Here is a 144,179-nt window from a genome sequence, read left to right on the forward strand (position 1 = left end):
GCCTCCCCTGAGGAAAATCTGGGTTCCCAAAAGTTGCCTTGAAAATCTTCAGGTGAATGTCCTCATGACACCACCTATGAATAATTTGAACCACAAATCAAATTCCTCAGGAGGACCAAAGTCTTCAAGAGGATCAAAATCCTCAACTGGTCAAAACTATGCTCGTACCCGTGCTAATACTTCTAACATGCAGGAAATACAAGGAACATGAATATGAGCGTTATTCTTCAAATCATTATGTTCATAAATCCTCAAAGAAATTCTCTGCATATTCATTTGAGTACTCCCCCTACTGTTAAGAGAAGTGCATTAGCTTCAATGCCTCCTTTCTCATATGGTGCTCGCAGGATGATGAATGCTTTACCACCCCTTCAGATGTGGGTGGTGAAGAAATTGAACTAATCACTTCTACAGGTCAGGTCTCCAAATGAAAATCATCATTTGAAGAATTTGCTGGAGACCTGAGGAAAATTCTTGATTGTACGCAAGCTAACCTTGATGAAATGATAACATTTCACACGTCCTAAAATTTACTGTTTATGATGAAATTCCTATCTGATGAAATTGATATCACATTCTTCAAGTCTGAAGCATATGAGATGGTAAGTTGTACTAATTCATCTGCAGGATGACAAACCCAAGAGTACTGAGTGGGTTCTTGATAGTGGGTGCACACACCACATGACTGGTGACAAAATCTTGCTGATGAATATGCCACTGACTCCATCACCACTGAAGCAAATCACTTATGCTGACAAAGGTAAAAGCAAGGTATTGGGACTTGGCAAAGTAGCTATTTCCAAGGATAGGCACATGGACAAAGTGATGCTTGTTGAATCCCTTGGATTTAACCTCATGTCAGTCTCAATGCTTTGTAATCTTGATATGATTGTTATCTTTGGAAGATATAGATGTGTTGTCATCATGGAATCTGACAGATCCAAAGTCTTCGAAGGTGTTACAAGAGGGGATTTGTACATTGTTGATTTCTCTACAGGTCCTCAACCAGCCACTTGCTTACTTGCAAAAACCTTAGAAGGGTGGCTGTAGCATAGAAGACTTGGTCATGCAGGCATGAGGAATTTCCACACGGTCGCGAAGAAGAAGCATGTCGTCGGCATCGAATCAATCAAATTCCTCAAGAACCACCTCTGCGGTGCTTGTGATTCTGGGAAAATGACCAGATCCAAGCACCCCTCGAAGACCATCATGACCACTACTCGTCCATTTGATTTGCTTCACATGGATATATTTGGGCCTACTCATTATGCCACACTAACAAATGCAGCATCTTTATATGGCTTTGTCATAGTTGATGATTATTCCAGATACACATGGGTGCATATCATTTTGTATAAAACTGAAGTGCAGGAAGTCTTTAAACGATTTTCCTCAAGGGCCTCGACGAACTTCGGCGTCAAAATCAAACACATCAGGAGTGATAATGGAACAGAGTTCAAAAACACTGGTCTTGATAATTATCTTGATGAACTTGGTATTACTCATGAATTGTCTCCTCCTTATACTCCTCAACAGAATGGTGTCGTCAAAAGAAAGAACAGGACTCTGGTTGAGATGGCAAGAAACTTGCTTGAAGAATATCAGACTCCTCGTCGCTCCTGGCATGAAGCAATCAACACTGCCTGCCATATCATCAACACGGTATATCTTCACAAATTCCTCAAGAAAACCTCATATGAACTCCTTACTGACAAGAAACCCAATGTAAGTTATTTCAAAGTCTTCGGTGCAAAATGCTGGATTAGACATCCTCACCATAGCTCAAAGTTTGCACCTAAGGCACATGAGGGTTTTATGCTCAGTTATGAAAAGGACTCGCACACCTACAGAGTCTTCAACACCTATCACAACAAGTTTGTTGAAACTGTAGATGTGCGGTTTGATGAAACTAATGGCTCGCAAAGAGAGCAATTGCCTCCTGATCCAGATAAGCTGTCTCCTGAGGAAGCAATAAAGCTCAAAGCTACTGAAGACATTGTTTCCACTGAGTAAATTGATGAAGTGATCATTCCCAGCACTGATGAAAATCAAGAAGATTCTCCTGAGAAAATTTCTCCAGAACCAATTCCTCAGCCCAGACGAAATCATCAACCAGCTCATCCGAGGATTGCAAATGAAGTAGAACTTGACAAAATCATCGATGACATCAACGCGCGAGGTCCTCCCACTCGCTCAAAAGCTTCACACTTAGTTAACTTCTGTGGGAATTTCTCCTTTGTGTCTATCACAGAACCTTCAAAAGTTGTTGAGGCTTTCATGGAACCGGAGTGGATACAAGCCATGCAAGATGAACTTCTTCAATTCAAGCTGAATGACGTATGGGAGCTCGTCAGGCGACCAGATCCTCGCAAGCACAATATCATCGGCACCAAGTGGATTTTCCGAAACAAGCAAGATGAGGATGGTCAAGTGGTGAGGAATAAGGCACGACTTGTAGCTCAAGGCTACACACAGGTTGAAGGAATTGATTTCGATGAAACTTTTGCACCTGTTACTAGACTTGAAGCTATTCGAATACTACTTGCTTATGCTAATCATCATAACATTATCTTATATCAAATGGATGTGAAAAGTGCATTCCTCAATGGTAAGCTTGAGGAAGAAGTATATGTTGCTCAATCCCTAGGATTTGAGGATCCAAAGAATCCAGACAAAGTCTTCAGACTCAAAAAGGCGCTCTATGGTCTCAAGCAAGCCCCTCGGGCGTGGTACGATACATTCAAGGAATTCCTCATGAAGAAAGGCTTCAAACCTGGTTCACTCGATCCAACTCTTTTCACTAAATCCTATGATAATGAACTATTTGTGTGCCAGATATATGTCGATAACATCATATTTGGCTGTACTGACAAACGTTACAGTGATGAATTTGCTTACATGATGAGTGAAGAATATCAGATGTCTATGATGGGGGAGCGGAAATTCTTAGGTCTTCAAATTCGTCAACAACGCAATGGAATCTTCATATCACAGGAGAAATACCTCAAGGATGTTCTGAGGAAATTCGACATGCATGAATGCAAAGGTGCCAAGACTCCAATGCCTACCAACGGCCACCTCTGCACTGACGAAAATGGTAAAGAATTCGATCAGCAGGTATATCGCTCCATGATTGGCTCTTTACTGTATTTGTGTGAATCTAGGCCAAATATAATGCTTAGTGTTTGCATGTGTGCACGTTTTCAAGCAAAACCGAAGGAATCACATCATAAGGTTGTGAAGCATATTCTTCGATACTTAGCTCACACACCAACACTAGGATTATGGTACCCCAAGGGCTCAAATCTTCATCTTGTCGGATATTCTGATTCTGAATATGTTGGTGACCGTGTGGATCACAAGTCAACCTCTCGCACATGTCATTTCCTCGGAAGATCATTAGTCTGCTGGTCCTCAAAGAAGCAGAACTGCGTTTCACTCTCCACTGCCGAAGCTGAGTACATTGTTGCTGGTTCATGTTGTGCTCAATTGCTATGGATGAAGCAAACCCTCAAGGACTACGGCATCAACATGAAGAATGTGCCACTCTACTGCAACAATGAGAGTGCGATCAAGATTGCATACAACCCATTACAGCACTCGAAGACCAAGCACATCCAGATTCGTCATCATTTTCTTCGGGACCATGTCCTCAAGGGCACTATCATCATCGACCATGTGAAGACTGACGATCAACTAGCAGATATCTTCACTAAGCCCTTGGATGAGAAAAGGTTTTGCAAGTTGTGGTGTGAGCTAAATATCTTAGAATCTTCAAATGTTTTGTAAAAACATGCACACATCCTAAAACTTATGCAAAACTGATGACTTAGATGTGCAACACATGAAGAATCGATTTTCTTCAACCAATGAAGAATATCACTCTTAGTGTGAGGAAATCAACGAAGAAATTGATTCTGAGGGCCATACGACAATTGTACGCGGCGTATGAAATCAACATTCTTATATGGTGGGTCACGCCACCACCCAACTTGAAATTCCTCAAGTCGAATTTCTTCAAAGCTGAATTTCTTCAAAGTTGATTTTCTTCAAAGTTGTTGTTCTTCAAACTTGTCTTTCTTCAAAGCTGAATTCATCATCATGACGCCTTGTCACAAAATCCTCAAGTTAATCAAAATCTTCAAAAACACTTGATGATTTTCATTTTCCTAGATATATATATATATATAGACTGTGATTTCAAAGTCCTCAACAGCATTCACTTATAGATATTTCTTCAACTTGATATTTCTTCTAAGTGAATGTGATTGGACCCTACTTCCCCTCTATGCTACTCTCACCCAGTCTATTCAATTCTTCATATGCGTTCTACTTGAAACTTTGTTCAAAATCCTCACTGCGTCCTTGTCAGGTGATGATTTTGTAACAAATCCTCAAATCTTAAAAAATGATTTTTATATTGTTACACAGTAACCGAACCCCACTTCCCACGATCAGATAAGCACGATCTCCACCGCTTTAAACGGTTGCTACACGTGTCCCGCGGAGACGAAAGGGCAAGGGTAGTTTAGTCCGAAAGAATCGGCCAGACAGTTTTCTCCTGGGCTATAAATATGTCCTTACCCCTTCCGGTCAAAACTCTTCGTTCTCTCTCTTGACCTCCTCTCCGCTACAGCAAAGCCCTAGCGCCATCGCTGGAAGTTTCGTCGCCGGCGAGGAAAAGCTCCACTACCTCGACCTCTCCGTCGTCGAAATCACGCCGGAACGGGAACGTCTTCGTCTGCCGTTGCCGTAGCTGTCCTCTGTTGCCAAGTTAGGGCGCATTGGACTCGCACCGAAGAGCATCTACTGCTGCTTCCTCCTCTCTTCTTCGTGCGCCCTATATAGGGTAAATAAAACCCTATTTTTACAGCCGCTTTTGATCTACTATTTTACCGTAGATTCGTGAAATCTGTTTTTCCTCAAGTATCTATCACTCTCTATTCCTCAAACACTGCTTATTCCTCAACTGTTGATGAATTTCACTAAGCATCTAAAAGTCTTCACAAGATTCCTCAATTGTGCAAATTTTCGAATTTGTACAACTCTGGAACCCAAGATGAGAGTACTTAGACAAATTCCTCAACCCACTGGTCAAATTCCTAAACTTTAAAATTTTCAATTTCATCAAATCTGAGAACGCATATGACCTCTCCAAATTCCTCGAAACTATACTCTATTCACAGGTACAAAAATGTCAGCTGATGAATCTCTAGGTTCTCATCAACTTAACTCATTTGCAGCGTTTCTTGAAGAAAATCTGCAACTTTCATCAGAATCCTCAAGAGTTCAATTTCCTCAGCAAAAGCCTTAGCTGAAGAAAATGGAAGATGAAAGGAAGCAAAAGGGTGGCAAGAAGCTTGAACAGAACACTGCCATCGATATTCCTGATGATATATACCTGGAATACTGCACACCTGATGAGCAAGAAACAATGCCCAAGAGGAAGATAAGGCTTCAAAAAATAAAACACCGATGGGCTAAGGAGTGGAAAGAATACAGATTCATCACTCCAAAGTACGCGAAGAAATTCGCTCTTAAGGCTCCTGGCAAACGGCCTCCTCTCGAGGATTATCAGGATGCACATCCTTCAAGCCTCAAGACGATCGATGACTATCCTGAGGAAAAGACAAAACACTTTTCTAAGCTTCAGAAGCAGGCAGAAGCTACCATGAGGAAATTTAATGAAGAATCTGCTGCTGCTGATGCAGCCACCTCCTCTGCAGCTGAAACTTCTAGCACAGCCATTCCTCAAGTGAAGTCTGTGCTGCCGAAACCAAAGGCTTCAAAGCCTCAGAAGAAATTTCTTCAGAAGGCTGCAGTTGCATCCGCACCAAAACCCTCAGCACCACCAAAGGCTTCAAAGCCTGAACACAAACATATTGTGAAGCAACTGGCGACTGTTTCCAGCTCCTCTCTTCCTTCGGCAACGAGCTCTAAGACAAAGTCTTCACCAACTCCAATGAAGACTAATGTGACTGCTCGGAGAGGAACCAGACCAAGCCTAGGCAAAATCATCAAAGTCCCTTCTGCATCAGGAGGCAGTGATGAATATGATGATGAGACTCTGCAGGCAATCATCAGAAACAAGCAGGAGAGGGTAGCACAAGCTTCACACACCTCCATTCCTCTGGCCATGGACCCAAAAGTCCTTTTGGACTACATCAATGTATGGTATGATGACCCCAACACACTATCGATGACTTGAAGCTTCCCCCAGGCATCAGTCACATGGTGGCCACTTTCATCGACGAGGCTAAGTGGAAGGAGACGCAAGCCAAACAAGCAAAGGTTGTGAAGCTGAAAAAGGAGAAATTCCTCAGACAAAATCTCCTCATCTTGACGCCTGATGCACTTGTGTCCACTCAGGCAGAATTGAAGACTTTGACAGACAAGTACACCAAGCTATCTAATCGTCAAAGTCTCAAGAACAATTTCATCAAGTTTGCTACTAATGTAGTTGATGATTACAACAAAAAGGCTGCCCCTCCAGCAATACCACAGCAGCCTGAGATTGAGAAAGAACAACCTGCCCCTGTTGAGGAAATGCCTCAAAAAAGTCGTGCTGATGAACCGGCAATTGAGGAAATAACCAAGGAAACTCCAGCTGATGACTCTGCTCCAGCTAATGACTCTGCTCCAGCTGATGCTTCTAAGCCAGCTGATGACTCTACTCCAGCTGAGGAAACTGCCAGGAAGGATACGACTCCGCCTCCTGAAGAGAAAATGCCTTCACCAAAATCTTCAAAGCTGAAGAAAATGACTCCGTCTGCATCAGACATGAAGAAAACCAGGGCTGCAGAAAAGGAAGCTAAGAAAAGAAAAGCTTCCTCAATGGAAGAATCAACTGAGGCCAAGCGCCTCAAGTCTCATGATGAAAATGCTCCGTTGGACCCTGTGCCTCTCAACATTGCTCCTTCCTATGAAATGACTCCCTTCGAAAGCGAAGACAAGGAGCACATGACTGATGAGGAAATGAAGCATGCTGAGTCTGAGGAACACACTGATGAGGAAATTCAAATTGATAACAGTCCTCAGACATTCATTCCTCCTGAAGAAACTGCTTAAGTATCAGCTGCACCAGCTGATGAATTTGGCTCCTCCACCAAGCAAACTCCTCACGCTGAGGAAAACCAAGCAGAAAATCCTCAGCCTGAAGAAAATCCAAATCCTGAGCAAAACCCTCAACCCGAGGCACAAGATGAAGAGATTCCTCCTCCTGAGCAAAACCCTCAACCAGAGGCTCAGGTTGATGAAATTCCCCACCAGGAGCAAGATCCTCAGCCTAAGGCACAGGCAGATGAAATTCCTCATCCTGAGGAACATGCTGAGGATAATGCCCCTGCGCCAAATCCAGAGAATGCTCTTGTAGTCATCAATCCAGAAACTGCAATGATTGTCTCTCCTCAAGGAAAGAAGCAAAACCTTCAGCCCATGCAGCGTCAGCCCTTCTCCAAGCGGCCAAAGTTTCAGAAGGAAGCGTTCTTTGAGGAACGCATGTATTTCATCAGAGAAAATCCTTATGACAAGCCTCGCATCAGGCACATGAAGTTTTGTACCAGGACTCAGCTCAACTATTATGCATATGTGCTTTGTGGAAGAAACAAAAAAAAATCAGCACAGGCATATTCCTCATGTTGAGCTTGAAGAAATTCCTTGCTTTGCCCCAGTCCTCAACGTTCTTCATGAAGCAGGACTGCTCCCTCTGTGCTCTGATATCTGCGATTGGAACAGCGACATTGTTCTTCAATTCTATGCAACTCTGCATATCTCTGGAGATCCAACAGATATCAACACTTGGGTGCTGGACTGGATGACACAGCATACACACTTCAAGGCCCCTGCAAATGAGCTGCTGCAAGAACTTCCTATATCAATTCCTTCAGAACAGGTCGTGAAGATGTATGATGAACGGGAGCTGCCGAATAAGCTGATGGAAGTCCTCATGAAGCCTTTGGCTAAGGGGCAACCACCAAGAACAACCTTCCTGGTCCATGAGCTGAAGTATGAACCCATGACTGTTTACAGAATCCTCTGTAGTGTTCTTGCGCCAATCAAGGGCCATGATGATGAAGAAGATGCCGTAGGAATCATGAAGAATATCCTCTTCAACATCATCCATGGCATTTCCATCAACATTCACGATTTCTTCTTGAGGACTCTGGCGGAAAATGCTATGTCCCCTTTTGACCTAAAGATTTACGCTCCATGGATCATGAGATTCATCAGACGTAGGTCAGGCATCAACTATCATGCTGATTTCAACAATCACATTGGATATATGCCTCCTATCAGGGTCAACAAGAAGACTTTCGAGCTAGTCGAAGGAAAAGGCAAATCTGTGATCGATGAAGGCAGTAGGCCCCTTGATGGCCAGTTTCGTGAGCCAGATGCATATTCTTCATGGGATGACACTGAAACCCGGCTGCCAAGTCCTGTTGCTCCAAGGGTGATGAATACAAGAGAGCTTTTCCTCAGTCTTCATCAAAAGGTTGATCGAAATCACAAGTGGGTCAACCGCCAGTTTGGCGCCATTGTGAAAACCCTCAATGAAACTCAGAATGCAGTGAAGCTTAATCATCATTATCTTCATGAGGTTTTTCATCGCACCTGGGCCACACTGGCTCATTTGAAGACTCTAGCAGAACTTGAATAATTGGAGTTTACACAGGACTTCGACTGGTCATGGCCACCAAAGAAGAAATCAGGCCAATTCCAGTTCCAGACCTTGAAGACAGTTCTTTTTCTTTATTCCGCACTGCTGAATCAGATGAAGACCAACAAGACACTGCCCCTGGTCCAAGGAGGAAGCCTGCTCCTCAACTGCCAATAAGTGAAAGTCTTCACGGGGCATTAGTCCTCAGTTTGTCCCTTTTCGTCACTTGACGACAAAGGGGGAGAAATCTGAGAGTTAGTCTTCACGCGGGATATATTTTGGGCTTATGCACTTTATTAAGTTACAAACTCTTGGCTCTTCTGAAGTGTTTGATGTAATGAGTTGTAACTTAAGCCCGATGGTACTCTAACGCTTTTGAACGTTTTTCTTCGCATGCTTATTCCTCAAAATATTAATGCACGCATGCTGGAATTCGTCAGATACCATTTCTCATCATGCATTCTCAAATTTCTTCATACTATATGTCATATGTATGCATGATTTATAAGACTCACGGGGAGATCTCCATGATATAAATCATCAATGTGCATTTGCTGTGAAAAGCAAAATCCTCAAGATATGCACATCTTCAGGGGGAGTCTCTCTGAATCTTGATTTCAAATTCCTCAAATGAGTATTTACACTTCATATTTTTATCCCCATTGAAGACTTAACCTAATTGTCATCAACCACCAAAAAGGGGGAGATTGTAAGTGCATCTAGTGCCCTTTAGTGATTTTGGTGGTTTGAAGACTTATAGGTTAAGTAGCTAATGTGTTCATGAGTGTACACAGGATCAATAAGTCGCCGAGGAGTTTGAAATATTCGATGAATATCGACCCCTAAAAATGTATATCTTCGGCTGAAGAAATTGGTCTGAAGCTGAAGAATTGAATCGCGAAGAAATTGTGATGAAATTGATATTCCTCATGAAGAAATTGAAGATGAGGAATTCGGTGTGTCTTGAAGAAAATCAATCTGAAGATTTTGACGCATGAAGATTTATTGTGTCTATTTTATTTTCTTCACTTTTGAGTCATAGGAACACCGTACTGTTAAAGGGGTCAAAGTAACACGTAGGAATGAATTTCCTCATGATGCTCAACCCAAGTCTAATCCTACCGAAAGCCTCAAGTGAGGAATATGAGAGACACGAGGACTCTCACAGTTGAGGGTCCCGACCATTACCACAAGTCGCGCCACATCACTGATCTTATCCACACCAATGGTCATATTATTTAAGGGCATTAATATCAAATCATGTCGGGATGCTCCCAGGCTATAAATAGCCCCCCCCCCCAACCATTAGCTGGTTGGCTGCTCCGTTGGAAACTGACACTTGTCATAAGAGCAACCCAAGTTCCTCAGAGTCTTCGAGAGTAATTCATCAGTGAGGAAATACCCCAAACACCAAACCACAAACCAAAACCAAGTGATTGAGAATCACTGAAGAAGTTGTTCCTGTGTGGAACTGAAGCCTTTTACCTTTGAGGACTGTGTATCCTCCAGACGGTTAGGCGTCATGGTCTAGAGCAATCCAGCAGTCAATTGTGGATCGCCAAGTGACCAAGTTTGTGAGGGTTTGGAAGTCTGCCCTCAAGACTTACCACGAGTGTTGGGCGAGGACTGTGTGTTCTTAGCTCAAGGAGAATACGGTAGGGACTGTGTGTCCCGGGACTGTGTGTCTTTTGGTTTCAATACCAAGCCGCTCCAAACCAGATGTACAACTGTCACAACAGTTGGAACTGGGTCATCAATCACTGTCTTCACTGTGAAACGGTTCTATTTCTTCAACTCTTTCAATTTCTCACATTATATGTTGAAGATTTTCTTTGTCACTGTTTGAAGAATTTGTTGAAGACTTTCACTGAAAATCCTCAACCCCAAATTCTTCACACGAGTTATTATTCACCCCCTGTCTCTGTGGCTGCATACTGTGCAAACTGATTTTCATATATTTCACCTTGAAAAACTGTTGTAGTGATACTTTGCACTCCTGATCCTTTGCTGTTTCCGCTGCAAGTTAGTCATCAGTGAGGAATTTCCTCAAAAGGAATTTCCTCAGTGATGAAATTTTAAAAATCTCCTATTCACCCCCCCCTCTAGTCGATATAACGCACTTTCAGATTTGACTCTTATTAATTTGGAAATAATCAAGGAGACATGTCGACAATATCAAAACAGAGAAAGTTAGAAAAGAAATATGAAAACATAACAAATTTAATTCGATCAAGGGAGATAAACCTTGAGAAAAAAGGCAAGTGTCGTCAATTTGATGCGATGCGATTCAGATTTTAGGGCTTAGAGAGGTCGGGAAAAGGTTGGGAGTTAGCTGACAGGGAACGCGCCATGGAAGCGGTGTGCGGTCGGATACATAATAGGCCGAGTTCTATTGGATCTTCCTTTCACAGAAGTTGGAGGGAGCTTCGATTCTCAAGATTATGAGATTTTGAGAAAATCGGTCGAAAGAACTAGACCTATATTCAGATTCTCTATACAAGCTCATTATACTGTATAAATTTAGTGGTATTTTTTTTGTGATAATATTTTGAGTTATTTATCAACTATCAAGGTAAAGAATATTAATAATAATCTAGTCCTAAAGGGGAGTCGGGCGCCTTACAGGCTATCTTTCGCTCAAGCACGGTAAATTTGGAAGGGCCCATTGGATAAGTGCACTAACTCAATCAAATCGTCACTTTCCAAAAACAATGCTATGCATTAACTCATTAAAATCAAATCTTGAAAGGAACTCAACTAAATCCAAATTTCACTTGCATTCCATTACTCATACCTAAATCAAATGGAATCTTACGAAAACATCAGGTATAATCATAGTTGGTCGACATATTTTAAGCGTACGCATGTTTTTTACTTTCTCATTTTTTATGGTTCGTTTTTGGTTTTTTTATGACCAACCTATTATTTTGTGCTTGACATCTCTACTATTAAAAAGAGTCCATACGTGGTCGTCGTTCATCCTTCGTAGTCACTAACGCAAAAAATGCATATACAAGGAAAACCCTTCATGGTTGCTACTTTGAGATGAGTGCGATGTTTCGATGCATAGGCTCATCTGCACCCGTTTAATAAAAAATCAAAAAAATACTAGAAAAATTTAAAAAAATTTAAATGTTTTTTGGATGATAGATAATTTGGTGCGTGAGGTCCGCTTGGAGAATTTTTATCATTTAAACTTCTGAGCAGCTCTCGGTAAAAAAAGACAAATCGGGTCAAAATGATGCATGTACAGTAAAAAATTAGAGACCTGAATTTTCTTTTTTTTTGCCAAAGAGCTACTCAGATGTTTAAATTGTATAAAATTTAGAACGAACCTCACGCATCAAATTATCTATCACGCAAAAAAATTAGAATTTTTTAATCATTTTAATATTTGTTTTGATTTTTTACTCGGCAGGGGTGCAAATGAGCTTGGGCTCAAAAATGGAATTTTCGAGATTCTATTTTTTTAGCGATTTAGCTCTTTTCAAATTGCAAAGAATCAAGGAGACAGATTGACCATAATAAAATAGAGAAAAATAGAAAAGGAAGATGAAAAAAGGCAAGTTTGATTCGACCGAGAGAGATAAACCATGAGAAAAAGCTACACTGAAAAGAAGAAACGTACATATTTGTTGCTTTATTTGGCCAACCCTTTTGCATCGTTGTTTGATCCAAGGTTCATTATTATTGATGAAAGAAATCAAATAAAGAGAAGGCAAGCCTAATTTGCAAAAAATAGGAAAAAGGAGAGGAATGTGCCTAGAAAGAAATAAAGAAAAAGAGAAAATCCAACTCAAAAACACTTCCTTCTATCCGGCCGATAACGCGTAAGCGTCCGCCTCCTCCGCCGCCAACCACGTGTCATGATGCAGCTCACTACCTTTTGTCGTCCCGCCTTCATGTGTCGTGACACACGAACTGGATTGCCCGTCGGCCCACCTCCGCGAGGTACGGCATCACTGTTATATAGTTTCTGCAACATTATCTTTGTTGCATAAATTTATTGCAACATTATCTTTGTTGCATAAATTTATTGCAACATTATCTTTGTTGCATATTTTTTTTGCAACAAGGTCTTTATTAAAAAAAATTAACACGTTTCTATAACATGATTTCTACTGTAAAAAGATTCTACAACATTTCCGTAACATGATCTTTGTCGCAGAAAATATTTCATAACAAACTTTGTTGAAAAAAAGAATTATATAGATGTTTCCGTAACACGATCTTTGTTGTGGAAAATATTATATAACAAACTCTATTGCAAAAAATTCTGCACGTGTTTCTACAACACGATATTTGTTATAAAAAAAATTCTATATGTGTTTCCCCTACAGATCTTTGCTGGGGCAAGTGTGTTGAGCCCAAAACAAAGCAATTGTTTCTGCAACAAAAGCCGTTATTGTGAAAATTAATGAGTGGGGGAAGAGGACAAGCAACGCGTGGAAGGACGAACGGCTACCCGTGAGTAGATTCAACGATCATCGAGGTGGCAGACGTATAACATACTGGTAAACGTGTAACAGTCCCCTTGTTTTAGTTTGAAAAGTTTGGTTGTGACTTAATCCACAACCTCTTTATCTGAGAGAGATCGAGACAAGTTGCAGGTATTCCATTGTATCCTGTAGCAAAGCACGGCTATTTAGTTAGGGAGTGATAAAAAAGATCACTAAATGAGAATAGTTTTACCGTATGTGGACTGTGACTTACATTTAAAGTATTGGTGGTAGTTTGTGCAAAAATACATAGGAGCACTCGGTGCAACCCCCTATATTCAAAAATAATTTAGCAGTTTAGAAAAAAAGCTGAAACTCTTTATGCAAACATGATCAAGTATTGCACTCGTATAAAAAAAAACATGGAATGCCTTTCATTGTATTTGGGGTCATAGATTTGACAAAAAGGCTAGATATAAGTACTGCCCGTGGTATGTTGTCATTATAAATTTGCTATTTTGCTCTGAAGTCCGTAAGAATCCTTCCTTGCGCAAACATTTTATACGAGTACAATACTTGGTCATATTTGATTCCGAAAAGGTTTTAAGATTTTTCTGAATAACTAAATTGTTTTTAAATATAGGGGGTGGAGCACCCAAGTGCTCCTAATCCGCTGCCTTAGTTCGTGTTATTACGACTGACTAGCTAAATTGTCGTGTGTTGCCACGGACTAAAAGATTACAAATCCAGATATACATTATTTATGATGACAAATGCTTTTCAATTTTATAGCGACAATATTGATTCTCTGCCGCTTCTTTAATCATTTAAATTACCATGTCTCCTTACCTATTCTCTCCTTGTGAGAAGACATAACAATATCTTTTGCTTGGCCCTCTTACCCCTCGGAGTGCCATTCCCTTACCCCCCCCCCCCCCCCCGCTCTAGAATTGTCGTCGCTTCAAAGTCTACCATCTTACGAGAGATGATAGCGTGTTGTATCTTAATAAATGAGATGCTTCCAACTAATCACGAAATAAAATGGCATATTGATTAAGAGGAGTTCGAGGCAAAGGCTGACAATGTTGGCTATGGATTGGTTGGCTATAATTTTTTCTTCTCGACCTACAAAGTTTTGTCAACTTCTGATCTTGCCAAATGTTGGCATCAAACTAATTAGGCTCTCGGTGACAATGCTTGTCTATCTTTATTCTTTGATGGCTACAAAGATAACGTCTTTATGCTCGTAAGAATTGTAAAGAAAAAAGGAATATATCTAAGAAAATGAAAAAGGCCCTCCTTAATTAAAATGACTCTTTCCTTAAACTTCTCCATGTTATTATGCTATACACACAAGCTGCCTCGCAATGTACAAAGCTAATTGTAGCACATGGTTAATACAATTCACAATCACGACCACTTACTTAGTCCAAGACCTTTCACTTGACGTCTCACACACTAATTCGCCTTGCGACCAATTATTGTTAGTTTGGCTCTCAAAGCATACCCCTTGTCTCCTTGTGTTGGTATACCACAAACCGCGTTGTTACCTAGACAAAAATCACTTAAAGAAAAAAATGCCCTTTCATCACGGGCCACAGGGGCCTAACTACGGATCACGCTCTGGAGTCCTGTGTGCGGTGAACCCGAGGGGGTGACACAACGTTGATGAAGATCCTCGGAGGTGGAGTAGAAAGAGGGCTCGAAGCCCATCCCCTCCAATATGAATGTAAAAAAATCATAAAATAAAAAAGATCATGAATTTCCAAAAACAATAACATATAATATATTGCAAAAAAACATGAATATGAAAAAGATCTTGAATGCAAAAAAATATGACGAATTCAAAAAATGCTCGTGAAGTTGAAAATAACTGTTCACAAATTAAAAAGTTCCCAAAAATTTCAAAGCTCACAAATTTGAAAATTTTCATGTCTTCATAAAAATATGAATTCAAGAAAAAATCATGAATTTTAAAAATGTGCAAGAATTTTGGGAAAAGTTCATGAATTGAAAAGAGTTAATGAATTTGAATTTTTTGAACAAATTTGAAAAATATTCATGAATTTGAAAATAGTTGCGGATTTGAAAATATTTGTGAAATAAAAAATAAGAAAAAACTGGAAGAAAAACAAACAAAACGAGTAAACGGGCAGATAAAAACACAGGAAAAAGAAAAAAAATGGACGAACGGACAGCCTAGAATGTTGGATTCTCCTATTTGTCGTTCGCTGCAACGAGTTGTCATGCAAACGACAGGTTAGCGAGGCAAGGGATTTGAATGGGGTGGCCCATTAACGCCTTTCACTGATCCCGTTTTTTCTGGATTTGGAAAACTTCTATAAAGTTTCCTAAATCGGTTTTTCTTTTATGGATCCAACTACCCAGCCGCGCCGCATATTTGTCTTCCAATGCGACGGCTCCCTCTCATGTATTTCTTTCATGCATGGAGCAGTACACAAGTATGATATCATCAAATATTTTTTTGATCTGCATTTTTAAAAAGATTTATCACCCAAACCGTTATCTCAATTGATGATCTGTTTTCACAGTTGGCTTTCTTGCGATGAGATCTTCAAAACTAGATTCCATGTTAACATGTTTTGGTAACTTTTTTTCGTCAGTACTTATGAGATTACTATCACTTACTTGTCACATTATTATTCACTTAGTTGTCAAATTAAATCATCTTGGTTGCCATCTTGATGAACAACAATATAAACCACTAAAAAACTTGAAGCATGGTACTTGTGCATTTTCTATCTTTTTTGTACCAATTTAATGCCAGCTCTGTAGCTTCACATGTCACTGTAATGCTTTAAAAATATATAAAATGTTCCTGTAATTACGTATAACTTTTATGACGACTGTATATGTGTAATATGACAACTATGATGATGTAATTGTGGCAACCTGTAACGCACGAAAAAAAAATCATCAAAACATGTCAATATAGGAACTTGTTTTGCAGGCCTCGCCGAGACGAACATAGCGGTGGAAACGGATCTCTACTCGAATTATTGGTTTGTAACATAAATCATTTTTAAAATTCAAAAAATAATATATTACGATGATACCAGTACGAGGTAGAAGATTTCGACAAGCATGCATATCAACTCTATATTTTATATATAAAAAAATCATTGAACATTGAATAGTAACTACATGAAGAAAAAAGTGCATGCATGCATGCAGCCCTGAGCGCAATCCGCTACACGAGAATGGCCTAATGCTGCGTCGCTCATTATAATTTTCCTCCTTTTTTTATTTTCCTTTATTTTTTATGTTTCTACATTTTATTTTCTGTTTCTTTTTTTGAAAAATATTACGATTTTCAAAAAATGCTCAGTACTTTCAAAAAGAATTCTTCAAATACAAAAAAGATTTATTAATTTTTAAAATGTTTTAATTGTAAATAGTTGCCATTTTTCAAAAACATTCATAACTTCAAAAAAGGTTTGAGATTTTCGAAAAATGATCGTGCTTCAAATTTGTTCAGCATTTTTCAAAATTATTCTCGGTTTCAAAATTTCTTCTGAAGATACAAAAATGTTTGTGCTTTAAAAAATTATTTGCGCTTCCAAATTTGTTCGGGGTTTTTCAAAATTAATCTCCATTCCAAAATTTTGTTCTCAGGACTCAAAAAATGCTCGTGCTTTAAAAAATTGTCGACGTGTCCATTTTTTAAGAATTTTTCAAAATTGTTTTTGGTTTCAAAATTGGTTCTCAAGATTGAAAAAATGTTTGTGTTTTAAAAATTTGTTCGCGCTTTAAAAAAATTAGTGGTTTTTTAATATTGTTCTACGTTTCAAAATTTTGGTCTCAAGATTGAAAAAAAAGTTCGTGCTTTAAAAAATGTTCGCGCTTCCAAATTTGTTAAGGACTTTTCAAAAAAAATTCTTGGTTTCAAAAAAAAATCTAAAGATTCCAAACATATTCGTGCTTCAAAAATTTATTTGCGCTTTCAAATTTATTCTCCGCTTCTAAAAATGATCAAAAACTTTCATGTTTCCAAATTTGTTCTGGGTTTCTAAAAACTGTTCTCTCTTTCAAAATTTTGTTACTAAGATTCGAAAAATGTCCATGTTATAAAAAATTAAAAAAGTTCGTGCCTTAAATTTATGTTCATGCTTCCAAATATGTTCCTAAAAATTCAAAATTGTTCTAGGTGTCCAAATTTGTTCTCAAGATTCAAAAAATGTTTGCATTTTCAAATTTGTTTGGGGTTTCTAAAAATTTATCTCCTTTTCAAGATATTGTTCTTCAGATTCAAAAAATGTCCATGCTTTAAAAAATGTTTGCGTTTCCAAATTTGTTCAGGATTTTTCAAAATTGTTATAGGTTTCAAAATTTGTTCTCAAGATTTAAAAAATGTTTGCATTTTCAAATTTGTTTGGAGTTTTTAAAATTGTTCTCCGTTTCTTAATTTTGTTCTCAAGATTAAAAAAATGTTCACGCTTCAAAAAATTGTTCGCACTTCCAAATTTATTCAGGATTTTTCAAAATTGTTCTTGATTCTAATTTCTTTTCTCAAGATTCCAGAAAAATTCGTGCCTTAAAAGTTTGTTCGCGCTTTGAAATTTGTTCTGCATTTTAAAAAATATTCGAAATTGTCCATGCTTCCAAAATTTTCGCGCTTTCAAATTATTCTTCGGTTCAAAATTTTGTTCTTAAGATTCCAAATTTGTTCAGGATTTTTCAAAATTGTTCCCGGTTTCAAAATTGGTTCTCAAGATTCAAAAAATGTTTGTTCTTCCAAATTTATTCGTTGTTTTTCAAAATTGTTCTCCGTTTCAAAATTGTTCTCAATATTCAAAAAATGTATGTGCTTTAAAAATTGTTAGCGCTTCCAAGTTTGTGCATGATTTTTCAAAATTATTCTCTGTTTTTAAATTTCTTCTCTAGATTCAAAAATTGTTTGTGCTTTCAAATTTTGTTCACCCTTTCAAATTTTCTCTCCATTTTAAAAAATGTTCAAGTTTTAAAAAAATGATGGCAAATTAAACTTTGTTCGTTTTTATAAAAGAAAGGAAAAAAGGAAAAATAAATAAAAGTGAACCAAAAAAGAAAAAAATATTAGATTTTTGGGTGGGAAAAAAACTAGGCCGGCCTAGTGGTGAGTTTTATATTCGCCGTTCTATGCGAAGTGGTGTTGGGCTTCGCATAGGGAGGGACTGCAACAGTTTTAATTGTGCTGGTCATTTAGCGGGTTGCAGCGCCCCGATTTTGGGAACCTTCGTTTCTAGTTTTTTTTCTGGCTTTGGTAAGCTTCTAGAATGTTCCATGAACTGGTTTTTTATTTTTCTTTTATTATTTTTTTTTCTGTTTTTTCTTTTCTGTTTGTGTGTCCAAAAATTTCTGGAATTTCAAAAAATATTTTTGGCTTTCCGCGCTTCCAAATTTGTTCATGATTTTTCAAAATTTTCCTTAAAAATCGAAAATTCATCTTTGCTTCAATACAAAAAAAGAAAGGAAAAAGAAAGAAAAAAGGGAAATGTTACCTTTTAGCCGGAGGATAGCACTCTCGCGTGAGTCGGGCGTGGAGCCGTTGGATCACTTTTGATCCAACATACCATGTAGAAGGGAGACTTCTTCGGCGGCCTTATCCTTCTTCTTGCATGGTCGCCCTCTATTTGCTCGGCGAGTTCTTGTTTTCCCCTTTCTTCAGCTACTCCCGCCCGCTCAAGGAGGTGCTAGCTACCTATCGCTGGACATGCGTCGGTTCACCAACGGTTCTGCAAGGCTAACGCTGCGTGCAGCCACATCAAAGCACGTGAAGTGAGGGTGTTGCATCATCTCATCTGTCCCACCCTTTCATATACAACTCCAGATGGTTGCAAGGCCATCAGCGTCCGAGGTTGCGAGCTCCAGGCGCTCTGCAAGCTCAATGGCGTCCGCACCAACATTACCAACCTCTCCATGGTTAAAGCCCTCCAGTGCGTCCCCTCGGTGGACGGAATTGGCTAGATCGGCACCACGCTTGGCCTCCCGACCCCAGGCAAGTCGGCGATGAAGTCGGTCCTCAAGGCCATGCCGGCGACCGGGGAGGACTACGAGCAGCAGCTAGAAAGCTCGCTCTCGTGCAGCCGCCGCGTCTCAGTTTTCGTCTCAAGGAGATCCGCAACTGAGTTTCTGCAACAACGATGTTGTTGCGATTGACGGCGGCGAAGCTAGTACAAGTAGGCACAATGACGAGTTTACACAACATGGTCTCTGTTTCAAAAAGTTGGAAAAATACCTTGTGGCAAAAGTTTTATGCAACCTGACCTATGTTGCAAAAAAATCTCCAACATGACCTTTGTTGCAAAAATGTCTTGTGCAACAGTACCTATGTTGCAGAAAGATGAAGAAAAAAAATCTGCAACCTAACCTATGTTGCAAAAAAATTCTGCAACATGACCTTTGTTGCAAAAATTTCTTCCATAAGAGTACCTCTCATGCAAATGTTTCCGCAACATTACGTGTCGTGGGTATAAGCCTGACAGTAGATGTGTAGGGTACGAATGAGATGGGCAGAGTCCTAGCTACGACAAGGTTGTATGAGTTCAGGCCCCTCGGCGGTGGAGGTAACAGCCCTACGTCTCAGTGCTCTCGGAGCTTGTTGTCGAGTGTAATATGGAATACAATGATTTGCTAACCCCTCTACCAGTGGGAGAGGGCGGCTTATATAGAGTCCGCTGCCCTCCGCAACGGTTCCGGTACAGGGGTGGAGTAACGGGGGTTGAATGTGTACGTTATAGGTAACGTATGCCCTAAATGCTAATAAATGCACCCGGAAACGTACGGCAGTTTCCCTCCAGAGAGGTTATGGTGTACCGAGTGTATCCTGTCGGTTAGCTTGGTATCTTCCGAATGCTAGTCTCCGACTGGATGATTGAGGATCTGTTACCGACTGGATGACGGGGACTCCTTAACCCAGTCGGGACAGACTTAGGGCCCTGTCCTTTGTGTGGGGTAGTCCTTGGGTAGGACCTGTATGGCAGGCCTATGACCCTACCCTAGGACTATGACCCCATCATTAGTCCCCGAATGGATTGGGGTTGAAACGACGAAGCGGTGCTTGAAGTTCGGATCCGACTGGATTAGATTCGGCTTGGGCGTTGCTTGCCTCTATCCATTTTACCTTTTCTGACCAACGATCCGAGTGGAAGTGCTTGCGAAACAGACTGTCGGGATCCGAGTGTTTCCGCGGCATCTTTTGACGCGACCGGTCAACTGACAGCGGCAGATTTTCCGGGATCTCAAATTTCGGGTTCCGCGCGCTCAGCGGGGACGACGTCAGCGCACTCGAGTAGCGCCTGACGCCTCGATTCTCGCGCCTTCAAGTCCTCCACTGATATCGCCGCGGCCGGTCGGGCGGATAAGGTTTTGGGGCCACCCGCCAGTGACCCAGTCGGAACCCTATTTAAATTTGGGCGGCGAGGCTTCTTCGTTACGCTCGCTGAATCTTTCGCTCTCGCGTGCTCCGTCTTCCTCGCCACCTTCAGCGCTCCTACACTCCCTCCTTCTCCTTCCTCTCGAGAGTTCGCCGTCGCCTCCATGACCAAGGGTCAGACCAGCAAGATGGAGGCGAGGAAGAAGAAGGGCAAGGCGGCGGCGCCTGCTCAGCGGCGGCAGCGGCCGCTGCCGGCGGGGTGGATCCAAGGAGACTTCCTCCCCTCCACGGTGACGGGGGGAGATCTGCTGCAGCTGGTGGAGCACGGAGTGCTCGTGCATAAGTCCTGGAGACTGCCGGCGGAGGGCGAGGTCGAGCCAGCGCCTCGGGAGGGGGAGCGCGTCCTGCTCCTCAGCCATGTCCACCGAGGTTTTTCTTTGCCCCCGCATCCTTTCTTCAAGGGCATCATGAACCACTTCGGGGCCCAACTTCACCATTTTCCTCCGAATGCCATCGGCCATCTTTCTGCCTTTATAGTTTTGTGCGAATGTTTCATCGGTTGCCCTCCCCATTGGGGTTTGTTCAAACACATCTTCTCCGCCCGATCCCAAACTATCAAACGACTTAGCCAGTCGGATGATAAGACGCACCTCCTCCAGCTCTGCGGGGGTTTAGGATTCCAGAAGAAGAGTCGGAGTAGCTATCTTGCTCTCCAGTTAAGTGAGTCGGTTAGGAATTGGCAGTCGACGTGGTTCTACTGCCAGGATATCGCCTGTCCGAATGCGTCGACTGGGCTGCCTCCTTTTAGTCTAGACTAGCCCGCCCCGCCTAAGCAGCTCGCGGTCTCGAAGGCGGAGAAGAACGACGTCCGACCCTTGGTTGAGGCACTCGTGGACGTCGTCAGGAGGGGGGTCACCGGTATAGACCTGCTGGAAGTCTTCCTTGGTCGGCGGATCCAGCCTCTGCAGGCTCGCGACCATGCCATGTGGCATTACACGGGGCCCGAGGATTCCACTCGGACCAATGTTGTGGGCGTGACTGAGGGAGGGTGACCTCGTGGGTGCTCCAGATCACGGCCCCCTGCGAGAATCCCAAGGGATCACGGCGAGTGAAGCCCTTCTGCGCGGATAATCCTCCGTCGAATCAGGTGAGAGACTATTGTCGAGTGCTCCTAACTGTCTTAATCTTGTCGTTTGCTTGAATCTCTGTGTGATGTTTGATGTCGCCGACTGAATTTTATGCAGGAGTGGACCAACTGGTTTTCTCCTGTCTCGAACGGGAACTCGGCCGAGGAGGAGGAGGGCAGCCAGGAGGGCAGCGTGGAGAGCGCTGAGTATGTCTCCGACAGTGGGGAGTCGGAGGAAGAGTCCAGCGAGGAGGAGGAAGAGGACGAGGAGCAGGACTCGCCACCTCCACAACTGGAGCATCGGACCAAGCGCCGACACGAGCCCGTTGTCCCCGCAGCTCCTCCCGCGTCTTCGAGTGCTCCGCCTACTGCTCCAGTGGTCCCGAGTGTTCGAAGCGCTAAGAGGACCAGGGATGCCGCCGCTGAGCCTGCGGGCCAATCTTCTAAGGCGCCCAAGCCGAGTGGGCCTAAACCTCGGAAGGCTCTGCCGCGAATGAGGGTCGCTGTCCCCGTCACCTCCACGTAAGTGTACTCAGCTTTCAGTTTTTTCTGATATCCGAGTGAACTTCTGTTTACTGGCCGAATGGATCTCACTCGACAGGGTCGCTACTTCTGGCACCTCTCCGGCGCATCAGGAAGACGACCCCATGGACACTGACAACGTCGTCTCGTCTCAGCCAGGTGCGTTGTAGGAACGTCGAGTGTTTTATACCATCGCGTCCCAGCCAGGTGCTTCTTTCTTTTTCTGAGACCTCGTGTCATTCGGCCTGTCACGGGCGATCTGCCTGGATGAGGGCGACCAGGGGAGAGCCGACCCAGCTGTGGAGCCTGTTCTCGAGGCTGCTCCTCCCGCTGCCGCTCTCGCCGCCGACGTGCTGCCGACAAAGGCGCCGCCGCCGACTGAACCAGTGTTGGTGGAGGAGGAGCCGACTGGGGCGGACCTTGGGATGCCTCAGGAACCTCCGACGATTCCAGGTTCATCGAATGCTGAATTCAGCATCCAGCGTCTTCCGGAGGAGCAGGTGGGAGCGGTCAAGGGGGCTATGGTGCAGGCGGAGCTGATGACTAGAGAAGCCAAGAGGGCCTATGACTCCATTGCGGCCTTGTACCAGCGAAGCTTGGAGCTGCGCGATGATATCCGTGGTCTAGTAAGTATTTACTTTTCCCCTGTAACCCACTGGGTGTTATTGAATATCAGCTGTTGTTTGCCATGGGTTCACTCTGAGTGAACCCAGTGGGTGTAGTCCCCGAGACTTCTGTCGAGTGCTTGCACCGACAGTTGTCTTTATACACTTTGCCTTGAGTTTGGTTGTGTCTGTAGATAGGATTACCGAGTGCGAGTAGTTGTTGCAGTCGGAGTGCACTTACGGTAAGAGTCCCCGAGAGTAAGTTGTACTCAAGTCGGGTAGTATTGGCCTCGGAGGCGTAGGTGATAATATGCATTTCAATAGGGCAGGCCTGCTTGAGGTGCATGCCAGTGGGGTCACTCTTAGTGAACCCACTGGGTGTAGTCCCCGAGACCGCTGTCGACTGCTTGCGTCGGCAGGGGTCTGAAGAACTTAGACTGTTAACTGTTGAACTTTCTGATTGTCCCTTGTTTCTTGTTGGCAGAAAACCTGTGCAATGGGATCATCCTATGAGACTCTCAAGGCGGAGAGGAATCAGTTCGCTGGTGAACTTGATGCGGCCATGCTTGCAATGGCCGGCATGAAGGATGCTCTGGCTGAATGGGAGAAGTCATTGGAGCAGGCGCGTGAAGTGAACAAGGTGTTGACTCAGGAAGTGGAAAAGATGGGGAAACAGAGGACTGCGCTGATGAGTCAGATGGATGTGCTGAACAAACGATGCACATCACAAGAGAAATATGTCAGCGCCTGGGCTCGGCAGATGATGACGCGTTTGGCTGGTAAGTCCTTATTTTTCCGAGTGGTTGTGCTATGCGCGTAGCACTCGACGCTTATTGTCTGTTTGTCCTATTTTTGCAGATTTTTGCTTTGATGCCGAAGCTGAAGCAGCGGACGTGGAGCGTTCGATTCTTGAGAACGTTCCACTCGGCGACGACGCCAATCGGGATCTGCTCCGTGCGCACATCCGCGTGGGCAAAGTTGGTCCTTTCATCGGTCGACTGAGAGAAATCGTCGGCCGAATCGACAAGGAGCTTTGGCCAGAAGATGATTCACGGCAGGAGATGGAGAACCTGATGACCCGACTGGAGGAGATTCCCAACAGAGTGCAGTCGTGGAAGAAATCTGTAGCTCGTTGCGGTGCAGATGTTGCTGTGTCCTTGGTCCGAGTCCATTGCAAGGAGGTGCGTGAGGAAAAACTGAAGACTCTGAAGGTCGCCAACACGAAGAAGCTTCGATTCGAAGACTTCATGGAGACGTTCCTTGAGAGTGCTACCCGCATCGCCGACGGAATCGACTTGGACACTTTCGTGGAGCCCTCCAGTCCTCGCGCCGGCCCAGCTGACGCGTAAGAAACTTTATCCTCGGTATGCCGAGTGTTTATCTGTAAGGTACTTTGGCCACTTCTGTTGGCCGTCACACTTTTAAATCGGTGCGGGTAAGCTTGATCCGCACCGAGTTAGCTATATTTTCGAGAATTTTTGAATCCGAATGAAAGCGTTTACTCTTTGTGTTTGAATGTTGTTTCGAGTGCGACGTTTAGTGCATACTCGGAGAAGATTAGTACTTAGGTGATTCTTGATCACAGCTAAGTCCCCGAGTGCGACGTTTAGTGCACACTCGGAGGAAGTAAGTACTTAGGTGATTCTTGATCACAGCTAAGTCCTCGAGTGCGACGTGTAGTGCACACTCGGAGGAAGTTAGAACTTAGGCGATTCAGGGTCGCAGCTATAGTCCCCGAGTGTGACGTTTAGAGCACACTCGGAGAAAGTTAGAACTTAGGCGATTCAAGGTCGCAGCTAAGTCCCCGAGTGTGATGTTTAGAGCACACTCGGAGCAAGTTAGAACTTAGGCGATTCAGGGTCGTAGCTAAGTCCCCGAGTGCGACGTTTAGTGCACAGTCGGAGTAAGTTAGAACTTAGGCGATTCAGGGTCGCAGCTAAGTCCCCGAGTGCGACGTTTAATGCACAGTCGGAGTAAGTTAGAACTTAGGCGATTCAGGGTCGCAGCTAAGTCCCCGAGTGCGACATTAAGTGCACACTCGGAGAAAGTTAATACTTAGGCGATGCTGGATCGCAGCTAAGGCCCCGAGTGTGACGTTAAGTACACACTCGGAGAAAGGTAATACTTAGGCGATGCTGGATCGCAGCTAAGCCCCCGAGTGTGACGTTAAGTACACACTCGGAGAAAGGTAATACTTAGGCGATGCTGGATCGCAGCTAAGCCCCCGAGTGTGACGTTAAGTACACACTCGGAGAAAGTTAATACTTAGGCGATGCTGGATCGCAGCTAGGCCCCCGAGTGTGACGTTAAGTACACACTCGGAGAAAGGTAATACTTAGGCGATGGTGGATCGCAGCTAAGCCCCCGAGTGTGACGTTAAGTACACACTCGGAGAAAGGTAATACTTAGGCAATGCTGGATCGCAGCTAAGCCCCCGAGTGTGACGTTAAGTGCACACTCGGAGAAAGGTAATACTTAGGCGATGCTGGATCGCAGCTAAGCCCCCGAGTGTGACGTTAAGTGCACACTCGGAGAAAGGTAATACTTAGGCGATGCTGGATCGCAGCTAAGCCCCCGAGTGTGATGTTAAGTGCACACTCGGAGAAAGGTAATACTTAGGCGATGCTGGATCGCAGCTAAGCCCCCGAGTGTGACGTTAAGTGCACACTCGGAGAAAGGTAATACTTAGGCGATGCTGGATCACAGCTAAGCCCCCGAGTGTGACGTTAAGTGCACACTCGGAGAAAGGTAATACTTAGGCGATGCTGGATCGCAGCTAAGCCCCCCGAGTGTGACGTTAAATGCACACTCGGAGAAAGTTAATACTTAGGCGATTCTGGATCGCAGCTAAGTTTTTTTTGAGACCGGAGTGTGCGACCGCGGAAGAACTTTGAACCTGCAAAAAACTCAATCTGCTTTATATTATTTTGCCAATACTTGTTCTTTACATCGCTTCAGTCGACGGTCACGTGTAGAAGCGCTTCAGGAGGTCTCCATTCCATGCGCGCGGCTCGTCTGTCTCCCTCTGAACGTTGTAGAGTCTGTATGCTCCGTTGTTCAGCACCTTAGAGATGATGAAAGGCCCTTCCCAGGCCGGAGCCAACTTGTGGGGTCTTTGTTGATCCACTCGGAGCACCAAGTCGCCTGCTTGGAATGTGCGACTCCCGACGTGACGCGCATGAAAACGTCACAAATCTTGCTGGTAAATTGTTGAGCGAGTTAGTGCCATCTCGCGTTCCTCCTCTAGAAGATCCACTCCATCTTGCCTTGCTTGTTCTACTTCAGCTTCGGAGAAGAGTTCGACTCGTGGGGCATTATGAAGCAGGTCACTCGGAAGGACCGCTTCTGCTCCATAAACGAGGAAGAACGATGATCGCCCTGTTGATCTGTTCGGAGTGGCGCGGAGGCCCCAGAGCACTGAAGGTAACTCGATGACCCATGCGCCAGCAGCGTGTCCCACCTCTCGCAGGAGTCGGGGCTTCAAACCTTGAAGAATAAGCCCATTCGCCCGCTCAGCTTGTCCGTTGGATTGAGGATGTGCTACGGAAGCAAAATCCACTCGGATACCCTGACCCGCACAGAAACCTTTGAATCTGTCCGAGTCGAAGTTTGTCCCGTTGTCCGTGATTATGCTGTGAGGGACCCCGAATCTGGAAATGATGTCTCTGACAAACTTGACAGCTGTTGAGGCGTCGAGTTTCTTGATGGGCTTAGCTTCTATCCATTTTGTGAACTTGTCGACTGCCACCAACAGATGTGTGTAGCCTCCTTGGCCTGTCTTGAATGGTCCGACTGTATCTAATCCCCAAACTGCAAATGGCCACACAAGAGGGATTGTCTTCAATGCAGATGTTGGCTTGTGGGACTTGTTGGAGTAGAACTGACAACCTTCACATCTGTCGACCATATCTTTAGCCATCTCGTTTGCCTGCAGCCAAAACAAACCAGCTCTGAACGCCTTGGCGACGATTGCTCTCGAAGAAGCGTGATGATGCAGGTTCCCGAGTGAATATCCTCTAGGATCAACTGCCCTTCCTTTGGGGAAATGCAACGTTGAAGAACGCCTGAAACACTCTCCTTGTACAATTGGCCACCAATGACAGTGAATGCCTTCGACCTGCGGACTATTTTCCTGGCTTGGACTTCGTCTTCTAGAAGTTCTTGCCTCAGGATATATGCAATGATCGGCACAGTCCAATCGGGAATGACAACCAGAATCTCCATGACCAGATCAACCACAGCAGGTACATCGACTTTAGTCGGATCTGTTGTGCTCTTGGGTTGTACCGGTTCCTCTGTGAAGGGATCTTCTTTGACTGAGGGAAGGTGGAGGTGCTCGAGGCAGACATCACTCGGGACTGGTCTCCGAGTGGATCCGAGTTTTGCCAACTCATCAGCTGCTTGGTTCTTCAGTCTTGGAACATGGTGGAGCTCTAGACCTTCAAACTTCTTCTCCAGCTTCCTTACTGCATTGCAATATGTGGTCATGGTGGGGTTCCTGACGTCCCACTCTTTCATCACCTGATTGACCACCAAATCCGAATCGTCGTAGACCATCAAGCGACGGACGCCGAGTGAGATGGCCATGCGCAATCCGTAGAGGAGAGCTTCATACTCTGCCTCGTTGTTGGAGGAATCAAAATGTATCTGCAGCACGTACTTGAGCTTGTCGCCCTTTGGTGATATGATCACAACACCAGCGCCGGAGCCATTCAACATCTTAGACCCATCGAAGAACATTATCCAATGAGCCGAGTAGATGTGGGTCGGTTGCTGTTGTTCTACCCATTCTGCTATAAAGTCAGCCAGGGCTTGAGACTTAATAGCTTTCTTGGCCTCGAACTTGATGTCACAGTACAACATCTCCATTGCCCACTTCGCCACTCGGCCTGATGCGTCTCGATTGTGGAGAATTTCCGACAACGGAGCATCAGAAACGACAGATATCGAGTGGTCTTGGAAATAATGAGCCACCTTCTTCGCAGTCATATAGATCCCATAGATAAGTTTTTGATAATGGGGATACCTCTGCTTGGAAGGAGTCAGGACTTCGGAGACGTAGTACACTGGCCGCTGAACTTTGTATGCTTTGCCTTCTTCTTCTCGCTCGACTGTAAGAACAGTACTGGCAACTTGATTTGTAGCCGCGATATACAGAAGAAGGGGCTCTTTACTGAGCGGAGCAGTAAGAACCGGCTGGGTGGAAAGTAGGACTTTGAGGTCGTCGAATGCGACTTGGGCTTCGTCTCTCCACTCGAAGGTATCTGATTTCTTCATGAGTCGGTACAGAGGAAGTGCTTTTTCACCGAGTCGATTGATGAACCTGCTCAAAGCCGCCAGGCAACCTGTGAGCCGTTGAACATCGTGTATTCTGATCGGCCTCTCCATTCGGACGATGGTCCCGATCTTTTCGGGGTTGACGTCGATCCCTCGTTCGGAAACGAAGAAACCGAGTAACTTTCCGCTGGGAACACCGAATGAAAATTTGGCTGGGTTGAGCTTGATATCGAACCTACGAAGGTTGGCGAATGTTTCTGCCAAGTCAGTCAGCAGGTCGGAACCTTTGCGTGACTTGACTATGATATCATCCATATATGCCTCCACATTGCGACCGATCTGGTCGAGGAGACATTTTTGGATCATGCGCATAAAGGTAGCTCCTGCATTCTTCAGTCCGAAAGGCATAATGATGTAGCAGAAGCACCCGAATGGGGTGATGAAGGCTGTCTTTAACTCATCGGGACCATACAGATGGATCTGATGATAGCCCGAGTAGGCATCGAGAAATGACAGACGCTCGCAACCCGCAGTTGAATCGACAATTTGATCTATGCGGGGGAGCGGAAAATGGTCTTTCAGGCAGACCTTATTGAGATGCTTGAAGTCGATGCACATTCGGAGCGACTTGTCCTTCTTGGGCACCATGACAACATTGGCGAGCCACTCGGAGTGGTGAACCTCGCGAATGAAGTTGGCTGCCAGCAGCTTGGCCACCTCCTCCCCGATTGCCTTCCTCTTATGCGCGGCGGACCGACGCAGGAGTTCTCGGACAGGCCGAGCCGTGGAATCCATGTGCAGTCGATGGTCAGCCAACTCCCTAGGTACACCTGGCATGTCAGAGGGTTTCCATGCGAAGATGTCCCAGTTCTCACGGAGGAATGGGGTGAGCTCGGCTTCCTATTTAGGATCGAGGGTGGTGGAGATGTTCGTCGGGGCAGTAGTGGCGTCCGTCGGGTGGATGCTGACTTTCTTCGTCTCTCCTGCCGACTGAAATGCAGACTCTGAAGCCGGCTTTTTCGAGCGCATCAGGTCGGCGGGGTCGACTGTTTTCTTGTACTCGTCCAGCTCGAGGACGGCCATCTGCTGGTCGGCGATTCTTGATCCCTGCTGCAGACACTCTTCAGCCCGCTGCCGATTGCCTATGATGGTGATCACGCCCTTCGGGCCTAGCATCTTCAGCTTCAGGTATACGTAACATGGACGGGCCATGAAGTGCGCATACGCTGGGCGACCCAGAATTGCGTGATAAGCGCTCTGGAAGTCAACCACTTCGAACGTCAGCTTCTCCTTGCGGAAGTTCTTGTCGGAGCCGAAAACGATGTCCAACGCGATCTGGCCGAGTGATTTGGCCTTCCGTCCAGGAACGACTCCATGGAACTGCATGCTGCTCTCGCTGAGTCTGGACATCGGGATGCCCATCCCCTTGAGGGTGTCGGCGTACATGATGTTCAAGCCGCTGCCGCCATCCATGAGGACTTTGCGCAGTCGGACTCCTTCTACCACCGGGTCGACGACCAGGGCCTGTCTTCCCGGGGTGGGTACATGTGCCGGGTGATCCGACTGGTCGAAGGTGATTGCAGTCTGGGACCATTTCAGGAACTTGGGACTGGTTGGAGTGGCCATGTTCACCTCTCTGTTCACCAGCTTCAGTCGGCTCTTGCTCTCGACGTCAGCAAAGATCATCAGGGTTGCATGGACTTGGGGGAACGGATCCTTCTTATCCTCCTCGTCCTATTCATGGTCCTTCTCACTCGGTTGCCCTTTGCTGAACCCCTAGATCAGGAGGCGACACTGTCGAGTGGTATGCTTCGCGTATATGAGGTTGCCTTCTTCGTCCATCTTCGTGTGAACCGGACAGGGCTGGTCCAGGATGGGATTATTGAACTGCTTCTTCTTGGGGGTGAATTGAGCCTTCCCTTTGCCCTTGAACTTGGCATTGGTTACGGCTGCAGCTTCTGCTTGCGGAGCGGCCGGAGCCTTCTGCTTCTGCTTCTGAGTGTTGCCCCCATCACCGTCAGCGACTGTTTTGTGTTTGCCGCTCCGGATGCGGTCCTCTTCTTCGCCATTTGCGTAGCGCGTCGCTATCTCCATCATCTTGCTCATGGAGATGTGTCCTGTTCGGCCGAACTTCAGGTACAGATCCCTGTACCACACACCTGCCTTGAAGGCGCAGACTGCTTGATGCTCAGTGACGTTCTCCACCGTGTGATAGAGAGTTGTCCAACGCTGGATGAAGTCACGCAGGGGCTCATTCTGCTTCTGGACGCAGTGCTGGAGCTCCACAAGGCCAGCAGGGCGCTTGCACGTCCCTTCGAAGGTCTTGATGAACACTCGGGCCAGATCTGCCCAACTGTAGATGCTTGAGGGGGCCAACTGGTTCAGCCACGCTCGCGCCGAGCCGTCGAGCATCAGAGGGAGGTGCTTCATGGCGACATGGTCGTCCCCTCCTCTGATCTGGACTGCCACTCGGTAGTCATCCAGCCACGTTTCTGGCTTGGACTCTCCTGTGAACTTGCTAATTCCTGTCGCCAATCGGAAGTTGGGAGGGATGTCAGCCGAACGGATGGCTCGACGGAAACACTCGGGACCAGACACGGTGGCCCTGCTTCCACTCGGACGATCGATATCGCGACCATTGCGGTGGGCTCGATCTCTGTCGACTCTTCGCTGGGCGATACGTCCTCTTGCGTCGGGTCTTGGGTCGTAAGTGTCGCCGACTGAACACCGGTCATCATGATGCGGGACCCATAGGGCCCACCCCACGGAGGGGTGCGTGAGCGGCGACGATCTTCGTGAATCATGGAACGGCTGCCTCCCCTGTGGCGCTGATGGGAACCGGGGCTGTGAACTGATCGATGCGTGTTTGCGTGGATGGAACTATTGTAGATCCGGTTGTGCGACTGGGAGACTGCCGAATTCTGCTGCTGCACTGTGTGCAACAGGGCTCGGATCTGCTCGATCCCTCTACCAGCCTCTGAATCAGTCGGCTGGAGGGAATCGGCTATTTTGGCAGCTGCAGCCAAGTTGAGGAGAGGTGTGCGGAACAGCTCCACGTTGCTCCGCCGAGTGTGCCGACTAGCAGAACGACGAGGTGGACGACGTGCGCCGGACGTTTCGCCAATCTCGCGCTCGTTCCGGCCAGCCTGACGGGGATCTTCATGGGAGTTGGCCATGTGTACTTCTGGTGCAGGCCCGCGACCCGCGTACTCGGAAGGAAACTCAGTCGGAACTGAGCCCGAGCGCTGGGAACGCGGGGCAACCACAACAGACTCCAAAACTGCCACTTGAGAAGACGCGATCTGACGCGCTCGGGCATGCTGCACCCAACATTGGAGACGCGGACGGCGGGACCGCTTGTTGCGGCGCATGACGGAGGTGCAGGTCGACAACGAAGCCGATTGTTGGAGAAGAAGAACGCCGCGGGTGCCGGCACGGAAGTGCGTGGCCCCGCGACGGGGAAGCGCCTCGACATCGAGAGGCGCCTCCCGAAGCCACGCCGAATCGTCGACGGTGAAGGAGAGAGCGCCGAAGAAGATCTGGTGACCCATGCTCGAATCTCCACCGGACGACATGACGAAAAGAAGTAGTTGCAAACTCGCCGGAAGTCGCTTAGACGCCTGCCCCACGGTGGGCGCCAACTATCGTGGGTATAAGCCTGACAGTAGATGTGTAGGGTACGAATGAGATGGGCAGAGTCCTAGCTACGGCAAGGTTGTATGAGTTCAGGCCCCTCGGCGGTGGAGGTAACAACCCTACGTCTCAGTGCTCTCGGAGCTTGTTGTCGAGTGTAATATGGAATGCAATGATTTGCTAACCCCTCTACCAGTGGGGGAGGGCGGCTTATATAGAGTCCGCTGCCCTCCGCAACGGTTCCGGTACACGGGTGGAGTAACGGGGGTTGAATGCGTACGTTACAGGTAACGTATGCCCTAAATGCTAATAAATGCACCCGGAAACGTACGGCAGTTTCCCTCCAGAGAGGTTATGGTGTACCGAGTGTATCCAGTCGGTTAGCTTGGTATCTTCCGAATGCTAGTCTCCGACTGGATGATTGAGGATCTGTTACCGACTGGATGACGGGGACTCCTTAACCCAGTCGGGACAGACTTAGGGCCCTGTCCTTTGTGTGGGGTAGTCCTTGGGTAGGACCTGTATGGCAGGCCTATGACCCTACCCTAGGACTATGACCCCATCATTACGTGTGTTGCAAAAATGAAGAACCTCGTTCGGCCACTCATCACACAGGATCGGACAGCTCACGAGCCAGCTGATCTTTTAAAAAGATCAGCCGGTGGACGGGTAGTAGCCCCCAAGAAAGAATGAATCAAAAAAGAAAATAATTAGAAAAGGAAAAAAAGTAACAAAGAAAAAGGAAACGAAGCTGAGCCGACCCAGTCGAGGTGACCCCCGCGCAGGACTCCCTGCCGCAAAGAGCGGATGTAGCGCTGCACGCGCTCGTTAACGATCCGACGCGTTCAGCGCTGCTAGCATGGACCGACCCAAAAGGTTTATCCATTTGAAAAAAATTTCACATTTTTAAAATGGTTCGTCAATTTTGAAAGAAGTTCATTAATTTGAAAAAAGTTCATTGGAAATGAAAAAGAGTTCATCCAATTTAGGAAAATGTCATCAAATATTTAAAAAGTTCAATAAATTTGTAAAAATTCATAAAGTCTATGCTGCCAAGCATCCCTGGGAAGCCCCGACTGGCATTGGTCACCAACAAGCGGGATGTGTCTACAGCAGTCGGCTCTCTCAAATACTCGTGGCCAAACACTACAATCACAGCCTTGCAAAATCTGTACAACGACTCTAGGATCGTAGACCCACTCATACGGACGTACTCATCGATAAGATCATCGGGTACAACATAAACAAGCATACGAATGGCTGCAGTGCATTTCTGATAAGATGAGAAGACAATCTTTCCAATGGCATCCTCTTTGCACTCGAAGTAGTCATCATATCCGACCACCCCCTCTCGAATCCGGTTGAAAACATGCCTAGTCATATGGAAACGACGCCGAAATTCCTGATATTTGAACAGCGGTTTGCTTGTGTCAAAGTAGTCCATCCATAGAAGGAAATGGTTGCTCTCTCGGTTGCGATTCAACACTAGAACATGCCCCGGAATCGAGCCCGGGAACAACGGTTGCTGCCTATTAATGTGGTCATGGAAAACACGACAAGAAGCATCTCCTCATCGTCGGATGAGGAATCATTGGAGTCGCACAGAACATTATGGAAAAAGAACTCGTCGTCGCAGTCCATTTGTACCTTGAGGCAAACTGTCCAACAATTTGCGGGAGTGGACGACGAAGCTGACCGACGACAGCGGATTGGGATCGGGGAAGCTACGGTACCCCGGTGATAACCCACAAGTATAGGAGATCAATTGTAGCCTTTCTCAATAAGTAAGAGTGTCGAACCCAACGAGGAGCTAAAGGTAGAACAAATATTCCCTCAAGTTCTATCGAGCACCGATACAACTCTACGCACGCTTGACATTCGCTTTACCCATTACAAGTATGAAACTAGAAGTACTTTGTAGGCGTGATAGGATAGGTTTGCAAGAAAATAAAGAACACGTAAATAAAAACTAGGGGCTGCTAATATAAAGAAATAAGTAAGTTAGTCTTAGTAGAGAGCTTTTTGTCACAAGAAGGTTATTTGTCCCTAGGCAATCGATAACTAGACCGGTAATCATTATTGCAATTTTATATGAGGTAGATGCATAAGCAAACATACTTTGTCTACTTGGATCATATGCACTCATGATTGGAACTCTAGCAAGCATCCGCAACTACTAAAGATCATTAAGGTAAAACCAACCATTGCATTATAAGGTATTATATCCTCTTTAATCCCATATGCAACAACCCACCTACTCGGGTTTATGCTTCTGTCACTCAAGCAACCCACCATAGGAAAATCATGAACACATTGCAACACCCTACAGCGGGGATCCCTCACTCCAATCAATCATGATCATCAATCAACCCATAGGACAAAACGGATCTACTCAAACATCATAGGATAGCCATACGTCATTGGAAAACAATATATAGCGTTGAGCACCATGTTTAAGTAGAGATTACATCAGGGAGAAGGGGTGTTACACCGCTGCATAGAGGGGAAGAGAGTTGGTGATGACGGCAGCGAAGTTGTTGGTGTAGATCGCCGTCACGATGACGGTCCTGGCGGCGTTCCGATGCCATCATGAGAGAGGGGGAGAGAGCCCCCTCCTTCTTCTTCTTCCTTGGCCTCCCCCTAGATTGGAGGAGGGTTTTTTCCTCTGGTCCTTGGCCTCCATGGCGGCGGAGGGGCGAGAGCCCCTCCGAGATTGGATCTCTCTCTCCATTTCTTTCCATTTCTGCATTCCCAGATTCTGGCCTTTCACCGTTTCTTATATTCCTGGAGATCCGTAACTCCGATTGGGCTGAAATTTTAACACGGTTTTTATTTGGTAATTAGCTTTCTTGTGGCGAAAGAAGGGCACCAAACGCATTACAGAGTGGCCACAAGCCTGCCTGGCGCGACCTACCCCCAGGTCGCGCCCCTATGGCTTTTGCCCCCTCGGGCACCGCCTTGTGTTGATTCCACTTCCCAAAATTCAAAAATATTCCAAAAAAATCTCCGTAAGTTTTTATACCGTTTGGAGTTCGTTTGATATGGATTTTCTGCGAAACAAAAAACATGCAACAAACGGGAACTGACACTAGGGAGTGGATCAATATGTTAGTCCAAAAAACAGTATAAAAAGTTGCCAAATGTATATGAAAGTTGTAGAATATTGCCATGAAACAATAAAAAATTATGGATATGACGGAGACGTATCAGCATCCCCAAGCTTAATTCCTGCTCATCCTCGAGTAGGTAAATGATAAAAAAAGATAATTTTTGATGTGGAATGCTACCTAGCATAATCTTGATCATATAATCTAATCATGGCATGAATACTAAGACACGAGTGATTCAAAGCAATAGTCTATCATTTGACATTAAGACAATAATACTTGAAGCATACTAATAAAGCAATCATGTCTTCTCAAAATATCATGGCTAAAAGAAAGTTATCCCTACAAAATCATATAGTGTGGCTATGATCCATCTTCATCACACAAAGTATGAAATCATGCACAACCTCGGTTTTAGCCAAGCAATCGTTTCATACTTTAGTATTCTCAAACTTTTTCAACTTTCACGCAATACATGAGTGTTAGCCATGGATATAGCACTATAGGTGAAATAGAATATGGTGGTTGTGGAGAAGACAAAAAGAAGGAGATAGTCTCACATCAACTAGGCATATCAACGGGCTATGGAGGTACCCATCAATACGTATCAATGTGAGTGAGTAGGGATTGCCATGCAACGGATGCACTAGAGCTATAAGTGTATGAAAGCTCAAAAGAAACTAAGTGGGTGTGCATCCAACTTGCTTGCTCACTAAGATCTAGGGCAATTTGAGGAAACCCATCATTGGAATATGCAAGCTAAGTTCTATAATGAAAAATTCCCACTAGTATATGAAAGTGACAACATAGGAGACTCTCTACATGAAAACATGGTGCTACTCTGAAGCACAAGTGTGGTAAAGGATAATAGCATTACCCTTCTCTCTTTTCTCTTGTTTTGTGTTTTTTGTTTGTTTGTTTGTTTTTTTGGTGGACTTCTTTGGCCTCTTTTATTTTTCATAAAGTCCGGAGACTCATTGTCACATCCCTGGAACCCTAATCAAGTATAGCATTGTGCTCATATCTTCTTTGCATTGCATCAAAGGAAATTGCAACAAGATCAAAGCAAGTGGTGAAGCAAAACTCAAAAACCCTAGCCACTTCTCAAATTCAAAGAAATTATAAACTTGTTCAAATCATGAACCCAAAATGGCCTCAAGAAAAGTTCAACTTTTCTGATAATTCATGGAAGCAAGTAAGCAGTGAAGAAAACTATTTTCATAACACATTTGGCATTTTATTTAAATGCAAAAAGCTACTGGATTCAAGTTTAAATTTGAATTCAAATACTTTAAGTTTTCAAAAATGCTGAAAACTTCAGGAATGGTTGGATATATTCCAACAAATATTCTGGTGTGTTCAAAATATTTTTGGTAAACTATTTTGGAGCTGAAATAAATAGCAAACAAAAAAAGTTAGTAAAACAGAAAACAAAACAGAAAAAGGAAGAAACACTTACATGTCGCTCACCTGGCCTGGCCCAGCTTCTTCCCTGTCATCTTCCTCCCCCGCCAGTGGGCAGCAGGAGGTGGCCGCCGTGTACTCCGGCGCAGCCACACACCTGTGCGCCTGCCTGGCCGCCGCTTTGCGCTGGCACGCGAGGGGATAACCCTCTCGAGGCGTGCCCGAGCTCATCCTATCCTCATTCTCCCCCTCTGCTTCGTTCCCCACTGCCGCCATTGGAGCCCGAGCAGAGCTCGATATCGCCATCGTTCTAGCCTACCTCTTTCCCTTCTAAGCCACGCAATAGAACCGCCGCAGCTCCCTGAAGCTTCCTAGCCATGAGCTCGACGCTGAGACGCAGTCAAACGACGAGTCGCAGTCGTCTTCTTCCTCGGGTCACCGAAGTTCATCGCCAGCGTTCTCCCTCTCCAGGCCGTCCCCGAGCAAGCTAGCGCCACCACTGCACTCCCCGTGAGCTTGCGCAGCTTTCCCCCAAGTTTCCCCTTCGATTCCTTCCTCTAGCCTTGAATTCACCGGAGCCCGACGGGATCCGCCGCGGGAGCTCGTCGCTGGTAGCCCTCCGGTGAACAGCTCGTCCTTCTCAGGCCACCAGCAGCTTCAGGCCGTCGCGTAGATGCCGTAGGAGCTCAGTCCCGTGCGTAGCTCCCTCTGTTTCGATGACCCGATGACGCCCGAACTTTGGCCGCCGCCAAGCTCGTCGCCGACGTCATCTCCGGCCAGATCAGCCCCGGCTAAGTGCAAAAATGAACCTGCGGGAGTCGTGTCATTCCTCTGGTGCACTCCGCGCAGAGTTTGGCCGCCTGTGCGCCGTTTTCGAGCCACTCCGTCGTACTGGTGGTCGTCGGAGGCTCCCCACCGGCGAGGACGACCTCGCCGTTGGTGGATCTCAGCTGGCCTGAGCCACTGACGCGTGGGGCCAGCCTCTCAAAGTTTTGGATTAATAAAAATAAAGTTAATTAATCTAATAAGTCAGTAACATGTGGGTCCAGTACTGTTAATTAGCTCATTAAGTTTAAAACTAATCTAAAACTGACCAGAGTCACTGACCAGTGGGTCCCACTGGTCAGGTTTGACTTTCAACGGCCAGTTGGACCTGCTGATGTCATGCTGATGCAGTAAAGATTTTCTGATTTAAAAGAATTCCAGAAAAATGCCAAAACTTCTAAAAATCATAGAAATTAAGCTGTAACTCCAATGAAAAGAATTTATTTATGTAAAAGTATCAGAAAAATCAATGGAATCTGAATATGTCATTTTCAAACATGTTTGAAAATGTTACTGGACCAAATATGTAGAATAATGAATAAGTTAAATTTTATAAATGCTATGGAGATGGAATTTGAAAATCATTTGAATTCCACTTCAAATGCTATGATCAAACATTGTACAATCACAACCAACAACTTAACATATCATTTCCATGCATGTTAAAAACAAGTTGATCTGAGCATCAGGTCGAATCAATTAAAATGGTATTCGAGAATACCTCGTTTGAAGTGATATTTGAATCTGATTCAAATCAACTTCAAACCTAATAAATGTTAGCTATATTAGCATACCACCTTGCATCCTCATTCCATGCTCATGCATCATCTTGTTGCATATGATTGTTATTGATTGTTGTCATTTCTTTCGGTAGGCTCCGCTCCTCCGGAGTCCACTGAATACCCGACTGACGGATATTGTCCCTCCTGTGAGCAACAAGGCAAGCAACCATTTTGATCATCCCGATAAATCCCATGTTCTCGCTCCTGCACTTACTTATTGCATTAGGGTCAAATGCTTCAAATGCTTTTGCCACGTTAGTTGAACCCACTTCTTTTGCATGACCTGTCTTTGTCACAGTAAATAGCTGAACCTTGCAACCTAGCATACCTGGTAGATGCTTGAGCCATGATGTGCCTTATCCTGCTATGCATGCTATGCTTAGAGTTGTGTATGATCTGTCATCTGGGAGATGAACAGAATTGTGAGAATGTGTTTAGTACGTAAAGGTGGTGTGTTGAACCTGATTTGGTAAAGGTACCGGTGGAAGGCTATGTAGGAGTACATGGCGGGTTGTTTCATTGGAACCGTCCCTAGGAACTGAGTTCCGTGTATGTAATCCAAGACGAGATACTACCACACGCTGGGCCCTGAAATATGACCCCTCTCGACTTATTAATCGCTTAGTACTCGGTCCAGGAGTTGCAAGTAGTTTCTGATGTTTATAGTCATGCTGGAGGCCGTGCATAGCGCTGACCTGAGAGGTGGGCTGTGATGCGGTAGGCAGTGGCATGGTGTACCAAGTGGCACCCGGATGGTGGGCTTGGGAACCCTGCGCACATCGTTTGGGGCCGTGGCGGAAACCTCGGCCGGACTTCCGAGCGGGTTACCCTCAGATAGGCGATAGACCTGGACTAAGTATTAGCGTAGTTAACGGTCGTGGCCGACTCCCTCGCTGGGCTTCCGCTTGAAGGTTGCCGAGGTGCATGACGTGCACATGGCGATAAGTGGCGAGAGCGTGTGTGAAGAAGTACACCCCTGCAGGGTTATGATCTATTCGAATAGCCGCGTCCGTGGATATGGACTACTTGGAGACATATGTTGTTCATAGATAACTTCAATGGCTGCTCATAAAATTGTCAAGATAAGCGTGAGTGTCGTGGCGGCATTTCCGTATGGAGACGGAATGATTCCACGATGGAGTATTGTTGTGGTGTTAGTGGACTCGTGTGCGAGAAATCAAGTTGTCAAAAATTGTTTTAAAATGCAAGTTGTCTAGCCACGAGTCAAATGCTGGCTTTCCGCATGAAACCCCACAATTCCGTATTGATACATTGCATGAGTAGATAGTTATCCTAAAGTCTTGCTGAGTACCTCCGTACTCATGTTTGCTTAATATTTGTTGCAGAGATTGTTAATGACCCTAATGGAGGGTTCTTCCTAGACATCGACGATGACGAGTAGCTGGTATCCCAGCTACGATCTGGCCCTAGGGTGGGTCTGTAGTATAGTCAGGCTACGTGCCTTCTAGTTTCATCTGTCTGTACTCAGACAGCTTATCTACTTCCGCTGGCTTGTAACTTGAATGCCTGTTATGATGGGTCGTGAGACCCCTACTGTGTAATATTATGTGTGAGGCTCTTCCGAGCCTTTTAAATAAAGCTTGTATGTTTATGGTTATGTTGTGATGCCATCGATGTATCTATACATATCGGTATGCCATGCGTACGTGTGTCATACTTGATATGTATGGGGTTCGATTACCTAGCCGTAGACTTTAGTAGCATTCCTTACAGGGAAATGCCCCTTTGTGATCCAACGAGCCATGGTAGCTCGCTACTGCTCCGGACACATTGGTTGACCGACGTGTGTCCTTCTTAGCTGCTGTGTCTGTCCCCTTTGGGGAAATGTCACGCGATGTAAAGGAGTCCTTGTAGCTTTCTACGACTCGTCTACATTCGCTGGTGACCGACGCCTGCTTTTCTGGGTCATGTATGCCTGTCCCTGTGCGGAACTGCCACTTTGGTCTATGACTAGACATGTCGATCCGGGTTCTTTGTCATTGGATTGCTAGCGACACAATTGCATACGCGAGTCAAAAGGTGCAAACGGTCCCGGCTAAGGTAAGGTTGCTGCCGTGGGGTTAACCGTGTGTGAGACCGCAAAGAGATGCGATGTGTTACAGGTTGGATTCCTATGGCTTAGGATCGGGGTCCCAACAGCGTTGGTATCAGAGCCTGACTGACTCTAGGACTACTAAGCCAAACTGGTCGAAGTTGAGTCTAGAATTGCTTTAGTTATATATAAGGGAATTTTTTGTGGAAGGGAACGTAAGACTCTTATTCTCTTCTCAAGTTATTCTATTCTGGTCATCCTCGTCTTTTCTGCGGGTATTAAGGACTAGGTTACTCATCTTCCTCTAGGCTCGTGATTCTGATCGGTAGATTATAAGACTACGGGTCGAGAGATTTTTGGGTATCTTTTATCCCTAGGAAAAAGGAAGTAAGCTTGATGATCAGAGAATTGAACTTGATAGTTGAGTGGTTGCGCTATTCTATTTTTGGGTTGTCTCAAAATTGTTTTTGAGCATTTATAGCCGTTATGCTGTCCAATTTTTGCATTCAAAGCTCTAATGCTTTTGCATTACTCTCTATTTTCAGATGCCTGGCCGTCCTTCTCGTCAGGTGGTTCGTCTGACCAGGTGCATTGATGTTCCGGGTCATACGGCCATGCTGGTCAGGGTGATGTCGGTGTGCGGTTACCGTTGGTACCCAGAGTACACATTGGAGGAACAGTACCGAGACTTCAACCAGAGCCAGTATATCTGCACTGTTAGGGTATTTCCAGACTACCCTGGAGCTGAGGAGCCAATCCATTGGTCCTATGGATTGGGGGTCACTGTTGACATGGCAGTACAAGATGCTGCCTATTCAATGCTGACCATTATGAGGGCGAGACATGCACTGCTGCAGAACTCAGAGTTCTGCTATGTTCCTGCCTCTCAGCCTGGTGAAGAGGGATACCTCAGCGGGGCCTATTTTGATTCCTCTATGGAGGATCCGCTATTGCAGTCCACTGCTGAGATGCTAGAGAACAGAGACAGGGATGCTCGTGCTCTCAGCATGGAGCTTTATGCTACACGTGCCCATCTGTGGACGGCTTTGACGCAGCTGGCACCGGTAGTCCAGACACGGTAGGAGATATGGAGATGCTGAACCCTGTGAGAAACCATCTTCCGGCCCATGTTGACTGGCCAGCTATAGGAGGAGTCACCCCTCTTCGGGGATCCCTACTACCACCAGTCAGGGGACCAAGGCCACATCCGTGTCCTTACGAATCCCAGGGATCTCAGGCCAGAGTATTTCCTGATCCGCAGGTTGAGCTTCCAGGCCATGGAGGCAATCTTTATGAGATGTTCTATGTGGATGCCTGAGCTATGAGTGGAAGGATAATATGGTAGTAGCTGTACGTTCACAGTCCTGTGTGACTTGTGAAGTATGCTTGTGATCTGAAATGAATTCCGGAGGCCTAGATAAATAATGTATAGGAAGCTTGTAAGCCTCTGATGAGTAGTTTCATAATTTCAGTAGTTTGCTCGTCGGTTAAGGTTGTACTGAACTATGTAAGGGTGTGTATGAACCATGGTGTATATATAGTAGTTGCTTGTTACCATGTTGTTCGGATATTCATTTCCGCATTCCATGTGTTCAGTGCATTCTTAATCCATAGCTAGTATTGATGATGATATTGGTCTAAGCTGTGAGTTTGTTTGTCAGGATGGTGTTCACCAGGTTGAACCGTGCCCCTGCTCATGAGCAAGGCGAGGGTAGTCAAGCGTCGCAGGAAGACCTGCCTCACCCGCCCTCTCTGGCGGAAGTGATGCTTGAGGCAGAGAGAAACAAAAGGGAGACCAACCGACTGTTAGAGCGCATTGAGCAGAATACGGCTCGTCAGCCTAGGAATGCCGCAGTGTCCCTCAATGACTTTGTGAAGCTGAATCCTCCAAAGTTCCATCACTCCGTCGATCCCGTCGACTCTGATGATTGGCTGTGCAATATTTCACGTAAGATTCGCTCTGCGAATGTTTCTGAGGCCGACATGGTGACCTTTGTGGCGTATTTTCTCGAAGGACCCGCCAATCTGTGGTGGGAGAACTTTGAAGCTATGCGTCCTGCTGAACCAGCAGCCACATGGGCATACTTTAGTGCAGCCTTCCATCTGCACCATATTCCAGAGGGCCTGATGGACAGAAAGAGAGAGGACTTCTGTGCATTCACCCAGGGAAAGTTGACCGTGGATGCCTATAGCCGCGAGTTCAGTAACCTCGCCCGCTATGCAACAGAGGAGGTGTCTACTGATGCCAAGAAGCAAGCAAGATTCCGTAAGGGTCTGAGCCCTGAGCTTCATCGTGATTTGCGCCTCCACGAGTGTACAAGCTTCCAAGCCCTGGTCAACAAGGCGATCAGTGCCGAGACTGGTCATACCGACTTTGAAGCCACAAGGAAGCACTCCCGTGACTTTGGCTCGTCATCTGGTTCCACGTTTCCGAAACGCATGCTGTGGGTTCCAAACAGTTCTCTGCCGCCAAGATACACTCCGAGGCCATCCTATGTGGCGCCTCAGACGAATCAGACCAACCCTCCAGCAAAAACCTATGGTGGTCCAGCTAGCAATGCTGCACCACGTGCCAACCAAGTGATATGCTACAAGTGTGGAGAACCAGGGCACTATTCTCGTGAGTGTCCTCAGAATGTGGGTGCCAAGCAACCCGGAAAGTCCGTCGGGCAAAGCTTACTATGTGAAGCCAACTCCTGCACGTGGCCATGTCAACTATGTCTCAGCAGAAGAAGCTGCGGAGGATCCCGACGTCATACTGGGTACGCTTCTTGTTAATCATCACCCAGTGTCTGTTCTTTTTGACAATGGGTCTTCTCATTCCTTCATTTCAGAAAGCTATGCACAGTTGCATAACATTTCTTTCTGTGATATGCCAATTCCGTTGGTTGTCCAAACTCCTAGTAGTAAGTGGCAAACTTCTAGGATAACCTATGACAATAAAATTCTAGTAGACAGGCTAGTTTTTCTAGCCTCATTGATAGCCCTGAAATCTTCGGATATTAATATCATCTTGGGTATGGACTGGATGTCAGCTCACTATGCCAAGATTGATACTCATTCTAGAAATGTTCAGCTTACCCATCCCTCGGGTGAGATAGTCAATGTCTCTACTCGAGTTGCCAAATGCCAACTCTATTCCCTTAGTGCCAACCCCCTTCCGGAACTTGAAGACATTCCGGTAGTCCGTGACTTCCCGGATTTTTTCCCAAAGGAACTGCCAGGAATTCCACCTGACAGAGATGTAGATAGATCTTGTTTCGGGAACTGTTCCAATAGCCAGAAGACCATATAAGATGGAACCCCTAGAGCTAGCCGAACTTAAGAAGCAACTAGATGAGGCCTTGAATAAAGGTTTCATTCGTCCTAGCTCTTCTCCTTGGGCTTGCCCCGTCCTATTCGTCAAGAAGAAAGACGGAACGGATCGAATGGTTGTACATTACCGACCAGTTAATCTGGTCACCATAAAGAACAAGTATCCGCTCCCCAGGATCAATGACCTGTATGATCAGCTCGCTGGATCCTCAGTCTTCTCCAAAATGGATTTGAGGTTGGGATACCATCAAATCAAAATCAAGAACGGGGACATTCCAAAAACGGCTTTTGTTACTCGTTATGGCCAATACGAGTACACCGTCATGTCCTTCGGTTTAACCAATGCTCCAGCCACCTTCTCTCGTCTGATGATGTCAATCTTCATGGAGTATTTGGATAAATTCGTCGTGGTATACCTCGATGATATTCTCATCTACTCGAAGAAGGAACGGGAACATGCCGAGCATCTAAGGCTGGTATTGATGAAACTTCGAGATCATCGCCTTTATGCCAAGTTTTCAAAATGTGAATTTTGGTTACCAGAATTGATCTATCTAGGTCACGTAATCTCTAGTAAGGGTATTGCTATCAATCCCGAGAGAGTTCAAGCCGTCCTTGATTGGACTCAACCTGAATCGGTTAAGCAAGTTAGGAGTTTTCTTGATCTAGCGAGCTATTGTCGCTGCTTTGTCGAGAATTTCTCCAAGGTTGCAAAGCCTCTAAATGAACTCCTCAAGAAGGATAAAAAGTTCGAGTGGACACCACAGTGTGAGCATAGTTTTCAGGAACTGAAAAGACGCCTGACTTCCACACCTGTGTTGCTGCCACCAGATTTTTCTAAGGACTTTGTTATCTATTGCGACGCATCGCGACAAGGATTAGGTTGCATTCTCATGCAAGATCGTCATGTGATTGCATACGCATCTCAACAGTTGCGTCCACATGAGGATAATTATCCCACACATGGTCTTGAGCTTGCAGCTGTAGTCCATGCACTAAAAACCTGGCGACATTACCTCCTCGGTAATCGTTGCGAAATATTCATTAATCACCAAAGTCTGAAATATATCTTCACCCAGCCGGATTTGAATCTCAGGCAAAGACGGTGGGTTGAGTTGATCTCGGATTATGACCTAGGGATAACTTACACCCCGGGGAAGGCCAATGTTATGGCTGATGCACTAAGTCGTAAATCTTATTGTAACAACTTGATGCTACAACAAGGTCAACCACATCTCTATGAGGAATTTCGGAAGTTGAATCTTCATATTGTTCCTCAAGGATTCCTTTCTACCCTGGTGGCGAAGCCTACCCTTAAGGATCAAATTATAGCTGTCCAGAAGTGTGAAAGGGTATATCACGGATCAAGGAGAATATTATTAGAGGAAACGCTAATGAATTCTCCATGAATGATCAAGGTGTTGTGTTCTTCCAGAATCGTCTAGTGTTTCCTAAGAACCCACATCTAAGGCAGGTAATCCTGAAGGAGGCTCATGATTCTCCTCTCACCATTCATCCCGGTAGTACTAAGATGTATCAGGACCTACGCTAGAGGTTCTGGTGGACTAGGATGAAGAGAGAAATTGCTGAGTTCGTTGCTAATTGCGACGTTTGTCGTCAAGTTAAGTCAGAACATCAAAGGCCTGCTGGCACCCTTCAACCTTTAGCGATTCCTGAATGGAAATGGGATAAAGTCAGTATGGATTTCATTACCGGATTTCCCAAGACCAAGAAAGGAAATAATGCTATCTTTGTGGTCATTGACCGTCTCTCCAAAGTAGCTCATTTTCTTCCAGTTCGTGAGAGTATAACAGCTAGCTAGCTAGCAGAGTTATATGTCTCTCGAATAGTGTCTCTTCATGGTGTTCCCCTGGAGATTAACTCAGACCGTTGGAGTATCTTTACTTCTCGCTTCTGGAAAAGTTTTTAGAATGCTATGGGGACTCACTTATCTTTTAGTACTGCCTTCCATCCTCAATCAAGTGGTCAAGTAGAAAGAGTGAATCAAATCCTAGAAGATATGCTCCGAGCTTGTGTTATATCGTTCGGTATGAATTGGGAGAAGTGCCTTCCATTCGCCGAATTTGCTTATAACAATAGTTATCAATCAAGCTTGGGCAAAGCCCCATTTGAAGTTCTCTATGGAAGAAGATGTCGAACACCTCTTAATTGGTCAGAAACCGGAGAGAGGCAACTATTTGGCCAGGATATGATCCAGGATGCAGAAGAGCAAGTTCGCATTATTCGTGAAAAGTTGAAAACAGCCCAGTCTCGTCAAAAGAGCCAATATGATCGTCATCATAAGGCTGTGATTGAAGTTGACGAGAAGGCTTACCTTCGGGTTACACCTTTGAAGGGTACCCATCGATTCGGTATCAAGGCCAAGTTGGCTCCTCGTTACATTGGTCCTTTTCGCATTCTTGCCAAACGAGGAGAAGTTGCCTACCAGTTGGAACTTCCTCCGCATCTTTCCAAGGTTCATGATGTCTTCCACGTATCGCAACTCAGGCGTTGCTTTTTGGATCCTATCCGTGAAGTGGACCACGAAACGCTTGATCTCCAAGATAACCTTTCATACCGAGAATACCCCGTGCATATTCTTGATCAAGCTGAGCGTACCACTCGATGTCGAAACCTCAAGTTTCTTAAAGTTCAATGGTCAAATCATTCTGAGAAGGAGGCCACTTGAGAAAGAGAGGATCGTCTCCGACTTGAGTATCCTGCGTTATTCCCGACGACTTTTAAATCTCGGGACGAGATTCTTTTGAGTGGGGGTGAGTTTTCACATCCCTGGAACCCTAATCAAGTATAGCATTGTGCTCATATCTTCTTTGCATTGCATCAAAGGAAATTCCAACAAGATCAAAGCAAGTGTGAAGCAAAACTCAAAAACCCTAGCCACTTCTCAAATTCAAAGAAATTATAAACTTGTTCAAATCAATGAACCCAAAATGGCCTCAAGAAAAGTTCAAATTTTCTGATAATTCATGGAAGCAAGTAAGCAGTGAAGAAAACTATTTTCATAACACATTTGGCATTTTATGTAAATGCAAAAAGCTACTAGATTCAAGTTTAAATTTGAATTCAAAAACTTTAAGTTTTCAAAAATGCTGAAAACTTCAGGAATGGTTGGATATATTCCAACAAATATTCTGGTGTATTCAAAATATTTTTGGTAAACTATTTTGGAGCTGAAATAAATAGCAAACCAAAATAGTTAGTAAAACAGAAAACAAAACAGAAAAAAGGAAGAAACCCTTACATGTCGCTCACCTGGCCCGGCCCAACTTCTTCCGTGTCGTCTTTCTCCCCCGCCAGTGGGCAGCAGGAGGTGGCCGCCGCGTACTCCGACGCGGCCACGCACCTGTGCGCCTTCCTGGCCGCCGCTTTGCGCTGGCACGCGAGGGGATAACCCACCCGAGGCGTGCCCGAGCTCATCCTCTCCTCATTCTCCCCCTCTGCTTCGTTCCCCACTGCCGCCATTGGAGCCCGAGCAGAGCTCGAGCTCGCCGTCGTTCTAGCCTACCTCTTTCCCTTCTAAGCCGCGCAATAGAACCGCCGCAGCTCCCTGAAGCTTCCGAGCCACGAGCCGGACGCCGAGACGCAGTGAAACGACGAGTCGCAGTCGTCTTCTTTGTCGGGTCACCGAAGTTCATCACCGGCGTTCTCCCTCTCCAGGCCGTCCCCGAGCAAGCTAGCACCACCACTGCACTCCCCGTGAGCTTGCGCAGCTTTCCCCCAAGTTTTCCCCTTTGATTCCTTCCTCTAGCCTTGAATTCACCGGAGCCCGATGGGATCCGCCGCGGGAGCTTGTCGCCGGTAGCACTCCAGTGAACAGCTCATCCTTCTGAGGCCACCAGCAGCTTCAGGCCGTCGCGTAGATGTCGTAGGAGCTGAGCCCCGTGTGTAGCTCCCTCTGTTTTGATGACCCCGATGACGCCCGAACTTTGGCCGCCGCCAAGCTCGTCGTCGGCGTCATCTCCGGCCAGATCAGCCCCGGCTAAGTGCAAAAATGAACCTGTGGGAGTCATGCCGTTCCTCTGGTGCACTCCGCGCAGAGTTTGGCCGCGTGTGCGCCATTTCCGAGCCCCTCCGCCGTACTGGTGGTCATCGGAGGTTCCCCGCCGGTGAGGACGACCTCGCTGCCGGTGGATCTTAGCTGGCCTGAGCCACTGACGCGTGGGGCCAGCCTCTCGAAGTTTTGGATTAATAAAAATAAAGTTAATTAATCTAATAAGTCACTCACATGTGGGTCCAGTACTGTTAATTAGCTAATTAAGTTTAAAACTAATCTAAAACTGATCAGAGTCACTGACCAGTGGGTCCCACTGGTCAGGTTTGACTTTCAACGGCCAGTTGGACCTGCTGATGTCATGCTGATGCGTTAAAGATTTTCTGATTTAAAAGAATTCCAGAAAAATGCCAAAACTTCTAAAAATCATAGAAATTAAGCTGTAACTCCAATGAAAATAATTTATATATGAAAAAGTATCAGAAAAATCCAAGGAATATGAATATGTCATTTTCAAACATGTTTGAAAATGTTACTGGACCAAACATGTAGAATAATGAATAAGTTAAATTTTATAAATGCTATGGAGATGGAATTTTCAAATCATTTGAATTCCACTTCAAATGCTATGATCAAACATTGTACAATCACAACCAGCAAGTTAACATATCATTTCCATGCATGTTAAAAACAAGTTGATCTGAGCATCAGGTCGAATCAATTAAAATGGTATTCGAGAATACCTCATTTGAAGTGATATTTGAATCTGATTCAAATCAACTTCAAACCTAATAAATGTTAGCTATATTAGCATACCACCTTGCATCCTCATGCCATGGTCATGCATCAGCTTGTTGCATATGATTGTTATTGATTGTTGTCATTTCTTTCGGTAGGCTCCGCTCCTCCGGATTCCACTGAACACCCGACTGACGGATATTGTCCCTCCTCGGAGCAACAAGGCAAGCAACCTTTTTGATCATCCCGATAAATCCCATGTTCTCGCTCCTGCACTTACTTATTGCATTAGGACAAAATGCTTCGAATGCTTTTGCCACGTTAGTTGAACCCACTTCCTTTGCATGACATGTCTTTGTCACAGTAAATAGCTGAACCTTGCAACCTATCATACCTGGTAGATGCTTGAGCCATGATGTGCCTTATCCTGCTATGCATGCTATGCTTACAGTTGTGTATGGTCTGTCATCTGGGAGATGAACAGAATTGTGAGAATGTGTTCAGTACGTAAAGGTGGTGTGTTGAACCTGATTTGGTAAAGGTACCGGTGGAAGGCTATGTAGGAGTACATGGCGGGTTGTTTCATTGGAACCGCCCCTAGGAACTAAGTTCCGTGTATGTAATCCAAGACGAGATACTACCACATGATGGGCCCTGAAATATGATCCCGCTCGACTTATTGTCTCTTAGTACTCGGTCCAGGAGTTGCAAGTAGTTTCTGGTGTTTATAGTCATGCTGGAGGCCGTGCATAGCGCTGACCTGAGAGGTGGGCTGTGATGCGGTAGGCAGTGGCACGGTGTACCAAGTGGCACCCGGATGGTGGGCTTGGGAACCCTGCGCACATCGTTTGGGGCCGTGGCGGAAACCTCGGCCGGACTTCCGTGCGGGTTACCCTCAGATAGACCTGGACTAAGTATTAGTGTGGTTAACGGTCGTGGCCGACTCCCTCGCCGGGCTTCCGCTTGAAGGTTGCCGAGGTGCATGACGTGCACATGGCAATAAGTGGCGAGAGCGTGTGTGAAGAAGTACACCCCTGCAGGGTTATGATCTATTCGAATAGCCGCGTCCGCGGATATGGACTATTTGGAGACATATGTTGTTCATAGATAACTTCAATGGCTGCTCATAAAATTGTCAAGATAAGCGTGAGTGTCATGGACGGCATTTCCGTATGGAGACGGAATGATTCCACGATGGAGTATTGTTGTGGTGTTAGTGGACTCGTGTGCGAGAAATCAAGTTGTCAAAAATTGTTTTAAAATGCAAGTTGTCTAGCCACGAGTCAAATGCTGGCTTTCCGCATGAAACCCCACAATTCCTTATTGATACATTGCATGAGTAAATAGTTATCCTAAAGTCTTGCTGAGTACCTCCGTACTCATGTTTGCTTAATATTTGTTGTAGAGGTTGTTAATGACCCTAATGGAGTGTTCTTCCTAGACATCGACGACGACGAGTAGCTGGGATAGGCTACGTGCCTTCTAGTTTCATCTGTCTGTACTCAGACAGCTTATCTACTTCCGCTGGCTTGTAACTTGAATGACTGTTATGATGGGTCGTGAGACCCCTACTGTGTAATATTATGTGTGAGGCTCTTCCGAGCCTTTTAAATAAAGCTTGTCTGTTTATGGTTATGTTGTGATGCCATCGATGTATCTATACATATCGGTATGCCATGCGTACGTGTGTCGTACTTGATATGTATGGGGTTCGATTACCTAGTCGTAGACTTTAGTAGCATTCCTTACAGGGAAATGCCCCTTTGTGATCCAACGAGCCATGGTAGCTCGCTACTGCTCCGGACACATTGGTTGACCGACGTGTGTCCTTCTTAGCTGCTGTGTCTGTCCCCTTTGGGGAAATGTCACGCGATGTAAAGGAGTCCTTGTAGCTTGCTACGACTCGTCTACATTCGCTGGTGACCGACACCTGCTTTGCTGGATCATGTATGCCTGTCCCTGTGCGGAACTGCCACTTTGGTTTATGACTAGACATGTCGATCCGGGTTCTTTGTCATTGGATTTCTAGCGACACAATTGCATACACGAGTCAAAAGGCACAAACGGTCCCGGCTAAGGTAAGGCTGCAGCCGTGGGGTTAACCGTGCGTGAGACCGCAAAGAGATGCGATGTGTTACAGGCTGGATTCCTATGGCTTAGGATCGGGGTCCCGACACTCATCCCAACTTGTGAGGGAATCATAGCTTCTATCATCCTTTTCTCACATGGGACAATGCTCTAATAATGATGATCATCACACTTTTATTTACTTACAACTCAAGAATTACTACTCGATACTAGAACAAAATATGACTCTATATGAATGCTTCCAGTGGTGTACCGGGATGTGCAATGATCTAGCATAGCAATGACATAAAAAAACAGACAAGCCATGAAAACATCATACTAGCTATCTTACGATAATGCAAAGTAATATGACAATGATGGTGCGTGTCATAATAAATGAAATGGTGGAAGTTGCATGGCAATATATCTCAGAATGGCTATGGAAATGCCATAATAGGTAGGTATGGTGGTTGTTTTGAGGAAGGATATATGGTGGGTGTATTGCACCGGCGAAAGTTGCGCGGTACTAGAGATGTTAGCAATGGTGGAAAGATGAGAGAGCGTATAATCCATTGACTCAACATTAGTCATAAAGAACTCACATACTTATTACAAAAAAATATTAGTCATTGAAACAAGGTACTACATGCATGCTCCTAGGGGAAGGGTTGGTAGGAATTAACCATCGCGCGATCCCGACCTCCACACAAAGGATGGCAATCAATAAATAAATCATGCTCCAACTTCTTCACATAACGGTTCACCATACGTGCATGCTACGTGAATCACAAACTTTAACACAAATATTTCTACAAATCCACAATTACTCACTAGCATGACTCTAATATCACCGTCTTTATATCGCGAAACTATTGCAAGGAATTAAACATATTATATTGAGTGATCTCCAAGTTTTTTGTAGGGTTTTATGACTAACCATGTGAATGACCAACTCCTGTTAACTCCCTAAATAGATATAAGTGAAGCATGAGAGTTTAATTCTTTCTACAAAAGATATGCGCACGCTCTAACAAATATAAGTCAAGCAAAAGGGCACTCTACAAATGGCGGTTTTCTATGTGTAGAGAAAGAGGCAATCCAAACTTCAAATGATATAAGTGAAGCACATGAAGCATTCTATAAAGCCATACTCAAAAGATATAAGTGAGGTGCAAAGAGGCTTCTATAAATCAACCAAGGAATTTGTCATACCAGCATGGTGCATTATTAAAAGAAAAATAAAAAATCACACGACGCTCCAAGATTTACGCATATCATGTAACTAATAAAAATATAGCTCCAAGTTAAATTACCGATGGTTGTTAGAAGAAAGAGGGGATACCTTTCGGGGCATCCACAAGCTTAGTTGCTTGGGAGTCCTTGAATATTACCTTGGGGTGCCTCGGGCATCTCCAAGCTTAGTCTCTTTCCACTCCTTATTCTTTCATCCATCGTGATCTCGCCCAAAACTTTAAAAATTCAATCACACAAAACTTAACAAAACCCTCGCGAGATCAGTTAGTAATAATAAAGCAAATTACAACTTTAAGTACTGTTGCCAAGATATTCATATTTTGTTTTTGCGTTGTATCTACTATAATATAACTTTTCCATGGCTTATACCACTGATACAATCGATAGTTTCATCAAAACGAGCAAAACAATGCATCAAAAACAGAATTTGTCAAAAACAGGACAGTCTGTAGTAATCTGTACATTCACCATACTTCTATAACTCTTAAAATTCTGAAACATTAGGACGAAATAAAAAATTTGCATAGAAGTACCGTGTAAAAATTTCATAAACTTTTGACATTCCAGTAAAAAATGTAAATTCACGCACTAGAGCTAAAGTTTCTGTCTTTGCACTTCACACACCAAACAAGCAATCTAATCATCCTAAAGGCAAATCTTGGCACATTATTTTTATAATACAATGGATTTATACAAGGGGATAATTATTTTTGTTGAAAAGTTTTTGTAATTAAGATTCACAAGGTTTCCATGGGCATGAACAAAGTTCAGGGCATGCTCCCATTTTAACAATGCTCGTCTCTCTCACTTTCACTTTTCTTTTTGAAAAAGTTTTAGGTTCCCCTCTTTATTTTATTTTTGTTTTTTAAACTATATAAAATCACACAACATAATAAAATTACGCTCTAATTTTTTTGGGTTGTCTCCCTCGTAGCACTTTCTTTAAATCCATTAAGTTAGGCATGAAGTGCTCAAGTAATTGATCCACCCGGATCCCAAGGTATATCAAAGCCAATTTTAATTAACAATGATTTGTAATTTAGTAGTGATCACAAAGTAACATATATCACATAAAAACGAAGTATAACTCTCTTCCTATGCATTGGCATGTCATAAAATAACAATTCATGCACACAAAGTAAATGCCAATGCATAGTATAAACAATTTCTTGCAATTTTATCGTATTGGAAACATAGAGAGACGGAGATGTAGTTCCTCTCTCATAATAATTGCAAGTAGGAGCAGCAAGCACATGCATATTATATCTATCAAAATCATCATGTGTAATAGTAAAAGGCAACCCATCTATATAATCCTTAATAATTGCAAACTTCTCAAATATAGTGTAGTTGGGAGAATTCAAAAGGATAATAGGACTATAATGTGTGGGTGCAATAGCAATGATTTCATTCTTAACATAAGGAACTATAGCAAGTTCATCTCCATAATTATCATTCATATTAGCATCATGGACACAAGCATAGCAAGCATCAAGTTCATCAAGTTCATAGCAATTATCATAGCATTCATCCTTCGGTAAGCACGAAGGGAAATTAAACAATGTATGAGTTGAAGAGTTACTCTCATTAGAAGGTGGGCACGGGTAGCTAATCCTCTCTTCCTCCTTTTGTTCTTCGCTCTCCTCCTCATCTTTTTCATCCAATGAGCTCACAATGTCATCAATTTCTTCTTCCATAGATTCCTGCAAAATATTAGTCTCTTCTTGGATAGCGGAGATTTTCTCAATAAATCGATCAATACGGGCATTATATTCATAATTGGCATAACAATAATGAAGCATAGCCAAATTTTGAGATTGGTAAACAACATCATCATAATCTTCATACTTTTCAAACAAAGCTTAAATTTCATAAGCACCCTTAAAAGCAACAAACTCTTCTATTTGTTCCACATCATAATAATCATATATACCATTAGCATAAGAAGCCAAGGTTTAATTATCATTAAATTTACATGAAAAAGGAAGGTGTTTAGCCTTCATCCTTGAGCAACAAGTAATATCATATCTCAAGCATAGATACCAAGCATACCATTTCAACATATGAATTTGATCCCATAACTGTTTTCCTTTTTGAGTCAAGCGATAATCCCTAAAGTATGCACATTGATCCAATGTGTCTCCCATTATATAACTGAATGGGGTTTTCTCATGATTATTAAAGTAGTGCATAATATCTTCCACATAATGAGCATCGAGGGTTTTAGGAGGTTCCCCATATCCATGAGTAGAAAGTACACCTAATTTTGTTGGTATTTCGTGTTTCATATCCATAACTAAAGATAGAGAACAACTTAAACAACAAATAAAATCTACTTAGTGATAAAGCAAACAAGCACACATGAGAATATTGAGCCCACGCCATTGCTCCCCGGCAATGGCGCCAGTAAAAGGTCTTGATAACCCAAAAGTATAGGGGATCAATTGTAGCCTTTCTCGATAAGTAAGAGTGTCGAACCCAATGAGGAGCTGAAGGTAGAACAAATATTCCCTCAAGTTCTATCGACCACCGGTACAACTCTACGCACGCTTAACGTTCGCTTTACCCAGAACAAGTATGAAACTAGAAGTACTTTGTAGGCGTGATAGGATAGGTTTGCAAGAAAATAAAGAACACGTAAATAAAAACTAGGGGTGCTAATATAAAGAAACAACTAAGTTAATCTTAGTAGAGAGCTTTTTGTCAAAAGAAGGTTATTTGTCCCTAGGCAATCGATAACTAGACCGGTAATCATTATTGCAATTCTGTATGAGGGAGAGGAATAAGCTAACATACTTTCTCTACTTAGATCATATGAACTTATGATTGGAACTCTAGCAAGCATCCGCAACTACTAAAGATCATTAAGGTAAAACCCAACCATAGCATTATAAGGTATCAAGTCCACTTTACTGCCATATGCAACAACCCACCTACTCGGGTTTATGCTTCTATCACTCAAGCAACCCACCATAGGCAAATCATGAACACATTGCAACACCCTACATCGGTGATCCCTCATGCTTGCGCGATACGGAGAGCACCATAGGACAGCACCAATAATAAAACATGCAACTCAAACCAATCATGATCATCAATCAACCCATAGGACAAAACGGATCTACTCAAACATCATAGGATAGCCATACATCATTGGCAAATAATATATAGCATTGAGAACCATGTTTAAGTACAGATTATAGCTCGAAGAAGGGGTGTTACACCGCTGCATAGAGGGGGAGAGAGTTGGTGATGACGGCGGCAAAGTTGTTGGTGTAGACCGTTGTCACGATGATGGCCCCGGTGACATTCCGGTGCCATCGGGAGAGAGGGGGAGAGGTCCCCCTCCTTCTTCTTCCTCATTGGCCTCCCCCTAGATGGGAAGAGGGTTTCCCTCTGGTCCTTGGCCTCCATGGCGGCGGAGGGGTGAGAGCCCCTCCTAGACTGGATCTCTCTCTCTGTTTCTTTCTGTTTCTGCATTTCCAGATTCTGGCCTTTCACCGTTCCTTATATTCCTGGAGATCCGTAACTCCGATTGGGCTGAAATTTTAACACGATTTTTATCCGGTAATTAGCTTTCTTGTGGCGAAAGAAGGGCACCAACCGCGTTACAAGGTGGCCACAAGCCTGCCTGGCGCGACCTACCCCCACGCCGCGCCCCTATGGCTTGTGGCCCCCTCGGGCACCGCCTTGTGTTGATTTCACTTCCAAAGATTCTCAAATATTGCAAAAAAAATATTAGTAAGTTTTTATCCCGTTTGGACTTCGTTGGATTTTTTGCGAAACAAAAAACATGCAACAAACAGGAACTCGCACTGGGCACTGGATCAATATGTTAGTCCCAAAAATAATATAAAAAATTGCCAAAAGTATATGAAAGTTGTAGAATATTGGCATGAAACAATCAAAAATTACACATATGACGGAGACGTATCACCCGGCGGTGATGCAGCCAGCGGTGTGGGTAGGCGTTGCGGTACGGTAGGAGGCCGCCGGAACTGGGCGGCGGCGGCGGCGATGGCGACGACGAGGGGGCTGGGGGCGAGGTGACGCGAGGGCTAGCTATCGGCGCTCTCGGTAGGGATGGAGAACGACCAATGTGCCACCGACTGGCGGGCCAGAGAATGAAGGAAGCCAGCGTCGTCCGCATCCGCTTTGTGTCCGCGCCTACCCAAATCACACTCAAAATTGGATTGAAAATGGGTCGGCACGCGGACGAAAAGTGAACGCGTGTCCGTTTGAATCGACTCATTGAGACGTCTTTTTTATCCGCGCTGGTTCAAACAAACAACAAAGAACGAAATGGATCGTCCCATTAAAGTTGATCTAATGGCACAAGCTTTTTGTTATCATCAAGTAGCTTTCCTGGGTTGTGAGAGCCGGCTAGGTGGAAACGCTCATCGCTGTCCCGCATGGTCACGCCCACCACCACCTAACACCATGAGTCCACGGCCGACGCTACTCTATAGGCATTGTTTGCCCTATTGATATTGACATAACAATGGTCACTATTCCTTCGGTATTAAACTAGGACAATGCTCGTGCATCAAATGGGATATAAATATTCTTCTACGTTAGCTTGTGATTTACTTCCTCTATATCATAATATTTGTTGTTTGACAGAACTAATCTAATTTTCTGTATCAACAAGTATTTACAAGCAGAAGGAGTACATGCGTGTATTAATGTGATTGTGCGAATAAATGTTTATCCAATATAGTTCGTGATTTCCGTTACCTTATATTTTGATGAGAAGTTTGGTAAGTAAACTAAAATAAAATTAGCTTATAAGGTGAGTAAATTAAGGAGATTGATTATTATACGTGAAAGGTTGGATTAATGGATGGTAAAAAGAAAGGTGAAACAGGAACCTTACGTGCTTTTTAAGTACTCCCTCCATTCCTTAATATAAGTTATTTTAAAATTTTCATTAGAAAACTACATTCAGATGTATATAGATACATTTTAAAGTGTAGATTCATTCATTTTGCTTCGTATGTAGTCTACTAATATTTTTTTAAAACTTATATTTAAAAATGAAGGGAGTAGAAGATATTATAAGAAAATTCTAACGCTATCATTTAACTTTTTATACAAAGGAAATAGTAAAGATTGATTTAGGGACATAATGAGCACGCCCACATCTTGTTGTGTAATGATTATCGTTGAAGCATAAGTTATCACACTAAAACGTAAAGGCTTTGATTTTTTTGACTTTTTCGTTTATTGCCATGAGATTTACAGCTGAGACTCAGACACTCAGGCACCTTAGAGCATCTCCAATATATGATGTATATTTTGCTGGTTCAAACCGATGATGATCCAAATTTGAAACACCAAAAAAATGCTTTTTTACATCTTTGAAAAAGTCTCAAATCCAACAGATAGTTCCAAACGGAGATGTAAAATAAAGAGCAACTCCAACAGATGGTCCAAAACAAAGATGTAAAACCGACCGGCTGTCGGGACCCCGATCCTAAGCCATAGGAATCCAGCCTGTAACACATTGCATCCCTTTACGGTCTCACGCACGGTTAATCCCACGGCTGCCACCTTACCTTAGCCGGGACCGTTTGCGCCTTTTGACTCACGTATGCATTAGTGTCGCTAGCATTCCAATGTCAAAGAACCCGGGTCGACATATCTAGTCATAAACTCAAGTGACTCGTCTGTACATAGACAAGCATACATAACCCAGCAAAGCAGGTGTTGGTCATCAACGAGTGCAGACGAGTCGTAGCAAGCTACAAGGACTCCATTACACCGCGTGACATTTCCCCGTAGGGACAGACACAACAGCTAAGAAGGATACATGCCGGTCAACCAATGTGTCCGGAGCAGTAGAGAACTACCATGGCTCGGTGGAATCACAAAGGGGCATTTCTCTGTATAGAGAGCTACTAAGGGCATACGACTAGGTGTTGAATTCCATACATATCACAGTGCATCACACGTATGCATGACATACTAGATATGCATAGATACAACAATGGCATCACAACATAACCATACAACATCATGACATTTATTTAGAAGACTCGGAAGAGTCTTGCATAATATCTTCATACAAGAAGGGGTCACACGACCGGACACTCAAAGTCATACAAACAGAGTCATACAAACCAACGGAAGCATAAAAGTTGTCTGAGTACAGACAGTTGAAAGGATAAGGCATAAAGCCTGACTATCTACAGATCCCTTCTGAAAGGGGCCAGGTCGTAGCTGGGACACCAACTACTCGTCATCATCGATGTCTAGAAAGAACCCACTTGTTGGCTCGTGGGTATCCTCTGCAACAATTATTAAGCAAACGTGAGTACAAGAGTACTCAGCAAGACTTTGGAACAGATCTATCTATTCATGCTCAAGTATCAATAAAGGGGGTTGTGGTGTTTCATGCAGCAAGCCAGCTTTGACTCTTGGCTAGACTAAACTACAATTTTAAATAGTTTTAACAACTTTGATAAGTCGTACACGAGTCCACTACCACCACAACAATACACTATCATGAACTCCTTTCCGTCTCCCTACGGAAATGCCATACATGATACTCACACTTATCTTGATACTTTTATGAGTAGCCATTAAAGTTGTCTATAAACAACATATGTCTCCAAGTAGTCCATATCCGCGGACGCGGCTATTCAAATAGATCATAACCCTGCAGGGGTGTACTTCTTCACACACGCTCTCGCCACTGATCGCTATGTGCACGTCATGCACCTGGGCAAACTTCAAGCGGAAGCCCAGCGAGGGAGTCGACCATGACCGTTAACCACGCTAATACTTAGTCCAGGTTTATTGCCTATTTGAGAGTAACCCGCACGGAAGTCCGGCCGAGGTTTCCGCCACGGCCCCAAACGATGTGAGCAGGGTTCCCAAGCCCACCATACGGGTGCCACTTGGTACACCGTGCCACTGCCTACCGCATCATAGCCCACCTCTAAGGTCAGCACTATGCACGACCTCCAGCATGACTATAATGACCAGAAACTACTTGCAACTCCTGGACCCAGTATTAGGCAATTAATAAGTCGAGCAGGGTCATATTTCAGGGCCCAGCATGTGGTAGTAACTCGTCTTGGAATACATACACGAAACTTAGTTCCTAAGGACGGTTCCAATGAAACAACCCGCCATGTACTCCTACATAGCCTTTCATCGGTACCTTTACCAAATCAGGTTCCACACTTATTCTTTGTCACTAGAACACATTCATCCATTCCTGTTTATCACCCAGATGAAACAGACTTGACACAACTCTAGGCATAGCAAGCATAGCAGGATAAATCACATCACAACTCAAGCATCTAACAGGTATACTAGGTTGCAAGGTTTGGCTATTTACTGTGACAATGACATGTCATGCAAAGGAATAGGTTCAGCTACCGAAGTAAAGCATTTGAAATATTTTGTCCTAATGCAATAAGTGGGAGTAGGAGCAAGAACATGGGATTTTATTGGGATGATCAAAAGGGTGCTTGCCTTGTTGCTTAGCACACGGGTTAAATCCATCAGACGGATATTCGGACGTATCCGGAAGGGCGGAGCCTACCGAAATAATAACATTCAATCAATAACATTCATATGCAACAATATGATGCATGAACATGGCATGAAATGAATTGTAGCATGAGTTAATGTGGCCATCAAACTTTTAGGATGATGCTGATTTGAATTCAAATTCAAATATTAATTGAAATAATATATTTATCATATTCATTTTATTGTTTTGACCTGATGCTGATTCATAACTTTGTTTTTCATGCATGAAAGTAGAACCATTGTGTTCATTGAATTTTTCTGATCAATTTGCATATATTATTTGTCAAATTTGGAGTTATAATCAATTTTCTATGAAGTTCGAAAGTTGTAGCATTTTCTGGAATTATATTAAATCAGAAATATAGTTACTGCATCAGCATGACATCAGCAGGTCCAACTGGTCGTTGAAAGTCAAACCTGACCAGTCGGACCCACTCGTCAGTGACTCTGGCCAGATTTTAGTTATGTTTTAATCGAATTAGATAATTAACAGGGCTGGACCCACATGTCAGTGACTATTTAGAGTTTAATAAATTCTTTATTTTTATTTTTATTAAACTTAATCGTTTAGAGCTTGGCCCCACATGCCAGTGACTCTGGGGAGTCAACCCCTCAGGCGATGGGGTCAAACCCACCGGCGATGAGGCTCCGACGACCACAGGAACGGCGGAGGGCATCGGGTTTGCGTTTCCGGCGGCCAAAAGGACGGCGGAGGGCACCAGGGGAATGGCCACTCGCTCGCGGTTCCATTTTTGCACGCTGCAGGGGGTGAAATGGCCGGAGATAACGCCGGCGATGAGCTCAGCGGCTGCCGGAGCTCGGGCATCATCGGGATCATCGATCCAGGGGGCAAAAGGAACGAGGCTTAGCTCCTATGGCATCTACACGACACACCGATGCTGATGGTGGTCTCAGATGGACCAACCCATCATCGGAGCATCACCGACGACGAGCTCCCGCGACGGATCTCGTCGGGCTCCGGTGGAATCGGACGCTAGGGCACGGGATCAAGGGGGAAAGCACCCTGAGCTCATAAGGAGTGCAGGGACGTCGAAATCGTGCTCGGGGATGGCCTGAGGAGGGAGAACGACGGCGGCGATCAACGGCGGTCCGAGGAGGAAGACGACGGTGATCTGGCGATGTAGGGCTCGGGGGCTCTTCTCCTTTGGCAGGGACGACCAACTCGATGAGACGGAGCGAATGGCGTGCTCAGGGAGACTTCCGGTGGCCAGAGACGACAGCTAGCTCGAGCTCTAATGGCGGTCGAGAGAGAGGAGCTGGAGAGCGAGTGAGGAGAGGGAGAGAGGTGGAATGGTTCGCGGGGAGGCTTATCCTCCTTGCCAGCGCGACAGGGAGGTCCAGGCAAGCACGCAGGTGCGTGGCCGCGCCGGAGCGAGCGGCGACCACCTCCTGCTGCTCGCTGGCACGAGGAAGACGACAAGAGGGGGAGCTGGGCTGGGCCTGAGCGTCAGGTAAGCTTCTCCACCTTTTTTTTCATTTCTATTTCTGTTTTAAACTTTCTGGCATTAGTTTCATTTTCTTGTTGGCTCCAAACTAAAATGTTGGAGTGTTATTTGGAATATTTCCAAACCCACATAAAGTTTTTAGCATTTTATGAAAATTTGAAATATTTGAAATCAAATTTATATTTGATTCGAGTGGCCTTTGTGTTTGAAATAAAATACCAAAATTAGTTTTAAAAATAAATCCACCCCTGAATTGTGGTTTCCAAAATTTAACAAAAAAGATGGACTTTTATGAAGGCCATTTTGGGTTCATTGATCTGTCACCACTTGAATTGTTTTGAATAGGAGGTTGCTAGGGATTTTCTTTTGATTTCCATTTTTCATTTTTAATGCAAGAATGAAAATATGAGCACAATCTTGCTATTCATAAGAGGGGTAGCTAGGGATGTGACAACTCACCCCCACTCAAAAGAATCTCGTCCCGAGATTTGGAAGTCGTCGGGAATAGGGCGGGATACTCAAGTCAAAGACGGTCCTCTCTTTCCCATGTTGCCTCTTTTTCAGAATGATTTGACCATTGAACTTTAAGAAACTTGAGGTTTCGACGTCGAGTGGTATGCTCAGCTTGATCAAGAATACGAACAGGGTATTCTCGGTATGAAAGGTTATCTTGAAGATCAAGCGTTTCGTGGTCCACTTCTCGGATAGGAACCGAAAAGCAACGCCTGAGTTGCGAGACGTGGAAAACATCATGAACCTTGTAAAGATGCAGAGGAAGTTCCAATTGGTAGGCAACTTCTCCTCGTTTGGCAAGAATGCGAAAAGGACCAATGTAACGAGGAGCCAATTTTCCCTTGATACTGAAAAGATGGGTACCCTTCAAAGGTGTAACCCGAAGGTAAGCCTTCTCGTCAACTTCAAAGGTCACAGCCTTATGATGACGATCATATTGGCTCTTTTGGCGAGACTGGGTTGTTTTCAACTTTCCGCGAATAATGCGAACTTGCTCTTCTGCTTCCTGGATCATATCCGGACCAAAGAGTTGTCTCTCTCCGGTTTCTGACCAATTAAGAGGTGTTCGACATCTTCGTCCATAGAGAACTTCAAAAGGGGCTTTGCCCAAGCTTGATTGATAACTATTGTTATAAGAAAATTCGGCAAACGGAAGGCACTTATCCCAATTCATACCAAGCATATCCTCTAGAATTTGATTCACTCTTTCTACTTGACCACTTGATTGAGGATGGAAAGTAGTGCTAAAAGATAGGTGAGTCCCCATGGCATTCTGAAAACTTTCCCAGAAACGAGAGGTAAAAATACTTCCACGATCTGAGTTAATCTCCAGAGGAACACCATGAAGAGACACTATTCGAGAGATATACAACTCTGCTAGCTGGCTAGTTGTTATACTCTCACGATCTAGAAGAAAATGAGCTACTTTGGAAAGATGGTCAATGACCACAAAGATATCATTATTTCCTTTCTTGGTGTTGGGAAATCCAGTGATGAAATCCATACTAACTTTATCCCATTTCCATTCAGGAATAGCTAAGGGTTGAAGGGTGCGAGCAGGCCTTTGATGTTCTGCCTTAACTCGACGACAAACGTCGCAGTTAGCAACGAACTCAGCAATTTCTCTCTTCATCCTAGTCCACTAAAACCCCTGGTGTAGGTCCTCATACATCTTAGTACTACCAGGATGAATGGTGAGAGGAGAATCATGAGCCTCCTTAAGGATCAAGTGCCTTAGATGTGGATTCTTAGGAACCACTAGATGGTTCTGAAAGAACACACCATCTTGATCATTCATGGAGAATTCTTTAGCGTTTCCGCTAATAATATTCTCCTTGATCTGTGATATACCCTTATCACGCTTTTTGCCAGCTATGATTTGATCCCTAAGAGTAGATTTCGCCACCAGGTTAGAAAGGAATCCTTGAGGAACAATGTGGAGGTTTAACTTCCGAAATTCCTCATAGAGACGGGGTTGACCTCATTGTAGCATCAGATTGATACAATAAGACTTATGACTTAGTGCATCAGCCATAACATTGGCCTTCCCCGGGGTGTAAGTTATCCCTAAGTCGTAATCTGAGATCAACTCAACCTATCGTCTTTGCCTGAGATTCAAATCCGGGTGGTTTCAGACTTTGGTGATCAGTGAATATTTCGCAACTATTACCAAGAAGATAATGTCGCCAGGTTTTAAGTGCATGGACTACAACTGCAAGCTCAAGATCATGTGTGGGATAATTATCCTCATTTGGACGCAACTTCGAGATGCGTATGCAATCACATGACGATCCTGCATGAGAATGCAACCTAATCCTTGTTGCGAGGCGTCGCGATAGATAACAAAGTCCTTAGAAAAATCTGGTGGTAGCAACACAGGTGCGGAAGTCAGGCGTCTTTTCAGTTCCTGAAAACTATGCTCACACTGTGGTGTCCACTCGAACTTTTTATCTTTCTTGAGGAGTTCAGTTAGAGGCTTTGCAACCTTGGAGAACTTCTCAACAAAGCGGTGACAATAGCTCGCTAGTCCAAGAAAACTCCTAACTTGCTTAACCGATTCAGGTTGAGTCCAATCAAGGACGGCTTGAACTCTCTCGGGATTGACAGGAATGCCCTTACCAGAGATTACGTGGCCTAGATATGTCACTTCTCGTAACCAAAATTCACATTTTGAAAACTTGGCATAAAGGCGATGCTCTCGGAGTTTCATCAATACCAACCTTAGATGCTCGACATGTTCTTGTTCGTTCTTTGATTAGATGAGAATATCATCGAGGTACACCACGACGAATTTATCCAAATACTCCATGAAGATTGAATTCATCAAGCGAGAGAAGGTGGCTGGGGCATTGGTTAAACCGAAGGACAGAACGGTGTACTCGTATTGGCCATAACGAGTGACAAACGCCATTTTTGGAATATCTCTAATACGTTCATTTTGCATCATGCTTTCATGTTGATATCTATCTCTTCTTGGGATGTTATTTCACTTCACGGTACAATACTTATGCCTTTTATTTCTTATTTTGCAAGGTTTACTTGAAGAGGGAGAATGCCGACAACTAGAATTTTGGCCTGAAAAAGGAGCAAAGTTGAGATACCTATTCTGCGCAACTCCAAACGCCATAAAAATCAACGAGGATTTTTTTCCAGATTTATAAAAAATACTGGGCCGAAGAAGCGCCAGAGGGGCGCCAGAAGGTGGCCACAAGCCTGCTAGGTGCGGCCACCCCCCTAGTCGCGCCTAGGGGGCTTGTGGGCACCCAACTGGCCCTCTGGCCCCCCTCTTCTTCTATATGAAGGGTTTCGTCCGGGAAAAAATCAAGAGGAGGCTTTTTCGTGGATTCGCCGCTGCCACGAGGCGGAACTTGAGCAGAACCAATCTAGAGCTCCGGCAGGACGATCCTGCCGGGGAAACTTCCCTCCAGGAGGGGGAAATCGTCGCCATTGTCATCACCAACACTCCTCTCATCGGAGGGGACTCGTCACCATCAACATCTTCATCAGCACCATCTCATCTCCAAACCCTAGTTCATCTCTTGTAACCAATCTCCGTCTCGCGACTCTGATTGGTACTTGTAAGGTTGCTAGTAGTGTTAATTACTCTTTGTAGTTGATGCTAGTTGGATTATTTGGTGGAAGAGTTTATGTTCAGATCCTTGATGATACTCATTACCTCTCTGTTCATGAATATGATTATTCTTTGTGAGTAGTTACTTTTGTTCCTGAGGACATGGGATAAGTCATGCTAATAGTAGTCATGTGAATTATGTATTCGTTCGATATTTTGATGTGTTGTATGTTGTTTTTCCTCTAGTGGTGTTATGTGAACGTTGACTACATAACACTTCACCATTATTTGGGCCTAGAGGAAGGCATTGGGAAGTATTAAGTAGATGATGGGTTGCTAGAGTGACAGAAGCTTAAACCCTAGTTTATGCGTTGCTTCGTAAGGGGCTGATTTGGATCCACTAGTTTAATGCTATGGTTAGACTTTGTCTTAATTCTTCTTTCGTAGTTGCGGATGCTTGCGAGAGGGGTTAATCATAAGTGGGATGCTTGTCCAAGTAAGGGCAGTACCCAAGCGCCGGTCCACCCACATATCAAACTATCAAAGTAACGAACGTGAATCATATGAACATGATGAAAACTAGCATGACAGAAATTCCCGTGTGTCCTCGGGAGCGTTTTTCCTCCCATAAGACTTTGTCCAGGCTTGTCCCTTTCTACAAAAGGGATTGGGCCACTTTGCTGCACTGTTTCTACTTTTGTTACTTGTTGCTTGCTACGAATCATCTCACCACACAACCACTTGTTACCGATAATTTCAGTGCTTGCAGATACTTCCTTGCTGAAAATCACTTGTCAGATCGTTCTGCTCCTCGTTGGGTTCGACACTCTTACTTATCAAAAGGACTACGATAGATCCCCTATACTTGTGGGTCATCAAGACTTTTTTCTGGCGTCGTTGCCGGGGAGGGAAGCGCCTTTGGTAAGTGGAACTTGGTAAGGAAACATTCATATAGTGTGCTGAAATTTATTGTCACTTGTCACTATGGAAACTAATCCTTTGAGGGGCTTGTTCGGGGTATCTTCACCACAAACGGAAGCACAAAGAGTTGTTCCTCAACCTGGTGCACCTACTGAAATTTTTTGCTTTGAAATTCCTTCGGGTATGCTTGAGAAACTGCTGGCTAATCCTTTTACAGGAGATGGAACATCACATCCAGACTTGCATCTAATCTATGTAGTTGAAGTTTGTGGTTTATTTAAGCTTGCAAGTTTGCCCGAGGATGAGGTCAAGAAGAAGGTCTTTCCTTTATCTTTGAAGGATAAGGCATTGATGTGGTATAGGTATGTGATGATACTGGATCATGGAACTACAATCGGTTGAAACTGGAATTTCATCAAAAGTTTTATCCTATGCATTTAGTAGATCGTGATCGGAATTATATTTATAATTTTTGGCCTCGTGACAGAGAAAGCATCGCTCAAGCTTGGGGGAGGCTTAAATCAATGTTATATTCATGCCCCAACCATGAGCTCTCGAGAGAAATTATCATTCAGAACTTCTATGCTCGACTTTCTCATGATGATCGCACCATGCTTGACACTTCTTGTACCGGTTCTTTTATGAAGAGAGATATTGATTTCAAATGGAATTTATTCGAGAGAATTAAACACAACTCTGAAGATTGAGAGCTTGATGAAGGTAAGGGGTCAGGTATGAATTTCAAGTTTGATTGCGTTAAATCCTTTGTTGAAACAAATACTTTTTGTGACTTTAGCGCTAAGTATGGAGTTGACTCTGAGATAGTAGCTTCACTGTGTGAATTATTTGCTGCTCGTATTGATCTCCCCAAGGATAAGTGGTTTAAATATCATCCTCCTTTAGAAGTCAATGTAGTTAAACCCAATCCAGTTGAAGAGAAAGTCATTGCCTATAATGATCCTATTGTTCCCGGTGCTTACATTGAGAAACCACCTTTCCCTGTTAGGATAAAGGATCATTCTAAAACTTCAACTATGATACGTAGAGGCTACATTAGAACACCTACACCCCGTGAGAAAATTAGAGTTGAACCTAGCATTACTATTATCAAAGATCTTCTGTCTGACGATGTTGAGGGACATGATATTCACTTCTGTGAAGATGCTGCTAGAATTGCTAAACCTCACGCTATAGACAAACATAGGCCTGTTGTTGGCATGCCTGTTGTTTCCGTTAAGATAGGAGATCATTGTTATCATGGTTTATGTGACGTGGGTGCTAGTGTTAGTGCAATACCTCAATCCTTAGATGATGAAATCAAAGACGAGATTGCACCTGTTGAGATAGAGCCTATTGATGTCACTATTCAGCTTGCGAATAGAGATACTATATGCCCTGTGGGAATTGTTAGGGATGTTGAAGTATTGTGTGGTAAAACGAAGTATCCTGCTGATTTCCTCGTGCTTGCTACCGCACAAGATAGATTTTGTCCCATAATATTTGGCAGACCTTTTCTCAATATCGTCAATGCTCATATTGACTGTGAGAAGCAAACTGTCAGTGTTGGCTTTGAAGGTGTGTCACATGAGTTCAATTTCTCCAAGTTTGGTAGACAACGTCATGAAAAAGAGTTGCCTAGTAAGGATGAAACTATTGCCTTAGCTTCTATTGCCGTGCCTCCTACTGATCCCTTAGAGCAATACTTGCTTGAGCATGAAAATAATATGCATATGGATGAAAGGGATGAGATAGATAGAGTTGTCTTAGAACAATATCCTATCCTTAAGAATAACTTGCTTGTTGAACTGTTTGGGGATCCACCCCCACCAAAGGGTGATCCTGTGTTCGAGCTTAAACAGTTGCCTGATACTCTTAAGTATGCTTACCTTGATGAAAAAGAGATATATCCTGTTATCATTAGTGCTAGCCTCTCAGAGCATGAAGAAAAGAAGTTACTAAAAACTCTGAGAAAGCACTGTGCTGCTATTGGATATACTCTTGATGATCTTAAGGGCATTAGTCCTACTCTATGCCAGCACAACATTAAAACTGATCCTCATTCCAAACCAGTTGTTGATCATCAAAGGAGATTAAATCCTAAGATGAAGGAAGTAGTGAGAAAAGAAATACTAAAGCTCCTGGAAGCGGGTATCATCTATCCTGTTGCTCATAGTGATTGGGTGAGTCCGGTGCATTGCGTCCCTAAGAAGGGAGGCATTACCGTTGTCCCTAATGATAAGGATGAATTGATCCCACAGAGGCTATATTCACCTGCGCTTTCGGTACCTTTGCTTATAGACGTATGCCTTTTGGCTCATGTAATGCTCCTGCCACCTTTCAAAGATGTATGATGGCTATATTCTGTGACTTTTGTGAAAAGATTGTTGAGGTTTTCATGGATGACTTCTTTGTTTACGGGTCTTCTTTTGATGATTGCCTCAGCAACCTTGATCGAGTCTTGCAGAGATGTAAAGACACCAATCTTGTCTTGAGTTGGGAGAAGTGCCACTTTATGGTTAATGAAGGCATCGTCTTAGGACATAAAATTTCTGAAAGAGGTATTGAAGTCGATAAGGCTAAGGTTGATGCGATCGAGAAAATGCCATACCCCACAGATATCAAAGGTATAAGAAGTTTCCTTGGTCATGCTGGTTTCTATAGAAGGTTCATTAAAGACTTCTGTAAGATTTCTAGGCCTCTTACCAATCTCTTGCAAAAGGATATTCCTTTTGTCTTTGACGATGATTGTGAGGAAGCCTTCGAAATACTGAAGAGGGCTTTGATAATTGCACCTATTGTTCAACCACCTGATTGGAACTTACCTTCTAAAATCATTTGTGATGCTAGTGATTATGCTGTTGGTGCTGTTCTAGGGCAAAGAGTTGATAAGAAGTTGAATGTTATTCACTATGCTAGTAAAACTCTAGACAGCGCCCAAAGAAACTATGCTACTATGGAGAAGGAATTTTTAGCACTCGTGTTTGCATGTGAAAAGTTCAGGTCTTACATAGTTGATTCCAAAGTCACTATTCACACTGATCACGCTGCTATTAAGTACCTCATGGAGAAGAAAGACGCTAAACATAGACTTATTAGATGGGTTCTCTTGCTACAAGAATCTGATTTGCACGTTGTCGACAGAAAGGGTGCTGATAACCCAGTAGCAGATAACTTGTCTAGGTTAGAGAATGTTCTTGATGACCCACAACCTATTGATGATAGCTTTCCTGATGAGCAACTGAATGTCATCAATGCTTCACGTAGTGCACCGTGGTATGCTGATTATGCAAACTATATCGTTGCCAAATATATACCACCTAGTTTCACATACCAGCAAAAGAAGAAATTCTTCTTTGACTTGAGACATTACTTTTGGGATGATCCTCACCTTTATAAGGAAGGAGTAGATGGTGTTATTAGACGTTGTGTACCTGAACATGAACAGGGACAGATCCTACAGAAGTGTCACTCCGAGGCCTACGGAGGACACCATGCGGGAGATAGAACTGCACACAAGGTATTGCAATCAGGTTTCTATTGGCCCACTCTCTTCAAGGATGCCCGTAAGTTTGTCTTGTCTTGTGACGAATGTCAAAGAGTAGGTAATATTGGTAAACGTCAGGAAATGCATATGAACTATTCACTTGTCATTGAACCGTTTGATGTCTGGGGCTTTGATTATATGGGACCTTTTCCGAAATCCAACAGGTATACTCACATCCTAGTTGCTGTTGACTACGTCACTAAGTGGGTAGAAGCTATCCCCACTAGTAGTGCTGATCACAACACATCTATTAGGATGCTTAAAGAAGTTATCTTCCCTAGATTTGGAGTCCCTAGATATCTAATGACCGACGGTGGTTCACATTTCATTCATGGTGCTTTCCGTAAAATGCTTGCTAAGTATGATGTCAACCATAGAATTGCGTCACCTTATCACCCTCAGTCCAGTGGTCAAGTAGAGCTAAGAAATAGAGAAATTAAACTAATTTTGCAAAAGACTATCAACAGGTCTAGAAAAGAATTGGTCTAAGAAGCTCGATGATGCATTGTGGGCTTATAGGACTGCCTATAAGAATCCCATGGGGTTGTCTCCGTACAAAATGGTGTACGGTAAAGCATGTCATTTACCTCTTGAGCTAGAGCATAAAGCTTATTGGGCAATCAAAGAGCTCAACTTTGATTTCAAACTTGCTGGTGAGAAGAGGTTATTTGACATTAGCTCGCTCGATGAGTGGAGAACTCAGGCATACGAGAATGCCAAGTTTTTCAAAGAAAAGGTTAATAGGTGGCATGATAAAAGGATACAAAAGCGTGAGTTCAATGCAGGTGATTTTGTCTTGCTATATAATTCTCATTTAAGATTTTTTGCAGGCAAGCTTCTCTCTAAATGGGAAGGTCCCTATATTGTTGAGGAAGTATATCGTTCCGGTGCTATCAAGATCAACAACACGGAAGGTAATTGTCCGAGAGTGGTAAATGGGTAGAGAATCAAGCATTATATGTCAGGTACTCCCATAAATGTTGAAAGCAATATCATCAATACCATAACTCCGGAGGAATACCTAAGGGATGTTTATCAGCCTATTTCAGACTCCGAAAACAAAGAGGTATGTGATTCGATAAGAAAACATATTCCAAAACTTTTCCAGTAGGAATTTTTCTCCGTTTTGGAATATTTGAAAAAATAGAAAAATTGGAAGTAGTCCGGAAAGCACGCGAGGAGGCGACAAGCCTGCCAGGCGCGGGCCCACCCCCTGGCCGCGCCTGGGGGGCTTGTGGCCACCTCGTGTGCCTCCCGAACTCCGTTTTCGTGCGGAGTACTCCTTCTGGTCTGAAAAAAATAATTATATATTCTCCCGAAAGGTGTGACCCTCTTATCACGCAGGTTTCCTCTGTTTTCGCTTCGAGCCTGTTTTCTGCCACAGATTTAGAGCAAGATGTCGTCCCAGGAATCTGTGGGGGAGAACAATCTCCCTCAAGTCTATGGAGAAGTAAATGCTAATCTGAAAAGAATGGAGGCCAAGGAAAGGCTACCTAAAGAAATCAAGGGCAAAGATAAGGAGAAGAATCAGGCATGGGATGAAGCACAATCTGCGTTCCACAAGGAAGAAGTTGAAGAAGTGGATTTCCTCCAACCCTACCTCCACCTACTGTATCCATCCTTGATTGAACTCTTGAGGTTTTGTGAAACAACTCGTGCTCGCAATACTTATATCACTCGTGAAGTTGTTTTGCTGGAGAAACATATAACATATCTCCAAGGTATAAATCAAAGATTGATGGCCCTCTTGGAATCAAAGGTTGCAACAACTTCACCACTATCACCTCCAAAGGAAGACAACTAACCATGGGTATGGGCAATCCCCTTGGCTTGTGCCAAGCTTGGGGGAGTTGCCCCGGTATCGTATCACCATCACATCTTTTGCCTTTACCTTTGTTTTAGTTTGTTCCTTTTCAGTTTTCTTTTTTCTCTAGTATTTTAAAAGTCTTAGTGTTTTAGTCTTGAGTTTTGCTTTGTGTCACCCCCGATGTATTCGAGCTCGTGAGCCATATAATAAAGAGTGTCTTAGTTGAAGGGCTTTGCCTCTTGCCATGATCAAAAGAGTGAGAAAAGAACAAAAGCATGAAAGATCATGTAATGATCTTATGGGAAGTGATGGCTTCACATATAAAAAGAATGTTGATTGAAACTTGTTGAGGGTAGACAAACGTAGACCTTGGTCATTGTTGCAATTAATACGAAGTGATAAAGAAGGAGAGGTTCACATATAAATATATCATCTTTTACACCATCTATGATTGTGAACACTCACTAAACTATTGCATGCTTAGAAGTAGATGTTGGACAAGGAAGACAACATAATGAATTGTGTTTGCCTGGCTCCGAACAATGTTATATGACTAGAGATCCCTTAGCATGTGACGATTGCTTCCACCTCATATTAGCCAAAACTCCCGCACCAAGTAGATATACTACTTGTGCATCCACAAACCTTCAACCCAGTTTTGCCATGAGAGTCCACCATACCTACCTATGGATTGAATAAGATCCCTCAAGTAAGTTGTCATCGGTGCAAGCAATAAAAATTGCTCCCTAATATGTATAATCTATTAGTGTGTGGAAAATAAGCTTTGTACGAACCTGTGATGAGGAAGACATAAAAGCGACATACTTCATAATAAAGTTCTTTATCACGGGAGGCAATATAAAGTGACGTTCCTCCACACTAAGAGGACACGCATCCAAACCTCAAAAGCGCATGAAAACCTCTGCTTCCCTCTGCGAAGGGCCAATCTTATACGTTTACTTTTTGCCCTTGAAAGAGTCATGGTGATCTTCAACAATTCCTTGTTTCGCCTTTATCTTGGCTAACGTCATATGCTAGGGAAAGATCTATATTCATATGTCAACTTGGAGGCAAGCACTCACGAATTATTATTGTTGACATTACCCTTGAGGTAAGTGATACTTCTCCGTCGTATCTACTTTTCCGAACTCTTTTGCCCTTGTCTTGGACTCTAATTTGCATGATTTGAATGGAACTAACCCGGACTGACGTTGTTTTCAGCAGAATTGCCATGGTGTTGTTTTTGTGCAGAAATAAAAGTTCTCGGAATGTCCTGAAAATTTACGGAGATTTTCTCTGGAATAAAAGAAAAATACCCGCGCAAAGATCCACCGGAGGGGGCGTGCCAGTGGGCCACAAGCCCACATGCCGCGGCCACCCCCTATGGCCGCGCCGTGCAGGCTTGTGGGGTCCACGTGGCACCACCGCCCCCAATCTAAGCTCTATATCTTCCGTGTAAATAGTTTTCTTTGTTAGCCGGTGGCACCACCAGGCTTGGGAGTAGAACAAGTCAGGCCTAAAGCCTAAGCTTGGGGGAGTACGTGTTCTCACCGACTTTACATTCTTGCTTATGCTTTCACTTTGTTAGCCGGTGTTCACACTTTGCCGCTGTATCATCCATGCTAGTTTATTTTCTTTTTCTCGTTTTTGTTTCGTGTGTCTGTCTAGTTTGAGAAAACTCAAAAAAATTTCCTTTTCTTATTTTCCTTGTTGGGAGCTTTCCCGTGTAAATAGTTTTCTTTTTCTTTGGGTCAAGGTAGAAGATATTGGTTACAATGTTTAGTGGCTCTTGCATGCATACCTGTTTAGCTTTCAAAGAGCCATATTACTTTGTCTTATCCTTTGTGGTTGCCTGCAGATTCCAGCATAGTCCAATGCACGAGCATGCTTCTTATTGTTCACATCGTTCGGTCATGCAAGTGAAAGGCAATAATGACGATATATGATGAAGTGAGTGAGCCTGGAAAAGCTGGTATGAACTCGATCTATTTTGTTTTTGTAAATATGACTAGCTCATCATTCCTGATTCAGCTTTATTGTGAGAGAAACATGTTTGCAATGACAACTTAGAGATCATAGTTGCTTATGCCATGCTTACTTAGCTAGGAGCTTATAATGGTTTGTCTTGGATGCCGACATGAATTTTGAGATGACTATGATGTAGTATGATAGGATGGTATGTATCCTCCTTTGAATGTTTCAAGTGGATTGATTTGGCGCATGTTCATGCATGTAGTTGAAACAAAATCAACATAGCCTCTATGATGTTCATGTTCATGGTGATTTATGTCCTACTCATGCTTGCACTCAATGGTAGTTAATCTCAATGCATTTTGATGACTCTTGTCGCTCTCCAGTTGGTCGCTTCGCAGTCTTTTGCTGGCCTTCACTTGTACTAAGCGGGAATACTGCTTGTGCATCCACCTCCATAAACCCAAAGTTGTGCCATATGAGTCCACCATACCTACCTATCTGCGGTATCTACCTGCCGTTCCAAATAAATTTGCATGTGACACTCTCTAAATCTTCAAGAAATAATCTGTTTTGCATGCCCGAACCGCTCATGTGGTGACAGGGGGCTATTGGTATCTTCCATGCTAGGCAGGTTATCCTTGATATGTGTTTATTCACTATCATTCACGAGAAAGGGGTCAGTAATTGGAATTCCCAGTTCCATGCTCAAATCGAAAAGATAATTGCAAACAAAACTCCCCCAGGATTGATGTTGGTATGGACAGTACCCGAGGATTCGGCTAGCCGTGGAGTGTGATTGATTGGTGGTGGGGGAGTCAAAACTTTACTTTTTTGTTTGGGAACCGCCTATAGCATGTGTATCATGGAAGATGTTGAGAACTCTTAGTCATTGCATTGACAATGAAAGCATGCCACCCAAAATTATTATCTCTGTTTTCAAAGCTTGAGCTCAGGCACCTCTGCAAATCAATGCTTCCCTCTGCGAAGGGCCTGTCTATTTATGTTCCTGTTGAGTCATCCTCCTCTTACAAAAGCACCAACTAGAGAGAACCTCTGTCATTTTTATGCTTTGCTTATAACTGTGTTGAGTATGACTATGAATAGATCTTCATTGCCTTGAATTACAATGTTTAGTCAGCCCTTGGTCTTTGAAGGTGCTCTGCATTTATGTTTTGCGGTCTCAGAAAGAGCTAGCGAGATACCATCTATTCGTACTGCTTCATGATTGTTTTGATTGAAGTGTTGACGTTTGAGACTTATTATTATTTGCTCGCTAGTTGTTTATGCCATTGATATGAGTTTACCGTGAGACCTAGATGTCATTTGCTTATGTGGTTTACTTGTGATCATGCTGAAACTCTAGTTATGAGTTAGACATAGTTGCAACAACAAGATCGAACAGAGTTCGTCAAAGTTTTTCTTTTGTCTCTCTCAGTTTGTCAACTGAGTTGCTTGAGGACAAGCAAGGCTTTAAGCTTGGGGGAGTTGATACGTCTCCGTCGCATCTACTTTTCCGAACTCTTTTGCCCTTGTTTTGGACTCTAATTTGCATGATTTGAATGGAACTAACCTGGACTGACGCTGTTTTCAGCAGAATTGCCATGGTGTCGTTTTTGTGCAGAAATAAAAGTTCTCGGAATGTCCTGAAAATTTACGGAGATTTTTCTAGAATAAAAGAAAAATACCTGCGCAAAGATCCACCGGAGGGGGCGTGCCAGTGGGCCACAAGCCCACAGGCCGCGACCACCCCCTATGGTCGCGCCGTGTAGGCTTGTGGGGCCCACGTGGCACCACCGCCCCCAATCTCAGCTCTATATCTTCCGTTTCGCGTGAAAAAAATCAGAGAGAAGGTTTCATCACGTTTTGCGATACGGAGGCGCCGCCACATCCTGTTCTTCATCTGGAGGGCAAATCTGGAGTCCGTTTCGGGCTCCGGAGAGGGGAAATCGTCGCCATCGTCATCATCAACCTTTCTCCATCGACAATTCCATGATGCTCTTCATCGTTCGTGAGTAATCTCATCATAGGCTTGCTAGACGGTGATGAGTTGGATGAGATCTATCATGTAATCGAGTTAGTTTTTGACGGAGATTGATCCCTAGTATCCACTATGTTATAGATTGATGTTGCTACTACTTGGCTATGCTTAATGCTTGTCACTAGGGCCCGAGTGCCATGATTTCAGATCTGAACCTATTATGTTGTCGCCAATATATGTGTGTTTTAGATCATATCTTGCAAGTTGTAGTCACCTACTATGTGTTATGACCCGGCAACCCCGGAGTGACAATAGACTGAACCACCCCCGGAGATGACCATAGTATGAGGAGTTCATGTATTCACCGCGTGTTAATGCGTTGGTCCGGTTCTTTATTAAAAGGAGAACCTTAATATCCCGTAGTTTCCATTAGGACCCCGCTGCCACGGGAGGGATGGACAATAGATGTCATGCAAGTTCTTTTCCCTAAGCACGTATGACTACATACGGAATACATGCCTACATTAGATTGACGAACGGGAGCTAGTTACATATCTATACGTGTTATAGTTGTTACATGATGAATCACATCCGTCATACTCATTCATCAACGATCCACTTCCTACAAGTATTTTACTACTGGTTCTCGCTACGTTACTTTGTCTAGGCTTGTCCCTTGCTACAAAAGGGATTGGGCCACTTTGCTACTGCTGTTACTTGTTACTTTGCTACTGCTGCTACTGCTGTTACTTGTTCAAGACTTCTCTGGAGTCGTAGCCGGGGAAGCATTCTTATTAAGAATAATCCCCGTCAATGTGTTAGCGCCATTGATACAACAGTTAGGAATAGTCTGTCGTGTCAACAGATCGTTTCTGGCTCCGTTGCTATCATACTACCTTGCTACTGATACTTCGCTTGCACACACTAATCTTTCAGGTGTGGTTGAATCTGACACATTCAACTGCTAATACTTGAGAATATTCTTTCGCTTCCCGTCGTGCGAACCAACAAATTTGGGTTGAATACTCTACCCTCGAAAACTGTTGCGATCCCATACGCTTGTAGGACATCAAGGCTTTTTGTGGCACCGTTGCCGGGGAGGCACAACTACATTCTCTGAGTCACTTGGGATTGACGTCTGCTGGTCACTATGAGGAATCCGAAAGATCCAAGAACTAAAATCCTACCTTCCACTACGAGGAGAGGTAAGGAACTACCATCTAGCTCCGCACTTGATTCACCTTCAGTTATGAGTAAGTTTGCGACTTTGCCTCCTGCTAGAAATCTTGATATGTCGCCTGTGCTTGATGATGCTACTTCTGCTGCCCATGATGCTTATGATGCTATGATTGATACTATGCCTGATGATGCTATGCTTGATACTATGCCTGATGATGCTATGCTTGATACTATGCCTGATGATGATATGCTTGATACTATGCCTGATGATGCTATGCCTGATACTGCTTTGCTGCTTGGTGCATTCCTTGATGCACATATTGCTAAAGTTGCTGCTAGATGTGGTGATACTTCTGAAACTGCTGATACTATTGAAGTAGAACCTGCTACTATGCCCGAATTGCCTGTTATGCCCGATACGCGCTATGTTACGGAAGGAGAGATAGCTAATGATTTTCTTGCGTGTAAGGATAGCTATGATGTTGAGAAACTTCTGCGCAAGTGGAAAGAAAAATCTCTGAACGCTAGGATGAAATACGACCCGAAGTTTGCTACTTCGCCTATCTTTGTGACCGATAAGGATTATGAATTCTCTGTCCACCCTGAGTTAATCACTCTAGTCGAATCTGATCCTTTTCACGGTTATGAGTCTGAAACAGTTGTAGCCCATCTTACCAAACTGCACGATATAGCCACCCTATTCACTAGTGAGGAAAAGATCCGCCACTACTATATGCTCAAGTTGTTTCCTTTCTCGCTAAAGGATGATGCTAAGACCTGGTTCACTTCTCTTGCTCCTGGTTGTGTGCGTAGCCTCCAGGACATGGTCTACTACTTCTCTAAAAAATATTTCCTCGCCCATAATAAGCAAGCTGCCTTGCAGGAAATATATAACTTTGCTCAAGCTGAAGAAGAGAGTCTCCCACAAGCTTGGGGGAGGCTCATCCAGCTACTAAATGCTTTGCCTGATGACCCTCTTGAGAAGAATGAAATACTTGATATCTTCTATAATGGACTCATCGATGCTTCCAAAGACCACCTAGATAGTTGTGCTGGTTGTGTTTTTAGGGAACGAACTGTAGAACAAGCTGAGATTCTATTGAATAACATCTTGTGCAATGAGAATACTTGGACTATTTCCGAACCACCTCCTAAGCCAACTCCAAAGAAAAGAGGTATTCTATTCCTCAGTCCTGAAGATATGCAAGAAGCCAAGAAATCTATGCGAGAGAAAGGCATTAAATCTGAAGATGTCAAAAATCTACCACCTATCGAAGAGATCCATGGTCTTGATAACCCGATACAAGTAGTAGAAGTAAATTCTCTGCGTAGGTTTGATGAGAGTGATATTCCTTTTGATAAACCTGCTAGCCTATGCCTAGATGAATTTGATAACTTCGTTGTCAAACAAAAAAGTTTTAATGATTATGTTAGTGAACAATTGGAAAAGAATGCCCGTATGCTTAGTCATTTAAGTGCTTGTGTGGACAGAAATGAAAATGATCTTAAACTGCTGAGTAAACATGCCTCTATGGTTACTACTCAGGTAGAACAAGTACTTAAAGCTCAGAATGACTTGCTCAACGAGTTGAATGACAATGCCGTCAGAGTCGTTACTAGAGGCGGTAGAATGACCCAGGAACCTCTGTATCCTGAGGGTCATCCAAAGAGAGTTGAACAAGATTCTCAAGGAGTTAGCACTGATGCACCTAGTCATCCTAGAAAGAAGAAGAAAGATGATAGGAACCTGCGCGCTAGCAACCCTGTTGCTGCTACACTTGAGAGTCCAAACGATGTCTCTGTCTCTGATGCTGAAACACAATCTGGTGATGAACATGAGCCTAATGATAATATCAATAGTGATGTTCATGAAGATGCTCAACCTAGCAATGAAAAGGATGTGGAGATTGAACCTAGTGTTGATCTTGATAACCCACAACCTAAGAATCAGAGATATGATAAGAATGACTTCACTGCTAGGAAGCATGGTAAAGAAAGGGAACCATGGGTTCAGAAACCCATGCCCTTTCCTCCCAAACCATCCAAGAAAAAGGATGATGAGGATTTTGAGCGATTCGTTGAGATGATCAAACCTGTCTTTCTGCAAATGCGTTTGACGGATATGCTCAAGATGTCTCCGTATGCTTAGTACATGAAAGATATTGTGTCTAATAAGTGGAGGATACCTGATCTTGAGATCTCTGCCATGCTTGCTAATTACACTTTCAAGGGTGGAACTCCTAAGAAACTAGGTGATCCCGGTGTGCCCACTATACCTTGCTCCATTAAAGGCAACTACGTTAGAACTGCGTTATGCGACCTTGGAGCCGGTGTTAGTGTTATGCCTCTCTCTCTTTATCGTAGACTTGAACTGGATAAGTTGACACCCACTGAAATCTCTCTACAAATGGCCGACAAATCAACTGCTTTCCCTATCGGCATTTGCGAGGATGTGCCTGTTGTGGTTGCTAACACCACTATCTTAACAGACTTTGTTATCTTGGATATTACCGAGGACGATGCCATGGATGTCATCCTCGGAAGACCCTTTTTAAACACTGCAGGGGCTGTTATAGATTGCAACAAAGTCAATGTCACTTTCCATGTCAACGGTAATGAGCATACGGTGCACTTTCCGAAGAAACAATATCGAGTACATTGCATCAATGCTATCGAAAAAACTTCACCGATTCTTATCGGGAGCTTTGAATGCCCTATTCCTCGTGTCAAGATGAAGTATGATTTGCTTGTTGGGTAGATACACATCCCCATTGAGGTGACCTAGTGACTATTCGAAAATTCTCCGTTCTCTTTTGAGATTCGAGAAGTTTTGTCGAGGGGATTTGATCAACCCCATTGACTGATTTCTTTCGATGACCATGAGATGGATGAATCGAGGAGTCACAAACCTCTGTTCGAAGCTTTCACTTTAGGTTGCTAGAAGAAAAATGATAGGTTTAGTTTAGCTTTCCCTGTTTCCTGTCTTAGCATCCGGTGGAAAAGTACCCCGAAAATAAAAGTTCTCCGAAGCTGTGAAAATCCAGTACGATTTTTTCTGGATTTTTTGAAAAATACTGGGACAAAGAGTCTGTCTGGGGGCCACACCAGTGGGCCACAAGACCTAGGGGCGCGGGCACCCCCTGGCCGTGCCACCCAGGCTTGTGGGGCCCACAGGCACCCCCTCCACTCATTCTTGCTCTCATCTGCTTCTCCTACCTCCAGAAAAAATCGTTTCGCAGCTCAAACCTGTGTTCTTGCTCCTCTTGCTGGGATTTTCGATCTCTTTGCTCAAATCACCATTCTCCGAACTGTTTTGGGGAAATTACTCCTTGGTAAGTGACTCCTCCATTGGTCCAATTAGTTTTTGCTCTAGTGCCTTATACTCCGCGTATTTTTGCTACCTTGGTGACCATGTTCTTGAGCTTTGCATGCTGATTTTAGCTGGTCCCGAGTAGTTTTGATGCGTAATATGACCTCTAGGCACTTGTGGGAGTAGTTGCTACAAGTTTAGTAGAACCTTGTTCACCTTTCCTTTGGGTCACTAAAAATTTCAGAAAAGGAAGATGTTCAGGAGAAACTTTCATGGTGGTTCCTCAAGCAAGAGAGGTCCCCGTCTTGCGATTCGGGAGCCTGATCCTTACCAACCTAGGGACGCGCAGGTACAACCATATGAATGGCCTTCTGATGAATTTATGATTGAGGCAGGTTTCAAAGATGAGTTTGATACACTTGTTCACAAAGTCGGACTCGAAGAATTCATCTCCGATAAATGTGAACAATATGCTGCTCTCACGACCTCTTTTGTTCGTAGATTCAAATTCTCAGCTGGCCGTGAGCCATCGGTACTGTTTGATCTCTATGATAAATCGTATACCATGGATTTAGAGGATTTCAGTAGAATTTGCAAAATACCTATTTGGGGTAACCTCAATGATCCTCCTAAATCTTTGGTTAGAGAATTTTACGCTGGTATTACGGTTGGAGAAACTAGAGACATTACGCAAGCTACCATGGGGAGTATTCATTTTCCTACCTTGCATTACTTTGCCCTCTTCAGAGGCAGATGCATTAATGGCAAGATTGAGCATTGTCACCTCTGCGCACCCGACCTTAGTATCCTTAAGAGCGCAGTGACGGGTGACAAAAGCTTCCACATGGGAGCTACTATAGCAAGGAGGCTGAATAAGAATGCTATTGAAGGGGATTTCTTTGGTGGGATCTATGCCACTCGCATAGCAAATTTTCTTGGAGTACCCATCCGCGAAGGAGATCCCCCGCTCCATACAGCTTTCCTTGACCGCGTCGCTTTGACACACTACCAGTTCCTTGAGAGGGATGATGAATCCCTCCTATACCGATTGATATTTAACCGGCAGCGTGTTTTCCATATTACCCTTCTTGCTCCTGCTCTCTTTGACTTTCAGGTAAAACAGAGATATTACATAACCAGAGGAGAGGCAGAGGAGTATGAGAGGGAGGCGAAGGCTGCTCGTCTCCGTGAGGCAGCTATTCAGGCAGTGTCTGCAGCGCTCCCGTATAACCCCGATTATGATTTTGGGTTTCGCCACGACCATCCTTGGGAGTAGACCAAGTTAGGCCAAAAGCCTAAGCTTGGGGGAGTACGTGTTCTCACCGACTTTACATTCTTGCTTATTCTTTCACTTTGTTAGCCGGTGTTCACACTTTGCCACTGTATCATCCATGCTAGTTTATTTTCTTTTTCTCATTTCGTTTCGTGTGTCTGTCTAGTTTGAGAACACTCAAAAAGATTTTCTTTTCTTCTTTTCCTTGTTGGGAGCTTTCTCGTGTAAATAGTTTTCTTTTTCTTTGGGTCAAGGTAGAAGATATTGGTTACAATGTTTAGTGGCTCTTGCATGCATACCTGTTTAGCTTTCAAAGAGCCATATTACTTTGTCTTCTCCTTTGTGGTTGCCTGCAGATTCCAGCATAGTCCAATGCACGAGCACGCTTGTTATTGTTCACATCGTTCGGTCGTGCAAGTGAAAGGCAATAATGACGATATATGATGAAGTGATTGAGCCTGGAAAAGCTGGTATGAACTCGATCTATTTTGTTTTTGTAAATATGACTAGCTCATCATGCCTGATTCAGCTTTGTTGTGAGAGAAACATGTTTGCAATGACAACTTAGAGATCATAGTTGCTTATGCCATGCTTACTTAGCTAGGAGCTTATAATGGTTTGTCTTGGATGCCCACATGAATGTTGAGATGACTATGATGTAGTATGATAGGATGGTATCCTCCTTTGAATGTTTCAAGTGGATTGACTTGGCGCATGTTCATGCATGTAGTTGAAACAAAATCAAGATAGCCTCTATGATGTTCATGTTCATGGTGATTTATGTCCTACTCATGCTTGCACTCAATGGTAGTTAATCTCAATGCATTTTGATTACTGTTGTCGCTCTCTAGCTGGTCGCTTCCGAGTCTTTTGCTGGCCTTCACTTGTACTAAGCGGGAATACTTCTTGTGCATCCACCTCCATAAACACAAAGTTGTGCCATATGAGTCCACCATACCTACCTATGTGCGGTATCTACCTGCCGTTCCAAGTAAATTTGCATGTGCCACTCTCTAAATCTTCAAGAAATAATCTGTTTTGCATTCCCGAACCGCTCATGTGGTGACTGGGGGCTATTAGTATCTTCCATGCTAGGCATGTTGTCCTCGATATGTGTTTATTCACTATCATTCACGAGAAAGGGGCCGGTAATTGGAATTCCCAGTTCCATGCTCAAATCGAAAATATAATTGCAAACAAAACTCCCCGAGGATTGATGTTGGTATGGACGGTACCCGAGGATTCAGCTAGCCGTGGAGTGTGATTGATTGGTGGTGGGGGAGTCAAAACTTTACTTTTCTATTTGGGAACCGCCTATAGCATGTGTAGCATGGAAGATGTTGAGAACTCTTAGTCATTGCGTTGACAATGAAAGCATGCCACTCCAATTTATTATCTGTGTTTTCAAAGCTTGAGCTCTGGCACCTCTGCAAATCAATGCTTCCCTCTGCGAAGGGCCTGTCTATTTATGTTCATGTCGAGTCATCCTCCTCTTACAAAAGCACCAATTAGAGAGCACCTCTGTCATTTTTATGCTTTGCTTTTAACTGTGTTGAGTATGACTATGACTGGATCTTCATTGCCTTGAATTACAATGTTTAGTCAGCCCTTGGTCTTTGAAGGTGCTCTGCATTTATGTTTTGCGGTCTCAGAAAGAGCTAGCGAGATACCATTTATTCGTACTGCTTCATGATTGTTTTGATTGAAGTGTTGACGTTTGAGACTTATTATTATTTGCTCGCTAGTTGATTATGCCATTGATATGAGTTTACCGTGAGACCTAGATGTCATTTGCTTATGTGGTTTACTTGTGATCTTGCGGAAACTCTGGTTATGAGTTAGACATAGTTGCAACAACAAGATCAAACAGAGTTCGTCAAAGTTTTTCTTTTGTCTCACTTAGTTTGTCAACTGAGTTGCTTGAGGACAAGCAAGGCTTTAAGCTTGGGGGAGTTGATACGTCTCCGTCGTATCTACTTTTCCGAACTCTTTTGCCCTTGTTTTGGACTCTAATTTGCATGCTTTGAATGCAACTAACCCGGACTGACGCTATTTTCAGTAGAATTGCCATGGTGTTGTTTTTGTGCAGAAATAAAAGTTCTCGGAATGTCCTGAAAATTTACGGAGATTTTTTCTGGAATAAAAGAAAAATACCTGCGCAAAGATCCACCGGAGGGGGCGTGCCAGTGGGCCACAAGCCCACAGGCCGCGGCCACTCCCTATGGCCATGCCATGCTGGCTTGTGGGGCCCACGTGGCACCACCGCCCCAATCTCAGCTCCATATCTTCTGTTTCGCCTGGAAAAAAATCATAGAGAAGGTTTCATCGCGTTTTGCGATACGAAGGCGCCGCCACATCCTGTTCTTCATCTGGAGGGCACATCTGGAGTCCGTTTCGGGCTCTGGAGAGGGGAAATGGCCGCCATCGTCATCATCAACCTTTCTCCATCGACAATTCCATGATGCTCTTCATCGTTCGTGAGTAATCTCATCGTAGGCTTGCTGGACGATGATGAGTTGGATGAGATCTATCATGTAATCGAGTTAGTTTTTGACGGGGATTGATCCCTAGTATCCACTATGTTCTAGATTGATGTTGCTACTACTTGGCTATGCTTAATGCTTGTCACTAGGGCCCGAGTGCCATGATTTCAGATCTGAACCTATTATGTTGTCGCCAATATATGTGTGTTTTAGATCCTATCTTGCAAGTTGTAGTCACCTACTATGTGTTATGACCCGGCAACCCCGGAGTGACAATAGCCGGAACCACTCCCGGAGATGACCATAGTATGAGGAGTTCATGTATTCACCGCGTGTTAATGCGTTGGTCCGGTTCTTTATTAAAAGGAGAACCTTAATATCACGAGTTTCCATTAGGACCCCGCTGCCACGGGAGGGATGGACAATAGATGTCATGCAAGTTCTTTTCCCTAAGCACGTATGACTACATACGGAATACATGCCTACATTAGATTGACGAACGGGAGCTAGTTACATATCTCTCCGTGTTATAGCTGTTACATGATGAATCTAATCCATCATACTCATCCATCACCGATCCACTGCCTACGAGTCTTTTACTACTGGTTCTCGCTACGTTACTTTGTCTAGGCTTGTCCCTTGCTACAAAAGGGATTGGGCCACTTTGCTACTGCTGTTACTTGTTACTTTGTTGCTGCTGCTACTGCTGTTCCTTGCTACTTCGCTGTTACTTGTTGCAAGACTTTTCTGGAGCCGTAGCCGGGGAAGCATTCTTCTCAAGAATAATCCCCCATCAACATGTTGGCGCCATTGATACAACAGTTAGGAATAGTCTGCCGTGTCAACAGATCGTTTCTGGCTCCATTGCTATCATACTACCTTGCTACTGATACTTTGCTTGCATACACTAATCTTTCAGGTGTGGTTGAATCTGACACATTCAGTTGCTAATACTTGAGAATATTCTTTCGCTTCCCGTCATGCGAACCAACAAATTTGGGTTGAATACTCTACCCTCGAAAACTGCTGCTATCCCATAAGCTTGTGGGACATCAGTAAGCAGTTGGGAGGCAAAACTATAAGCCCCTATCTTTCTCTGTGTCCAGCTGAAACTTTGATCTCATGAGAACCACGTGAGTTGTAGCAATTGTAGAGAACGAAAATATGATTGAGTATGTGGATTTGATTTACAAGCTCTTATTTGACTCTTTCTGATGTTGTGATAAATTGCAATTGCTTCAATGACTAAAGGCTATCGGTTGTTACTTCTCGGTAAGGTTCTTGATCCATACTTTACTTTGTGAAGGAATTGTCACTTTAGCATGAGAGATTATATGTTGGTATTGCTGTTCTGATCATGATCATGATGCATGCATGTTCGTATCTTGTTTTGTCGACACCTCTCTCCCTAAACATGTGGACATATTTATTGAGCTAGGCTTTCGCTTGAGGACAAGCGAGGTCTAAGCTTGGGGGAGTTGATACGTCCATTTTGCATCATGCTTTCATGTTGATATTGATCTCTTCTTGGGTTGTTATTTGACTTCACGGTACAATACTTATGCCTTTTCTCTCTTATTTTGCAAGGTTTACTTGAAGAGTGAGAATGTCGGTAGCTGGAATTCTGGCCTGAAAAAGGAGCAAAGTTGAGATACCTATTCTGCGCAACTCTAAACGCCGTAAAAATCAACGAGGATTTTTTTTCCGAATTTATAAAAAATACTAGGCCGAAGAAGCGCCAGAGGGGCGCCATCAGGTTGCCACAAGCCTGCTAAGCGCGGCCACCCCCTGGCCGCGCCTAGGGGGCTTCTGGGTACCCAGCTGGCCCTCTGGCCCCCCTCTTCTGTTATATCTAGAGCTCCGGCAGGACGATCCTACCGGGGAAACTTCCCTCCCGGAGGGGGAAATCGTCACCATTGTCATCACCAACACTCCTCTCATCGGAGGGGACTCGTCACCATCAACACCTTCATCAGCACCATCTCATCTCCAAACCCTAGTTCATCTCTTGTAACCAATCTCCGTCTCCCGACTCCGATTGGTACTTGTAAGGTTGCTAATAGTGTTACTTACTCCTTGTAGTTGATGCTAGTTGGATTATTTGGTGGAAGAGTTTATGTTCAGATCCTTGATGCTACTCATTACCTATCTGCTCATGAATATTATTATGCTTTGTGAGTAGTTACTTTTGTTCCTGAGGACATGGGATAAGTCATGCTAATAGTAGTCATGTGAATTTGGTATTCGTTCGATATTTTGATGTGTTGTATGTTGCTTTTCCTCTAGTGGTGTTATGTGACCGTAGACTACATAACACTTCACCATTATTTGGGCCTAGAGGAAGGCATTGGGAAGTAGTAAGTAGATGATGGGTTGCTAGAGTGATAGAAGCTTAAACCCTAGTTTATGCGTTGCTTCGTAAGGGGCTGATTTGGATCCACTAGTTTAATGCTATGGTTAGACATTGTCTTAATTATTCTTTCGTAGTTGCGGATGCTTGCGAGAGGGGTTAATCATAAGTGGGATGCTTGTCCAAGTAAGGGCAGTACCCAAGCGCCCGTCCACCCACATATCAAACTATCAAAGTTACGAATGCGAATCATATGAACATGATGAAAACTAGCATGACAGAAATTCCCGTGTGTCCTCGGGAGCGTTTTTCCTCCTATAAGACTTTGTCCAGGCTTGTCCCTTGCTACAAAAGGGATTGGGCCACTTTGCTGCACCGTTGCTACTTTTGTTACTTGTTTCTTGCTACGAATCATCTCACCACACAACCACTTGTTACCAATAATTTCAGTGCTTGCAGATACTTCCTTGCTGAAAACCACTTGTCAGATCCTTCTGCTCCTCGTTGGGTTCGACACTCTTACTTATTAAATGGACTATGATAGACCCCATATACTTGTGGGTCATCATTCCCCGTTCTTGATCTTGATTTGATGGTAACCCGACCTCAAATCCATTTTGGAGAAGACTAAGGATCCAGCGAGCTGATCATACTGATCGTTGATCCTGGGGAGCGGATACTTGTTCTTTATGGTGACCAAGTTAACTGGTCGATAATCTACAACCATCCGGTCCGTTCCATCCTTCTTCTTGACGAAGAGGACGGGACAAGCCCAAGGATAAGAGCTAGGTCAAATGAAACCTTTATTCAAGGCCTCATCTAGTTGCTTCTTAAGTTCCGCTAGCTCTAAGGGTGCCATCTGATAGGGTCTTCTGGCTATTGGGGCAGTTCCTGGAACAAGGTCTATCACAAACTCTACATCCCTGTCAGGTGTAATTCCTGGCAGTTCTTCTGGGAAAACATCCTGGAAGTCACGGACTACCGGAATGTCTTCAAGTTCTGGAAGTGGACTAGCATTGAGGGAACAGAGTTGGCATTTGGCAACTCGAGTAGAGACATTAACTATCTCACCCGAGGAATGGGTAAGATGAACATTTCTAGAATGAGTATCAATCTTGGCATAATGAGCTGACATCGAGTCCATACCCAATATGATATTGATATCCGAGCATTTCAGGGCTATCAATGATGCTAGGAAAACTAGCCTGTCTACCAGGATTTCCTTGTCATAACTTATCCTAGAAGTTTTCCACTTACTACCAGGGGTTTGGACAACTAATGGGATTGGCATATCACAAAAGGACATGTTATGCAACTGTGCATAACTTTCAGAAATGAAGGAATGAGATGACCCAGTGTCAAAAAGAACAGACGCTGGGTGATGATTGACAAGGAGCGTACCCAAAATGACGCCGGGATCCTCTGTAGATTCTTCTGCTGAAACATAATTCACGCGGCCGCGCGCAAGAGTTGGCTTCACATAATATGCTTTGCCCAACTGGCCTTGCCCAACAGACTTCCCAGGTTGCTTGGCAGCTATATTCTGAGGACACTCTCGTGAATAGTGCCCTGGTTCTCCGCACTTGTAACAGATCACCTCATTGGCACGTGGTGCAGCATTGCTAGCTCGACCACCATAAGTCTTTGCTGGAGGGTTGGGTTGGTTCGCCTGAGGCGCCACATAGGATGGCCTCGGGGTATATCTTGGCGGCACAGAGCTATTCGGGACCCACAACCTGCGTTTTGGAAACGCGGTTCCAGATGAGGAGCCCGAATCGCGAGAGTGCTTCTTCGTGGCTTCATAGTCGGTATGACCAGTCTCGGCACTGATCGCCTTGTTGACAAGAGCTTGAAAAGTTGTACATTCATGAAGGCGCAAGTCATGACGAAGTTCAGGGCCCAGAACCTTGCGGAACCTTCCTTGCTTCTTGGCATCAGTTGACACCTCTTCAGTTGCGTAGCGAGCGAGATTACCGAACTCGCGGCTATAAGCATCCACGGTCAACTTTCCTTGGGTGAAGGCACAAAATTCCTCTCTCTTACGGTCCATCAGACCCTCTAGGATGTGGTGCAGATGGAAGGCTGCACTGAATTCTACCCATGTGGCTGCTGGTCCGGCACGACGCATAGCTTCAAAATTCTCCCACCACAGATTGGCAGGACCTTCCAGAAAGTACGCCGCAATGGTCACCTTATCGGCCTCAGAAACATTGGTAGAGCGTATCTTGCACGATATACTGCACAACCAATCATCAGCGTTGAGAGGATCGACGGGGTGATGGAACTTCGGGGGATTCAGCTTCATGAAGTCATTGAGGGACACTGCGTCATTTCGCGGCCGACGAGCCGTATTTTGCTCAATACGCTCTATCAGACGGTTGGTCTCTCTCTTGTTTCTTCCCGCCTCAAGCATAACTTCCGCTAGAGAAGGCGTTTGAGGCAATTCCTCCTGTGCTGCCTAACTACCATCTCCCTGCTCATGGGTAGGGGCACGGTTCAGCCTGGTAAACACCATCCTGGCAAACAAACTCACAGCTTAGACTAGAACAACATCAATACTAACTATGGATTAAGAATGCACTGAACACATGGAATGCGGAAATGAACATCCGAACAACATGGTAACAAGCAACTGCTATATATACACCATGGTTCATACACACCATTACATAGTTCTGTACAACCTCATACCAAAGAGCGAACTACTGAAAAGACGATACTACTCATCAGAGGCTTTCCAAGCTTCCTATACATTATTTATCTATGCCTCCGGAACTCATCTCACGACATAAGCATATTGCACAAGACACATAGGACTGTGGAAGTACAACTACTACCATACTATTCTTCCACTCACGAGTTCAAGCATCCGCATAAAACATCTCATAAAGGTTGCCTCCATGGCCTGGGAGCTCAACCTGCGGATCAGGAAATACTCGAGCCTGAGACCCCTGGGATCCGTAAGGACACGGGTGTGGCCTTGGTCCCGTGACTAGTGGTAGTAGAGGTCCCCGAAGAGGGGTGACACCTCCTATAGCAGGCCAGTCAACATAAGCTGGAAGATGAGTCCTAACAGGGTTCAACATCTCCATATATCCATACCCTGTCTGAACTACAGGTGCCAGCTGTGTCAAAGCTGTCCACAAACGGGCACGAGTAGCATAGAGCTCCATACAAAGGGCATGAGCATCTCTGTCTCTATTCTCTAACATCTCAGCGGTGGACTGCAGCAGCAGATCCTCCATAGAGGAATCAAAGTAGACCCCACTGAGGTATCCTTCTTCTCCTGACCGAGAAGCGGGAGCATAGCAGAACTCTGAATTCTGCAACAGTGTGTGTCTGGCTCTCATGATGGTCAACATTGAATAGGCAGCATCTTGTACCACCATGTCAACAGTAACCCCCAATCCATAAGACCAATGGATCGACTCCTCGGCTCGAGGTAATCTGGGAATACCCTAACAGTGCACAGGTACTAACTCTGATTGAAATCCCGATACTGCTCCTCCACTGTATACTCTAGGTACCAGCGGTAACCGGCTACTGACATCATCCTAACCAGCATGGCCGTGTGACCGGGCACATCAATGCACCTAGTCAGACGGACCACCTGACGAGAAGGACGGCCAGGCATCTGAATAGAGAGTAATGCAAAAGGCATTAGAGCTCTGGACATAAAATTGGGCAGCATAACGGCTGTAAATGCTCAAAAACAATTTTGAGACAACCCACAAGGATAGGATAGCATAACCACTCAACTATCAAGTTCAATTCCATGGTCATCAAAACTTATTTTCTTTTCCTTGGAACAAAAGAAACTCGGATTAACTCTCGACCCGTTTTCCTACAAACACACGATCTTGAGAGATAAATAAGTAACCTAGTTCTTAATCCCCGTAGAAAAGACGAGGATGACCAGAATAGAATGACTTGAGAAGAGAAGCAAGAATCTTACGTTCCCTTCCACAAACAATTCCCTTATATATAACTAAAGCATTTCTAGACTCAACTTCGACCAGTTTGGCTTAGTAATCCTACAGTCAGTCAGGCTCTGATACCAACGCTGTCGGGACCCTGATCCTAGGCTATAGGAATCCAGACTGTAACACATTGCATCCCTTTGCAGTCTGACGCACGGTTAACCCCACGGCTGCCACCTTACCTTAGCTGGGACCGTTTGTGCCTTTTGACTCACGTATGCATTAGTGTCGCTAGCATTCCAATGTCAAAGAACCCAGGTCAACATATCTAGTCATAAACTCAAGTGGCTCGTCTATACAGAGACAGGCATACATAACCCAGCAAAGCAGGTGTCGGTCATCAGCGACTGTAGACGAGTCGTAACAAGCTACAAGGACTCCATTACACCGCGTGACATTTCCCCATAGGGACAGACACATCAGCTAAAAAGGATACATGTCGGTCAACCAATGTGTCGGAGCAGTAGCGAACTACCAAGGGTCGGTGGAATCACAAAGGGGCATTTCTCTGTATAAAGAGCTACTAAGGGCATACGACTAGGTGTCAAATCCCATACATATCATAGTGCATCACACGTATGCATGACATACTAGATATGCATAGATACAACAATGGCATCACAACATAACCATACAACATCACGACATTTATTTAGAAGACTCGGAAGAGTCGTGCATAATATGCTCATACAAGCAGGGGTCACACGACCCGACACTCAAAGTCATACAAACAGAGTCATACAAACCAATGGAAGCATAAAAGTTGTTTGAGTACAGAAAGTTGAAAGGATAAGGCATAAAGCCTGACTATCTATAGATCCCTTCTGAAAGGGGCCAGGTCGTAGCTGGGACACCAGCTACTCGTCATCATCGATGTCTAGAAAGAACCCACCTATTGGATCGTGGGTATCCTCTGCAACAATTATTAAGCAAACGTGAGTACTAGAGTACTCAGCAAGACTTTGGAACAAATCTATCTATTCATGCTTAGGTATCAATAAAGGGGGTTGTGGTGTTTCATGCAGCAAGCCAGCTTTGACTCTTGGCTAGACTAAACTACAATTTTAAATAGTTTTAACCACTTGGATAAGTCGTACACGAGTCCACTACCACCACAACAATACACTATCATGAACTCTGATAACCCACAAGTATAGGGGATCGCAACAGTTTTCGAGGGTAGAGTATTCAACCCAAATTTGTTGATTCAACACAAGGGGAAGCCAAAGGATATTCTCAAGTATTAGCGGTTGAGTTGTCAATTCAACCACACCTGAAAGACTTAGTATCTGCAGCAAAGTATCAGTAGCAAAGTAGTGTAATAGCAACAGTAGCAACGGTAACAACAATAGTGACAGCAGTAGCGACAGAGTAACAGTAGCAGCAGTGACAGCAATAGCGACAGAGTAACAGTAGCAGGAGTGACAACAGTAGCGGCAAAGTAACGTAGCAAGGACCAGTAGGAAAAACTCGTAGGCATTGGATCGGTGATGGATGATTATGCCGGATGTTATTCATCATGCAACAATTATAACACGGAGAGATATGTAACTAGCTCCAGTTCGTCAATGTAATGTAGGCATGTATTCCGTATGTAGTCATACGTGCTTAGGGAAAAGAACTTGCGTGCCATCTATTGTCCATCCCTCCCGTGGTAGCGGGGTCCTAATGGAAACTACGGGATATTAAGGTTCTCCTTTTAATAGAGAACTGGAACAAAGCATTAGCACTTAGTGAATACATGAACTCCTCATACTATGGTCATCTCCAAGAGTGGTTCTGGCTATTCTCACTCCGGGGTTGCCAGGTCATAACACATAGTAGGTGACTACAACTTGCAAGATAGGATCAAGAACACACATATATTGATGAGAACATAATAGGTTCAGATCTGAAATCATGGCACTCGAGCCCTAGTGACAAGCATTAAGCATGGCAAAGTAGTAGCAACATCAATCTCAAAACATAGTGGATACTAGGGATCAATCCCCGTCAAAACTAACTCGATTACATGATAGATCTCATCCAACCCATCACCGTCTAGCAAGCCTACGATGAGATCACTCACGAACGGTGCAGAGCATCATGGAATTGGCGACGAAGGAAGGTTGGTGATGACGATGGCGACGATCTCCCCTCTCCGGAGCCCAGAACGGACTCCAGATCTGCCCTCAAGAGGAAGAATAGATGGTGGCGGCGCCTCCGTATCGTAAAACGCGATGAACTCTTCTCCTTGATTTTTTTCCGGATGAAAGGGACTAAATAGAGCTGGAATTGGAGGCGGTGGAGCTCCGTGGGCCCCACAAGCCTGCCAGGCGCGGCCACGGGAGGGTTGCGCCTGGTGGGCTTGTGGGCTCCATGCTCCACTTCTCCGGTTGATTCTTGCACCAGTAATTTTTATATATTCCACAAAAAATCCTCGTAAATTTCTAGGTCATTCCGAGAACTTTTATTTCTGCGCAAAAAACAACACTATGGCTATTCTGCTGAAAACAACGTTAGTCCGGGTTAGTTCCATTCAAATCATGCAAATTAGATTCCAAAACAAGGGCAAAAGAATTTGGAAAAGTAGATACGACGGAGATGTATCAACTCCCCCAAGCTTAAAGCCTTGCTTGTCCTCAAGCAATTCAGTTGACAAACTAAAATATACAAAAGAAGAACTTTTATGAACTCTGTTTGATCTTGTTGTTGCAATTATGTCTAACTCATATTCAGATTTTCAGCAAGATCATAAGCAAACCACATAAGCAATGACATCTAGGCCTCAAGGTAACTCATATCAATGGCATAATCAGCTAGCGAGCAATAATAATAAGTTTGAAACGTCAACACTTCAATCAAAACAATCATGAAGCAGTATGAACAGACGGTATCTCGCTAGCTCTTTCTGAGACCGCAAAACATAAATGCAGAGCACCTTCAAATACCAAGGGCTGACTGAACATTGTAATTCATGGCAAAGAAGATCCAGCCACAGTCATACTCAATATCAGTTAAAAGCAAAGCACAAAAAAAAGAGGTGCTCTCTAATTGGTGCTTTTACAAGAAGAGGATGACTCAACAGAAACATAAATATACTTGCCCTTTTGTAGAGGAAGCATTGATTTGCAGAGGTGCCAGAGGTCAAGCTTTGAAAACAAAGATAATAATTTTGGGTGGCATGCTTTCATTGTCAACGCAATGACCAAGAGTTTTCACCATCTTCCATGCTACACATACTATAGGTGGTTCCCAAACAGAAAAGTAAAGTTTTGACTCGCCCACCACCGATCAATCACACTCCACGGCTAGCCGAATACTCGGGTGTCGTCCATACCAACAACAATCTAGGGGGAATTTTGTTTGCAATTATCTTTTCGATTTGAGCATGGAATTGAGCATTCCAATTACCGGCCCCTTTCTCGTGAGTGATAGTGAATAAACACACATCGAGGATAACACGCCTAGCATGGAAGATATTGATCGCCCCTTGTCACCACATGAACGGTTTGGGTATGCAAAACAGATTATTACTTGAAGGTTTAGAGAGTGGCACATGCAAATTTACTTGGAACGGCAGGTAGATACCACATATATGTAGGGATGGTGGACTCATATGGAACAACTTTGGGTTTATGGAAGTGGATGCACAAGTAGTATTCCCGCTTAGTACAAGTGAAGGCTAGCAAAAGACTGGGAAGCGACCAACTAAAGAGCGACAACAGTCATCAAAATGCATTGAGATTAACCAACATTGAGTGCAAGCATGAGTAGGACATAAATCACCATGAACATGAATATCATAGAGGCTATGTTGATTTTGTTTCAACTACATGCGTAAACATGCGCCAAGTCAAGCCACTTGAATCATTCAGAGGAGGATACCATCCTATCATACTACATTATAATCATCTCATAATATTTGTGCTCGTGAATCAAGTGGGATATAAACATTCTTCTATGTTTGCTTGTGATTTACTTCCTCTATATCATAATATTTGTTGTTTGAAAGAACGGATTTAATTTTTTGTAACAACAAGTATTTACAAGCAGAAGGAGTACATGCGTGTATTAATGTGATTGTGTGAATAAATGTTTATCCAATCTAGTTCGTGACTTTCGTTACCTTATATTTTGATGAGAAGTTTGGTAAGTAAACTAAAATAAAATTAGCTTATAAGGTGAGTAAATTAAGGAGATTGATTATTATACATGAAAGGTTGGATTAATGGATGGTAAAAAGAAAGGTGAAACAGGAACCTTACGTGCTTTTTAAGTACTCCCTCCATTCCTTAATATAAATTATTTTAAAGATTTCACTAGGAAACTACATACAGATGTATATAGATACATTTTAAAGTGTAGATTCATTCATTTTGCTCCGTATGTAGTCTACTAATGAAATCTCCAAAAAAACATATATTTAAAAATGAAGGGAGTAGAAGATATTATAAGAAAATTCTAATGCTACCATTTAATATTTTGATACGAAGGAAATAGTAAAGAATGATTTAGGGACATAATGAGCACGCCCACATCTTGTTGTGTAATGATTATTGTTGAAGTATAAGTTATTACACTAAAACGTAAAGGCTTTGATTTTTTTGACTTTTTCGTTTATTGCCATGAGATTTACCGCTGAGACTCAGAGACTCAGGCAGCTTAGAGCATCTCCAATATATGATGTATATTTTGATGGTCCAAACCGATGATGATCCAAATTTGAAACACCAAAAAGTGTTTTTTACATCTTTGAAAAAGTCTCAAATCCAACAGATAGTCCCAAAAGGAGATGTAAAATAAAGAGCAACTCCAACGGATGGTCCAAAACAAAGATGTAAAACCGACCGGCTGTCGGGACCCCGATCCTAAGCCATAGGAATCCAGCCTGTAACACATTGCATCCCTTTGCGGTCTCACGCACGGTTAACCCCACGACTGTCACCTTACCTTAGCCGGGACCGTTTGCGACTTTTGACTCACGTATGCATTAGTGTCGCTAGCATTCCAATGTCAAAGAACCCGGGTCGACATATCTAGTCATAAACTCAAGTGCCTCGTTTGTACACAGACAGGCATACATAACCCAGCAAAGCAGGTGTTGGTCATCAACGAGTGTAGACGAGTCGTAGCAAGCTACAAGGACTCCATTACACCGCATGACATTTCCCTGTAGGGACAGACACAACAGCTAAGAAGGATACATGTCGGTCAACCAATGTGTCCGGAGCAGTAGCGAACTACCAAGGCTCGGTGGAATCACAAAGGGGCATTTCTCTGTATAGAGAGCTACTAAGGGCATACGACTAGGTGTCGAATCCCATACATATCACAGTGCATCACATGTACGCATGACATACTAGATATGCATAGATACAACAATGGCATCACAACATAACCATACAACATCACGACATTTATTTAGAAGACTCGGAAGAGTCTTGCATAATATGTTGATACAAGCAGGGGTCACACGACCCGACACTCAAAGTCATACAAACAGAGTCATACAAACCAATGGAAGCATAAAATCTGTCTGAGTACAGACAGTTGAAAGTATAAGGCATAAAGCCTGACTATCTATAGATCCCTTCTGAAAGGGGCCAGGTCGTAGCTAGGACACCAGCTACTCGTCATCATCGATGTCTAGAAAGAACCCACTTGTTCGCTGGTGGGTATCCTCTGCAACAATTATTAAGCAAACATGACTACAAGAGTACTCAGCAAGACTTTGGAACAGATCTATCTATTCATGCTCAAGTATCAAGAAAGGGGTTGTGGTGTTTCGTGCAGCAAGCTAGCTTTGACTTTTGCCTAGACTAAACTACAATTTTAAATAGTTTTAACAACTTTGATAAGTCGTACACGAGTCCACTACCACCACAACAATACACTATCATGAACTCCTTTCCATCTCCCTACGGAAATGCCATACATGATACTCACGCTCATCTTGATACTTTTATGAGTAGCCATTAAAGTTGTGTCTGAACAACATATGTCTCCAAGTAGTCCATATCCACGGACGCGGCTATTCGAATAGATCATAACCCTGCAGGGGTGTACTTCTTCACACATGCTCCCGCCACTTATCGCTATGTGCACGTCATGCACCTCGGCAACCGTCAAGCAGAAGCCCAGCGAGGGAGTTGGCCACGACCGTTAACCACGCTAATACCTAGTCCACGTTTATCGCCTATTTGAGAGTAACCCGCACGGAAGTCCGGCCAAGGTGACCACCACGGCCGCAAACGATGTGCGCAGGGTTCCCAAGCCCACCATCCGGGTGCCACTTGGTACACCATGCCACTGCCTACCGCATCATAGCCCACCTCTAAGGTCAGCACTATGCACGGCCTCCAACATGACTATAAAAACCAGAAACTACTTGCAACTCCAGGACCGAGTATTAGGCAATTAATAAGTCGAGCCGGGTCATATTTCAGGGCCCAACATGTGGTAGTAACTCGTCTTGGAATACATACACGGAACTCAGTTCCTAACGATGGTTCCAATGAAACAACACGCCATGTACTCCTACATAGCCTTTCATTGGTACCTTTACCAAATCAGGTTCCACACTTATTCTTTGTCACTAGAACACAATCATCCATTCCTGTTCATCACCCAGATGAAACAGACCTGACACAACTCTAGGCATAGCAAGCATAGCAGGATAAATCACATCACAGCTCAAGCATCTACCAGTTATGCTAGGTTGCAAGGTTTGGCTATTTACTGTGACAATGACATGTCATGCAAAGGAATAGGTTCAGCTACCGAAGTAAATCATTTGAAATATTTTGTCCTAATGCAATAAGTGGGAGCAGGAGCAAGAACATGGGATTTTATCGGGATGATCAAAAGGGTGCTTGCCTTGTTGGTTAGCAGAGGGGTTAAATCCGTCACACGGATACTCGGACGTATCCGGAAGGGCGGAGCCTACCGAAATAATAACATTCATATGCAACAATATGATGCATGAACATGGCATCAAATGAATTGTAGCATGAGTTAATGTGGCTATCAAACTTTTAGGATGATGCTGATTTGAATTCAAATTCAAATATTAATTGAAATAATATATTTATCATATTCATTTAATTGATTTGACCTGATGCTGATTAATAACTTTGTTTTACATGCATGAAACTAGAACCATTGTGTTCATTGAATTTTTCTGATCAATTAGCATATATTATTTGTCAAATTTGGAGTTATAATCAATTTTCTATGAATTTCAAAAGTTTTAGCATTTTTTGGAATTATATTAAATCATAAATATAGTTACTGCATCAGCATGACATCAGCATGTCCAACTAGCCGTTGAAAGTCAAACCTGACCAGTGGGACCCACTGGTCAGTGACTCTGGCCAGATTTTAGTTAAGTTTTAATCTAATTAGATAATTAACAGGGTTGGACCCACATGTTAGTGAATGTTTAGGGTTTAATAAATTCTTTATTTTTATTTTTATTAAAATTAATCGTTTAGAGCTTGGCCCCACATGCGAGTGACTCTGGGGAGTCAACCCCACCGGCGATGCGGTCAAACCCACCGGCGATGAGGCTCCGGCGACCGTAGGGATGGCGGAGGGCATCGGGTTTGCGTTTCCTGTGACCAAAAGGACGGCGGAGGGCAGCAGGGGAACGACCACTCGCCCGCGGTTCCATTTTTGCACGCTGCAGGGGGTGAAATGGCCGGAGATGACGCCGACGACGAGCTCAGCGGCTGCCTGAGCTGGGGCATCATCGGGATCATCGATCTAGGGGGCAAAAGGAACGGGGCTTAGCTCCTATGGCATCTACACGACACACCGATGCTGATGGTGGTCTCAGATGGACCAACCCATCATCGGAGCATCACGGACGACGAGCTCCCGCGGCGGATCTCGTCGGGCTCCGATGGAATCGGACGCTAGGGCACGGGATCGAGGGGGAAAACAAGGGGGCAAGCACCCTGAGATCACAAGGAGTGCGTGGGCGTCGAAAGCGTGCTCGGGGATGGCCTGAGGAGCGAGAATGACGGCGGCGATCAATGGCGGCCTGAGGAGGAAGACGACGGTGATCTGGCGATGTAGGGCTCGGGGGCTCTTCTCCTTTGGCAAGGTCGACCAGCTCAATGAGGCGGAGCGAATGGCGTGCTCACGGAGGCTTCCGGTGGCCAGAGACGGCAGCTAGCTCGAGCTCTAATGGCGGCCGAGAGAGAGAGGAGCTGGAGAGCGAGTGAGGAGAGGGAGAGAGGTGGAATGGTTCACGGGGAGGCTTATCCTCCTTGCCAGCGCGACGGGGAGGTCCAGGCAAGCACGCAGGTGCGTGGTCGCTCCGGAGCGAGCGACGGCCACCTCCTAGTGCTCGCTGGCACGAGGAAGACGACAAGAGGGGGAGCTGGGCTGGGTCTGAGCGTCAGGTAAGCTTCTCCACCTTTTTTTCCATTTCTATTTCTGTTTTCAACTTTCTGGCATTAGTTTCATTTTCTTGTTGGCTCCAAACTAATTCTAAAATATTATCAAAAATGCTGGGGTGTTATTTGGAATATTTCCAAACCCACATAAAGTTTTTAGCATTTTATGAAACTTTGAAATATTTGAAATCAAATTTATATTTGATTACAACGGCCTTTGTGTTAGAAATAAAATACCAAAAGTAGTTTTAAAAATAAATCCACCCCTCAATTGTGGTTTCCAAAATTTAACAAAAATGATGGACTTTTATGAAGCCCATTTTGGGTTCATTGATCTGTCACCACTTGAATTTTTTTGAATAGGAGGTTGCTAGGGATTTTCTTTTGATTTCCATTTTTCATTTTTAATGCAAGAATGAAAATATGAGCACAATATTGCTATTCATAAGACGGGTAGCTAGGGATGTGACACTGGCGGCCGAGCTGCTGCTATTCAGCTACTGTATAGCTGCGGTTTTGCATTAAAATATCACTTAAAATCTCAAATAAAATGCATCATCATCGTAGTTCAAATCCCTAACAAAATGGCATCATCATCATCATAGTTTCTAATCCATCTATAAAAAGTGCAACGTCCCAAGCAAAGTTTTTCGGCCTACAAATTAAAATGCACATAAATATCATTCATGCGGGTCATTAACACCACCGGCGTTGTGAATTGTGGTACGATCATCATCATCGTCGACTTCTTTGTCGACGTTGTAAACTGTGGTACGATCATCATCATCGGAAGCACCTTCATTGCCTCCCATGCCGGTCATGTTGCCGCCATAGCCACCCATCATGTTGCTGCCAAAGCTACCTCCCATGTTGCCACCGAAGCCACCTCCCATGTTTCCGCCAAATGCACCATTCATGGCACCTTCCATCATGCTTATGTAGCCACCCATGGCACCTTCAATGCCTCCTCCCATGGTACCGGACATGGCTCCTCCCATCATCATTTGCCTCATGAGCATTTGCTTCTTCATGAGCATTTCATCGCGACAAAGTTCAACAAAGGCATTTGCCTTGGGATCAAGAGTAGATGTGTCTATAAACATATACTCGAGTGCCTTCTCCTCAACCATCTTCATCTCCTCAGCAACGAATTTTTTCTCCTCTAGCTCCACCTTCCTCTCCTCGGCCTCCGCCAACCTCTCCTCGGCCGCCGTCCTCTTCTCTTCGGTCGCCGCCCTTTGCCGCTTGGTCTCATGCCTCTCCTCTATTTCCTTGAGCTTCATCATTCTTTTTTCTTTGGCATACATCTTCTTCCTCCTCAATCACCACACTCTTGTTCTTCGAAGCATCAAAGGTCTCTCTAGTTTTCCACTTCTCCTCATCCTTGAGCTCTTTGTAGCAATTATGAAAATTGAAAGCTTTTCCTTTGTGGGGACCTCGACTTACGAGTTGAGATCGCCGTGCTCAGTGATCCCAGAGATCAATGCTAACCGAACACAGATACCAAATAAAAGAGTCTTACATCCATACATACCGTTTGATACAATAATTGACCACTTCGGTCGAGTCTTACATATATAGGGCCTTAAAAGTCTACACTTGGAACTGAACCAATAGAGGAATTATTGGTCGAAAGCGTGAACCCATGCCATCAGCCTTAACCTACAGGCATTCTGACTGGGAAACACCCTAGCTCGCATGAACATCACCGAGTTAATCTTCGCCATATCCTGTTCTTGCATACCTGGTCAATGAAATAACCAGTGGCAAGCCAATGAGTACTTTGAATGTACTCGCAAACAGCCCATGACATGAACAACGAAAGTGAAGGATAACAATATCATGCATCTCGAGTGTAACTCATCTGGGTGGAATGATCATGATTATGCATCAAGTTAAAGAATTACTCTTGAAGAACAGGTTACAAATATCAATATATCCGCCGAGGGCTGAACCATCCGGGTTCACCCTATACGCCAAGTCACCGAACTTGGTCGTATCATTGCCATCACAACAACACCTTTCTCATCACCATACACACACACATACTCACGATCACTTGGTTTATGCGGAAATATCAGGACATAGTTTAAGCAGGATTACCCAACTGTCCTTGACCGTGGACACGGCTATTCGAATAGTTTACACTCTGAAGAGGTAGTACGCTGGACCCACGAGATCCGAGAAACTTCCGTGTCATTCACGACTCGTGGTATATCACATACCCGAGGTAAGTACCCGATCAATGCCTTTCCCCTAACAATACTAGACAAAGAGGTCCACTCGATTGGTACCCAGCCCACATGTTGTACGTCTTAAGAGCACCAACTCTGGACAGTACCAACCATGCGGGGACCAATGGTGTGACTGGAATTCATAAAAATGGCATAGTCGTCCTACCCGGCACGACCCCATCACGAGAGTGACCACATATCACTCCTGCCACTAGTAACGTGGCTCTTTGCTAGCACCAACCAGAGTAATTAACATAGCTCCGTCCCATAAGGGGTAACGTGGTCGTACTGGTAAGGTTGGGACGGTCGACATATCATAAATCTAATCCTCTTTCCGAAACCATACTCACAAAAATACCGGGTGCATCACTTCACCAAAAGTGACCACCTATCTCATCATCACCCTCGGGCATTAGTGGCACCCGACGGGGTTTTCATAAACTCTTGCTTTATGACAACATCATGCTCATGATAATACTACTGCTATCTTTACTTATCAACATGGTATTAGCATGACCTCAAGGGGTAGGGTCAAGCTCAATGCATGTGCTCCGGGGGAGCCTTCGGTAAAATCATAACAAATGATTACTAACACTTATGATCATATGCAATGGGAATACTTGCTATTTAACATGCAAAGTAACATATGCTCAGTCATGGTCAAAGGGCTGCTTGCCTTGCTCACGTAAGTCCTCGGGGTCTTGGAGGTCTTCCGCTCCATCTCTGAATACTTCGTCTACCGTCAACTATCGTCGGAAACAAACATAGTAAGCCACATAGCAAGCAGAATAAAGGTGCCACAAAAATAGAAGTTATATTTTTCTTGGACCTCTCTGGTCATAAGAAAAATACCTGAAGCTTGATATAGGATATTTGGGTCATCAGGGAATTTTGAATGGATGACAGGAGGACTAGGTGACCATTGAAGAAGCCAACAGAAATTATTCTGTTAAAAATGAGTGGAGGCACCCATTTAACAGACAATGATTTTAGAAATATTTAGGAAGTGGTTTCACTGGATTTGGAGTTGGTATGAATATTCTAGGGGTTTTCTACTATGGAGTAAATAGCAATAGGAAGCTATTTATTATAAAAAACAGAATGAAGCTTGATAAAAATGTTGACCAAGGCTCTAAAATTAGTACATGATATAAGAATGTTGTGGAAATTTGAATCACTCCAATTGGAGTTGATCTGAAGCCTATGGGATTTTAGAAAGGGGAGCTAGAAGCATCTCAAATATGTATTTAAATATAAATACATTATGAAAGTTGTTTGGAAAAATGTGCAAGTCAATATTTGGATAGGCCTTTATTTTAGAGACCTGCAGAAATTTGAATCATCATATTTGGAGCAAGAATGAATTTAATATGGAATTTTGAAGTTTTTTTCAAGAAAAAGAAATTGATAAAACACTCAGCCAAGGGTTATCCTGCGCTCAGGCGCTGGAGAAGGAGGTGGGCCGGCCCGGTTGCGCAGACCTCCTGGGAGGCCCTGTTGATTTAAGGCGTACTCCTGCTAACGCGCCTTCGCGCGTGGGAGACGCCAACGGTCGGGGCGCCGCCACTTAAAGCCAGGGGGCCAACCGGTGAGCGGCTGACGCGGGGGCCCCGCCTGTCAGCTCCGTCTCCAACCTCCCGCTCAAGCTGGGAGAGTGGGGAGGCAAGACAGGGCCGGCAGCCGGCGCCGATACGGCAACCTAGGCTGTCCCCTGGGATGCTCCGGCCACCAGGGAGCTCAGGGCAACGACCCGAACTCACCTGAGTGCCCGGAAGAGCGAGGACAGAGGCCACGGCGGTCGCCCGACGGGAGGCCGAGGGTGAGGTGCTTCGGCGATGGAAGGGAGGAGGGGAGATCAATGGCGAGACGAGGGGGTGCAAGGGAAGTCTCAAGGGTAAGGGGGAGCCCGACGCTGCTCGAGTTGCTGCTGCTCCCGGAGGGAGAGATTTGACTAAGGCACGACAGGAGGTAAGGGAGAGCTTGGGGAGAAGAGGAGGAGCTTCGGAGGTAGATGGGAGAGAGGAGAAGCTAAATGGGAGCCAGAGAGGCTCGGGGAAGAGAAGGTAAGAGGGAAGAGAGGGAGAGGGAGCTCGGGAGCTCTCTGGAGCTTCCTGGCATGGCAAGGACACGCGTGCGAGAGGGGTTTTGTAGGCAAGCTGGCGTCGGGGAGAGGTTGGACTGGTCAAGGGAGGCATCCTGGCATGCTGGGACATGCTGCCAAGGAGGGACCCGGGCTGCAAAAGGAGGAAGGGGTGTAAAGCACCAATATTGCATGCTGACAGCGTGGTCACAATGGCAACTTGTGTCCACGGGGCTGCCAAGACGAGTCAAACATGTCCAGCACTCAAGGCACGCACGTAGGAGAGTGACTCTGGAGTTTGGTAGCTAGTGGAGGTGGTTTGATGAGGTTTGGACTCTGGTTAAGTTTGCAGCAGCAAACTTGGGGCTGGCAAAAGTGGTTTTCACACGAAGGGATGGGAGGTGAAACCATGTCCTGGAGCATGTGGTACGGAAGGACTACACATGTGCAAAAATTCAGCTCAAGCAAAGAAGTGTAGCTAGCACTTGTTGTACAAGGCTATAATTTAGCCAGAAATGAAGTTGTAGATGTGCTGCTCATTTTCTCCACATGAGCATGTCATATCTTTGTTTGAAATGAAGCATTGACACACTAGAGAGGCTCTCGAAAGAATTGGGAGTCTTGGGTTAAGCAGAAGCATGGGAAGAGAGGTAAAATAGTTCTTTCAAGGGTAAAATGAGAGATAGCTACAAAGGGTCCTTCTCCAATAATTGACCAGTGGCCATGGGAATGTTACTCGACGTGAAATGTAACTATGTGAGGCTGTGGTAGAAAGTTAAGCTCAAGGATAATGTGGAAGGGGTCAAAGAAGCCAATTTAGTGAGTGCACACAAGGTGTTTGATCTGTGGTTAGGCTACCAGATGGATTCCAATGGCTATGAAACTTAACAGGGTCATTAGATGAAAATAGGTTTGCACACAAAATTTGGGATTAGCTGGATAAGTTTTCCAATGTACACTTGAAAAACCCTAGAAATGGGCAGAAATGGGTTTCTGTTTACAACCCTATTCAAATTAATCCCCAATAATCCAATATTTGGTGTAGGGGCATTTTTTGAGCAATAAGGCATGCCCAAAAAGTTTGAGGTCAGTTGGAGAAACTTTATAATGTAAAGTTTACCAAGGTCAAAAATCAACAAAGAGGGTTTTGAGGGTCTTAGGACAAGTTCCTCTATTCTCCTTGATGTACCACTTGGTGTGGATTCCTTATTGGAGTATTAGAACATGTCCACCAAATATGAGCATAATTGGAGACACTCCACAATGTAGAGCTGCTCAAATTTGAATCTAGACGGATAGGGTTTTAGGATAGTTAGGGGAGTCAAATCAACTTGGATTGAGATGAAACTTGGAAAGATCATCAATAATATCATAGATGACATGCTATAATTTTACTGGAATTTATTGAGAATATTTCTAATAGAAATATTTCAAAAGCTTGAAATAGGCAGGAAGGGTTTTGGAGGGTTTTGCCCAATATTTTGAACATGACCATGTGTTGAAACTCATATATATGGAATAAATATATCCACTGAGTTTCCCTAAATTTTCTTAAATATTTTGGAAGAAATAAAAATAACTTTCCTTCATAAGAGACCATTTCTGGCCTCATAGAAGGACTTTTAAATAAAATAATAAAATAACTTTTAAAATACTAATATTGTGGTTTTTGGAAGACATTTTGATAATAGGTTTTAAATGATATAATTGGTACGAAGTAAGTTCCCTAATTTGAGGTCTTGTAGTACAAGTCTCACCTCAGGGGTTTTAAAGTTTAATTCAAGAAATGCCTTTTGGTGAAAATAATATATGATGAAAATAGGTATTTATCCTAATCACATAGCATGATAATTAGGTAGGAGATTATGGAATGAGGAGGTGATTAGGAGGATGGCTAGAATTTATGGGTAGCAATCACATGCATTCAAGCAAATAGGCAAACAATAATCACTCCAAGCATCACAAGCATTCACAAAAAATATTAATTGGTCCTAAATTTTGAAATAAGTTAATTAGCGAGGAAAGCTAAACACAAGGTGTTACAGACCTTACCCCCTTAAGAAAATCTTGTCCCCGAGATTTCTAGGCTAGGGGTTGGTGAGATACAAAGTCTTTGAGCCGGAGGTAGTCTTCATGTCCCCATGTTGTTATTGTGGTCTTGAGGTGCTTGATGATACAACTTCGAATGTTTCGCACGTCCTTGCCCGATGGTGGGTGGGGTCTGGTAATAAGTTAGGCTTGACCGAAGTCAAGGGCTTGTTGATCTAAGTCCGTGCAAGGTTCTGGCTTGCGAGTGTATTCCAAGGTCAGAATACGTGGGAAGATGGTGTGTCTGGGATCTGGTCCTGGGGCTTCACATGCCGGTAAGTGACATCAAGATGTCTCGTGTTAGAACGCACTGTCAAAGTCTTCGGGTAGCTTCTTGCTAACGGGTAAGTCCTTGGCTTCCTTCCGGCAGTCAAGCTATGGTCGCAAATGGTCTTGGAAGGCTTCACATCATAGGGTCCGGGTTGGGCCTTACCCATGAGTCTAAGCTCGAAGGCTCAGAGTCCAGAATAGTCCTGCTATCTGGGAGGGTTTGCGAGGGGTTATGGACGAGCTGGCTACCCAAGAGTATAGACGAGTCATCCATTCCCAAGGTCTGCGACTCGACAAGCGGGAATCACCTTTCGCAGGTTTTCACCACGACTCAAGTAATATTCTCTTCCTGGGTTTGGACCACGGGGAGGTTGTTTGATTCTATCACTTGTCCAAAGGCTTCATCATCTTGAATCATCAAGGCTTTTGACGTTGTTGACGTAGTCGGTGCAAGGTCGGTGGTTGACTTTTGTTGCTTCATCGTCATTGTCGTGGCTTCCTTGCCACGGCGGTTCTTCGTCTTGACTTGAGTAGGATAGACTTCCGTTGTCTTGGGACTGCTTCGAGAAGCCCACCTTCTCGAGATAACACTGTACCCTCAAGAGGCATAACAATCGGCGTTCCTGGGCTCGTCCAAACAGAACTAAGGTGTTCTTACTCTTACTGGGTGAGTACATGCGTCATCAGTGAGGATGACAACATACCTTCCCCAACAAGACATAAGCAGAGTGCTCAAGAGTCAGGTGAGGAGAACGGAACTTTTTATGGGTGGGTACTGGCCACATTTTAACGACTTAGAGTCGTCTTCTATGGTCGTAATCTGTCCATCTTGTGGCTCAGCGAAGCTTTAGGGTCTCAAGGAACTTAGGATGTGGGCGAAGAGTTATCGTCTCATCTCTAAGCACATTCCTTAGATGCCAATAGTTCGACCTCAAATCTCGAGACGATATCACCTCATCTCATCAAAGATACCATCCCACGTGGGTCAACTCCACACTGCTCATGCTAGCTAACTCCGGGTTGAGGGAAGAACTAAACCCAAACACTACAAGCATGGTGTAGCAACGATGCACATGCATTCTTATGCAAGAACCTCGGGGAGACATACAAGCTTCTAAGTTTGGATTTAAGACACAACAAATCCAAATGTCCATCTAAGTCATCCAATGGACAGGGTACTGCATTACTATATTAAGAAAACACATAATATACCAATCCAATATCTTGTTTCCTTTCTATGAATCCGATCAAGTGATCCATCAATCCAATCAATCATCACTGGACCTATCGCTCCTACAAATCCAACATTGACGGGGTTCTACATGATCTCTTAGAGTCCTCATAATTCACATATTACTGCAGGGATTACGTCGTGGTATATCCACCAACTTCAATAATCATGGCCAGCTAATCTCCGATGCCAAACCACATAGGTTGTAAACCAATCTGACAACTCCAAGTATATGCACTCTATATCCACCGAGAAACATGGTATCATGATCGAGATTATCGGGCTAAATCCAATTTACTCCGAACCATGTGGTCTCTGTCATCCTCGATTCCCTATTAAGATTACCTACTTAAATCCAAGACTCGAGTCCAATAAGAATTCTACTTGAGACTCTGATGGCGTTATAGTCCTAGGGTAGGGTCATAGGCCTGCCCTATAGGTCCTACCCAAGGACTACCCTTCACAGAGGGCAAGGCCCTTAGACAGTTCCGACTGAACTAAGGACCCCCCATCATCCAGTCGGTGACGAGCATTCGGACCATATTTATCGTACTGACTGAATTCCACTCTGTACATCGTAACCTCCCGGGAGGGCAACGGTCGTACGTTTTCATACACCATTATTAGCATTTAAGACATACGTTACCTGTAACATATGCATTTATTCGCCACTACTCCACCCCTGTCCACCGGACCGTTGTGAAGGGCAGCGCACTCTATATAAGCCGCCCTTCCCCACTGGTGCAGGGGTTGGCATTTACTATAATCCTATATTCCACTCGACACTAAAGCTCCCAAGAGAACTGAGACGTAGGGCTTTTACCTCCACCGCGGAGGGGCCTGAACTCATACAACCTCGCCGTAGCTAAGGCTCTGTCCATCCTTTCGTACCCTACACATCTACTGTCAGACTTATACCCACGACAGTTGGCGCCCACCGTGGGGCAGGCGTCTAAGCGACTTCCGGCGAGTTTGCAGCTTCATCTTTTCATCATGTCGTCCGCCGGAGATTTGTGCATGGGTCGGGAGATCCTCTTCGGCACACTCTCCTTCATCGTCGACGATTCGGCATGGCTTCGGGATGCGTCTCTCGACGTCAAGGCGCTCCCCGGTCGCGGGGCTACGCAATTCCGTGCCGGTTCCCGCGGCGGCCTTCTTCTCCAGCAGTCGGCCCCGATGTCGACCTTCGCCCCTGTCACGCGCCGCAACAAGCGGTTCCGCCGTCCGCGGCTCCAGCGTTGGGTGCGACACGCCCAGGCGCGCCCGAACGCATCCTCTCAAGTGGCGGTCCTCGATTCGGTTGTGGTCGCGCCACCGTCCCAGTGCTTGGACCCAGTTCCGACTGAGTTGCCTTCCGAGTACTTGGGTCGCGGGCCTGTAGCCGAAGTTCTCATGGCAAATTCCCTTGAAAGTCCCCACCGGACTGGCCCGAACGAGCACGAGGTCGGCGAATTGTCCGGCGCTCGTCGTCAACACCACCATTCTGCCAGTCGACGCACTCGTCAGAGCAACGTCGAGGTGTTCCGTACACCCGTCCTCAACCTGGCTGTCGCTGCCAAGATAGTCAATTCCCTCGAGCCGACTGATTCGGAGGCTGGTAGAGGAATCGAGCAGATCCGTGCCCTGTTGCACACGACGCAGTAGCAGAATTCAGCGCTCTCCCAGTCGCACAACAGGATCCACAACAGTTCTGTTCACGTGAACGCGCATCGGTCGGTTTACAGCCCCCACTCTCATCAGTGACACGGAGGGGGCAGCCTTTCCACGAATCCCGAAGATCGTCGCCGTTCACGCACCCCTCCGCGGGGTGGGCCTTACGGGCCTCGACATCATGATGATCGGCGTTCAGTCGGTGACACGTATGATCCAAGGCCCGACGCAAGAGGGCACATCGCCCAGAGGAAGGTCGACAGGAGTCGAGCCCACCGTGATGGTCACGATAGAGACCGTCCGAGTGGAAGCAGGACCATCGTCTCTGGCCTCGAGTGCTTCAGTCGGGCCATCCGTTCAGCTGACATCCCTCCCAACTTCCGATTGGCGACGGGGATCAGCAAGTTCACAGGAGAATCCAAGCCAGAAACGTGGCTGGACGACTACCGAGTGGCGGTCCAGATCGGTGGCGGAGATGACCATGTCACCATGAAACATCTCCCCCTGATGCTCGATGGCTCGGCACGAGCGTGGCTGAATCAGTTGGCTCCATCAAGCATCTACAGCTGGGCAGATCTGTCCCGAGTGTTCATCAGGACCTTCGAGGGCACGTGCAAACGCCCTACTGGTCTCGTGGAGCTCCAGCACTGCGTCCAGAAGCAGAATGAGCCCCTGCGCGATTTCATCCAGCGCTGGACGACCCTCTACCACACGGTAGAGAACGTCACTGAGCATCAAGCAGTCTGCGCATTCAAGGCAGGCGTGCGGTACAGAGATCTGTACCTGAAGTTCGGTCGGACAGGCGACATCTCCATGAGCAAGATGATGGAGATAGCCACACGCTATGCAAATGGCGAAGAAGAAGACCGCATACGTAGCGGCAAGCACAAGACAGTCGCCGACGGAGATGGGAACAGCAATCGGAAGCAAAAGCAAAAACCTCCGTCCACTCCGCAGGCAGAGGCAGCTGCCGTTACAAATGCCAAGTTCAAGGGCAAAGGGAAAGCTCAGTATACCCCCAAGAAGAAGCAGTTCGGGAACTCCATCCTGGATCAGCCATGTCTGATCCACACGAAGATGGATGAAGAAGGCAACGCCATATTCCCGAAGCACACCACTCGGCAATGTCGCCTCCTGATCCAAGGGTTCGGCGAAGGCAGCCGAGTGAAAAGGACAACGAGCAAGATGATGAGGACAAGGAGGATCCGTTCCCCCAAGTCCATGCAACGTTAATGATTTTCGCTGACGTGGAAAGCAAGAGTCGACTGAAGCTGGTGAACAGGGAGGTGAACATGGCCACCCCGACCAACCCCACGTTCCTCAAATGGTCTCAGACTGCGATCACCTTTGATCAATTGGATCATCCAGCACATGTACCCACCCCGGGGAGGCAGGCTATGGTAGTTGACCCGATGGTGGAAGGAGTCCGACTGCGCAAAGTCCTCATGGACGGTGGCAGCGGCTTGAACATCATGTACGCTGACACTCTCAAGGGGATGGGCATTCCGATGTCCAAACTTAGCGAGAGCAGCATGCAGTTCCACGGAGTCGTCCCAGGACGAAAGGCCAAGTCACTCGGTCAGATCGCGTTAGACGTCGTTTTCGGCTCCGACAAGAACTTCCGTAAGGAAAAGCTGACATTCGAGGTGGTGGACTTCCAGAGTGCATACCATGCGATTCTGGGCCGTCCGGCGTATGCACGTTTCTTGGCCCGTCCATGTTACGTGTATTTGAAGCTGAAGATGCCGGGTCCCAAAGGTGTGATCACCATCACAAGCAGGCGGCAACGGGCCGAAGAGTGTCTGCAGCAGGGGTCGCGGATTGCCGATCAGCAGATGGCTATCCTCGAGCTGGATGAGTACAAGAAGAAGGCCGACCCCGCTGACTTGATGCGTTCGAAGAAGCCAGCTTCGGAGTCTGCATTCCAGTCGGCGGGCGACACGAAGAAAGTTAGCATCCACTCGACGGATGACACCGCCGCCCCGACGAACATCTCCACCACCCTTGATCCAAAATAGGAAGCCGAGCCCATCCAATTCCTCCATGAGAACTGGGAAATTTTCGCATGGAAGCCCGCTGACATGCCAGGTGTACCCAGGGAGTTGGTTGAGCACCGATTGCATATGGATCCTACCGCTCGGCCCGTCCGAGAATGCGTGCGTCGGTCCGTCGCGCACAAAAGGAAGGCAATCGGAGAGGAGGTGGCTAAACTTTTGGCAGCCAACTTCATTCTTGAGGTACACCACTCCGAGTGACTCGCCAATGTTGTCATGGTGCCCAAGAAGGACAAGTCCCTCCGTATGTGCATCGACTTCAAGCATCTCAATAAGGTCTGCCCGAAAGATCATTTCCCGCTCCCCCGCATTGATCAAATTGTCGATTCGACCGCGGGTTGCGAGCGTTTATCATTCCTTGATGCCTATTCGGGCTATCATCAGATCCGTCTATATGGTCCCGATGAAATAAAAACGGCCTTCATCACCCCATTCGGGTGTTTCTGCTACATCACTATGCCATTCGGTTTGAAGAATGCAGGAGCAACTTTTATGCGCATGATCCAGAAATGCCTCCTTGACCAGATCGGACGAAATGTGGAGGCATATATGGACGATATCGTAGTCAAGTCACGCAAAGGTTCCGACCTGCTGGCTGACTTGGCAGAAACATTCGCCAACCTTAATAGGTACGATATCAAGCTCAACCCTGCCAAGTGTTCATTCGGTGTTCCCAGCGGAAGTTACTCGGTTTCTTCGTTTCCGAACGAGGAATCGATGTCAACCCCAAAAAGATTAGAATACATGATGTTCAAAGGCTCACACGTTGCCTAGCGGCTTTGAGCAGGTTTATCGCTCAACTCGGCGAGAAGGCATTACCTCTGTACCGACTCATGAAGAAATCAGATACTTTCGAGTGGACAGACGAAGCCCAGATTGCATTCGACGACCTCAAAGCCCTGCTTTCAACCCAGCCGGTTCTTACTGCCCCGCTCAGTAAAGAACCCCTTCTTCTATACATCGCGGCTACAAATCAAGTCGTCAGCACTGTTCTTACAGTCGAACGTGAAGAAGAAGGCAAAGCATACAAGGTTCAGCGGCCAGTATATTATGTCTCCGAAGTCCTGACTCCTTCCAAGCAGAGGTATCCCCATTATCAAAAGCTTATTTATGGGATCTACATGACTGCAAAGAAGGTGGCTCACTATTTCCAAGACCACTCGGTGTGTGTCGTTTCTGATGCTCCGTTGTCGGAAATCCTCCACAATCGAGACGCATCAGGCCGAGTGGCGAAGTGGGCTATGGAGATGTTATACTACGACATCAAGTTTGAAGCCAAGAAGGCTATAAAGTATTAAGCCCTGGCTGACTTCATAGTAGAATGGGTAGAACAACAGCAACCGACTCACATCTACTCGGCTCATTGGACTATGTTCTTCGACGGGTCCAAGATGTTGAATGGCTCCGGCGCTGACGTAGTGATCATATCGCTGATAGGTGATAAGCTTAAGTATGTGTTGCAGATACATTTCGATTCTTCCAACAATGAGGCAGAGTATGAAGCTCTCCTTTACGGTTTGCGCATGGCCATCACACTCGGTGTCCGTCGCCTCATGGTCTATGGCGATTCAGATTTGGTGGTTAATCAAGTGATGAAAGAGTGGGATGTCAGGAACCCCACCATGACTGCATACTGCAACACAGTAAGGAAGCTCGAGAAGAAGTTTGAAGGTCTGGAACTTCACCATGTTCCGCGACTAAAGAACCAAGCATCTGATGATTTGGCAAAACTCGGATCCACTCGGAGACCAGTCCCGAGTGATGTCTGCCTCGAGCACCTGCATCTCCCTTCAGTGAAAGAAGACCCCTTTACAGAGGAACCGGTACAACCGAAGAGCTCAACTGACCCGACTGAAGTCGAGGTCCCCGCTGTGGTTGATTTGATCATGGAGATTCTTGCTATCATCCCCGATTGGACTGTGTCGTTCATTGCATACATCCTGAGGCAAGAATTACCAGAGGACGAAGTCCAAGCAAGGCAGATCGTCCGCAGGTCGAAGTCCTTCTCCGTCATTGATGGCCAGTTGTACAAGGAAAGTGTTTCATGAGTCCTTCAGCGATGCATCTCTCCTGAGGAGGGACAGTTAATCCTGGAAGAAATTCACTCGGGAACTTGCGGCCATCATGCCTCCTCAAGAGCAATCGTCACCAAAGCATTCAGAGCTGGTTTCTTCTGGTTGCAGGCGAATGAAAGGGCAAAGGATATGGTCGACCGATGCGAAGGCTGTCAGTTCTATTCGAACAAGTCCCACAAGCCAACATCTGCGTTGAAAACAATCCCTCTTGTTTGTCCGTTTGCAGTGTGGGGATTAGATACAGTCGGTCCATTCAGAACAGGCCAAGGGGGATTCACTCATCTGTTGGTGGCAGTCGACAAGTTCACCAAGTGGATTGAAGCCAAGCCCATCAAGAAGCTCGTCGCCCTTACGGCCATCAAATTTGTCAGAGACATCATCTCCAGATTCGGAGCCCTGCACAACATAATCACTAACAATGGCAAAAACTTTGACTCGGACAGATTCAAAGGTTTTTGCACAGGCCAAGGTATCTGAGTGGATTTTGCATCTGTGGCGCATCCTCAAACCAACGGGCAAGCAGAGCGGGCGAACGGACTTATTCTTCAAGGGTTGAAGCCTCGGCTCCTGTGAGAAGTTGGACATGCCGCCGGCGCGTGGGTCACCGAGCTGCCTTCGGTGTTGTGGGGCCTCCGCACAACTCCGAATAGATCTACAGGGCGATCCCCGTTCTTCCTCGTTTATGGAGCAGAGGCAGTCCTTCCGAGCGACTTGCTTCACAACTCTCCACGAGTCGAACTCTTCTCCGAAGCCGAAGCGGAGCAGGCCAGGCAAGACGGAGTGGATCTACTAGAAGAAGAGCGCGAGATGGCACTGACTCGCTCAACAATTTATCAACAAGATCTGCGGCGTTTTCACGCGCGGCACGTCAGGAGTCGCACATTCCAAGCAGGTGACCTAGTCCTCCGAGTGGACCAGCAGAGGCCTCACAAGTTGGCTCCCGCCTAGGAAGGACCCTTCATCATCTCTAAGGTGCTGAACAACAGAGCATATCGACTCTACAACCTCGACAGGGTAACGGACGAGCCGCGAGCATGGAACGGAGATCTCCTGAAGCGCTTCTTCACGTGACGGAGGCAATGTAAAGAACAAGTATCATTGAAGTAATACAAAGCAGACGGATTTTTTGCAGGTCCAAAATTCTTCCGCGTTTGCAGACTCCGGTCTAAAAAAATTCTCTCCGAATGTGCGCTAACAGCCGCACTCGGGGACTTAGCTGCGATCCAGAATCGCCTAAGTCAAAAATTCTCTCCAAGTGTGTGCTAACAGCCGCACTCGGGGACTTAGCTGCGATCCAGAATCGCCTAAGTCAAAAATTCTCTCCGAGTGCGCGCTAACAGCTGCACTCGGGGACTTAGCTGCGATCCAGAATCACCTAAGTCAAAAATTCTCTCCGAGTGTGCGCTAACAGCCGCACTCGGGGACTTAGCTGCGATCCAGAATCGCCTAAGTCAAAAATTCTCTCCGAGTGCGCGCTAACAGCCGCACTCAGGGACTTAGCTGCGATCCAGAATCGCCTAAGTCAAAAAATTCTCTCCGAGTGTGCGCTAACACCCACACTCGGGGACTTAGGTGCGATCCAGAATCGCCTAAGTCAAAAATTCTCTCCGAGTGCGCGCTAACAGCCGCACTCGGGGACTTAGCTGCGATCCAGAATTGCCTAAGTCAAAAATTCTCTCCGAGTGTGCGCTAACAGCCGCACTCGGGGACTTAGCTGTGATCCAGAATCGCCTAAGTCAAAAATTCTCTCCGAGTGCGCGCTAACAGCCGCACTCGGGGACTTAGCTGCGATCCAGAATCGCCTAAGTCAAAAATTCTCTCCGAGTGCGCCCTAACAGCCGCACTCGGGGACTTAGCTGCGATCCAGAATCGCCTAAGTCAAAAAATTCTCTCCGAGTGCACGCTAACACCGCACTCGGGGACTTAGCTGCGATCCAAAATCGCCTAAGTCAAAAATTCTCTCCGAGTGCGCGCTAACAGCTGCACTCGGGGACTTAGCTGCGATCCAGAATCGCCTAAGTCAAAAAGTCTCTCCGAGTGTGCGCTAACAGCCGCACTCGGGGACTTAGCTGCGATCCAGAATCGCCTAAGTCAAAAATTCTCTGCGAGTGCGCGCTAACAGTCGCACTCGGGGACTTATCTGCGATCCAGAATCGCCTAAGTCAAAAAATTCTCTCCGAGTGTGCGCTAACAGCCACACTCGGGGACTTAGGTGCGATCCAGAATCGCCTAAGTCAAAAATTCTCTCCGAGTGCGCGCTAACAGCCGCACTCGGGGACTTAGCTGCGATCCAGAATCGCCTAAGTCAAAAATTCTCTCCGAGTGTGCGCTAACAGCCGCACTCGGGGACTTAGCTGCGATCCAGAATCGCCTAAGTCAAAAATTCTCTCTGAGTGCGCGCTAACAGCCACACTCGGGGACTTAGTTGCGATCCAGAATCGCCTAAGTCAAAAAATTCTCTCCGAGTGTGCGCTAAATGCCACACCCGGGGACTTAGGTGCGATCCAGAATCGCCTAAGTCAAAAACTCTCTCCGAGTGCGCGCTAACAGCCGCACTCGAGGACTTAGCTACGATCCAGAATCGCCTATGTCAAAAATTCTCTCCGAGTGTGCGCTAACAGCTGCACTTGGGGACTTAGCTGCGATCCAGAATCGCCTAAGTCAAAAATTCTCTCCGAGTGCACGCTAACAGCCGCACTCGGGGACTTAGCTGCGATCCAGAATCACCTAAGTCAAAAATTCTCTCCGAGTGCGCGCTAACAGCCGCACTCGGGGACTTAGCTGCGATCCAGAATCGCCTAAGTGAAAAAATTCTCTCCGAGTGCACGCTAACAGCCGCACTCGGGGACTTAGCTGCGATCCAGAATCGCCTAAGTCAAAAATTCTCTCCGAGTGCACGCTAACAGCCGCACTCGGGGACTTAGCTGTGATCCAGAATCGCCTAAGTCAAAAAATTCTCTCCGAGTGTGCGCTAACAGCCACACTCGGGGACTTAGCTGCGATCCAGAGTCGCCTAAGTAAAAAACTCTCTCCGAGTGCGCCCTAAAAGCCGCACTCGGGGACTTAGCTACGATCCAGAATCGCCTAAGTAAAAAAGCTTCCTTCGAGTGTATCCTCGAGATCCACTCGGAGGCTTAGCAGACCCTCATTGAGGCTCATGTGGATGTCAAGACAAGTGACAACTACATGAGTATCAACTCGCTCCGAGTGCGCACGAGATGCCACACTCGGGGACTTAGCTGCGATCCAGAATGGCGTAAGTAAAAAGCTTCCTTCGAGTGTATCCTCGAGATCCACTCGGAGGCTTAGCAGACCCTCATTGAGGCTCATGTGGATGTCAAGACAACTGACAACTACATGAGTATCAACTCGCTCCGAGTGCGCACGAGATGCTGCACTTGAGGACTTTTCTGCGATCCAGAAGCCTAAGTAAAAAGCTTCCTTCGAGTGTATCCTCGAGATCCACTCGGAGGCTTAGCAGACCCTCATTGAGGCTCATGTGGATGTCAAGACAACTGACAACTACATGAGTATCAACTCGCTCCGAGTGCGCACGAGATGCCGCACTCGGGGACTTAGCTGCGATCTAGAGTCGCCTAAGTAAAAAGCTTCCTTCGAGTGTATCCTCGAGATCCACTCGGAGGCTTAGCTGACCCTCATTGAGGCTCATGTGGATGTGAAGACAACTGACAACTAGATGAGTATCAACTCGCTCCGAGTGCGCACGAGATGCCGCTCTCGGGGACTTAGCTGTGATCCAGAATCGCCTAAGTAAAAAAGCTTCCTTCGAGTGTATCCTCGAGATCCACTCCAAGGCTTAGAAGACCCGCATTGAGGCTCACGTGGATGTGAAGACAACTGACAATTACATGCTCCGCATGTTTGCCATTGGCTTCACCAAGAAACGCCAAACAAAAACCATGAGCTCAAATCGTGTCAGAAAATAAACTTGGCGAAAGAACACCAAAATATTCGATTCGAATTCAACGTTGGATCTACGATAGTCGGCTCGGTGTGGATCAAGCTTACCCACACCGAACCTCGAATGTGACGGCCAACAGCAGTGGCCCAAGTTTGATATAGATACCCCTCGGCATACCAAGGTAAAGTTTTTCAAGCGTCATCAGGACTGGCACCAGGACTGGCAGGCTCCACAAAGGTCTCAAGATCGACCCCGTCCGCGATACGAGTGGCTGTCTCGAGGAAGATCTCCATGAAATCTTCGAATCGAAGCGTCTTGGTGTTGGCGACCTGCAACGCCTTCAGCTTTTCTTCGTGAGCTTCCTTGCAGTGCACTCGGACCAGTGATAGCGCCACGTCCGCACCACAACGCGCAGCAGACTTCTTCCATGCCTGCACTCTGTTTGGGACGTCCTCCAGCCGAGTCATCAACCCTTCTATTTCCTGCCGGGAATCGTCTTCGGGACACAGCTCCTTGTCGATCCGGCCGATGACTTCTCTCAGACGGCCGATGAAAGGCCCCACTCTGCCAAGGCGAATATGTGCTCGGAGCATGTCCCGATTCGCTTCGTCGCCGAGTGGAACGTTCGGACCAACCGACCGTTCAATGTCGGTTGCTTCAGCCTCAGCGTCCAGACAAAAATCTGCAAAGAAAAGAAGAGCAGAAAGTAATTGCAGAATGAATTACGAAGTCAAGAAGCACTCGGCACGAAGCTTACCACCGAGTAGTGCAATCATCTTCCTCGCCCAGTCGTTGACATACTTCTCCTGCGAAATGCATCGACAGTTCATCATCTGCATTTGACCCATCAGTTCACTTCTTTGCTTGCCCATTTTCTCAATTTCGGCCACCAATGCCTTGTTGGTCTCCCGGGACTCCTCCAAAGACTTCTCTCGGTCAGCAAGTTCCCCCTTCACACCAGCCAAGTCATTCACAGCCGCCACCAATTCCGTAGCAAGCTGAACCTTTTCCGCCTTCAGAGTATTGTACGCGGATCCCATTTCACAAGTCTTCTGCCAAATCAGCCCAAAGGGAAGCTCGGACGCATTCAACAAGGAAAACAAACAAAGTTCTTCAGACCCCTGTTGATGCAAGCACTCGATAGTGGTCTCGGGGACTACACCCAGTGGGTTCACTAAGAGTGACCCCACTGGCATGAAGCTCGAACAGGCTGGCCCTATTGATCTACATGACGAACATGCAAATCTACGAGAATGCTATAACCCGACCTGAGTAACACTACTCTCGGGGACTACATCCAGTGGATGCAGTCCGAGTGCCCCCACTGGTAATATTCGGGCAGACCATCTCGGATCTTCTCAGCTAACGGGAAATACATATAAAGACAACTGCCGGTGCAAGCACTCAATAGTAGTCTCGGGGACTACACCCACTGGGTTCACTCTGAGTGAACCCACTACAAAATAATCCTACTGTATCCGAGTATATCACTTGGACACCCAGTGGGTTACAAGAGGGAAGTAAAAACTTAGTAGTGCACTTACTCGGATATCGTCTCGGAGCTCCAAGCTTCTCTTGTACAAAGACGCGATGGAGTCGTACGCTCCCTTGGCATCACCCACCATCAACTCCACTTGCACCATGGCCTCCTTGGCGGCTCCCACTTGGTCTTCCGGGAGATGTCGGGCGTCGTACTGGACTGTCAACGAGCCTGGCACAACAGAAGACTCCTTGGGCATCCCAAGTCCCGCTCCAGTCGGTTCCGCCGCGAGGGACACCGCATCGGCTCGGTCGGCGCGCGTCCACGGTGGGAGCAGCAGCAGATGGAACAACCTCAAGGACAGGCGCCAAAGTTGGCCCTGATCCCCTTTGGCCGTCCTCCTCCAGATGAATCACCTCCGAAGGAAGCTCAACTGAACAACATGAGGTTGCAAAAAAAGGGCAAGATTAAAGACAGCACTCGCATAACAATAATGCAAACTCTCGAAGTCGTCACAACGTACCTTGCTGAGATGTGGCAACGTTATCCGCATCCATGGGATCATCGTCCTGGCGCGGCAGAGAGGTGGCACAGGTGGCAGCTCTGTCGAGTAAAATCCACTCGTCCGATAAGCATGAGTTCAGTCAAATATCGAATGAAGATGGGAGAACAAGACACTTACGTTGAGGCAACTGGAACAACGATCCTCATCCGAGGCAAAGCTTTCCGAGGCTTGGGCCCACTCGGTTTGGCCACCTTGGACGGTTGGTCCGTAGGCTCGGCAGCAGCGTCCCTGGTCCTCTTCAAGCTCCGAGCACTCGGAGCCACGGGAGGAGCTGGCGGAGCACTCTTAGCCACGGGAGAAGCAGGCGGAGCACTCGGAGCTGCTGGAGGAGCCGGCGGAGCCGCGGGTTGGTGACGGTGCTTAGTTCGAGGCTCTGATGGTGGAGGTGGCGAGCTCTGCTCCCTAGCCTCCCCCTCCTCCTCTTCAGACTCCTCCTCCGTCTCCCCACTATCGGAGACGTACTCGACGCTATCCACGCTGCCCTCCTCTTCCTCAGCAGGATTCCCGTTTGAGATGGGAGAATTCCAGTTGGTCCACTCTTGCACAAAATGCAGTCGACAACGTCGGACATCAAGCGAAGACACAAGAAAAGCGATAAATCTAAGAAGATTGAAAGCACTCGACAAGATGCGCTCACCTCATTCGGAGGAGCGTTGTCGGCGCGGAACGGCCTCACTCGCAGGGCTCCTTGGGGGTTGTCGCATGCGCCTGTGATGCCGCGGACCCACGTTGTCACCGTCTCCCCGGTCACGCACTCTGGGTGAGTCCGAGTGGAATCCTGAGGCCCCACATAGTGCCACAGGGCGTGGTGTCGGGCTGGCAGCAGCTAGATGCACCGACCCAGAAAGGTCTCCAGCAAGTCCATGCCGATGACTCCCTTGCGGACGATGGTTATCAACGCGTCGACCAGAGGCTGGATCTGAATCTTTTCCAACTTGGAGAGCACAAGTTGTCTGGGAGGAGCCGGACGGTCTAGGCTAAAGGGCGTCAACCCAGTCGCAGCATTCGGACAAGCTATGTCCTGGCAGTAGAACCAGGTCGACTGCCAGTTCCTAACTGACTCGGACAACTGGAGAGGGGGTAGCTACTCTTCGTTTTCTTTTGGAAGCCTAAGCCCCCGTAGAGCTGGAGGAGATGCGTTTTATCGTCCGACTGGCTAAGCTTTTTGACAGTCTGAGACCTAGCGGAGAAGATATACTTAAAGAGCCCTCAATGGGGGGACATCCAATAAAGCACTCGCACAGAGTGAGGAATGCGGCGAGATGAGTTATCGCGTTGGGAGGAAAATGATGGAGCTGCGCCCCGAAGTGATTCATAATACCTCTAAAAAAGGGGTGGGGAGGCAGGGAGAAGCCCCTGTACATGTGGCTGAGTAGCAAGACGCGCTCTCCCTCCTGCGGCGCCGGCTCCGTCTCGCCCTCCGCCGGCAACCTCCATGACTTATTGGCAATCATGACTTGCTCCACCAGCTGCAGCAGGTCGTTTGTTGTCATCGTGGAGGGGAGGAAATCCCCCTGGATCCAACCCGTCGGTAATGCTCGCTGTCGCCGCTGAGCAGGAGTCGCCGCCTTCTTCTTCTTTTTCAGAGACTCAAGCTTGCTCGTCTGCCCCTTCGTCATGGTGAAGGCAGCAGATCCGCAGAGGAGGAGAGGAAGGAGGAGGCTTGGAACGCACAGTGAGCTATGGGAGAAGCGGGGCGAGTGCGAGTAACAAGGGCAGCGCAACAAGAAACCCCCACCGGAGAGGCTTAAATAAGGTTCCGACTGGGTCACTAACAGGTGGCCCCGAAATCTTATCCCCCGACCGGCTGCTGCGATATTAGTGGAGAAGATAAAGGCACGGTAATCGAGGCGGCAGAAACTACTCGATGACGATGTCGACATCCCAGCTGAGCGCGCGGCAACCGAAATTTGAAGATCCCTGAAAATCCGCCGCTGTGAGTTTGACCGGTCACATCGAAAGATTCCGCGGAATCACTCGGTCCCTGACGGTTCGTTTCACTGGCATATTCACTCGGATCACTGGTCGAAAATATAAAATGGACCGAGGCTAACAACGCCAAAGTCACATCCATACCAGTCGGATCCGTACTCCAGGTACCACTTCATCGCTCCAACCCCGATCCATTCGGGGACTAATGATGGGGTTATAGTCCCAGGGTAGGGTCATAGGCCTGCCCTATAGGTCCTACCCAAGGACTACCCTTCACAGAGGGCAAGGCCCTTAGACAGTTCCGACTGAACTAAGGACCCCCCATCATCCAGTCGGTGACGAGCATTCGGAGCGTATTTATCGTACCGACTGAATTCCACTCTGTACATCGTAACCTCCCGGGAGGGCAACGGTCGTACGTTTTCATACACCATTATTAGCATTTAAGACATACGTTACCTGTAACGTATGCATTTATTCGCCACTACTCCACCCCTGTCCACTGGACCATTGTGAAGGGCAGCGCACTCTATATAAGTCGCCCTTCCCCACTGGTGCAGGGGTTGGCATTTACTGTAATCCTATATTCCACTCGACACTAAAGCTCCCAAGAGCACTGAGACGTAGGGCTTTTACATCCACCGCAGAGGGGCCTGAACTCATACAACCTCGCCGTAGCTAAGGCTCTACCCATCCTTTCGTACCCTATACATCTACTGTTAGACTTATACCCATGACAGACTCCAAGTCATCATGATAATTATCTCCAAACCATGCCAACTACTTGCTAAAGTCATGTATACCACCAAGACTATTGTTGATCGCGATAATGATCGTCCTACTAAATCCAATCTTACTCCAAGGATATGTAGGTTACGCTACTATATCAACTTGTTCCACCAAATTCACCTACCCTCATAAGGGTCTCATGATCCACCAAGATAGTCTAGCTATATCCTCAGGACACATATCATCAAGACAATCTTTAGTCTAATACTCTATATCCGAGAACGATCCTCTTATGGCATCAAGGTTACAGTGCTATCTTAAGATTGAAGGTTACTTGTTCACTGCGATCACTCGTTCCATACAGAACCAAGTGCTAAGCGGGGTTTATCGAGGACCTACACGTGTTCTGGCAAGTCCGTGTACTAGACACGCGACCAGAAAATTTGAGCCGGAAAGGCATGTGGAGGTTAGTCTGGTCGAGTGTGGTTTTCCAATCTTGAGGGAAAAGCACACTCCTACGGGTTGCGTGCGGTTACGCATAGCACAGTCAGTGTCTTTAGTGTCAGCCATCCTTCGAAGTGGATCCTTGGTGCATCTTGCCTTGCCGTCTTCAGTTGTCGAGAGGGGTGAGAGAGAGAGCACACAGGGGAGTGTCTAAGGGTCTTAGTGCAATCAAACAAGCGTTGGAAAGTCAACTCAAACAAGTGCCAAAATTGTTTTGAACATCCAAATAAGACGAGTGATATAACTGCATGCTTGTTGCGTAAGCATAAGTGCGACTTATATCAAAGCATAAACAACAAAAATAAGCAACACGCGACATGGTCCATCCGAACCATTTCACGGACTCAACTTCGCATAGGGAATTCACGACTTATCCTATCCTAGGTTCTGGGACTCGACAGTCGTGCTCGCTTCGTGCTCCGGAGAGGAGTTCGCTAAGTCTTCTGGACCTTCTCATGATGTTGTCACGCCTTCTGTTGTCGCTTGCCAAAGCAATTCACTTGAGTTGTAAAGAACTCTTGTTGTTTTCTCGTCTGGGAAGTCGCTGACGAAGGTGGTTCTTCACGGCTGTCATTGACAGGGTCTTCTGTTGTCTTCATGATCCTGTCATCGCTTCTTGTCTTCTGAGGCCTTGAGAGTCTCAAGTGGGCATCTTCATGCATCGATTTTTGCAAGACATGATAGAGTTTTGATCTGTCAATCATACTAATCGCGATATCGATACCTAGAGCGGGGGATGGAGAGAACCGCTTTTCCTGCTCACTAATGTGAGGCGCACCAAATGGAGAGGTTCTCATCCACCGGTGGTGGTTGACACAATTCCTTATAACTGACAGGGTCGCTCTATTAGTGATGCAGATCAAGGTTTGCATATATTATGTCCATATTATCATAGGCGAAAGTGGCATCACTCTGGAATAGTGCCCAGGTTTTCACCATCTTCTAAGCCTTGATGTCCTCGTTCCTCATGGAGGTACTTCTGTTGGTGTCGTCCGGTCGCAGAGTTGTCTTCTCTGTCTTTTAGCACAGGTCTTTGCCTGGAAAGGTTACTTCCTTCCGGGCTGCCCACGAGGATTTCAATTTATCCCTTGGTCAGAGGGCATAAGATACTAGCGACCATTTGCAAGTTTTGAAAAAAAAGTAGACAAGGAGTGTCAAGGAAATAAGAGTGGAAGGCTAAAGCATAACCTTCAATTTCTTTGAAGATTTAGGAGAGTCGAGAAGACATATAGGTTTTGTAAGTATTTTGAAGGATCTGAAAAGTAGTTTTATCCTAACTAACGTTCGTGCTAACTAAGGGCTTCCTACAGTCAGGATGGCTCTGATACCAGCTCTGTGGGGACCCTGACTTACGAGTCGAGATCGTCGTGCTCAGTGATCCCAGAGATTAATGCTCACCGAACACAGATACTGAATAAAAGAGTCTTACATCCGTACATACCGTTTGATACAATAATTGACCACTTCAGTCGAGTCTTACATATATAGGGCCTTAAAGGCCTACACTTGGAACTGAACCAATAGCGTAATTATTGGTCGAAAGCATGAACCCATGCCATCAGCCTTAACCTACAGGCATTCTGACTTGGAAAAACCCTAGCTCGCATGAACATCACCGAGTTAATCTTCACCATATCCCGTTCTTGCATACCTGGTCAATGAAATAACCAGTGGCAAGCCAATGAGTACTTTGAATGTACTCGCAAAAAGCCCATGACATGAACAATGAAAGTGAAGGATAACAATATCATGCATCTCGAGTGTAACTCATCTAGGTGGAATGATCATGATTATGCATCATGTTAAAGAATTACTCTTGAAGAACAGGTTACATATATCAATATATATGCCGAGGGTTGAACCATTCGGGTTCACCCTATATGCCAAGTCACCGAACTTGGTCATATCATTGCCATCACAACAACACCTTTCTCATCACCATACACACACACATACTCACTCTCACTTGGTTTATGTGGAAATATCAGGACGTAGTTTAAACAGGATTCCCAACTGTCCTTGACCGTGGACACGGCTATTTGAATAGTTTACACTCTGCAGAGGTAGTACGCTGGACCCACGAGATCTTGGAAACTTCCGTGTCATCCACGGCTCGCGGTATATCACATACCCGAGGTAAGTACCTGATCAATGCCTTTCCCCTGACGATACTAGACAAAGAGGTCGACTCGATTGGTACCCAGCCCACATGTTGTACGTCTTACGAGCACCAACTCTGGACAATACCAACCATGCGGGGACCAACGATGTGACTGGAACTCATAAAAATGGCAGAGTCGTCCTACCCGGCACGACCCCATCACGAGAGTGACCACATATCACTCCCGCCACTAGTAATGTGGCTCTTTGCTAGCACCAACCAGAGTAATTAACATAGCCCCGTCCCATAAGGGGTAACGTGGTCGTACTGGTAAGGTTGGGACGGTCGACGCATCATAAATCTAATCCTCTTTCCGAAACCATACTCACACAAATACCGGGTGCATCACTTCACCAAAAGTGACCACCTATCTCATCATCACCCTCGGGCATTAGTGGCACCCGACGGGGTTTTCATAAACTCTTGCTTTATGACAACATCATGCTCATGATAATACTACTGCTATCTTTACTTGTCAACATGGTATTAGCATGACCCTCAAGGGGTAGGGTCAAGCTCAATGCATGTGCTCCGGGGGAGCCTTCCGTAAAATCATATCAAATGATTACCGGCACTTATGATCATATGCAACGGGAATACTTGCTATTTAACATATAAAGTAACATATGCTCAGTCATGGTCAAAGGGCTGCTTGCCTTGCTCACATAAGTCCTCGGGGTCTTCGAGGTCTTCCGCTCCATCTCTGAATACTTCGTCTACCGTCAACTATCGTCGAAAACAAACATAGTAAGCCACATAGCAAGCAGAATAAAAGTGCCACGAAAATAGAAGTTATATTTTTCTTGGACCACTCTGGTCATAAGAAAAATACCTGAAGCTTGATATAGGATATTTGGGTCATCAGGGAATTTTGAATGGATGAAAGGAGGAATAGGTGACCATTGAAGAAGCCAACAGAAATCATTCTGTTATAAATGAGTGGAGGCACTCATTTAACAGAGAATGTTTTTAGAAATATTTAGGAAGTGGTTTCACTGGATTTGGTGTTGGTATGAATATTCTAGGGGTTTTCTGCTATGGAGTAAATAGCAATAGGAAGCTATTTATTATAAGAAACAGAATGAAGCATGATAAAAATGTTGACCAAGGCTCTAAAATTAGTACATGATATAAGAAGGCTATAAAAATTTGAATCACTCCAATTGGAGTTGATCTGAAGCCTATGGGATTTTAGAAAGGGGAGCTAGAAGCATCCCAAATCTGTATTTAAATATAAATACATTATGAAAGTTGTTTGGAAAAATGTGCAAGTCAATATTTGGATAGGCCTTTATTTTAGAGACCTGCAGAAATTTGAATCATCAGATTTGGAGCAAGAATGAATTTAATATGGAATTTTGAAGTTTTCTGCAAGAAAAAGAAATTGATAAAACACTGAGCGAAGGGTTATCCTGCGCTCAGGCGCTGGAGAAGGAGGTGGGCCGGCCCGGTTGTGCAGACCGCCTGGGAGGCCCTGTTGACGCCGAAGGCGTACTCCTGCTAACGCGCCTTCGCGCATGGGAGACGCCAACGGTCGGGGCCACGCCACTTAAAGTCGAGGGGGGGGTGCACCGGTGAGCTGCTGACACGGGGGCCCCGACTGTCACCTCCGTCTCAAACCTCCCGCTCGAGCTGGGAGAGTGGGGAGGCAAGACAGGGCCGGCAGCCAGCGCTGATACGGCAGCCCAGGCTGTAGCCGGGGATGCTCCGGCCAGCAGGGAGCTGAGGGCAATGGCCCGAACTCACCTGAGTGCCCGCTCCTACCAGGGGGTGCGCCGGAAGAGCGAGGACCAAGGCCGCGGCGGTCGCCCGATGGGAGGCCAAGGGCGAGGTGCTCCGGCGATGGAAGGGAGGATGGGAGATCAATGGCGAGACGAGGGGGGTTGGTGATGCAACAAAAGACCTTCCAACGGCGCCAGAAACACGTGCTGACTGTCTTGATTCTCCTCAGCAACGACACTAGGAATCCTTCTGCTACAGCTACACCTTTAGGGACTTCCTAGGCAAATATGCAAAGGATTTCCCCGTGGCCTTGGAGCCTTGCGTTGGTGTTCCCTCGAAGCGGAAAGGGTGATGTAGCACAACGGTGGTAAGTATTTCCCTTAGTTTTGAGAACCAAGGTATCGATCCAGTGAAGGAGTATCACAAGTGCGTGCACAAACACAAAAAGCTTGCTCCCAACGCTATGAAGGGGTTGTCAATCCCTTATAGATTGTTTGCCAAGTGAGAACAGAAAGCAACAAAGTAACATAGCAAAGTAAAAGTGGAGGTGTAAACGATGGGTGTGAATAGACCCAGGGGTCGTAGTGTTTACTAGTGGCTTCTCTCACGAAAGCAAGTAGATGGTGGGTGAACGAATTACTGTCGAGCAATTGATAGAACCGCGCAAAGTCGTGATGTCATCTATGGCAATGATTATATCTATAGGCATCACGTCCAAAACAAGTAGACCGATACTTTCTGCATCTACTACTATTACTCCACACGTCGACCGCTATCCAGCATGCAACTAGTGTATTAAGTCCAAAAGAATAGAGTAACGCCTTAAGCAAGATGACATGATGTAGATGGACAATCTCATATCTACGACAAAGCCCACCTTGTTACCCTTGATGGCAACTACACGATGTGTGCCTTGCTGCCCCTAATGTCACTGGGACAGGTCACCACACGGTAAGAACCCAAAACCAAGCACTTCTCCCATTGCAAGAATAATAGATCTAGTTGGCCAAACAAAACCCAAGACTCAGAGAGACTTACAAGGATATCAAATCATGCATATAAGAAATCAGCAAAGACTCAAATATATATCATAGATAATCTGATCACAAATTCACAATTCATCGGATCTCAACAAACACACCACCAAAGAGGAGTACATCGGATAGATCTCCATGAAGATCATGGAGAACTTTGTATTGAAGATCCAATAGAGAGAAGAAGCCATCTAGCTACTAACTACGGACCCGTAGGTCTGAAGTGAACTACTCACGAGTCATTGGAGGGGCGATGATGTTGATGAAGAAGCCCTCCAACTCGAAAGTCCTCTCCGAAAGGGCACCGGGAAGGGTCTCCAGATGAGATCTCGCAGAAACGGAAGCTTGCGGCGGCGGAAAAGTGTTTTCGTGGACGCCCTGATTTTTTCTGGATTTTTAGGGAATATATAGGCCAAAAACATAGGGCGGGGGAGCGCCAGGGAGGCCACAAGCTTGGTTGTCGCGGCCTCCCCCTGGCCGCGGAAACAGGGCTTGTGGGCTCCCTGTGGGCCCACTTGCTTGGCCCTCAAGCCTCCTGATCTTCTTCCGTTCTGGAAAAAATCATTTTGGGGATTTTATGCCGTTTGGACTCCGTTCCAAAATCAGATCTGAAAAGAGTCAAAAACACACAAAAAACAGGAACTGGCGCTTGGCACCGAGTTAATAAGTTAGTCCAAAAAAGATATAAAAGTTAAGCAAAACATCCAAAGTTGACAAGATAACAGCGTGAAACCATCAAAAATTATAGATACGTTTGAGACGTATCAAGCATCCCCAAGCTTAACTCCTTCTCGTCCTCGAGTAGGGAAGTGATAAAGAATGAATTTTTTATGCTTTCAAGCTACCTAGCATAGATGTCCTTTGTAACTCCTCTTATGTGACGTGAATGTGCAGATCCATTAGATTCAATACAATAGTTTTCTATTGACGTGGAAACAATAATACTTCAAGCAAACCAGCAAAGTATTCATGAACTTTCAAAATAACAAGGCCAAAAGAAAGTTATCCCTACAAAATCATATAGTGTGGCTATTCTCTATCATCATTGCACAACGAATTTAAATCATGCACAACCCCGGTATTGGCCAAGTAATTGTTTTCACACCTTTACTTTCTCAAACTTTTTCAACTCTCACACAATACATGAGTGTGAGCCATGGTTTTAGCACTATAAGTGGTGTGGAGTGTGGTGGAGGTTGCAAGACAAAAAAGGAGAAGATAATCACATTAACTAGGCATATCAATGAGCTGTGGAGATGCTCATCAATAGATATCAATGTGAATGAGTAGGGATTGCCATACAAATGATGCAGTAGACCTAAGAGTATTTGAAAGCTCTTAAAGAAAACTAGTGGGTGTGCATCCTACTTGCTTGCTCACGAAGACCTAAGGCAATTTTGAGGAAGCCTATCATTGGAATATACAAGCCAAGTTATGTAATGAAAATTTCCCACTACCTATATGGTGGTGACAAAACGAGAGACTCTCAATCATGAAGATCATAGTGCTTAATATGCACAAGTGTGGAAAGGTGGTAGCATTGTCCCTTCTCTCTTTTTCTCTCAATTTTTTGGATGGGCTCTTTGGCCTCTTTTTTTTCTTTTTTTTTGGTGGGCATATTTGGCCTCTTTTATTTCCTCACATGGGACAATGCTCCATCAATGATGATCATCACACTTACAACTCAAAACTTAGAACAATGATGACTCTATATGGAATGCCTTCGGTAGTGTACCGTGACAACGATCTAGCATGTAATAGACATAAACGGAAACATCATGCTAGCTAATTATGATCATGCAATGGCAATGTAGACGTGGTGGCACATGTCATGGTGGTAGTTGCATTGCAATATATCTCGGAATGACTTTGAAAAAGCCATAGTAGGTAGGTATGGTGGCTGTTTTGAGGGAGGCTAACGGTGGGTTTTGTGTACCGGCGAAAGTTGCACGACACTAAAGAAGATAGTGATGGTGGAAGGTGAAAGTGCATCTAAACCATGGACTCAACATTAGTCATGAAGAACTCATATACTTATTGCGAAAGTTTTATTAGTAATCGAAACAAAGCATTTAACACATACTCCTAGGGGAAGGGTTGGTAGGTATAAACCATCCCGCGATCCCGACCGCCACACAAAGGATGACAATCAATAGACTAATCTGTTGGGTAACGTAGCATAAATTCAAAAAATTTCCTACGCATATTCAGATCTTCCTATGGAGAGACCAGCAACGAGAGAGGGTGAGTCATCTTCATACCTTTGAAGATCGCTAAGTGGAAGCGTTGCTAGAACGCGGTTGATGGAGTCGTACTCGCGGCGATTCAGATCGCGGTGTGATTCCGATCTAGTGCCGAACTACGGCACCTCCGCGTTCAACACATGTGCAGCCCGGTGACGTCTCCCGCACCTTGATCCAGCAAGGAGGAGGGAGAGGTTGGGGAAGATCTCCGGCAGCACAACGGTGTGGTGTCGATGGAGAGACGAGGTCTCCCGGCAGGGCTTCGCCAAGCACCGGCAGAGAGGAGTAGAAAGAAGAGCAGGGCTGCGCCGAGGGAGAGGAAGATTGGTGTCTCCAACAGCCCAAAGTTCCCACTATATATAGGGGGAGGGAGGGGCTGCGCCCCCTTGAGGGTTTCCCTCTCCTGGGAGGGGCGGCAGCCCTAGATGGGGGGAGGTGCGGCGGCCAGGAGGGGGAGGAGGGGTGGCACACCCTTCTGGTGGGCCTTAGGACCACGTGCGGTAGGGTTTCCCCCCTCTCCCCTCTTCTTGCACCATGGGCTGAGTGTGGGGGCGCACCATCCCACCTAGGGGTTGGTTCCCTCCTGCACTTGGCCCATCTAGCCTCCCGGGGTCATGGCCCCCTTTCGGTGGACCCCCGGGGCCACCTTCGATGGTCCCGGTGGTCCCGGGACGTTACCGGTGACGCCCGAAACACTTCCGGTGTCCGAAACCATCCGTCCTATATATCAATCTTTTCCTCCGGACCATTCCGGAGCTCCTCGTGACGTCCAGGATCTCATCCAGGACTTCGAAAAACTTTCGATAACCTCGTATAACAATTCCCTATAACCCTAGTGTCATCGAACCTTAAGTGTGTAGACCCTACGGGTTCGGGAGACAGGCAGACATGACCGAGACACCTCTCCGGCCAATGACCATCAGCGGGGTCTGGATACCCATGGTGTCTACCACTTGCTCCACGATGATCTCATTGGATGAACCACGGTGTCAAGGATTCAATCAATCCCGTATACAATTCTCTTTGTCTGTCGGTATAGAACTTGCCCGAGATTCGATCGTCGGTATACCTATACCTTGTTCAATCTCGTTACCGGTAAGTCTCTTTACTCGTTCCGTAGTACGTCATCGTGTGACTAACCCCTTAGTCACATTGAGCTCATGATGATGTTCTAGCGAGTGGGCCCAGAGATACCTCTCCGTCACGCGGAGTGACAAATCCCGATCTCGATTCGTACCAACCCAACAGACAATTTTAGAGGTACCCGTAGTGCACCTTTATAGTCACCCAGTTACGTTGTGACCTTTGATACACCCAAAGCACTCCTACGGTATCCGGGAGTTGCACAATCTCACGGTCGAAGGAAAAGACACTTGACATTAGTAAAGCTTTAGCATACGAACAATACGATCTAGTGCTACGCTTAGGAGTGGGTCTTGTTCATCACATCATTCTCCCAATGATGTGATCCCGTTATCAATGACATCTAATGCCCATGACCAGGAAACCATGATCATCTACTGACTAACGAGCTAGCCAACTATAGGCTTGCTAGGGACACATTGTGATCTATTTATTCACACATGTATTACTATTTTCTGTTAATACAATTATAGCATGAACAATAGACGATTATCATGAACAAGGAAATATGATAATAACCATTTTATTATTGCCTCTAGGGCATATTTACAACAGTCTCCCACTTGCACTTGAGTCAATAATCTAGTTACATTGTGATGTATCGAACACCCATAGCATTATGGTGTTGATCATGTTTTGCTCGTGGAAGAGGTTTAGTCAACGGGTCTGCAACATTCAAATCCGTATGTACTTTACAAATCCATATCACTCCACTCTGGACATTGTCCTGGATGGAGTTGTAGCGGCGTTTGATGTGCTTCATCTTCCGGTGAAACCTGAGCTCCTTGGCTATGGCAATGGCCCCAGTGTTATCACAGAAGAGTGTCATTGGACCCGACGCGCTTGGAACCACTCCAAGGTCGGTGATGAGCTCCTTCATCCAAATTCCTTCATGATCTTCTTCTGAAGCAGCTATGTACTCCGCTTCACATGTAGATGCTGCCATGACTTCTTGCTTGCTGCTGCACCAGCTCACTGCCCCACCATTCAAAACATATACGTATCCGGTCGGTGACTTAGAGTCATCCGGATCTGTGTCGAAGCTAGCGTCGACGTAACCCTTTACGACGAGCTCTTCGTCACCTCCATAAACGAGAAACATTTCCTTAGTCCTTTTTAGGTACTTAACGATATTCTTGACCGCTGTCGAGTGTTCTATACAAGGATCACTTTGGTACCTCCCTACCAAACTTATGGCAAGGTTTATATAAGGTCTGGTACACAGCATGGCATACATTAGAGAGCCTACGGCTGAATCGTAGGGGACATAACTCATCTTCTCTCTATCTGCTGTCGTGGTCGGCGACTGAGTCTTACTCAATCTCATACCTTGCAAAACTGGCAAGAACCCTTTCTTTGAGTTTTCCATATTGAACTTCTTTAATATCTTGTCAAGGTATGTACTTTGCGAAAGACCTATGAGGCATCTCGATCTATCTCTATAGATCTTGATGCGTAATATGTATGCAGCTTCTCCAAGGTCTTTCATTGAAAAACTCTTGTTCAAATAGGCCTTTATGCTCTCCAACATCTCTATATTATTCCCCATCAATAATATGTCATCCACATACAATATGAGGAAAGCTACAGAGCTCCCACTCACTTTCTTGTACAGACAGGCTTCTCCATAAACCTATAAGAACCCAAACGCTTTAATCACCTCATTAAAGCGAATGTTCCAACTCCGAGATGCTTGCACCAGCCCATAGATGGAGCGCTGGAGCTTGCGCACTTTGTTAGCACCCTTAGGATCGACAAAACCTTCTGGTTGCATCATATACAACTCTTCCTTAAGGTTCCCGTTAAGGAATGCTGTTTTGACGTCCATTTGCCAAATTTCATAATCATAAAAGGCGGCAATCGCTAACATGATTCAGACTGATTTCAGCTTCACTACGGGAGAGAAAGTCTCTTCGTAGTCAATTCCTTGAATTTGTCGAAAACCCTTTGCGACAAGTCGAGCTTTATAAACGGTTACATAACCGTTTGCATCAGTCTTCTTCTTGAAGATCCATTTATTTTCTATGGCTCGCCGGTCATCGGGCAAGTCCACCAAAGTCCATACTTTGTTCTCATATATGGATCCTATCTCGGATTTCATGGCTTCAAGCCATTTGTTGGAATCTGGGGCCGCCATCGCTTCTTCATAGTTCGAAGGTTCACCATTGTCTAATAACATAATTTCCATCACAGGGTTGCCGTACCACTCTGGTGCGGAGCGTGCCCTTGTGGACCTTCGCGGTTCAGTAGTAACTTGATCCGAAGCTTCATGATCATTATCATTAACTTCCTCTTCAGTTGGTGCAGGCGCCGCAGGAACAATTTCCCGTGCAGCGCTACTATCCTGTTCGAGAGGGGGTGTAATTACCTCATCAAGTTCTACCTTCCTCCCACTTACTTCTTTCGAGAGAAACTCTTTCTCTAGAAAGCATCCGTTCTTGGCAACAAAGGTTTTACCTTCGGATCTAAGATAGAAGGTATACCCAATAGTTTCCTTAGAGTATCCTATGAATACGCATTTCTCCGCTTTGGGTTCGAGCTTTTCTGGTTTAAGTTTCTTCACATAAGCATCACAGCCCCAAACTTTAAGAAACGACAACTTAGGTTTCTTGCCAAACCATAGTTCATACGGTGTCGTCTCAACGGATTTAGGCGGTGCCCTATTTAAAGTGAATGCTGCAGTTTCTAATGCCTATCCCCAAAATGACAGTGGTAAGTCGGTAAGAGAGATCATAGATCGTACCATATCTAATAAAGTGCGATTACGACGTTTAGACACTCCGTTGCGTTGCGGTGTGCCAGGCGGCGTCAGTTGTGAAACGATTCCACACTTCCTTAGGTGTGTGCCAAACTCGTGACTCAAATATTATCCTCCATGATCAGATCGTAGACACTTAGTTTTTCTGTCACGTTGATTCTCGAACTCACTCTGAAATTCCTTGAACTTTTCAAATGTCTCAGATTTGTGCTTCATCAAGTAGATATACCCATACCTACTCAAATCATCGGTGAGAGTGAGAACATAACGATAGCCACCGCGAGCTTCAACGTTCATTGGACCACACACATCAGTATGCATTATTTCCAATAAGTCGGTTGCTCTCTCCATTATTCGTGAGAATGGAGTCTTATTCATCTTGCCCATGAGGCACGGTTCGCATGTGTCAAATGATTCAAAGTCAAGAGACTCTAATAGTCCATCAGTATGGAGCTTCTTCATGCGCTTAACGCTGATATGACCAAGGCGGCAGTGCCACAAGTATGTGGGACTATCATTATCAACTTTACATCTTTTGGTACTCACACTGTGAATATGCGTAACATCACGATCGAGATTCATCAAGAATAAACCATTCACCAGCGGAGCATGACCATAAAACATATCACTCATTTAAATAGAACAACCATTATTCTTTGACTTAAATGAGTAGCCATCTCGCATTAAGCAAGACCCTGATACAATATTCATGCTCAAAGCTGGTACTAAATAACAATTATTAAGGTTTAAAACTAGTCCCGACGGTAGATGTAGAGGTAGCGTGCCGACGGCGATCACATCGACCTTGGAGCCATTCCCGGAGCGCATCGTCACCTCGTCCTTGGCCACTCTCTGCTTATTCTGCAGTTCCTGCTTTGATTTGCAAATGTGAGCAACAACACCGGTATCAAATACCCAGGAGCTACTACGAGCGCTGGTAAGGTACACATCAATAATATGTATATCACATATACCTTTAACGTTGCCGGCCTTCTTGTCCGCTAAGTATTTGGGGCAGTTCCGCTTCCAGTGACCATTTCCCTTGCAATAGAAGCACTCAGTCTCAGGCTTGGGTCCATTCTTTTTCTTCTTCCCGGCATCTGACTTACCGGGCGCGGCAACGGCTTTGCCGTCTTTCTTGAAGTTCTTATTACCCTTGCCCTTCTTGAAACTAGTGATCTTGTTGACCATCAACACTTGATGCTCTTTCTTGATTTCTACTTCTGTAGACTTGAGCATCGAGTACAACTCGGGAATGGTTTTCTCCATCCCTTGCATGTTGTAGTTCAGCACAAAACCTTTGTAGCTTGGTGGGAGAGACTGGAGGATTCTGTCAATTATAGCATCATCCGGAAGTTCGACTCCAAGTGAAGTCAGACGACCGTGTAACCCAGACATTTTGAGTATGTGCTCACTGACAGAACTGTTCTCCTCCATCTTACAGCTAAAGAACTTGTCGGAAACTTCATATCTCTCGACACGGGCATGAGCTTAAAAAACTAGCTTAAGCTCTTGGAACATCTCATATGCACCGTGTTGCTCAAAACGCCTTTGGAGCCCCGTTTCTAAACTATATAGCATGCCACACCTAACCAGAGAGTATTCATCACTCCGCGTTTGCCAGACGTTTAGAATGTCCTGGGCTGCTGCGGGAGCGGGAGGGTCACCTAGTGGCGCATCAAGGACATAAGCCTTTTTAGCTGCTTCAAGCATGAGCTTCAAGTTGCGAACCCAGTCCCCATAGTTGCTACCATCATCTTTCAGCTTGTTTTTCTCTAGGAATGCGTTGAAATTGAGGTTGACGTTGGCCATCTACAATATTTATGAAGACAACTTTTAGACTAAGTTCATGACAATTAAGTTCATTTAATCGAATTAAGTATGAACTCCCACTTAAATCGACATCCCTCTAGTCATCTAAGTGATACATGATCCATGTTGACTAACCCGTGTCCGATCATCACGTGAGACGGACTAGTCACCATGGTGAGCAACTTCATGTTGATCGTATTCAACCATACGACTCATGTTCGACCTTTTGGTCTCTTGTATTCGAGGACATGTCTGTACATGCTAAGCTCGTCGAGTCAACCTAGGTGTTTCGCGTGTGTAAATCTGGCTTACACCGTTGTATGCGAACGTTAGAATCTATCACACCCGATCATCACGTGGTGCTTCGAGACAACGATCCTTCACAACGGTGCACACTTAGGGGAATACGTTCTCGAAAATTTAAGAGGGATCATCTGATTATGCTACCATCGTTCTAAGCAATAAGATGAAAAACATGATAAACATCACAATGCAATCATATAGTGACATGATATGGCCATTATCATCTTTGCTCTTTTGATCTCCATCTTCAGGCATCGCATGATCATCATCGTGACCGGCGTGACACCATGATCTCCATCATCATGATCTCCATCAACGTGTCTCCGTGAAGTCATCACGCCAACTACTACTATCGCTACTACTAAAGATAACCGTTAGCAATGAAGTAAAAGTAGTAAGCACATGGCGTTGCATCTCATACAATAAATTAAGACAACTCTTATGGCTCCTGTCAGTTGTCATACTCATCGACATGCAAGTCGTGAAACCTATTACAATAACATGATCATCTCATACATCATACATGCAACATCACAACTTTGGCCATATCACATCACATGTCAAACCCTGCAAAAACAAGTTAGACGTCCTCTAATTGTTGTTGCAAGTTTTACGTGGCTGATTTGAGTTTCTAGCAAGAACGCCTTCTTACCTACGTGACAGCCACAACGATGATATGCCAAAGCTATTTACCCTTCATAAGGACCCTTTTTATCAAATCCAATCCGACTAGAGTAGGAGAGACAGACACCCGCTAGCCACCTTTATGCACGGTGTGCATGTCTGTCGGTGGAACCAGTCTCACGTAAGCGTACGTGTAAAGTCGGTCCGGGCCACCTCATCCCACAATACCGCCGGAAAAGAATAAGACTAGTAGCGGCAAGCAATTGACAAATCATCGCCCACAACCTTTTTTGTTCTACTCGTGCATAGGATCTACGCATAGAAAACCTGGCTCGGATGCCACTCTTGGGTAACGTAGCATAAATTCAAAAACTTTCCTACGCATATTCAGATCATCCTATGGAGAGACCAGCAACGAGAGAGGGGTGAGTGCATCTTCATACCTTTTAAGATCGCTAATAGAAAGCGTTGCTAGAATGCGGTTGATGGATTCGTACTCGCGGCTATTCAGATCGCGGTGTGATTCCGATCTAGTGCCGAACTACGACACCTCCGCGTTCAACACACGTGCAGCCCGGTGACGTCTCCCGCACCTTGATCGAGCAAGGAGGAGGGAGAGGTTGGGGAAGATCTCCGGCAGCACGACGACGTGGTGTCGATGGAGAGACGAGGTCTCTCGGCAGGGCTTCGCCAAGCACCAGCAGAGAGGAGGAGAAAGAAGAGCAGGGCTGCGCTGAGGGAGAGGAAGATTGGTGTCTCCAACAGCCCAAAGTGCCACCATATATAGGGGGAGGGAGGGGCTGCGCCCCCTTGAGGGTTTCCCTCTCCTGGGAGGGGCGGCAGCCCTAGATGGGGGGAGGTGCGGCGGCCACGAGGGGGAGGAGGGGTGGCGCACCCTTCTGGTGGGCCTTAGGCCCACTTGCGCTAGGGTTTCCCCCCTGTCCCCTCTTCTTGCGCCATGGGCTGAGTGTGGGGGGCGCACCAGCCCACCTAGGGGCTGGTTCCCTCCCGCACTTGGCCCATCTAGCCTCCCGGGGTCGTGGCCCCCTTTCGGTAGACCCCCAGGGCCACATCCGGTGGTCCCGGTACGTTACCGGTGACGCCCGAAACACTTCCGGTATCCGAAACCATCCGTCCTATATATCAATCTTTACCTCCAGACCATTTCGGAGCTCCTCGTGACTCCGAACAATTTTCGATAACCTCGTATAACAATTCTCTATAACCGTAGCATCATCGATCCTTAAGTGTGTAGACCCTACGGGTTCGGGAGACAGGCAGACATGACCGAGACACATCTCCGGCCAATAACCATCAGCGGGGTATGGATACCCATGGTGTCTCCCACTTGCTCCACGATGATCTCATCGGATGAACCACGATGTCAAGGATTCAATCAATCCCGTATACAATTCCCTTTGTCTGTCGGTATAGAACTTGCCCGAGATTCGATCGTCCGTATACCTATACCTTGTTCAATATCGTTACCGGTAAGTCTCTTTACTTGTTCCGTAGTACGTCATCGTGTGACTAACCCCTTAGTCACATTGAGCTCGTGTTGATGTTCTACCGAGTGGGCCCAGAGATACCTCTCCGTCACGCGGAGTGACAAATCCTGATCTCGATTCGTAACAACCCAACAGACACTTTCAGAGGTACCCGTAGTCCACCTTTATAGTCACCCAGTTGCGTTGTGACGTTTGATACACCCAAAGCACTCCTACGGTATCCGGGAGTTGCACAATCTCACGGTCGAAGGAAAAGACACTTGACATTAGAAAAGCTTTAGCATACGAACAATACGATCTAGTGCTACACTTAGGATTGGGTCTTGTCCATCACATCATTCTCCCAATGATGTGATCCCGTTATCAATGACATCTAATGCCCATGACCAGGAAACCATGATCATCTATTGACTAACGAGCTAGCCAACTAGAGGCTTGCTAGGGACACATTGTGATCTATTTATTCACACATGTATTACTGTTTCCTGTTAATACAATTATAGCATGAACAATAGACGATTATCATGAACAAGGAAATATGATAATAACCATTTTATTATTGCCTCTAGGGCATATTTCCAACAGTCTCCCACTTGCACGAGAGTCAATAATCTAGTTACATTGTGATGTATCGAACACCCATAGCATTATGGTGTTGATCATGTTTTGCTCGTGGAAGAGGTTTAGTCAACGGGTCTGCAACATTCAGATCCGTATGTACTTTACAAATCTCTATCACTCCTCTCTGGACATGGTCGTGGATGGAGTTGTAGCGGCGTTTGATGTGCTTCGTCTTCTGGTGAAACCTGGGCTCATTGGCTATGGCAATGGCCCCAGTGTTATCAAAGAAGAGTGTCATTGGACCCGACGCGCTTGGAACCACTCCAAGGTCGGTGATGAGCTCCTTCATCCAAATTCCTTCATGAGCTGCTTCTGAAGCAGCTATGTACTCCGCTTCACATGTAGATGCTGTCACGACTTCTTGCTTGCTGCTGCACCAGCTCACTGCCCCACCATTCAAAACATATATGTATCCGGTCTGTGACTTAGAGTCATCCGGATCTGTGTCGAAGCTAGCATCGACGTAACCCTTTATGATGAGCTCTTCGTCACCTCCATAAACGAGAAACATTTCCTTAGTCCTTTTCAGGTACTTAAGGATATTCTTGACCGCTGTCCAGTGTTCCATACCAGGATCACTTTGGTACCTCCCTACCAAACTTATGGCAAGGTTTATATCAGGTCTGGTACACAGCATGGCATACATTAGAGAGCCTATGGCTGAAGCGTAGGGGACATAACTCATCTTCTCTCTATCTGCTGCGGTGGTCGGCGACTGAGTACTACTGTTTCATGTTAGTACAATTATAGCATGAACAATAGACGATTATCATGAACAAGGAAATATGATAATAACCATTTTATTATTGCCTCTAGGGCATATTTCCAACATAATCATGCTCAGACTTCATCACATAGCGGTTCACCATACGTGCATGCTACGGGAATCACTAACTTCAACACAAATATTTCTAGATTCACAACACCTTACTAATATAACTTCAATATTACCATAACCACAACTCAAAACTAGTTGAGATGAATCAAACTTCTCTAATTGTTCAATGCACATGAAGGTGGAAGTTTTCGTATCCCTTTGGATAACTACCCCTTTTGAGACTACTTTCATAGCATAGACCAACTACCATGCCACACACCGCCGTGCTCTAAAAGATATAAGTGAAGCACATAGAGCAAAATCAACTAGCTCAAAAGATATAAGTGAAGCACATGTGAGCTGAATTGTCTACCAAAGGATATAAGTGAAGCTCGACAAAATCACAGTGAGTGCATGTCTCTCTCTCTAGGTGTGCAGAAAGGATGATTGTGACACAACAAAAATAAAAGACTCCTACGATACAAGACGCTACAAGAAAAACACATAACATGTGGTGAATAAAAATATAGCCCCAAGTAACGTTACCGATGGATTGAAGACGAAAGAGGGGATGCCTTCCCGGGGCATCCCCAAGCTTAGGATTTTATAGCATCCTTGAATCTCTTGGGGTGCCTTGGGCATCCCCAAGCTTGAGCTCTTTCCACTCTTTATCTTTTTGTCCATAAGAACTTCACCCAAAACTTGAAAACTTCACAACACGAAACTTAAACAGAAACTCGTGATAACATTAGTATAAGAAAGCAAACCACCACTTCCTTAGGTACTATCGCAAACTTGAATTCTACTTATGATGATGTTGGGTTACTGTATTTTCAATCTTCCATGGCTAATACCCCCCGATACTATCCATAGTTTCATCAAAATAAGCAACCAACACAACAAAAACAGAATATGTTAACAGCAGACCAGTCTGTAGCAATCTTTATACTTCGTATACTTCTGGTACTTCAAAAATTCTGAAACATTATGACAGTCTCAAGAATTTGACTAGCAATCCGCAGCAAAAAGAATCAACTCAAAAGCTCTTACATAAAAACAATGAAAATTCTTTTCGTGAGCAGAAAGTTTCTGTCTTTTCCAGCATGACCAAACGATCATCCCCAAGACTAATCATAACGGTTTTGCTTGGCACAAACGCAAAAAGAAACACAAAAAACACAATCATAACAGAATTATGAAAGTGTGGAAAACACAAAACAGAAAGAAAAAGGATAGATTCGTTGGGTTGCCTCCGAACAAGCGCTATTGTTTAACGCCCTTAGCTAGGCATAAGGTGATGGAATCATGTATAGTCATCTTTCGTGCTCAAACCATAAGTAGTGTGATCATTTATCATCTTAAGATCTTCATCTTTATTGGATGACTCACCACTAGCATTAGGAACAAAAACAGACTTGACAGTCTTTTTGAGAGTGAGATTTGGAGTATTTTGCACAGCGGCAAAAGCGGAACCCAAGTTGGTTATGACATCTTCTAGTTTGCCAATTCAAGAGGAATCATTAACTATAAGTTCCTTCTCTCTTAAATTTTTCAAAAAAATTCCCACTTTGGATCCGTACTGAGTAATTTGATTGTGGATCTTTCTATCCAAACCCTCAATAAGTTCAAATGTGGCAATTTTGTTTTCAATAGCGTCAAGCCTTTGCATCACGTGTTCCAAGGTTAAGGTAGTTCCATTAACCATGAGCGGGGGTGAGCCTACCAAATTCATGATAGCTCCATAGGAGTCAACAGTATGGCTCCCCAAAAAATTCCCGCCTACAATGGTATCAAGGATATACCTATTCCAAGGAGAAATTCCAACATAGAAATTGCAAAGAAGAACGGTAGTGGATTGCTTGCGAGTAGATCTACTTTGAGCATTGCAAATCCTATACCAAGCGTCCTTTAAATTTTCTTCCTCATTCTGCCTAAAATTGAGAACTTCATTCTCAGGGGTATCATTTGGAGTGGTATGTCTAGCCATTGATGGACTATCTCACACACAAACGAGCAGGAAGAGGGAGAGTGAAACGGGCAAAAGAAAAACGGCAAGGGAGAAAGGCAAAAAGGCAAAAAGGTAAAAGAAAATGGCAAAGGAGAAAGGCAAATGGAAACGGCAAATGTGAAGTGGGGGAGAGGAAAATGAGAGGCAACTGGCAAAAAAGTAAATGCAGGAGATGAGTTTGTGAGACCTACTTGGATAGATCTTGATCTCTCCTTCCCCGGCAACGGCGCCAGAAATACTTCTGCTGATGCAACAGAAGACCTTCCAACGGCGCCAGAAACAAGTGCTGACTGTCTTGATTCTCCTCAGCAACGGCACCAATAATCCTTCTGCTACGGCTACGCCTTTAGGGACTTCCTAGGCAAATATGCAAAGGATTTCCCCGTGGCCTTGGAGCCATGCGTTGGTGTTCCCTCAAAGCGGAAAGGGTGATGTAGCACATCGGTGGTAAGTATTTCCCTTAGTTTTGAGAACCAAGGTATCGATCTAGTGAAGGAGTATCACAAGTGCCTGCACAAACACAAAAAGCTTGCTCCCAACGCTATGAAGGGGTTGTCAATCCCTGATAGATTGTTTGTCAAGTGAGAACTGAAAGCAACAAAGTAACAAAGCAAAGTAAAAGCGGAGGTGTAAACGATGGGTGTGAATAGACCCGGGGGCCTTAGTGTTTACTAGTGGCTTCTCTCATGAAATCAAGTAGACGGTGGGTGAACGAATTATTGTTGAGCAATTGATAGAACCGCGCAAAGTCGTGACGTCATATATGGCAATGATTATATCTATAGGCATCACGTCCAAAACAAGTAGACCGATACTTTCTGCATCTACTATATTACTCCACACGTCGACCGCTATCCAGCATGCATCTAGTGTATTAAGTCCAAAAGAATAGAGTAACGCCTTAAGCAAGATGACATGATGTAGATGGACAATCTCATATCTACGACAAAGCCCACCTTGTTACCCTTGATGGCAACTACACGATGTGTGCCTTGCTGCCCCTACTGTCACTGGGAAAGGTCACCACACGGTAAGAACCCAAAACCAAGCACTTCTCCCATTGCAAGAATCATAGATCTAGTTGGCCAAACAAAACCCAAGACTCGGAGAGATTTACAAGGATACCAAATCATGCATATAAGAAATCAGCAAAGACTCAAATATATATCATAGATAATCTGATCACAAATCCGCAATTCATCGGATCTCGACAAACACACCGCCAAAGAGGATTACATCACATAGATCTCCATGAAGATCATGGAGAACTTTGTATTGAAGATCCAAGAGAGAGAAGAAGCCATCTAGCTACTAACTACGGACCCGTAGGTCTGAAGTGAAGTACTCACGAGTCATTGGAGGGCGATGATGTTGATGAAGAAGCCCTCCAACTCCAAAGTCCCCTCCGGCAGGGCACCGGGAAGGGTCTCTAGATGAGATCTCACGGAAACGGAAGCTTGCGGCAGCGGAAAAGTGCTTTCGTGGATGCCCTGATTTTTTCTAGATTTTTAGGGAATATATAGGCCAAAGACCTAGGGCAGGGGAGCGCCAGGGAGGCCACAAGCTTGGTTGTCGCGGCCTCCCCCTGGCCGCGGCAACAGGGCTTGTGGGCTCCCTGTGGTCCCACTTGCTTGGCCCTCAAGCCTCCTGATCTTCTTCCGTTCTGGAAAAAATCATTTTGGAGATTTTATTCCGTTTGGACTCCGTTCCAAAATCAGATCTGAAAAGAGTCAAAAACACAGAAAAAACTGGAACTGGCGCTTGGCACTAAGTTAATAAGTTATTCCCAAAAAAGATATAAAAGGTAAAGAAAACATCCAAAGTTGACAAAATAACAGCGTGAAACCATTAAAAATTATAGATACGTTTGAGACGTATCAGGGGTGCAGGGGAAGTCTAAAGGGGAAGGGGGAGCCCAATGCTGCTCGGGTTGCTGCTGCTCCAGGAGGGAGAGATTCGGCTAAGGCACGACAGGAGGTAAGGGAGAGCTTGGGGAGAAGAGGAGGAGCTTCGGAGGTAGCTGGGAGAGAGGAGAAGCTAAATGGGAGCGAGAGAGGCTCGGGGAAGAGAAGGTAAGAGGGAAGAGAGGGAGAGGGAGCTCGGGAGCTCTCTGGAGCTTCCTGGCATGGCAAGGACACGCGTGCCAGAGGGGTTTTGGAGGCAAGCTGGCGTCGGGGAGAGGTTGGACTGGTCAAGGGAGGCATCCTGGCGCGCTGGGACATGCTGCCAAGGAGGGACCCGAGCTGCAAAAGGAGGAAGGGGTGCAGAGCACCAATATTGCATGTTGACAGTGTGGTCACCATGGCAACTTGTGTCCACGGGGCTTCCAAGACCACTCAAACATGTCCAGCACTCAAGGCACACACGTAGGAGAGTGACTCTAGAGTTTGGTAGCTAGTGGAGGTGGTTTGATGAGGTTTGGACTCTGGTTAAGTTTGCAGCAGCAAACTTGGGGCTGGCAAAAGTGGTTTTCACAGGAAGGGATGGGAGGTGAAACCATGTCCTGGAGCATGTGGTATGGAAGGACTACACATCTGCAAAAATTCAGCTCAAGCAAAGAAGTGTAGCTAGCACTTGCTGTACAAGGCTATAATTCAGCCAGAAATGAAGTTGTAGATGTGCTGCTCATTTTCTCCACATGAGCATGCCATATCTTTGTTTGAAATGAAGCATTGACACACTAGAGAGGCTCTGGAAAGAATTGGGAGTCTTGGGTTAAGCAGAAGCATGGGAAGAGAGGTAAAATAGTGCTTTCAAGGGTAAAATGAGAGATAGCTACAAAGGGTCCTTCTCCAATAATTGACCAGTGGCCATGGCAATGTTACTGGAGGTTAAATGTAACTATGTGAAGCTGTGGTAGAAAGTTAAGCTCAAGGGTAAAAGTGGAAGGGGTCAAAGAAGCCAATTTAGTGAGTGCACACAAGGTGTTTGATCTGTGGTTAGGCTACCAGATGGATTCCAATGGCTATGAAACTTAACAGGGTCAAATAATAGATGAAAATAGGCTTGCACACCAAATTACGGATTTGCTGGAGAAGTTTTCCAATGTAGACTTGAAAAACCCTAGATATGGGCAGAAATGGGTTTCTGCTTACAACCCTATTCAAATCAATCCCCACAAATCCAATATTTGGTGTAGGGGCATTATTTGAGCATTAAGGCATGCCCAAAAAGTTTGAAGTCAGTTGGAGAAACTTTATAATGTAAAGTTTACCAATGTCAAAAATCAACAGAGAGGGTTTTGAGGGTCTTAGGACAAGTTCCTCTATTCTCCTTGATGTACCACTTGGTGTGGATGCCTTATTAGAGTATTAGAACATGTCCACCAAATTTGAGCATAATTGCACACACTCCACAATGTAGAGTTGCTCAAATTTGAATCTGGACAGATAGGGTTTTAGGATAGTTAGGGGAGTCAAATCAACTTGGATTGAGATGAAACTTGGCAAGATCATCAATAATATCATAGACGACATGCTAGAATTTTACTGGAATTTATTGAGAATATTTCGAATAGAAATATTTCAAAAGCTTGAAATAGGCACGAAGGGTTTTGGAGGGTTTTGCCCAATATTTTGAACATGACCATGTGTTGAAAATATATCCACTGAGTTTCCCTAAATTTTCTTAAATATTTTGGAAGCAATAAAAATAACTTTCCTTCATAAGAGACCATTTCTGGCCTCATAGAAGGACTTTTAAATAAAATAATAAAATAACTTTTAAAATACCAATATTGTGGTTTTTGGAAAACATTTTGATAATATGTTCTAAATGATATAATTGGTACAAAATAAATTCCCTAATTTGAGGTATTATAGTACAAGTCTCACCTCAGGGGTTTTAAAGTTTAATTCAAGAAATGCCTTTTGGTGAGAATAATATATGGTGAAAATAGATATTTATCCTAATCACATGGCATGATCATTAGGCACGAGATCATGGAATGAGGAGGTGATTAGGAGGATGGCAAGAATTAATGGGGAGCAATCACATGCATTCAAGCAAACAGGCAAACAATAATCACTCCAAGCATCACAAGCATTCACAATTTTTTTTGATTGGTCCTAAATTTTGAAATAAGTTAATTAGCCAGGAAAGCTAAACACAGGGTGTTACATCCTTTCTTCTTCTTCTTCTCGTTTTCATGTTCCTCTCTTGAAAAAATCCTTGGGCAATCATTTTCTACAATAAAACAACCAACACGTCATCATCAAAATGTGGAACAATCTAATATTTGGAAAAACACGCACTAGGAGGAAATATTTATTAAGTCACTATCACCGCAACCACTTGGGTTCATGCGAGCAACATTTGACAAGCAACCGACCCCCTTTTGTCATTCGGCTTGATGGTGGACAAACGTTGGCAAAGAGCTCGAACGGAAGTGACCACTTGTGTTGCGCTCATCGAAGTAATCCTTGATGTGTTGCCAATAGGTGTTTACCGTTTCATCGCTTCCAACGGATGCATCTTAAGAGACTATCTTCCATGCGGTGCATATCAACACATCATGTGAATTGAAATAATTTCCACTTCTTCCCTTCGCCACAAAGCCCTCCTCGGCCATGTCGAGATTGTCATCACCATATTGGGTTGGATATTCTTGTAACACATACTCGTGCGACACATAATCATCATTTCTCACATTTGTCGCGTGCAAAAATGCTTCATCATCAATTCTACAATTGAACATACAAACATTAAACATCACATTCAATTTGAAACAACAAATGAGAGCACAAAATATTTTTTTAACTTTGCGACATATCATCAAACATGTTGGAGGTGGTGGCTGTCGGTGTGGCCACATCTTCCTCCATGGCTGATGGGAGAGGTGGAGGAACGACTCCTTGGCTGTTGGAGGATGCCGTTGGCCGTGGTTGCGAGTCGTCACCCGAGTTGCCGTGGCTGCCTTTGAGGTTTTCGCCGACCGAGCAACACTTTCGGCCTTTGCACGGTGCCTTCACCACCTTCGTAGGAACCACCGGCGCGAATCCAGGCCGACGATCGGGGGGGGCATGAACGCGACATCGGAGGGCGAGTAGCCGTGGCGGCACCGGCGACGACGGTGTGGTTCAGCCCACCGGCTGCAATGGCGTCGGAGAAGGCGGCGGGGTCGTCGGTGGAAGGTAGGGGGACCCCGGTGGAAGGCAGGGGGCGGACGGGCGGGTCACGGGTGGGTGGTCGCGGGGCGGAAGGCGAATGAACAGGCGATTGCGGGCAGTCGCGGTTTTACGCAGTTGTATCTCGTGATGTAAATTTGCATCACGAAGTTTTCGTTTTTACATCTCCGAGAGGTGGTGATCTATTTTTTTTTTACATATGGACCATTTTTTTGCTCACGGAGATCCAAAAGTTAGATATTTTTACATATGGACCGTCTATTGGAGATGTTCTTACAATGACATGTCCTACGCTGTTTCATTGCCGCTTAATCAATGAGTGCAAGATCGCCATATAATCAAACTTTTTTGAAGAGATCGTGCGTTACCTCTAAGAAGTACCGTAAATTCTTTTTAGTGCACGCACACTTTTTCATCTTTCCGAGCGACCGTCTCATGACCGCAGGATCCCGCCCCTGAACCGTTGCGTGGGTGGTCCAGGTGCTCTCTTGTGGTGCTCTCGATCCTCAACTGTGATG

This window comes from Hordeum vulgare, chromosome 7H (assembly GCF_904849725.1).
Source record: "Hordeum vulgare subsp. vulgare chromosome 7H, MorexV3_pseudomolecules_assembly, whole genome shotgun sequence".
In the NCBI taxonomy this organism is placed as follows: Eukaryota; Viridiplantae; Streptophyta; class Magnoliopsida; order Poales; family Poaceae; genus Hordeum; species Hordeum vulgare.